Source organism: Aethalodelphis obliquidens, unplaced genomic scaffold (genome assembly GCF_003676395.1).
Source record: "Aethalodelphis obliquidens isolate GAN/ISIS:26980383/991018 unplaced genomic scaffold, ASM367639v1 scaffold69, whole genome shotgun sequence".
Lineage (NCBI taxonomy): Eukaryota > Metazoa > Chordata > Mammalia > Artiodactyla > Delphinidae > Aethalodelphis > Aethalodelphis obliquidens.
Window position 1 is genome coordinate 317751 of NW_020838013.1, and position 139105 is coordinate 456855.

At 58.0% G+C, this 139105-nt stretch overlaps 2 protein-coding genes across 3 annotated transcripts in view; both read left to right on the forward strand.

The window, feature by feature from the left end:
- The first annotated feature begins 54723 nt into the window (after nucleotides 1-54723).
- Nucleotides 54724-116266, forward strand: DAGLA (diacylglycerol lipase alpha). 2 transcript variants are annotated; one of them, XM_027090264.1, is made up of 20 exons: nucleotides 54724-54826; nucleotides 90209-90347; nucleotides 90753-90964; nucleotides 92344-92445; nucleotides 93139-93277; nucleotides 97091-97178; nucleotides 99072-99206; nucleotides 99808-99885; nucleotides 101774-101898; nucleotides 105544-105697; nucleotides 106284-106367; nucleotides 106482-106559; nucleotides 107033-107113; nucleotides 107962-108104; nucleotides 108425-108493; nucleotides 108829-108901; nucleotides 110102-110298; nucleotides 111112-111241; nucleotides 111756-111943; nucleotides 113381-116266. In XM_027090264.1, the coding sequence occupies exons 2-20, from the start codon at nucleotides 90253-90255 to the stop codon at nucleotides 114330-114332; spliced, it is 3123 nt and encodes a 1040-aa protein (XP_026946065.1). In that variant the 5' UTR covers nucleotides 54724-54826; nucleotides 90209-90252; the 3' UTR covers nucleotides 114333-116266. The 2 variants fall into 2 exon arrangements, with proteins under 2 accessions (XP_026946065.1, XP_026946066.1); XM_027090265.1 differs by lacking the exon at nucleotides 108425-108493.
- Nucleotides 116267-133984: 17718 nt separating this feature from the next.
- MYRF (myelin regulatory factor) overlaps nucleotides 133985-139105 on the forward strand; it is an 18698-nt gene continuing 13577 nt past the window's right edge. The window contains exons 1-4 of the mRNA XM_027090912.1: nucleotides 133985-134248; nucleotides 134437-134700; nucleotides 137113-137174; nucleotides 138070-138328. Coding sequence (XP_026946713.1) covers nucleotides 134091-134248; nucleotides 134437-134700; nucleotides 137113-137174; nucleotides 138070-138328 — 743 coding nt within the window. The 5' untranslated portion in view covers nucleotides 133985-134090. The remainder of the gene's footprint in view (nucleotides 134249-134436; nucleotides 134701-137112; nucleotides 137175-138069; nucleotides 138329-139105) is intronic.

Genomic DNA, 139105 nt, shown 5'->3' on the forward strand with positions numbered 1-139105 from the left:
AGGATTCCCTCCTATACCGAACAGTTGCTGTGCGTCCCCTCAAGTGCCAGGCGGGTATGAAGTCTAATGGGACAGCCTCACTGAGTTCCCACTTGAGAAGGGGAGCCCCTGCTCCCGGAGCCTGCGCTGGACCACGTGTGGCTCTATGGCTCGGTGAGGGGGCTCCAGGGTCACACAAGTCGTGGTTCACACCCCGGAGCTGCCACGTGCTAGCTGTGTGAACTTCTGGGGCCCTTTGCGCCTCAGGCCCCTCACCTGTGGATGAGAGCACCCCACCTGTGAGAGCACCCGGTGTAAAGCCTTCAAAGGGTGCAGGGTGGGCGCTCCACAAGCCTCAGTTGCTGTTGTTACTCCTGAGGGTCCTGATGGCTCCTCCCAACTCTGGGAAGGGGCCGCTGTGGAGAACAAGTCGTGGGATCCAGGCAGGAGGGCACTGAGGGGGTTGAGGACCCCAAAGTTGGGGAGCAGCCTGGGGTTGGGCGGAGCTAACAGGTGCCTCTGCCCTCCTCCGTCTCCACTGCACCCCATCCACACCCCAAAGGAGTCAGCAGTTCAGTATCCTCTACTGGACCCCAACACACACAGGAGCCCCAGGAAAAACATGTCGGGAAAGCTCCTTCACACAGTGGGTCCAGTTGGCTGGAGAAGCCGGGAGGGAGCTGGACAGCCATTCCATCGTGCAGATGGAGACCCTGAGGTTCACGTGTCAGGGAAACGAGTCATTGAATGTCCATCAGGGGCCACAGACAGACCCCAGCCTCCTGAGCCCCCAGCCTGGACCCTTGGCCCATTTGTGGGGAACAGAGTGAGGCTCAGAGGCCCCAACACCAGGCCAGGAGAACCTCAACTCCACCCTGCCTTTCCAGGGGCACAAGCACCCTGGCACGCCCTCTACGGAGCCTACTCCCCAAGGGGAACAGATGGTGCTGGGCCTGCTGAGAACGGGCTGTCTCGGAGCCCAGCTGTTGCACAGATGTGAGGGGTAGAGGAAGGGTGGAAGGGGGGTTAGGGAGGCAGGGACCCTTGGCAGCCGGGGAGAGGTAATGAGCGGCTTAGAGTTACTGCAGCCGGAGGACACGGAGCGTGCTTGCTCATCCCAGCAGCCGCCGGCGAAGGGCTGATGACCGCGACTGCCGCAGCCACGCCAGGCCCACCTCGCATGCCCTCCCATCACCCTGACCCCGAGGCAGCCTCTGTGGCCTTCACACGCCTCATTAGAGCCTCCTGGGCATGCCTGCCGGCCCTCTGCGCAGACATCACCCTCCCCCCATTTCTCTAGCCTTGCAGGGGGGACACTGGAGCCTGCCTTGGACACTGATAGGTGGGCACAGGATCCCTGTCCAGTAAGCCGGTATAAAGTCCCCCCAACCACTTGGAACTGGGGCAAGGACAGGGTGTGGCAGGGCCAGTCCTTGCCTGTCTGCTCACCTTGACCAGGCATCCGAAAACAGTGGGGGCCACATAGATCTGGGTCAGGGACACGGCGGTCTGCAGTGAGGGCAGCTCCTCCTTTCCCACTGGGCTTCATGTCTTCCCATCTGCTTCCCCCCAGAGCAAGAAGAGAGAACCGACACGTCACGTAGCTCAGGGCTGAGTACCAGGGTGACAGTAATAACAAATAACAACTGAGACTTAGGGCTTACTATGCTCTAGCAGGCCCTGCTCTGAGCGCTGGACATGTTTTAATTCACTTTGTCTTCACAACAGCCCTAGGAGGTGTGTTACCACCATCCCCATTTTATAGATGAGATGACTTAGGCCCAGAGGGGCTGAGTAACTGACCCAAGGTCACACAGCTGGTGAGCAGTACAACTGGGCTTCAGTCCAAGGATCCTTACTCCAGAAGCCTCTCTTTCAACTCCCATGTCCTGCTTGTCACTGCACCTGCCCCAGGGCCTCTCTTCCTGAGTTGGTGCCCCACTGGTGGCCTGATCACCTCCTCTAGGAATCATCTTCTTGAAAGACACTTCTCATCGTGCCTGTCCCCCAGTCAGAAACCTCCCCTGGTGCCCCAATGCTTCTCTCCTGGCTTTCGAACTCCATCCTTCTTGACTAGCCTCCCAGCCTCCCTCATTCCCCATGTTCATCCTCCTCACTGTCGAGACCAAGCTCACACCCCACACTTCGCGTCCACTTTCTGAACGGTCCCACCTCTAGATACTTTCGAGTGGGCTGTGCCCTCTTCCCGGAGTGCTCATTCCTGTAGGTTCTACCTGGCTCCAATGCCCCTGGCCTGTGCATCTGAGCTGACCCAGGACGTACAAGCCCCTCCAGAGGCCTGACGGGAAGAGACAGTGATGGGGAGGCAGAAAAGAGATCAGGGGCTTTGGGGGCAGGTAAGTCACCATCTCTCTGAGCCTCAGTTTCTGCAAAATGGGAATATTCGTCCCAGCTTTTCATGAGGTTTAATCATGATGTAGGTGAAAGTCCCGACACAGTAGGTCTATAACCACCTGTTGAGATAAGTGTACGGCAGTCCCTCCTCCACTTGTGGAGTCCAGCGAAGACCCTCTGGTGTTGGCAATGCTGGAAAAGCCATCACCTGAGGCCTTTGTCCCTAGGGAGCCACCTACCCTCAGTCCCTCTCTGCTCTGGTCCCACCACTAACAGACTGGGAAGGGGCTTCTCCGTACACAAGGCAGCCCCCAGTGACCAGTCCTGGTGGAGGGCCCACCCCCGATCTCTGAGAGCCCAGCACCAACCATCCCCCGCTCTGGGAGGGGGTGGGCGGCACCCTCCCTCCTGCACATTGCTGCCGCCTCAGAGTCAGAATCCAGGGAGACGGTCTCCTGGCAGCACAGCTTCTGCTGCTCGCCCTGCCTGGGTGTCTGTGATGCTGTCACGCCCGGGGGCCACAGGCGCTTGGGCATCAGGGCTGACTAGACCCTGGGAGTGGGCCGGGGGTCTGGGCAGGGGGCTGGGGACAGGGCCAGCCCCAGGTGTGCACTTGCCAGGGGGCAGGTGACAGCGTGGCACAGCCCGCAGGGAGCGTGGGCAGGTGAGACAGCGGTCCTGGCTGCCCGGGGCCTGTTCCACGACGAGCGAAAGCACCTGGCACAGGGACACGGCAGGTGCTCGGTGAGGGAGAGGAGCCTTCCCTGATGGGATTCTGAACACTTCGGGCGCCAGCAGGGCCAGAATCCCCAGGGGAGGGTGTGAGCGTTTGATAATGGCTGTTGGGAAGATGTGGCATGTTCATTGTTTCTGCACGTGAGGGGCAGTAGTGGTGACCTCAACCCCAGGACCCTCTCGTACCTATCCCATCCACCCACTCCCCCCTCAGCACGCCCGCTCTGTGCCAGCCTCAGCCAGATGTGGGCGGAATGTAATGAGGGCCGACCTGTCCTCTAGGACTTTACACCAACTTTGGGGCCATGGCTGAGCAGGTGCCAACGTAGCTCCTTGGTCCCAACATTTTCCTGCCTTTGGGGTGGACTTGAGGTCACAGGCCTGGCCCACCCAACTCCTGGGGGTCCCACCTCACTGCCCAGACCCCTGGGCCCAGCTTCTGAGGTTCCCACCCCTGGAAACATGGAGCCAAAAGCACACCTAAGGCTCAGTCTCAGCAAGGAGAGTCTAATTTTTAAAGCGGATATCTAAAAAAAAACTACCAAAAAATTAAAAAAAATAATTTACCTTTGTATTTTGAATAGGTAATACATTCCCATGATTCAAAATTCAAAAGGACATACAGCTGATTTACTTCTTTGTACAGCAGAAACTAACACAACGTTGTAAAGCAGCTACACCCTGATTAAAAAAAAATTCAAAAGGGACGTACAGCGGAAGGTCATTCCTCGACTCCAGCCCGGCCACCCAGGTCCCCTCTCCAGAAAGGAGCACTGTTGCCAGCTCCCGTGTGTTCCTCCAGAGATATTCTATTCTATGTATCAACCATCACCTTCATACCTGTTCTCATGTGCTCTGCTTTTAAAATGCATACACATCCTGCTCTGTACCTGGCTAACTTCCCTTAAAGCTATCTCTTGGTTATTGTCGTATGTCAGTTGGAAAACCGTTCCCCACTCTTGTTTTATGACTGCACATTACCTCATTGTATGGAGGGGCCACAAATTATTTCACTGATCTCCTACGGATGCACGTTTAGCTTGTTTCCAGTGTTGGGTAATTACATTAAATATTGTAATAAATAACCGTGTACGTACGCCACTTCAAATGTGTGCTAGTGAACCTACAGAGAAATTCCGAGTGGAACAGCTGAGTGGGACGTGGCTACGAGCAGCCATAAAGGAAAGGAGGGAGTGAAAGTCGCCCTCACCGGGGCTGCGTCAGGCTACCCTCCAGCCAGCCGTGTCTGCATTTGCCTGTTCTCCCATAGTTTTGCCAGCACAGTGTTTTATCAAACTCTGTGAGCTTTGCCAATCAGATATTTGAATAACGGTACGTCACTGTGGTTAGAAATTTTAAAACAGCGATTATGGGACTTCTCTGGTGGCGCAGTGGTTAAGAAACCGCCTGCCAGTGCAGGGGACACGGGTTCGAGCCCCGGTCCGGGAAGATCCCACGTGCCGAGGAGCAACTAAGCCTGTGCGCCACAACTACTGAGCCTGTGCCCTAGAGCCCACGAGCCACAACTACCGAGCCCCTGTGCCGCAACTACTGAAGCCCATGCACCTAGAGCCCGTGTTCCACAACAAGAGAAGCCACCGCGATGAGAAGCCCGTGCACCGCAACGAAGAGCAGCCCCCGCTCGCCGCAACTAGAGGAAGCCAGCGCGCAGCAACAAAGACCCAACGCGGCCAAAAATAAATAAATTAATTTATATAAATAAATAAATAAATAGAACAGCAAATATATCGGTGGCTGTTTACTGAGCAGGAAGGCCCTGTGCCAAACACGTGTTGCATGTGATGTTATGTTCATTTCTCACAAAGCACCGTTGGAAGCAGATAGCAGTTGTCCCATTTTATACAGGAGAAAACTGAAGCCCAGAGAGGTTAGGTATTTCCCTAAGATCCCACAGCCTTGAAGAGGCAGAAGAGAGATTTGAACTCAGATTGTCTGCCTGGAGCCCATGCTCCTTCCTCATTTCTGGCTGCCATCCAGTGCTGGACTGCTGAAGATTCCCCAGGGTGAGGGCCACCCCCCCTCCTTGCCCTCCCCAGCCCCACTTGGGCTCTGGGCCCACCCGTGGATGTTCCTCCCCAGGAGTAGGTGATGGACAAGACCTGGTTCCCCACAGCCCTGGCTGGGGCGGGGCCTCCCTGAGAAGGACTCCCAGAGCCCCAGCGCTGCCCTCGAGGGCAGAGGCTCAGCAGGAGGTGGGCTCCGCTGGTCCTCAGCTCCAGGCAGGTCAGCATCCCTGGAGGGCAGAGCCAGTACCAGCTCCCGTGGCACCCACGGGGGTACGTTTCGCAGCAGCAACTTCTGCGGGCGGCTCCCCCAGGCCTCTGTCTTTCCAGAACCCTCCCCTCCTCCCCTCCCCAGACAACCCACAGCCTCAGCGGCCTGTGCTCATTTGGCCCTGGGTCCCTCAGGCCTGGCTCCTCTGCTCCCTGAGTCCACGCCCTCTCTCTGGTACAACCGACAACCAGCTGGTGAATGTTTCTTGATCCTCCCCAGCAGGCCCAGAGGTGGGGGAGGGAAGGCACTGAGCCAGGGGTCAGGAGTCCACCTCACTGTGTGGCCGCCTCCCGGCCTCACCTCACCCACACCTCCTACAAGCAAGCGTCAAGTGCCTCCCTGACCTGCCCCCTCTTCCAGGCTGGCCTCAGTCCCAAGAAGGCTGAGGAGACTCCAGCTGCCCAGGAGGGGCGGTTCCCCTTATACCACCCACCAGGCGGCTCTGGGGAGACTGTGAGGCCTTCACTACTAAGGCCTTTTTCTCCTGCTCCCCCCTTTCAAGCCCCAAAGGCCCAAGAACAGCTCTGAACTCTGGGCCGACCCGTCCAGCATGGTGGGGCAGTGTCAATAGCATTAGAGGCTCTGATGGTCCAGTGGCTGAGTGTGATGTGACGTGACATGATGGACGGTGGAGAAGGGCTCCCTGGGGCAAGGGTGTGCATGTGTGTGTGCATGTGCGTATGTGCGTGAGGGCTGGGGAGAGAGAGACAAAGAGAAAGAGGGAGAGAGAAAGAGAGGGAGAATGAGTAAGTTTGCAAACGAAGATTGAGCCCTGAGAAGTGTTCTGCCTGGAAGCCTTCCGAGGAGGCTGTGGACAGCCTCCCAGGGGACTCAGAGTGACGGGTGTGTCACTCAGGCAAGGATGAGCTGTATCAAGCAGCCATGGGGTGTCAAGCTCTGCACTGGTTGCGGCTGGGGCGGGTGGGAGCTGAAAGAGCAAAGAGAGAAGAAGGTCGCTTCAGCCCTTGGGGGTTCCAGACACACGGAGGAGTGGGCAGGGGGCCGACTTAGAAAGATCTCTGACCATCGCCCTTGGGTCACTGCCGAGTCCGAGGCTCAGAGAGGCTAGGTGAAGTTCTCGAGGTCACTCAGCAAGCCCGGCGCAGATCGGGTCCTGAACATAGGACTCCTGGCCCGGTGCTCACTACAGAGCACTGCGTACCGCACAGCTGAGTGTGACACACGCACAGACTCTCGGTGCCTGGTGCAGGGTGAGGAGGACATCTTTTCAGGTCTTCTGGGCTAAGTGGCCAGGACTGGTGGGGCCGAGCAAAGCGTAGGAACCTGCTCCCTGCATGTCGGAGATGATGGAGACCCGGGTCTGAGTCCCAGCCCCACAATTCCGTGCGTGTGTGATCTCGCCAAGGGACTTTCTTCTCTGAACCTCAGTTTCCTCTCCTGGGACAGCAGGATGATAATCACAGGATATTAGCGAGTCTAAAGGAAAGGCCCTGGCCTGCAGCAGGGCTCAACGATGGTGCCCGGAAAGGTCAGTAAAGTCTCATGGAAGGGAATTGGCCCTGGACAGAATCTGAGGGAAGCCAGAGAAGCAGAAAGGAGGGCTGGTTGGGGTCCAGTTGCTCTTGTCTGGCCCCTAGGACCTCTCAGCTGTGGAGCCAGTAGAACTGGTGGTGGAAATCCCAGGCAGACAGCCAGGGTCCAGCAGGATGCGCCCCACCCCAGTAGCCAGAGCAGCCCTGCCCGGGCCCTGTTGAGGCCCCTCCCCTCCCCACACCCCAGGGCCCTCCTTGGGGAGGTGTCCTCAGCAGTGGGGAATCCCAGAGCTACCTGGTTCTGGGCACTGCCCAGGATTATCTGCTGTGCCCGTGCTGCCCAGGCTGCTGGCTGGCATACAGACAGGCCGGCAGGCCGGCCAGCGGGCACTCGGGAGTGTAAATTCCACATTTGCATCGTGGATCTTCCTGGCCCCAAGGGCTGACCTTTACAGCCGCTGCCTCGGTCCTCCTTCCCCTTCCAGGCCTCTGGGCTCAGCCTGGCTGGCTGTCCCTTGGATGCTGGAGTCTTATAGAACAGCGGGAGGGTCAGGGGGCAAGGGGGCCAGGGGCTGCTGGGCAGGGGGCCTGAGAGGTGGGCCCTGCCTCTTCACCCAAGCAGGGGGAGCCCCCTGTCCCCCGACTCAGCATCAGTTACCCAGTTACTCAACCCAGTCACCGCCTGACTCACGGGCAGCTTGAGCCCCCAGATTAGCAGCGTCACTGAGACATCATTCGCCCCCAACTGGCATCTCCCCGAGGATTACCCCGTCTGTGCTGATTGACAGCAGTGCTGAGCACACTGTCAGCTTTTCTGGGCTCAGCAGTCAGGCCTGCCCTTCTGAGGGGCAGAAACCCTTCCCGGGCCCACCCCTACCCCTCCTGGCCCCAGAAGACTGTTGTCATGGGTGGCTCGGTCACCCAGCCGTCTGGGAAAATTCCCCAAGAAGCATGTAAATTAAAATCCATCTAAGGCCCTCCAGGAAGGTTCCTCTGCCCTGGCTCCTAGGAACATGGAGATGGGGATGCTGAGTCCTACCCCTGGGGGCTCGCGACCAAGAGACCCCATTTATTCATTTTTATTGTCCATCCCACTTACCTCTCTAGGACCAGGTGCTGGGGAGCTTTGATGAGCGTTATGGGTTGAACTGTGTCCCTGCAGAGGATACTTTGAAGTCCTTAACCCCCAGGACTTCAGAATATGACCTTATTTGGAAATAGGGTCATTGCACATGTAATCAAGTTAAGAGGAGGTAACACTGATGTAGGGTGGCCCTTAACTCAATATGACTGTTGGTGTCTTTATAAGAAGAGGGAAGATGTCCATGTGAAGACAGACACATGTGACAACAGAGGCAGGGATTGGAGAGATGCATCTGCATGCATAGGGACACCAGTATTGCTGGCAACACTGGAAGCTAGGAAAAGGCAAGAGGGGATTCCCCCCAACAGATTTCAAGGGCACCAGGGCCCTGCTGACACCTTGACCCCAGACTTCCGGCCTCCAGAACTGTGAGACAATACATTATTGTGGTTGTAAGGCACCCAGTTTGTGGTACTTTGTTACAGCAGCTCTGGGAAATGAATACAAAGTGTGACGGGGTGCTAAGCTACTAGAACTTACAGTGTAGCAAGGGGAGTTGGGACTCATTAACAAACAGGCGTAGAATCAGCCAGCGCGCTCAGCTAACAGTCGCTGACCTTTATGGAGTGTTAGCTACCTGCCTGGCATTGTTAAAAGACTTTTTTAGATAACAATTTAAATCTCCACACCAAAACTATGAAGTAGGTACTCTTAGGATGCCCATTTTACGGATGAAGAAACTGAGGGGCAGAAAGTTTGGATAGCTTGCCTGAGGTCACACGGTTGGCATATTACAGAGAGGGGATTTGAACCCAGGCAGTCTGGCTCTGGATCCCGCGCACTTAACCACCGCTCTCCATCTCCATGTAGGAAACAGGAGGAAAATCAAGACTATGGACTTTGGGGGTGGCGTTTAGAAAGACAAGCAAGGATCCTCTTAAATACAGATGGGACCATATCACCTTCCTCTCGCGCAGACCTTCAATGGCTCCCCGTTCTCAAAGTCCGGGCTCTGCTATTAGCCCCTCATCCTCCCTTCCAGCTGCAGGCAGCCGAGCCATGTGGAGGCTGAGAGCACAGACTCAGGAGGGAGGCAGATCTGAGCTTGAATCTCTGTTCTGCCGCTGACTAGCTGTGTGACGTCTGAGCCTCCTCCCCTTCACCTGTGAAATGGGAGCGCAAAGAGGACCCCATGGTGGTTGGTGGGTTTCACCCCCTCGCAGCAGCTACTGCATAAGTTGTCCCCACCCCCACCATGTGCCTCTAGCTGCCCCTCACTGGGAGTTGCAGCAAAACGGACCCTGACAGGCTGGCGGTCCCGCATGCCTTTGTTCATACCGCCCCCTCTGCCTGAGATGCCTTTCATGCCCTCCTTTGCTTCCTCCAACTTGAAGCATCCTCTGCCCTGCCCTCTGCCCCCATGTGGGGTGGGGTGGCCCCCATTAGGGCCTCCCAGGGACGTCTCCCAAGGAGCCTGGAGACCCAGCCACAAGAGAAGTACAGCACGTTAGCTCACTCTGGGGCAGGGGTGTAACCTCGGTCTTGCCTCAGTTTACCCATCCTGACGGTGCTGTGGCGCCTGGCATCCTTGCTCTGCCCCTAGCCCCACTGTCTTCTCTCACATGTCTATCTGCCTACCAGCTGGCCCCCCATCACCGCCTCCCTCACTGGCTGCCCTGCTACCCCCTGCCTGCCAAGTGTCAACCTCAGCAGGGGGTGGAGGAGGGGGGGCCCCCTCTCTCCAGCTGACAGGCAGATTATATGGCTGTCTCACCCAGAAAACAGTGGGTGACAAGGGTAATTAACTGCCTGTCGGCCAGCCACCCCGAGCAGCCAGCCCTGCCTCTTGGGGATGGGGACAGTAGGGAAGGCCTCCTTCATCTCCCACTAGGGTCCATGTCTCTCCTCCTCCAGAACGATTCTGGGTGCCAGAGCCTTGGGGTCACCAGCTCCTGAGTCCTCTAATGGGGGTTTGTCAATGAAGTCATATCATGTTGGCCAGGGGGACAGTGGAAAGAGCTCTGCCTGTGCGCTTTGAAGGCCTGGGTTTCAGTACTCCCTTGCTTTGCTGTGTGACCTTTGGCAAGTCACTTCCCCCTGTAAATCCTGGTGCCCTAATATACACATGGGGAAGGATGAGCTTCAAGCCCCCTCCATCATGTGACTTGTGGCAAACGCTGCTGACTGCCCACGTAATACCCATCCCCCCCGCCTCGCTAACCACACTCCAGTTTTTTTCGGGGTTGCCTTGTCCCCTATCCTCATGGATGGATCAGGGATTATCTGAGCTAATCATGTTCCCCGATTTCCCAGCTTCCCCTGAGTCTATGGCTGACCAATGAGGCATAAACAGAAGTTGATTGTGGGAATTTCAGGAGAGTATTTGTTTTTTTTTAATAAGAGGCAGACTGGGCTGGTAGGGTTCCTTTTGATTCCAACCTCCCTTTTTCTTTTTCTGACATAAATTTATTTATTTATTTATTTATGGCTGCATTGGGTCTTCGTTGCTGCGTGCAGGCTTTCTCTAGTTGTGGCAAGCAGGGGCTACTCTTAGTCGCAGTGCACAGGATTCTCATCCCGGTGGCTGCTTTTGTGGAGCACGGGCTCTAGGCACGCGGACTTCAGTAGTTGTGGTTCACGGGCTCTAAAGCACAGGCTCAATAGTTGTGGCACACAGGCTTACTTGCTCTGCAGCGTGTGGGATCTTCCCGGACCAGGGCTCAAACCCATGTCACCTGCATTGGCAGGTGGTTTCTTAACTACTGTGCCACCAGGGATGTCCCAACCTCCCTTTTTCTTGCAAGGAACCTTAGACATGATGCCTGGAGGTATGGCAGCCACTGTGGCACCATGAGTTTGAAAACCAACATCTAAGGATGGTAGAAGACATCATGAGGCCAGCCCTGGGCAGCTTACCTCTAGATTCCTTGTTATGTGAGAAGAGGAAGGCCTGAAATGTTTAAGCCACAGTTTTCAGGTTTTCTTTGACTTGTGCCCAAATGTGTTTCTCACAGATGCAGACTTAAATCTGTCTGTGGATGTCTCCATTGCTCTAGGCCACTGTAGGATATTTGGACCCTGTGCCTGGTGGCACTATTACATGCCTGTTGACTGACTGAGTGAGTGAATAGTAAGGATCAAGGTTATATAAGTTTATGATAATAATAATAATAATTGTCATATCATCACCATCATTACAATCCCACATACTGAGGACTTGCTATACCCTCTATATGAAGCATTATCTCATTTAATCCTTACAGCAACACTATGAAGTAGAACTGTAACTGTTCCCATTTTATAGATGAGGAAAACTGAGGTCAGAATGGGTCACACAGCTGGCAGGTGGTGAGGCTGGAGTTTGCCCTGGGTCTGTGAGCTCCAGTGCATGCTTTCTGTTCTCCTCACCTCACACCTTCAGGTTGAGGGAACCAGCTTGATCATTTTGTCTTTTGGCCAAAGAACAGTACGGGGAGAGAGGGTGGTCTTGCTAGACAGGGTGGCCTGGAGTTTCCCTGAATCTCAGCTGTCACGTGCAGTTGTGCTGAGCTTGGGGGGCTGAGGGCTGGAAGTCAGGGGAGGCTGAAAGAGGGGACCTGGGAGGGAGGGAGTCAGAGAGCTCACGGTGGACCAGGCAATGAGGAGTCTGTCCCCAGGGCCTCTGGCCTCAGCGACCCAGATCATGAGGGGACCACGAGGTGCCGCCCACCTGGCCCCAGGCCCCTCTGGGAGGAAACCACTTGTTCTCAGAGATATCACCACAGAGGAAGAGGCTATGGAGGAAACCGGGCCCTGCACCTCTCCTAGCACTTTAGGGTTGCGCTTCCTTGCTCAGCCAACTTGGCCAAGGCGCTGTTCTGGGAGGGAACCCTGAGCCAGGCAGCAGGTTCCTACCCTCTAAGGGCTTATCCTCTAGGTAAGAGGAGCGGGACCAGGGGAACGTGAGAGCCACTGCCAGAGAAGGGAGAAGAGAAGGAGTATTCCCGGGAGTGGGACCCGCATGGCAGAGGCCTGCTGGCTGGGCAGCGAGGGGCTTTCAGAACAGTAGCATGAGGGGCAGAGGAGAGAGAGGAGCCTGGGGGATAAGCGAGGGCCGGCCCCGGGGCTTGAAAAGCCACACTGTGCCACAAGGAGGTGTGGGGTGTGGAAGGGTGAGGGACAAGCCAGAAGGAACAGGCATTGGGCTAGAATTTGAAGCATCCCTCAGGTCTCTATTGGCTTAGAGGTTCTGTGTCTCTGAGGCCATAGTTTAAAAAGCCATGCAGAATGGGTACCAGCCTCGTGGAAACATTCTTGAGAATGAACCCGAAGGAATCGGAGACCTAGGGAAGGTCTGCAATTTCCCTCAGTCCCACCCTCAGACTAGGGGTCGAGAGTCATTTTCTGGTTCTTCTTCATGTACTAACTCTGGGTTCCAGCAGTTCTTGTGAATTAATGCAATATCTACAATGATGCCCGTGGTGGCCGAGGAACATTTATCTTGTAATGTTTAAACAATTTCTATTACTCCTAAATCTATACATATAAATTTAGATGTAATGTGCATGGAGTGTGATACCATTTCTTTCCATTACCAGCTAGATGGGCATTGAACACTAGAATTGCTAAGAACATTATTTTTTCAAAAATGTTTCATAACATTTAATTAAGATTTCAAGAGATTAATAAAAATTCAGATTTGATTTATATGTTTTCTTAATTAGAATTTGTATTCTGCCTTTTGATTTCAATAAATACCTTTTTTGAAAAATATTGTTAAAATTTTACATTTACTATAATTTATCATTTTCGTGAGAACATATTTTATTTCTTTAGTCTTTTCAGATCACTCCTTTTAGTAGAAAGCAAGTTAGTATTTTTGGTGAAATGAAGGCATGAGCATTTTTGTGGAATAAACCTGTAATAATTTATGAATGATGTATGTCTTTATTTTATCACTTGTTCGAACAGAGCTGTTCTAGCAACAGAACACCCAAACATGCCAGCTTTCAAACATATATGAAACTTAGCTTTAACTTTTTTTTTTTTTTTTTTTTTTTTCGGTACACGGGCCTCTCACTGTTGCGGCCTCTCCTGTTGCGGAGCACAGGCTCCGGACGCGCAGGCTCAGCGGCCATGGCTCAGGGACCCAGCCGCTCCGTGGCATGTGGGATCTTCCCGGACCGGGGCACGAACCCGTGTCCCCTGCATCGGCAGGCGGACTCCCAACCACTGCGCCACCAGGGAAGCCCTGAAACTTAGCTTTATACATAGTCTTCAATGTTGCCGCTATGGAGGTATATTTGTCAAGGTGAGAGAAGGGAACATACTTTATGTGATAGCTTGTTTGCTTGATGTTTAAACATTCAGGCATGTGGTATGTGTATCTCCAGCTATGCTCTTGCAAATATTAGCAACAGATCTGGGTTGCTTTGTCGATATGTAATTCACATACCATCAAGTCCAACCTTTTCAAGTGTACAATTCAGTAGTTTTTAGTATATTCATAAAGTTGTTCATCTACAACCACCATCTTATTCTAGAACATCACCCCCCAAAGAAACCCTGCCCCCTTAGGAGTCACTTCCTATCCTCCCCTGACCCCGAGCCCCTGGAAATCCCTAATCTACTTTCTGTTTCTATAAATTTGCCTATTCTGGGTTTTTCATATAAACGGAATCACGTGTGTGGGCTTTGTGTCTGGACCTTTCACTTGGTATAATGTCTTCAAGGATCATTCCTGTTGTACCGTGTGCCGGAATTTCACCCTTTTTAAAGGCTGAATAACATTCCGTCACATGGATACCCCATGTTGATATCCATTTATCCGCTGACAGGCACTTGGATTGTTTGCTCTTTTTTGGCTCTTATGAATAATGCAGCTGTGAACATTCGTGTACAATTTTTTTGTGGACATATGTTTTCAGTTCTCTTGGGTATGTACCTATGAGTGGAATTGCAGGGTCCTATGGTAATCCACATTTAACTCTTTGAGGAATTGCCAAACCGTTTTCCGAAGAGGCTGCGCCATGTTTTTGCATTCCCACCAGCAGTGCACAGGGGTTCCGGTTTCTTCGCATCCTCAGCAGCATTAGTTATTGTCTGACTTTTTGACTCTAGCCATCCTAGAGGGTGTGACGTGGATCTCATTGTGGTTTCACTTTGCATTTCCGTGACGACGAATGGTGTCGAAAATCTTTCGTGTGCTTGTTAGCCATTTGCCGATCTTCTCTGGAGAAATGCTTCTTCAATTCCTTTGCCTGCTTTTGAACTGGGTGATTCAGGTCTGGTTTTAATAGTTGTAAAGATACAGCAAGTTATTACCGACCCAACACAGAAGCCTGTGCTTCCTTCCTCACCAGCCTGTGCACATCGGGATGCACAGACCGCCTTTTTTTTTTTTTTTTCTTTTTTGTGGCTGCCCACATAGCTTGCAGGGTCTTAGTTCCCCGACCAGGGATTGAACCCGGGCCCTCAGCAGTGAAAGCGTGGAGTCCTAACCACTGGACCACCAGGGAACTCCCCAGACTGCCTTTTAGTCTTTGCAGAGTCAGTTCCTACTGCCTAGAATTCCTTCCCTTCTTACCTTCTCAGCAAAGCCTTCTTTTTGTTTTTTTTCGGTACGCTGGCCTCTCACTGTTGTGGCCTCTCCCGTTGTGGAGCACAGGCTCCGGACGCGCAGGCTCAGCGGCCGTGGCTCACGGACCCAGCCGCTCCACGGCATGTGGGATCTTCCCGGACTGGGGCACGAACCCATGTCCCCTGCATCGGCAGGCGGACTCCCAACCACTGCGCCACCAGGGAAGCCCAGCAAAGCCTTCTTGGTAATCCTCTGCTTCACAGAGTGATAACTGACCACACTGTAGTGGACCAGCGTGGCCTGTAGCCCATGGCTAAGAGTTCAGGCTCTGGAGCCAGCCTGCCTGGTTCATACCTGGACCCCCAACTCTCAGCTGTGCAAACCTGGGCAGCTAACTTCTCAGGGTCCTCCTCTGGGAGATGAGATTGCAATGCCTTCCTTATGGCCCTGTTGGAAGGACTTGCCGAGAACATACACGGAAATCCTGCTGCATGTTGTGTGTGATCAGGACTTGGTGGACGTCCCCCTGGGCAGAGCACTGCCAATGACAAGAGGGTCACTGCTACCAGGGCAGGACTTGCCGTCTACGGATGATATGAACCGGAGGAAGCCGTTAGGGTATCTGGCTGAAAATCTCCTGCCTGTGATCCCCCCTGCAGGGTCCTGGGGCAGCAGCCCCAGCTTCCTGAGCCCTCGAGTCTGGAGCGAAGGCTGTGGGTCCCCCCACCTCTTCTGGCCCCAACCGTCCATCCACTCCTCCCCTCTGTGTCACCCACACCTCCTCCCTCCTTCCTCCATCCACTCCTCCCCTCTGTGTCACCCACACCTCCTCCCTCCTTCCCGAGTGGCGTGTGAATGCTCAGGGGATGGGAGAGGCAGCTGGAAGTCAACACAACGTCCCTATTCACCTTGTTCCTTCTATATCCCAGCACCTAAGTTCAGCCAGCAAAGCCTGGGTACTGGGGACCCGGCTCCTCCCCACCAAGCCCCCCACCCTCAGCAGAGGCAGGAAAATGAGCCCCAGGACAGGGTTTCTTACCCAGCACCTGCTCTCACCGCCCTGGGGGTGGGTCAGGGACGTTGCTAAGAGGCTGGCTGGGGGCACTGGGCTCCTAGAGGGATCCTTCCTGCCACAGCCGCCAGCTGGGCCCCCAAGTCATGACAGAGCAGAGTGCCACTTGCCCACCCCCTGCCCTTCTTAATGACGGGGATGTCCGGGAGGGAGGGTCGGAGACAGTGGCTGGAGTGTCAGGGACACAGGTTTGGAGGTTAGACAGCCCTGGGCTCTCAGCTTCTACTCTCCACCTGACAACTGTGTGACATTGGGCAAGTCAGCAAACCTCTCTGGGCGTGTTTCCTCATCTGAGAAATGGGGACAATCATAGGATCTCCCAAGTAATGTAGTTGTGAAATTGAAATGAGATGATGCAAATAAAGCATGTAGCACCAAGTGGGTGCCCAACAGACTGTTTCAAAGCCCACCCCCTCCAGGAAGCCTTCCTAGCTGGCTCCATCACAGGTCCCCCCATGTTCCCCAGGGGCAGAGTGTGTCTGCTGCAGACCACGATCCCCTCCCAGGCTCCAAGACAAGTTCCACAAGGGGAGGGCTTACTTGTTGCTTCTGTGAGCCTTTAAGGTTGCAGGACAGAGTTTCTGTGAACTACAAGTCACTGCTCTTTGGAAGAAATAGGCAAGGGGGAGCCAGCAGGTGGGACTATAAAAGGGAGTTGGGGTAGAAGGTTGGAGCTGGAGGAAGAGAGTCAGCCGAGGAAGGTGTGCCTGGCCCACTCTGTACCCCAGGGAGGTGACAGTGGCTTCACCCCGGAGCCGGGAGGCTGGGATGTCCTGCTCGGGGTGGCGGCCTCCAGGGTCGGTCAAGGCTGGGATCGACACCCCGTTTCTGGGTCTCTGGGCCTCAGTTCCTCATCTGCAGAATGGGGCAGTAAACGCCAGCCTCCTAGAGGTGGGGAGAGGATGAAGTGGGGCAGGCGACTAGGCACCCACCCTGTGCCCCTCATGGCTGGGCCCCCCAGCGGGGTGGGAAATCTGGATGGAACCTGAATCTCCTGTTTCACCTGAGGCAGGTGTGGCCCCTCTGGGCAGCTTCCCTGAGTACAGCTCTTTCTCTCACACACACACATGCATGCACGCACACACACACGCACACACAAACACTGCTTCTTGGCCACGCTGGAGCTCCTGAGCACCGTTCCTCAGGGGCACAGAGGGAGGCGCTGGGGCAGCCACCCCTCTACTGTCCTGGCTCCTGGTCTCCCCACATCACCAGCACCGGCTGTTATCCCAGCTCATGCGGTACTTATTGTCTCACTGATTCATTATCCTGTGTCAGCGGTGAGGAAACGGGGGCACAGAGGGGTTAAGGAATGTTCTGGAAGGACAGAACTTAGGTTCAGACCCAGGCAGTCTGGCCTCAGAGTCTGTGCTAGAAACTACTACACTCCTCCACCTCCCTGGATGGATGAGACCTTCTCCTCTGCTGGGATGGAGCAATTAGACAGCTTTACAAAGTGAGAGGTGTCCTTTCAAGGTGTGTGCTCAGGTAGCACCTCAGGAGTTAAATTCTTCACCGGAAGCTCCCTTCACTGAGGGGTCTCATTGAGTTTGAGCTTCTCTCTTGCAATATATAATAGTAATAATCATAATAATAAACTAGCAGCTAATATTCTTCCAGCCCGTTTTATACACTGTGCGCCCATCCTAAAACTTGACAAGTGTGTTAACTCATTTAATCCTCATGACGGCCCAAAGAGGAAGGTATTGTGAATTTCCTCATTGTCTAGATGAGGAAACTGAGGCTCAGAGAGGATGAATCACTGGGCGAATCCCAGAGCTGCTGGTGGAGCCGGGATCAAACCCAGGTATTCCTTCATCCCAGCCCCTCTTAATCTCAGCCTCCTGCCTTCTCCTGCCATAGCTGGTGCAAAGAACCTCTCCCTTTCCCCCTGTCCGCCCCCGTGTTGGGAAGCTGCATCCCGGCCACCAGGAGGGACCTTCCCCCAGCAGCCAGGATAACGAGGAATGGCCCAGGCAGTCCCCACCCGCACCCCCACGCAGGGAGGCGGGGTAGGCCTGGCCCTAGTGACAGCCCGGGTCGTCCTGGCAGAGCCCCTGCTGGCCCAGCCCGGCCTCCCGCTGCAGGCGTGGCCTGGCTGAAAGCTCTGGGAGCCTCACAAGCCACTGCTGAGTGCAAACATAAGTCAGAGACAGAACAGCCTGAGCCGCGTGGCGAGGAGGAAAACATTTTCCCAGCTGCTTCCCTTTCTCCACAGGGCTCCTGCCTGGATCCAGTAAGCGGCATGACCATAAGAGCAGCGCCCAGGCCCTTAACAACTGCTGCCTCACTCACGTAAGGAGGCTATTCCCGTAAAGGGCTCCATTAACTCCTTAGCCGAGGGCTGTATTCTCCATCTCAGCTGAGGGGGAGAAGCCGCTGGGCCAGTCGTCTCAGACGGAGCTGAATGCTAGAGGGGCTTCATTAAGCGGCAACTTACTGTCATCATTATTCATCATTATCATTTCATCATGACAGAGATAAGACCACACAACCGTGTCTAGTGGGAAAGGGGTTAAAAGGACCCACCCAAGCATGCCCAGGGGGCTATAAGTAAAGTTTCTCTCATGTATTTACTCCTCCAACCGTGAGTGGCTCAAGCCTCTGGTGCCTCTCTGAGCGTGTGACTCTCAGGCCAGGGGACGGGGTCCCTGAGTCACGGCATCCAGAAGAACAGGTAGTCTGGCTTTTTCTCGGGCTGTTGTAACTTATCTGCAATAAAAGCAGTGCGTTTCCAAGCATCTTATTGGAACTACAGGGAAGGGAGACTCTGGAAAGGGTCCAGTGGATGAGGGTTGATACCTGGAATGGAATTGTACCGTGCCTGTTGTTACTGCTTAACAGCTATAAAAACCCCTGGGGTTTTCCTTTTTCGTTTTGTTTTGTTTACGGATTGATTGCAGTGGTAGAACAATTGGGTATAAGGGTTCTCAAGGTCCACTTCTGACCTGTGCGTTGTTTAGAATTACGTTCTGCCGAATGAGACAGAAAAGCTCAAAGAAACAGAGCGTCAAACAATATAGAAGTCTCTTTTCTCCCAAGTAAACAACATTTGGACATATCTAGTCTAGGACTGATGTGGCGGCTTCACGAACATCAGAACCCAGACCACTTCCTTCTGGTTGCTTGTTGGGTCATCCTTAACACGTGGTGTCTACCTCGTGATCCAAGGTGGCTGCTTCAGCTCCAGCAATCATATGAATATTCCAGCCAGTGGAAAGAAGAAAAGAGGCAGAAAGGGTGCAAACCTCTGTCTTTAAATAACATTTCTTACACCCCAGTGGTAGAGCTTATTCACGTGACCATAGCTAGCTATAAGGGAGGCTGGGAAATGTCTTTATCTCAAATGGTTATATGCGTAGCTAAAAATCAGGAGGACTATGGCAAAGAAGACAGGAGCACAGATTGGGGGGAGTAGTTAGCGGTCTCTAGCACACCATAACGTTCTTCCATTCCACTGGGGAAGGATGGCCATGTACTTTCCGGCACTGTGTTCCAGGCAGCCTGGGCTTGCCCTCAGCTTGTTCTCATGTGTTATTCTTGACTCCCCATCACAAAACCAGAGCTACTCTGAGAGCAAGATGCGGCTCCCAGAACATAGCCCTCACCCTAGCATCCAAGGCCCTTGAGCATTGGGTTTCCTCACCCGCCACAACCCCCTGCAGCCTTCGCCCAGCGACTCTGAGCCCCCGGCGGCTCCATTTCTTGCTTAACCAGATTGTTGCTTGAATTCCTCCTCCCAGGCCTCCTCTGCCAGGGCGACTCCTATTCAACCCCGAAGACTCACCACGGAAATGTTGCCTTGTCATTGCAGCCTCACTGGGCCCCTCTGGGGAGAATCAGAATCCCTCTCTCCTGCCCTCCCTTGGGCTTCCGGAGCCTTCCGTCATCCTCTATTTATAGCCTGTTCAAGTCAGGTGCCCCTGGACATGTTGCCGGGACGGAGGGAGGGGCCCCAGGCTGGGAGAGCAGGTTCTGTGACCTGCCTGGGGAAGGGCTGGGTGTTTCCAGGATGACTTTTCTGGCCTGACAGCCCCCCTCATTCATCTGTCTATGGGGGAGACGGAGCTCCCACACCTGGAGCAGCCCCATCATGGTGCATGTGGGTGGTCGCGTGTCTCCCCAGCTTTGCCGCTTGTCCTGGGGGCTGGGCTGTGCTCATCTTCATCCCCCGGGGCCACAGCCCAGCCCTGGGCCTGACACTGCCTCCACCACTGCTGCCCTGAGTAACGGGATGGGCATAGATGTCTCCATGCTGGGGAGGGGGCTGACTCAGGCCTGCTCTGGGGGAGGGTCCTGACTCAGGCCTGCTCTGGGGGAGGGTCCTGGCTGGGATGCCCTGACTGCGTGGAGGGCAGGAGCTGGCTGTAACCTTGGGGAGGCTAGGAGGCTCTCTCCCCGGACACTCGGCTTCCTTCCTGCTTTTCCTGGCTGATGCAGGCCACCCGCCCTGGGTGGTAGAGAAGCAACCACGCTTCAGAAAGCCAAACAGGGAGAGAAGGGCCCCGCAGCCCCACACTCTGCCACTGTCACCTCCCCTCACCCAGCCTAGCCCCTCCTGTCAGCTCTGCACCAGCTGACACTGGATCCGTTGCTCAACACCCCTCCCCAGATGACAGACTTCTCAGCCCATCTCCGAAGGCCTCTCCCCACCCCAGTTCCCCAGTCAGCAGCGTCCTCGTTACTCCCATACGCTGACGAACCTGAATTCTAAGCCAGAGTGACCTGGGGCTCCTGAGCCCGACGCACTCCCCCTCCGCTCCCACCTCCCACTTGCACATCCACTTTCCGTTAAAGATGTCGACACCAGTGCCAAGGATATCCGCCAGCTGCCAGCTGAGTGCCTCCCCTGCCCTTTCACCAGCCTCCATGCCCGCCCCTGACTGCCCGGACCGAGGGACATTTTGGGGAAGGCTCAGCCCTTTTGTCACCACCAGGGCTCACAGGCCCAGCGGACAAGGACCTTCCTACCTGCCCTGGGACACCTGAAGGGCTGAGTCCAGTGCACGTGCCCAGAGCCTCCCCTGAACCAGGACTGGGCTCCGGCATTTAGAACCAGACGAATCTGGCTGTATGGCCTCAAGCAAGTTACTAACCCTCTCTGAGCCTCTGACACTTGTAGCTGACCCCAATCTGGCACATGGGGCTCCCAAGGGACCCAAGGAAGGAACCAATGGGCCCTGTGGGTTTGAGACCCCTCTCTTTTCTCCCTCAGCCTTGGAAGGAGCCTGCTCCATAGGGGTTGTGTTGGGAGACGGAGGACCAGTGTGCCTTCTGACCTTGCCCCAGGAGCTGGCAGCCCAGCCCCCCCAGCTCAGAGCGCACCCATTGGGCGGGGTGGGTGAGGGGGGAGACCACACGGGCTGAAGAAGAAGGGGCTGGTGCCAAGCAGGAGGAGTGGTCTGGGGCGCCTCCTAGTGGACACCAAGGGAATGTCTACCTGGGCAGAGAACACTCACCGGGCTTCTAGTCCAGCGGGGTAATGAACGGCTCTCAGCTTGGAGTCGGGGTCCAGTACTGACCCATCACTGCCAGCTCTGGCAAAGGTCACCTCTCCGCAGGGAACCTCAACTTCTTCATCCCTCAAACGGAGCTGACGATAACGATACCACTCCTGGGACCACAGCGAGGCTTCAGCTGGATGGCCCAGCCACTCCTCCTTGCACACAGCGATGTTTCTCAAGGTCCAGAGAGAGAGGAGCTTGACCGAGGGCCACAGCGAGCCGGTGGCCAAGCCGGGGTGAGGAGCTGGGGGCTCAGACTCCTGGTCCAGTGCTCTTTCCACTCCTGGGTGCTGTTCAATGTGACCTTGGACTCTCCAGGCCTGTTAATTCCTCCGTGTAGCTCTGGGCGTTTTCAGATGTTTTAGTGCTATTAGCATGGCTGTCCCAGGAACAAGCTTACGACCGTGTCCAATTAACCTTCCTGCCAACCATTATGGGATGTGATATCTTTTCCAGCGCTGGGAGGGATATCTCTGTTCCCATCTCCTTCCCAAAAGACAGAAGCCTCACGTGAGCCCGGAGGCGGCTGTCATGTCCCTCCAGCTGGTGCCGTGAGACCCCTGCTCAGCCAGGCCCCCGGGTGAGCCCTTGCTTCTGCTGCAGGAGAGAAACTGCATGTGTCTGTTGTGGGGTCAGAGGAGAGAGGCCTCCGCAGGGGAGAAGGGAGATGTGGAAGGGGAGCCCCAGCCCCAGCCCCGGAGGACCAGTTTATTTGGTCTCTCATGAAAAGGGCCCTTCCTGAAACACACGCTCCTGAACTCCTCTACGGTGGGGCTCGGGGTGACCCTGGGGCCACGGAGGGGACCGGAGGGGACCTGAGCCCAGCCTGACGCTGTGCTTGCATGGCAGGCTCCCTTTTTTTACTTAGGTTGTGTGCTTATCTGGGGGCGGCTGGAGACTCCCCACAGCCCACCCCCAGCTCCCTCATGCCGGCTCCATAATTCTGGGCCCCCAGAATCCCCTCTTTCATCCTGGGAAGGCCCTGGGGCCTCACTGAGAATCTGAAGGGGTTACGTTCATGCACCTGTACACGCTGTGGCACACCCAGCTTTTAAGAAACACTCACAGGTGGGGCTTCCCTGGTGGCGCAGTGGTTGAGAATCCGCCTGCCAATGCAGGGGACACGGGTTCGAGCCCTGGCCCGGGAAGGTCCCACATGCCGCGGAGCAACTAAGCCCGTGCGCCACAACTACTGAGCCCACGTGCCGCAACTACTGAAGCCCATGCGCCTAGAGCCTGTGCTCCACAACGAGAGAAGCCACCGCAATGAGAAGCCCGTGCACCGCAACGAAGAGTAGCCCCGGCTCGCGGCAACTAGAAAGCCCCCGTGCAGCAATGAAGACCCAACACAGCCAAAAATAAATTTATTATAAAAAAAAAAAAAAACACCCACAGGTACACAGATGCACAGACAGGCAAAGACAGAGACTGCATGATCACATGACCCTGAAAAGACTCACTCACACACACACACACACACACACACACACACACACACACAGCGTCCAAAGGATAGGGTCAGGCCCTTGGGAAGTGAACTGAGCTAGGGGTGTTAGTGGATGGTTGGGGCGCTGTGGCAGTTCCAAGCAAACAGAGCTGCGCCCCCTCCCAGGCAGAGCACCTTGCAGAGGGAGGCCCCCACGAGCGTGTGGAGCAGTGAGGACTCACTTAGGCCTGAGGCTGGTAAACCGATCCACGCTGGGCGTCTGGCGGCTCCAGGAGGCCAGGGTGGAGCCAGCCCTGGAAGCTCTCCCCCACCGGGTCCCAGCTGAACGGACTTTCACCTTCTCCCTGCTCAGCCCCTCACAGACCTCTTCCCCCCTCATCTTTCACTGTTCTCCCAGCTCCCCCCTCCCCCAATCCCCTTCCCTCAGGTCCTTCCCCTCCTGGCTTTTGTCTAGCTGGCCCTTTACCCCTGTCCTTGACAGACACCAGCTTACCCTCCAAGGCCCAGCGCCGTGCCTCCTTCTCTGAGAAACTTTCCTGCCACCCCCTCCCTGAGGCAGGATTAATCCCTGCCTCCTGGTGCCCCAGGGCCCTTGCACAAACCTCTGCCATAGCTCCAAAGGCTTCCTGGTGTGATGCGCCATGAACACACCTGACTCCTTGACTCTGCTGAGAGGGCTGTACTTTTTTGTATTTTGTACTAAGGGCAGCAGGAGGCCGTGCGACGGTTTTAATGGAGCTGTGTAGGATCGGATTTGTGATTTGGAAAGGTCACGGGGCAGCTGCCTGGCAGAAGGAGGCAGGGAGAGAAGGCCTAGGGGACTTCTTCTCATCATGGTGGGTGGCCGAGGCGGGGGAGGTGGGCAGATTTGGGGGACATTCAGGGTATAGCTTCCCTGCCACCAGGGGTCCCAAAGCCTGGCTGTGCACCCGATCCCTGGGGGAGAGTTTAAAAAATAGATTGCTAAGCTCTACCTCAGCTATACCCAAATAGGATCTCAGGAGTCAGGGACGGAATCAGTAATATTTTTTTTAATTGTGGTATAAAGCAAGCTACATAAATTTACCATCTTGGCCGTCTCTCAGGGTACCATTCGTAGTGTTAAGTAAATTCACGTTGTAGTGAAACAGATCTCCAGAACTTTTTTTATCTTACAGATCTGAAACTCAACATGCATTCAACAGCTCACACACACCACCACCACCCCGCCAGCCCCTGGTGACCACCACTCCTCTTTCTGTCTCTTTGAATTTGACTACGTTAGACGCCTCGTGTAAGTAGAATCGTGCAGTATTTGTCTTTTCGTGACTCAGACTCTGTATGTTTTCGAATCCCCAAGTAGCTCTGATCCAGGTGGCGTGCAGCCCAGAGTTTGGAAACCACTGTCCACGTTAACCAAGCTGAAAGGGGCCCTCGCCCTGTCTCTTTGCTCTTAGGAGCAAATTCAGGTGCTCGTGACCTCTGACCTTCACGGGGTGTTCCCCTTGACCTCTGGGGAGAATTGTCTCTCAGACAGGGCCCTGTGGTCTACTAAAGTCAGACCAGATAGTAACTCAGTGACCCACATGATTATGAATTTTCATGACCTATGTTTATATAATGTTTTGGATCCTGGCTCCTCGAGTCTGGTCCCAAACCAGCAGTGACGGCATGTTTGGGGGCCGGTGAGAAATACAGGGTCTCAGGCCCAGCTTTAGGGTGTACAGAGTGGGTCGGCTGGGGGCTGGGGGAGGGAGGGGTAGTCGAGAGTCTGGGGAGGTGGCCCAGGCTGAAGAGGGCTTCGTTTGTCTCTCCCACCCGACGGCCACAGTCTTGAACTTGAATAAGTTCCCCACACCAGGCTTAGCCCCTCAGTCACCTGCCTCACGGTCAGCTCTCCAGGGCCTCGGCTACAAATTCCCGGGGCTTGGTCTCCGTGTGGGACATAATCTGTCTCCTTCGCAGCCCAGCTGTGGAATGATGCCCTGGGCCTCTTCCTTCCCCGGGCTGGCCTGACACTGACTCTTCCAGCAGGCCACCAGCTCTTGCGACGTCCCAGCAGTCCCATCTGGTCTTCACAATGACCCTGAGAGGTCATGGTCGTAATAATGGCTTACTGAACACTTATTAAGCCCCAGACACTGGGAAAAGGGCTCAGGCCTCCCAGGACTCCATGAGGTTGCCACAGGGATTATCTCTACTTGGCAGACAAGGAAACCGAGGCTCAGAAAGGTGAAGTGACTTGTGCAAATTCCCATCACTCAGAACTGCTAGAGGTGGGGTTTGAATTCCCATCAGTGTGTCACGTCTGAGTTCTTAACAGGGATGTCTCTGTTCTTTCTGTCTTTTTACAGAAGGGGACTCTGAAATTCACTTCTGTAACTTGCCCAAGGTCATGTGGCTGGTAAGTGCCGGATCTGGGACTTGAACTCAGGACCGTGTACGCCCACACCCTGAATTCTTCACTGATGGGCCTGCTTTCTTCACCCCAGTAGCATCTCCGAGTGCTGGTATGTCCACCCCGTTTCCAGCCGCATCAGACCTTTCCGCTTGGGTTGTCATGTCAATGATAACTGGCACTGGCGGACCAGGGTCCCTGGAGTCACAGCTGCAGCCCAGAATGCACGGGAGCTCAGCACTGCGAGGAGAAATGGAAAGTGACACTTCCTGGCCTCACGGCTCTGTGCCTGGGCGGGGGAGCAGATCGTGCACCTGGGCACAGGAGGTGGCAGAGCACAGCAGCTGTCAGAGAATCAGGAGGCGGAGGGAATGGAAACTGACAGCTCACCCGCCCCCCCGGCACCGCTGGGCACTCACCACAGCTGGGATGGAAGCTGGCGGGGCCGGGGCTGCAGAGCTCCTGCGATGGCCCCTGGCTACCCAGGCAGGAAGGGACAGGGGCTTTCAGCAGGCTCCCCATAAAAATGGCAGGAGGGCTAGGGGCTACAAGCATGGATTCAAACAGCAGGTGACCCCTCACAACTAGCTCTGCAACTGCAGGCAAGTTGCTTATCCTCTCTGGGTCTCAGTGCCTCATGTATCAAACGTGGGCGGTAATAGTACCTCTGGCACCGCCAAGAGCCTTAGGAGTATCAGCATATGTAATATGCCTAGCAACCAGTAAACATCGTGATCCAGGTCGACCAAGTAGAAGAGAGGCACTTTACACCTGGGTGCTGTGGGGGACAGATGAATTACAAATAGCAGAAGCAAGCAGTACCTGGCACACAGCAAGCTGTTTATCAGTAATAGGTATTATTATTAGGAGCAGGACAGGCTACATAATTCGCAGAACCCAGTGCAAATGAACATGTGGGGCCTCTGTTAAAAAATGATTAAGAATTTCAAGATGGGGCTTCCCTGGTGGCGCAGTGGTTGAGAGTCTGCCTGCCGATGCAGGGGACATGAGTTCGTGCCCCGGTCCGGGAAGATCCCACATGCCGCGGAGCGGCTGGGCCCGTGAGCCATGGCCGCTGGGCCTGCGCGTCCGGAGCCTGTGCTCCGCAGCGGGAGAGGCCACGACAGTGAAAGGCCCACGTACCGCAAAAAGAAAAGAAAAAAAAAAAAAAGAATTTCAAGATGGTGACAGCAGACCATTAAACCAAGCTTGGGGCCCTGAGCCACTGCACAGGTTAGACACCCGTGAAGCTGGCCCTGATCAGGAGATAGGACACCCAGGTCCTTACAGTGGCTCAGCGGTCTTTCTTCGGGAAGGTTGTCCATCTGCTCAATGCTGGAGCTGGATGGGGGCTTCCCTGACTCTGCCTTCCATGGTCTTCGGATTATTCCAGGAGACCCCCTTGTGACCGGGAGCTCCTGACGGCCCCCTCTCATTTAGCCCAGGCCCAGATTCATTTGTCCTGCATGAGAGGAGGGCCTTGGGGCTGCCCTGGGCTTTGAACCCTTCCTGACAGCCCTAGAGTCTTTGAGTGTTAGGGCCCTCTGAGATCATCCCTGTGCCCACCCCAAGACAGGCAGGCACCTGCCCAAGGACACACAGCGCCCAGTGGCAGGATGAGGACACGGCCTCTGACTGTCAGCCTGGGAGTTCTTTCTTGGGGAATCAGCTCAGATACAATGGGGGGTCCCAGGGCTGTGGTGGGAAAAGGGGGTGCCGAGGAAGGACATTCTTCCGTGGGGGAGGGGGCAGTTTCAGGATGGGGGAGTTTCTGTTCTCTTGGCTTCTCTGCAATGGCACAAACTCCTTTTGTAATACCAGGAAAAAAATAAAACATAAGTGAACCTGCAGTTAAAGAAAAGCACAGCGTTCTCATAGGAACCAAGAAGACAAGCCCTTGATGCAAAGTATATTCAGAGGGAAGAAAATTAAAAAAAGAAAATAGAGAGACGGTTAGATTAGAGCAACTGATCTTCTTGTAATAGCTCCTCAACGCTCACCCCCTCTGGTGTGAGGGGCTAAGATCTTGGCCAGTCTCTGAGATTCCGGATGGGGGCCCGTGGTGTGTGTGTGTGTGTGTGTGTGTGTGTGTGTGTGTGTGTGTGTGTGACTGTGAGTATATAGTGTGCTGTGTGTGTGAGTGACTGAGTGTGTGAGGTGAGGGACAGTCGGTCCCTCCAGAAGCCAGGCGTGAGGTGCAGGGGAGCTGAGGGAGGTAGATGGTCCCGGAAAGCACACAGGCTCTGGAGCCAGGCCCAGTAGAGCCAGAATCCAGACCCATCAATGACTCTGCCACTTTACTTCTCTGAGCTGCAGTTTCCTCATTTATAAAATGGAGAAAATGACGTCCGCTTCACAGGCTGGCAGCTGTGGGGATGAAAGAAAACGAGCTGGCACAAAGAGTTAGCGCATAGTAGGTGTTCAACCACCATGAACAGCCCCCCCTCCCAACAGTGACCCCTCCCTCTTACACTGACCTTGTGCTGGACAGTTTCAGAAGCTGATCCTCACCGTCATCTGTGATCTGACCCCAGGAGGGATCAAGGGGTACGGGTGGCATCCTGGAGGCCAGGGCATGGCAGCCCAAGCGGGTCGCCATCTAGCCTGTGCTCAGCGGGGCGGACCCTTCTCCCAAGTTAGCCAAGGCCAGCGGAACCCTTGGAGGGACCCTAGAGGAGCCATTGTGCGGAGCGTGGAGACCCCTAGTGGCCTCATGGGGGATTGCAGTCTCCTTGTGAAACCCGCCAGGAATGTGGCAGCTCTGTCCAGGAACTATCCTCTGTGGCCATATTTCTTGAGTCCCTATTAAGTGTCAAGGCTTGTGCTAGGTGCTGTGGAAGCAAAGAGGAGAGAAGCTCACCACCCCAGAGAAGCCCACCACCAGGAGAGCTGCAGAGGCTGCCTCCCCGCCTTGTACTCCCACATTCATCCACAAAGAAGAGAACGCGGGGGTCAGTCGGAGACCTGGGGCAAGACACCCCCTCTCCCACAAAGCACCTGGAATGAGCAATATTTTTAAATTATTATGATTATTAAACGTATAAAAGGGCAAATGCATTGGGTTAGGGGTTATGCTCCCTTGCTTTTCTCAGAGCACGCTGGAAATTTCTAGATACTTTCATAAAACAAGTGCTTACGCATATGTCCCTGAGGAACAGATACTACTAGCCTGTGGATGAGAAAACCGGCACTCAGGGAGGTTTAGGTAATTAAGTAAGAGTTGGGATTTGAACCCAGGTCTACCTGGCTCCAGAGCCCATGCTCTTATGCAAGAGGTTATATGTCTGCCAAGTGAGGAAGCCTGTGACTGTCAAGAAAATTGACTCACCTCTCTGGGTATCAGAGCCCTTCTCGGACAGGCCAGATGTTTCACTTTGTTTGTTTTGTTGTTGTTGTTTTTCAAGCTCCCGTGGGCACCTGTTCCGAGTCCCGGCTGTACATGGGATTCACTGGACTTCCTTGGTCTCGGTGCATCCAGGGCATTGGGATTATAAAGCTTCCCAGGTGATTCTAAGGTGCAAGGAGGACCGGGGAGAGCCTTGCTGGCCATGACACAGAGATTAAACTTTATTCTGCTCGGTATTAAGCCTGTGCGTCTCCCTCCAGCTCCCTGTGCCCAGTTCTACTCAATTGCCTTTTATTATTTATTTATTAGAGAAAACTCCTCCTTCTAAAGTGTACAGTTCACTGGGTTTTAGTATGTTCACAAGGTCGTGCAAGCATTCCATATCAGAGTGCAGGAAGTTTTCATCACTCGAAAAAGAAACCCTGTACCTATTAGCCATCCCTCCCCATCCGCTCTCCCTGGCAATCACTAATCTACCTTCTGTCTCTACAGATTTGCCTCTTCTGGACATTTGATGTAAATGGAATCATACAGTACGTGGCTTTATGTATTCAGCTTCTTCCATTTACCTTTATAGCTTCAAGGTTCATCCTCGTTGTAACGTGTACCAGTTCCTTTTTATTGCTGAATAATACTCTATCGTACGGCTAGATCACATTTAAAAAATCCATTCATCAGTTAAGAGATGGTTTTAAGGCTCTGATGTTCTCTTGGCCAGGACAGGTGACTTGATTTACCCAGGTGGAGGGGCCAAGAGAGGAAAAAGGGAGCCAGGACACTGCCTCTCATGCCTGCATGAAGGAACACCCAGAGGGGCAGAGACGTGAAAATCAACCCTCAGAAGCTCCAAAGGGGGCACAGTGGGACAGAACCTGAGCAGCCGTGAGAGGTGGGTCATACCTGGTCCCCCACTTCCTTCCACAAAGATAACCAAGGACCCAGGCAAAGCTGTATCCACAAAGCTGCATCATTGCCACATAGCTGAACAGTGAAAAACAGAAATCACCTGGGTGTCCAACAATAGGGAACTTGTTCAGTAAGCGGCGCTACTTCTATCCAAGGGGATACCATGCAGTCAAAAATGATGCAGTTATCAGCTCACTTTTATTACAGTGCCAAACCCTCCTTGTGCACTTCACATGTGCTGACTCACTCAGTCCTCAGGGCAACCCCATAAGGTAGGTGCTCTTAGGATCCCTGTTTTAAATGAGGAGATGGAAGTAGAGAACAGTTAGGTAACTTGCCCAATGCTGTGGAGCTAGAAAGTGGTAGGGCTAAGATTTGAACTAGGGTCCACTTGCTTAATATCTCAGCTCTAGCACCTCTCCGAGGGTAGAAAAAAATATTTACCAACAAGAGAAACCGTTTACAAAATATTGGTTCAGTGAATAAATCAGATTATGGAATAGGATGCAGGATACGAAGCAAGACTTGAAGGAAATATACCAGACTGTGGATAGGAGTGAGCTCTGCACAGCTGGAGCAAATATAATTTTTGCTTTCTGCTTTGTGTTTGTATTTTCCCAGTTGCACACAAGGAGCATGTTTTCGTTTTTAGGAAGAAAAGTATTTTTTTTGATTCACTTAAAAAAATAAACGACTTTCATATATTCCTGGTGGGAATTCAATATGGCGCATTCCCTACGAAAGGCAACTTTGTAGCGTTTATCAAAGTTGCAAATGCATTTGCCCTTTGACTCAGCAATCCTGAATCTGCATATTATCCTATAGGTAGAGCTGTTCATGGATGACGTATGAGGCTACTCCCTACACCATTGCTTATTATATAGCAAAAGATTGGAAACAAATTAAACATGCACTGTATAGGGGATTGGTTAAGTAATCTTTGAAAGGAATACTATACAGCTGTAAAAAAGAATGAGGATGCTTTCTATACTGCTAGGGAAAGGGCACTGGGATATTTTTTACTGAAAAGGGCAACATTCAGAACAGTGTATTCATAACTTCTGTGTGAAAGGAAGGAAGGGAGAAAATATATTTTGTGTCCACTTGTACTTTATCATAATGATGCTGAAAGGCAAGGTGACAACGAGAATATTTACAGCTAGTACACAACAGATTACAGCTGGCCTTATAACCACTGCAGAAGGGGAACCCAAGAAACTAAAGAAGTAGCTGCCCTTAGAGACGGGAAAGTGGGGTGCACAGGACAGGGGTGGGGACAAGACTGACTTCTCAGTCAGTCTTTTATACTTGCCCTTTTATACTGTTTTAATTTTTGAACCGTGGAACTGTATTACCTGGTCAAAAAATAATAATTTCAAAAACACCACACACAAAATAGTGGCTTTCAGTCCCTGTTACCCCCACCCCTGGGACATGAGGAAGGGGAGAGGGCTCGTTGGATTGCATGAGCAATGTCTATCAGGACATCCCCTGTTGTACTGGCCCAGGCACATAGAGGACGGCATACGTAAGGGTCAGGGGTGTTGCTCCTGTCCTCAAAGACCTCCGCAGGCTTCCTGGTGGGAGCAAAGGCCTTGGGGCTTTCTCGGCTGCCTCAGCCTGGCACAGTGCCTGGCACACAGTAGGCTCTTAGTAAGCGTACGTCTAATTAATTGCTCCGCCGCTGGCCGGATTATTTCACCCTTTGGGTGTAGGTAAGCCTCTTACCTACACAGATCTGCCCCCGTGGCTTAAGCCATGGAGTTGCTGGTACGCGGGGCCATATTACTTTAATCAGATAATCAGATTACTCTTTCCCCTTGCATCCGGCAGAGACCAGGGCATTACTGAACGGGAAATGAAAGCATAAAGCGTCCATCCCATTGGGCAGATGTTTATCAAGTACCTGCCATGCACGGGCCCCAGGCCTAGGATCTGCAATACAACATGCCCTTGGACTTCCTCTCCCAGGGCAGCCGTTCTCTGTGCACCCCCTTGCAGCTAATGTCTATGCAGCACTCACACACAGCATCTCTCTTGGTCCTCCCCCTAGCCCTGCATGAGAAGCGCGTTCATTATTCAGTGCCTGCAGGTGCAAGTGACACAAACCAGACTCGAACTCACTTAAGCAAGAAGAGATTCTTTTTTTAAAATAAATTTATTTATTTTATTTTTGGCTGTGTTGGGTCTTCGTTGCTGCGCATGGGCTTTCTGTAGTTGCAGTGAGCGGGGGCTACTCTTCGTTGCGGTGTGAGGGCTTCTCATTGCAGTGGCTTCTCTTGTTGCGGAGCACAGGCTCTAGGCGCACGGGCTTCAGTAGTTGTGGCTCGCAGGCTCTAGAGAGCAGGCTCAGTAGTTGTAGCGCACAGGCTTAGTTGCTCCGTGGCATGTGGGCTCTTCCTGGCCCAGGGTTCGAACCCGTGTCCCCTGCATTGGCAGGTGGATTCTTAACTACTGCACCACCAGGGAAGCCCAAGAGGAGATTCTTATTGGCTTGTACAACTGAAGGTTAGTAGGTTTCAGTTATGGTGAGATCAAGGCTCTGGCTGTTTCTGTTTTCTTCTGTATCCCCTTTGTCCTGAGGCCGGCTTCCCTCATAGCAGCGAGATGTCACCGGTAGCAGGGGGCGGTATGTTTCCCTGTTCATGTTCATCAGAAGAGAGCTCTCTCTCAAGAATAAGGAAGATTCTTTCCCCAAAGCCTTGAGTAAACCTAACCTCACATCTCATTAGCACACATTGGCTTAGACTTTCCCACCCCATAATCCCGTGGTTCTCAACCCTGGGGCTGCACATCACAATTACACAGGGAGTTTTTGAAAAAATATCTGGTGCCCAAGCCCTTCTACCCTGGTCCTATCCAACCAGAAATTTTGTAGGTGGGACCCAGGCATCAGCATTTTACGAAAGCTTCCCAGGTGTTTCTTTTCTTTCTTTTTTAAAAAAATATTTATTGGGCTTCCCTGGTGGCGCAGTGGTTAAGAGTCCGCCTGCCGATGCAAGGGACACGGGTTCGTGCCCCGGTCCGGGAAGATCCCACATGCCGCGGAGCGGCTGGGCCCGTGAGCCATGGTCGCTGAGCCTGCGCGTCCGGAGGCTGTGCTCCGCAACGGGAGAGGCCACAACAGTGAGAGGCCCGCGTACCACAAAAAAAACAAAAAACAAACAAACAACAAAAAAAAAAACAAAAAAAAATATTTATTTAGGCCGTGCCAGGTCTTCGTTGCGGCATGGAGGATCTTTAGTTGAGGCTTGCAGACTGTCAGTTGCGGCATGCATGTGAGATCTAGTTCCCCAACCAGGGATCGAACCCGGGCCCCCTGCATGGGGAGCACAGAGTCTTACCCACTGGATCACCAGGGAAGTCCCTTCCTAGGTGTTTCTAATGCACAATGAGGGCCTCAGGATTAGGCTTGGGGAATTGTCTCCCAAGGAAGTCATCTGTCCAGTGACAGAGAGCCTGGCCTGACTGAATCAGAAAACTTCACACCTGTGGCCCATTGCTGGCCCCCGCCGCCTGTCATACCAGCGATTAATAATTTTAATAAATCCTATAATTTTCTTGTGAATAGCGTAATTATATTGCTTAGCAATTTGTGTGTGTACTAAAAGCATTAATTTGTTCAATGTAAACATCTAAAGTGTGCCACAATTATCGTAAGCCCTGTTAGCATGTCTTGGTTTTTTAATAAGCTGGGAGCTTCCAGAACTGGATGTAGCCCAGGCCTCTACGCTTCTGGGAGATTCCCAGCCTGATGTCGGCCCCAGGCTGAGTCACCCAGCCCCAAACCCTTCCCTTTTTTGCGAGTTTAAAATTTTGATCCCAATTCTTCATTGCTCTGTAGTGGTTTTGGCAATACCCCTTCACGGGGCCTTGTGGTGGGTGAGGTGCCCTCCCCGCTCTTGACCGTGAGCTCGATCACGTGACTTGCTTTGACTGGTGGGGGATGGGGTGAACCGAGGCTTGAAACGTGCTTTCCTGGCCGAGCTTGCTCCCTACCCTTGCACATCTGTCAGGGCCCCTGGAAAACCACATCCCAGATGCGTGGCCCCTTCAGTCTGGGCTGTGGATGAGACATGCATCTGAGCTGAGCTGGACCTGCTGCCTGGAGCAGAGCCACATAGCCAAGCCCAACCCTGCTGCAGACCCATGAGTGTGAGAAGTCACGATTGTCCTTTTAAGCCACTGAGTCTGGGCGTGTCTTGTTATACATCACGATTGCCGCATTCATCGCCTGATACAGCTTCTCAGACTGTGCAGTGGACAGACATATCAGCCCCAAGCTCTTTTGGCCCCAGAGGACATTAGGGACCAAGCATGGTGACAAGGAGAGTCTGAACAGAAAGCATTTCTCTTCTGCGTCCCAGTGATAGCATCCAATGCTTATGAAGGTTGTGGCCAAGCCTTAGTCTAAGTGTAGTGATCACAAGCATAGGTTAATTTGGAGCCAGTTTGCCTGGGTTTAAAGCCCAGCTCCACCACTTACATGCTGTGTGACCTTGAACAGGTCACTTAACTTCTCTGGGCCTCAGGTACCTCATCTGTCAAATGAGGATGTTAATAAGAATACCTACCTCTGCTGTGAAGATTAAACAAATTAATTTGTGTAAGATGCGTAAAGCAGTGCCTGACACGTAGTAAACAGTAAACAGTGTGAGCTCCTATCACTAAGCACTCTCCGTGTGTGCGTTTAATTCTCTCCACAAAGCAACCAGAGGATCTTATCACTGTTTTGTGGATAAAGGAACTGAGGTTAAGAGAGGTCAAATAACTTGTCCAAGGTTATATAACATGTGAGTCACTGAGCCAAGGTATGAAAACAATTCCATCTGATTCCAAAACATTTTTTTATCTCTGTATCCCCACACTTAGTGCGAACTTGGTGCCTGTCAGGAAACGATGCACGTTGATGAATGAATGAACAGCCATGGCTGGTGGGCAGCAGGCTGGACTGCGACCGGAGCTCCTTATCCAGTGCTCTCTTTACTTCTCCCAGTTTTTAACTGGGCTGGGCCTGGTTGATGAGTGGGAACCTCCCTCCAGGATGGAGTTGGGGGATGGGATGCCATGGAAGCTGCCCCAAGTTGGGAGGCCAGGTTCCACATTCCAGTCCTGGCTCTGCCCAGTCCAGCTGTGTGTCCCAAGGCCAGAGGCTTTGCAAACTCTCTGAGACTCGGTTTACTCTCCGCTTAAAGCAGGATCCTGCGGGAAGGAGAGCCAGGGAGCAGCAGGGCAGCCAACGCCAAGGTCTCCCCTCTGTCCTCTGCTGCCTGCAGAAAGGCTCTGTCCTCCGAGGGAAATCTGAGCCCTGCTGAGCTGGCACATTCTGGGGTCCAGACAGCTGTGTCCCCTTTACCCGCAGCCCAGAGTGAAGGCCTGTGCCTCCAAAAGGCAAGGACAGGCATGGGGCCTTCATAGGGTAGCAACGTGCCCTGGGCTGGACCCATAGGCTGAGCCCAGAGGGCTCAAGGGCCAGATACACCGAGGTGTTTCCTAATGGAAAAGGGCAGGCCGAGTCCTGTGTCCTGGTGTAGGGGAGAGAAAGGACCCGGAGGCAGAGCCCAGGACTCACGTCCCAGCTCTGGTCTCTTAGCCACATGGAGCCTCAGTTTCCTCGGAATGGGAATCATAATTCCTGCATCTCAGGGTTGTGCTGAAGCTACAAAGGGAGTTCCTGGAGGGAGAAGGCCCTCTGTAAACTGTAAGGGCATCTGCTCCAGGAGGCTGCTTTCTGGATCTCAGTTTCTATGTCTTAAATGAGAGCAGGGAGCTCAAAGGAGGCTTCTAGCTGGGAAGACCCTCGGCCCAGCCCTCTAAGATACAGCGACCATAAGTCAGCATCCCTTATGAGATATTAGGCGGCTTCTGGTGTGATGCATTGCAAAGGAGACCACACCAACCACCCTCCAGGCGTCCTCATCCAAAACGTCTCATAACTGGAGTCCAACAATTTTCCTGACAGTACAGGAGACAAAGGGATGAACTTAACAAGGCGAGAGGGAAATAGGGAAACAAATCCTGAAGGTGGAGCATTTGGCAAGTCAACCGGTCTAGTCCTCACAAATCATTGTCATAAGAAAAGGACCTGCCAAACCCAAAGAGACCTAAGTGCAGCCAACCAGAGGGTCCTGATAGCACCCTAGTTTACACAAATCAGCTTAAAGGACGTTTGGAGGACAATGAGGGAATTTGAATATGTGCTGTGCCCTAGACAAGATAAAAATGTATTGACGGAGAGGTCGAGATTGTTAATTTTAAAAAAAAAGCAGATTACAATGCAGCAAGGACATTTTGAGCTTGTCTTAATAAAAATATAGGGACTGCCCTGGTGGTGCAGTGGTTAAGAATCTGCCTGCCAATGCAGGGGACACGGGTTCGAGCCCTGGTCCGGGAAGATCCCACATGCCACGGAGCTACTAAGCTAAGCCCGTGTGCCACAAACAACTGAGCCTGTGAGCCACAACTACTGAAGCCTGCGCACCTGTAGCCCGTGCTCCGCAACAAGAGAAGCTACCGCAATGAAGAGTAGCCCCTGCTCGCCGAAACTAGAGAAAGCCACACACAGCAATGAAGAACCAATGCAGCCAAAAATAAATAAATAAAATTTAAAAATATATATGTATATATATTCACAAAAAGAGATCTGGGAAGACAGACAAGAAGGTGTTTACAGCGATCCTTCCCAGATGGTAGGAATAGAGTGGTTTGTTTTATTTTTGCTTATCTGCATGTTCCAACTTTCTACAATGCACATATACAGCTTTGATGATAATCAGAGGTTATTTTCTTTTATTTATTTATTTGCCGAGTCGTGCAGCATGTGGGATCTTAGTTCCCCAACCAGGGATCAAACCCAAGCCCCCTGCACTGGAAGCATGAAGTCTTAACCACTGGACCACCAGGGAAGTCCCTCAAAGGTTATTTTAAATTAGAGAAGTTCTCTACACAGTCCCCTCTGGCCTCAGCCTCCTCTCCGAGCTCCTGCCCAGTCTGGGACCTGCTATCCACATCAATCAGGCACTGGTGTCTCCCTCCCTCCCTCCCATCGTGTTTCCCCCATGGAGGAGTGTCCCTTGAATTACAGTAACATTCCAGCCTCTCCCATGAAGCTCACTCCCTCTTTCTCCCCTGCAGAGAAGTGACTTATCTGATGGTCAAGTTTCAGAGGAGCTCTTGGGCACACCCAGCCCAGCCCCTTCTCTTTTGGAAGCCTTTACTGCATCCCCACTTGGGCCAGGGACTGGGTAGTTTTGGCGGGTGAATGTCAAATTCAAGGGTGGGATTGTAGGAAGCCCCCTTGGTCACCGATCTGAAGTCACAGCCAGAGGGAAATATTTTGATCTCTGTCTAGGTGGCTGCTGTGTGTTTCTCTCAGTGGGTTCCAGGCTTGGATGGGAAAGAGGAGAGTTCTTTGCTGAATTCTCTAAAACCCGCATCTTGCTTTCCGTCCCCCAGTGGCCACTGCGCCCCTTCTCAACTCCAGGCCTCAGAGGAAACCCATCTTCTACCAGTGGAACTTCAGGACTGAGTTTCTATCGAAGAGAATAAGGCATCCCTGGGTGTGAAACCGTGCACCTCAGATTGGGACCAGAACCCACGTGCCGGGCCTCTAACCCAGCCTAAACCCAGATTGGGACTTGAACCCAAGCAGCCAGGACTCGAACCTGGCCCAAACCCATGGTCTTCCAACTGAGATCACACGCTTGCTTTCAGGACTTAATGAAGCTCAGGTTCTTGATGGCAGGAAGAATTCAGTGAGAGAAAGTGATAGGGAAGAAGTGGATTTATTTAGAGAGAAACACACTCCGCAGACAGAGTGGGCCATCTCAGAAGGTGGGAGTGGCCCCAGGGTATGGGGTGGTCAGTTTTTAATAGGGCTGGGTAATTTCATAGGCTAATGAGTGGGAGGAGTATTCCAGCTATTTGGGGAAGGGGCGGGGATTTCCGGGGATTGGGCCACCGCCCACTTTTTTTTTTTTTTTTTTTTTTTTGCGGTACGCGAGCCTCTCACTGTTGCGGCCTCTCCCCTTGCGGAGCACAGGCTCCGGACACTCAGGCTCAGCGGCCATGGCTCACGGGCACAGCCGCTCTGCGGCATGTGGGGTCTTCCCGGACCGGGGCATGAACCCGCGTCCCCTGCATCGGCAGGCGGACTCTCAACCGCTGCGCCACCAGGGAAGCCCCACCGCCCACTTTCTGATCCTTATTGTCTGCCTTGGAACTGTCATGGCGCCTGTGGGTATGTCATTCAGCTTGCTGACATGCTACAATGAGTGTATACTGAAGTTCAAGGTCTAGTGGACTTGTCCGCCATCTTGGACCCCTTTGGTTCTAATCCGTTTATGTTCTGTCCTCGGGCTATGTCACTTTTTCAAAGCTTGTGCCCTCCCCCCTTCCCTCCTGTTTCCAATCAGAGTTTTGATGGGTTTGAGTCCCGGCTGCGTGGGTTTGAGTCCCAGTGTGAGTTGCAGGTTTCAGGTGGATGGAGCTGGGAGTGGTGGTGAGGTTCGGGCATCCAGACAGAGGAAGCAGCCTGGGCCCAGGTACAAAGGCTGGATGGCAAGGTGGGAGGGAGGAGTGAGCAGAGAGGAGGCCGTGCCCTGTGCCCAGGCTCAGCGGGCACCCTGCGGGCCAGGCTGAGGGAGTCAAATGTGGGGCCACAGACCGGTTTTAGGTCCAGATGTGGCACAGTCACCTTCAGATATTGGGACCATCCATTGAGGCCACTTCGTGAGCACAGACCAAGGAGGAAGTGGCCTAGGAGTGACGGGACCAGCAGTGGGATGGTTAACCCAGAACATTTACAGGGAAGGAAAAAAAAAAAAGAACATTTACAGGGAGAGGAAAAAGAGCTGTTGAAAAGAATAAATGACGGCAGCAGCCTCCACATTCAAGTGAGCTGAGAACTTCATTTCAGAAACAAATCACTCCTGGTTGGCAAGAGCTCAGGCATGGGCTCTTAATTATGCAAAGGTGGGCCCTTGAGCAGTGGCTGGCAACCCCAGCAGACCCAAGGCCCCTTTGGATGACAAATATTTTGTAACTACCCCCGTTACCAAGCCGAAATGAAATTCCTAAGTAAACACACGTGCCCTCATAAGTGCTTTTTTAAAAAAAATCAGTGTAGTATCCTAACTATAATATGAAGGAGAAATTAAAGGAAAGTAATTTATAGTAAAATCATTTCAGGGACTTCCCTGGTGGCGCGGTGATTAAGAATCCACCTGCCAATGCAGGGGACACGGGTTCAAGCCCTGGTCCGGGAAGATCCCACACGCCATGGAGCAGCTAAGCCTGTGCGCCACAACTACTGAGCCTGCGCTCTAGAGCCTGCGAGCCACAGCTACTGAGCCTGCGTGCCACAACTACTGAAGTCCACGTGCCTAGAGCCCGTGCTCCGCAACAAGAGAAGCCACCGCAATGAGAAACCTGCACACTGCAACGAAGAGTAACCCCTGCCTGCTGCAACTAGAGGAAGCCCACGCACAGCAACAAAGACCCAACGCAGCCAAAAGTAATTAAATAAAATAAAAAATAAATTTATTAAAAAAACCCAGCATTTCACAGTGAAAACGCACAAGCCGACTGCAGAGGAGATGGGATGACGTGGCCCTGACACTTGATCCTAGTGGGACCACTGGGAATACGACAGCCACAGAGGCAGACGGACCCAGGTGGTCCTGATGGTGACTCAGACACCACGAGCCATGCTGTGACTGGTGATGGGAAATGGGCAACAAGTCTTGGCAAAATTCCGAACAAAACAAAGGACAGTCTTTTCCTTCCGTGTACGTAATAGTCGTGTTACTGGAAAATTCTGTGTGTATTAGAAGCATGCAGAATTACTTTGTGCTTATATATAATAACTGGTTACACACACATTGGGACAAAGAAAAATGCCCTTACAGATTTCCCTGACCCTTCCTAACAGGGCTGTCTGGGTCTCACTGAGCATGATTGTCTTAGAGCCTGTTCTACAACGACAGCAACAGAAGCCAAAATGTAGATGCCCTGAAAACTCAACTTTGCGTCTTCTGGTGGCTGAGAAGGGGGCAGAAGCCTATGGAAGTGGGAGGAGGGTATGGAAAATGGGATGGTGAACAAGCCCCAAGAAATGGCATCAGATCTGGGCCAGAGGAGGCAGCGGGCTGGTGAGACACTTCCTGAGAGATGCGTGTGATCATGGACAAGAGATGCTAAACATGGTGAGGTCCGTGGTTCAGCTGTAAACTGTTCTGATGCTGCACTGTAATCCCCCTCCTCTGTCCCCAGACCTTCCATAAAATCAGTTATAAATAGTAATACTCAGTGGGGGATAAATAAAAATGATGGCTCATGCCCTGTAACTTCCAGACACCGGAGGCTTTACCCACATCAACTCATGTGCCCTTCAGCCAGCCCAAAGAGGAGGGGCCACACTTGCCCCTATTTTATAATGAAAAACTCAAAGCCCAGGGCTTCCCTGGTGGCGCAGTGGTTGAGAGTCCGCCTGCTGATGCAGGGGACACGGTTCGTGCCCTGGTCCGGGAGGATCCCACATGCTGCGGAGCGGCTGCGCCTGTGAGCCATGGCCGCTGAGCCTGCGCGCCCAGAGCCTGTGCTCCGCAACAGGAGAGGCCACAGCAGTGAGAGGCCCGCGTACCGCAAAAAAAAAAAACAAAACTCAAAGCCCAGAGGGACAGAGAACCTTGCCCAAGGTCAGGCAGCTGTCTGTCAATAGCAGAGCTGGGCCTTGAACCTGGACAGTCTTGCCCTTGTGGTCCCGCTTGATCACGCCATCAGCAAGGGCCAGGCCTGTGCTTGGGAGAAGCACCATGGAGAGAAATCGCTGCAGGGTGGGCCTGAGACAAGGTTGCAGAAATCTGGACTAGGAGAAACCAGGAGAGTGACCGTGAGCATCTACTGGGGATTCTCAGAGACGCAGAGAAGGATGCCAGACTTCCCCAGTACAAAGAAGAGGGACTCGAGCCGCTCTAGCTGGATCTTTTGGGGAAGGGTGACTCGAGGGAGGTGGAAGACTTGAAACATTCCATCTCCTCCCACATTTTGGTTACCCCCAAATGGTCCTACTGGCTGATATCTGGGGCCATCTGATCGCTTTTGTTTTCTGAACTCCTACATTTCAGTGTCAACTATTCCCACCCCATTTACCAACAGTTGTATTTTTGTGAATTCACTAAGAAAATATAGCACAAAGATGACTGCGAATACTGAAAAGCTTTCAGTAAACTTGAATGTCGTTAATCACAATGGGATCCACATACATTGAAAAACATTACATACGCAGAAGCCGATTGCTTTCCAGCTACAACGCTTGAGGATCTATAGACGATGCTGGGTTAAGGGCACAGGTGGGAACCAGAGGCGTAGTAGGGGCAGGCGATGCATCCGTCACATAGTTCTCCCAGGCCCCAGATCACCCCACGGTCGGGGGGCGCTTAGGGTCACCACAACAGTATTGATCCGTATCATTGGCTCCCTGCTGGTACTATACGTCCTGAGGAAGGGCTTTGACTGGGTGGTCCTAATGCCACACTTTTTGAGATTCCTGGACCAAATTCCAATGTGTCGGGGGGGCTTCCCTGCACCAACAAGCAATTCTGCCGCACCATCAGAGAGTCTGGGAATTCAGCTCAGTCCTGACACCATCTACCCAGATAGCGTCAGTTTCTACAGGTTAAGGGCTCAGTCCCACAGGACTACCAGTCACAAGGCCAGGTGGTTACCTGTGCTTCTGGCCGACCAGCTATAAATCAAAAGTTCCTCCTTGGGTTCAGTTAATTTGCTAGAGCGGCTCACAGAACTCAGGAAGCCCGTTTACTCACCAGATTACAGCTTTATCACCAAGGATATTAAAGGACGCGAGTCAACAGCCAGATGAGGAGGATGAGGCCCCAAACAAAGGAGCTTCTGTCCTCGGGGAGTCTGGGGCCGGGCCTGGCGGCACGTGGAAGCATCCTGGTTTCCCAACCTGGAAGCTCTTCCAAACCCCATCCCTTTTGTTTTTTTAATGGAGACTTTATTGCTTAGGCGTGATCGATTCACTCATTGCCATTGTGACTGATTCAACCTCCAGCCCTTCTCCCCAACCTGGGAATCAGCCCCACCTCTCCCTCTGTTCATGGTGGTTCCCCTGACAACCAGCTGCCATTAGGCACTCTGCAGAAGTCACCTCATTAACATAAACCCAGTTGTGGTGGAAAGGGGTTGGTTATGAAAAAACAAAACACCCATTTCACCGTTATGTATGTGGAGAGGTTTCAGGAACTGAGGACCAGAGACCAAATATTATTATGATGATTTCTAATCTATTTATTTATTTATTTTTGGCTGCGTTGGGTCTTCGTTGCTGCACGCGGGCTTTCTCCGGTTGTGGTGCCCAGGCTTCTCATTGCGGTGACTTCTCTTTTTGCGGAGCACAGGCTCTAGGTGCGTGGGCTTCAGGAGTTGCGGCACGTGGGCTCAGTAGTTGTGGCATACGGGCTTAGTTGCTCTGAGGCACGTGGGATCTTCCCGGATCAGGGCTCGAACCCGTGTCCCCTGCACTGGCAGGCGGAGTCTTAACCACTGCACCACCAGGGAAGTCCCAAATACTATTTTAAAAAATGCACCAATTGGTCTTACTGCAAAGGAAATTCCAAGGGTTTTGGGAGCTGCGAGCCAGGAACCATGGACAAAAGCCAAATATATGAGAAATATATGTTTGGCCATCTGAATAACCAAATATATATTTCTTTTTTTTTTTTTTTGCTCAGCGACCATGCCTCACAGGCCCAGCCGCTCTGCGGCATGTGGGATCTTCCCGGACTGGGGCCCAAACCTGTGTCCCCTGCATCGGCAGGCGGACTCTCAACCACTGCGCCACCAGGGAAGCCCTATATATTTCTTATGTATCTGTCACAGCATCAAATACTCATTATATGTCACATGTCACAGCATCAAATACTCATTATAGTGTAACTCCATGGGGTGGAGCTTAGATCAACCCCCACCAGGGGGTTAACTGACCTTCTGTCTAGTCCATAGAGAGGTGCCTTCAGACCAGGGGCCAGCCCAGGGCAATCAGCTCTGACCAATGGAGTCACTGCAGGGAGTGGGAAGGGGAACAAGTTGGGTCACATTAGCTGGAAAGTTGGCTAAAACTGAAAGGAGAGACCCTACCAAATGTTGGCAAGGATGTGGAGCAACTGGAACTCTCATACATGGTTGGTAGGTGTGTAAATCAGTAAAGCCACTTTGTGAAACTGGAAGAATTGACCAAACCTAACGTACGTATATCCTATGACCCAGCAAATCTACCCCTTGGAATATACTCAACAGAAATGGGTGCAAGCATATGCTCACTAAGACGTATAAACAAATGCTCATAGCAGCAAATATCTGTCAACTATAGAGTGGGTAAATATTAGATTGAACCTTATGAAATGGTCTTTTATATTGCAGATTAAGAGGCTGAAGATTTGCAATTTCATATGATTAATCCTAATAGATTGTTGTATAGCCATGCAATGGAATACTACACAGCAATGAAAAAGAATGAGCTACTACTGTATGCAATGCTATGAATGAATCTCAGAGATATAACAAAGAGTGAAAGAAGCCAATAACAAAAATAAACACACTCTATGATTCCATTTATTTGAAGTTCTACAACAGGTAACATTATCCATGGTGATATACGTCAGAATGGTAGTTTCCTTCTTGGAATACTGACTGGGGCGGAGCCTCAAGGACTCTTCTGGGATGCTGGAATGTTCTAAATTTTGATATTTATGATGGTTACCCAGTTGTTTAATAAATTAACCAAGCTGTACACACTGAAGAATTGTATGTAACTTATGCCTCAATAAGAATAAAAAAGAAAAAAAAAACCTACTTAGAAATGGCCAATAAGCACATGAAAAGATGCTCAACATTACAAATCAAAATCACAATGAGAGGGACTTCCCTGGAGGTGCAGTGGTTAAGAATCCGCCCGCTAATGCAGGGAACACGGTTCGAGCCCTTGTCGGAGAAGATCCCACATGCCGGGAAGATCCCACATGCCGCAGAGCAACTAAGCCCGTGCACCACAAGTACTGAGCCTGCTCTCTAGAGCCCATGAGCCACAACTACTGAGCCCGCGTGCTACAACTACTGAAGCCAGCGCGCCTAGAGTCCGTGCTCCGAAACAAGAGAAGCCACCGCAATGAGAAGCCCGCGCGCCTCAACAAAGAGTAGCCCCCGCTCGCCGCAACTAGAGAAAGCCCACGGGCAGCAAAGAAGACCCAACGCAGCCATAAATAAAGAAAGAAAGAAATTTTAAAAATCACAGTGAGACACCACTTCACATCCATTAGGATGGCTATGATAAAAAATAAACAAACAGGGAATTCCCTGGCGTGCCAGTGGTTAGGACTCCATGCTCTCACTGCCAAGGGCCCAGGTTCAATCCCTGGCTGGGGAACTAAGATCCCACAGGCCATGCCGTGTGGCCAAAAAATAAACAAAAACAAACAGAAAATAAGTGTTGGCGTGGATGTGGAGAAATTGGAACACTTGGGCATTACTGGTGGGAATGTAAACTGTGTAGCTGCTCTGGTAAACGGTATGGTGGTTCCTCAAAATAGTAAACGTACAATTACCATATGATCCAGCAATTCCGCTTCTGGGTGTTAAAAACAAGAGAACAGGCCCCAAATAAAGTTGCTTAAACCCCATGTCACCAAACTGAGACTGAATTAGTTCTGGCTTTCCCAGAAATGGAATCTTAAACCAGTCAATCAGGAATCGCTGACCAGTATTAGTTAGGTCCTCTTCCTGATAGACCCCTAGCAACCCCTTAAGGAAAGTAGTTTTGCAATAACCAACCTGCTTTTTTGCCTAGTGTGATTTGCTTGTTCCCATTCCCTTCTGCCTATAAAAGTCTTTCCCTCTGTTCAGCTCCTCAGAGCTCCTTTCTATCTGCTAGATTGGATGCTGCCTGATACGAACCTATTTTTGTTCAAATTATTAAAATTTTTAATCTGCCTCAGTTTATCTTTTGACATAGGTATATACCGAACAGAATTGAAAGCAGGGGCTTGATCAGATATTAGTACATCCATGTTCACAGCACTATCATTGTTATTATTACCAAAAGGTAGAAACCCAAAATTACCAAACTACCAAATTACCAAAAGGTAGAAATAACCCAAACGCCCATTGATGGATGAAATGTAGTCTATACACACAATGGTATATTATTTGGTCTTAGAAAGGATGGAGATTCTGTCGCATGCTATAACATGGATGAGGCTTGAAGACATTATGACCAAGTGAAAAAAGCCAGACGCAGAAGGAAAAATATTGTGTGATGCCACTTATAGGAGGTACCTAGTGTAGTCAAATTCATCCAGACAGAAAGTAGAACAGTGGTTATAAGGGGCTGAGGAGAGAGGGAAATGGCGAGTTCTTGTTTAATGATACAGAGTTTCTGGATGGGGTGATGAAGAAGTTCCGGAAATGGTTGCACAACACTGTGAACGTACTTAATGCCACTGAAGCGTACACTTAAAAATGGTTAATTTTAGATCATGTATATTTCACCGTACACACACACACACACACACACATACACAATTTTTTAAACTGCTAAGAAAACGGTGTCTGAGAGCAAAGGCCAGTCCTGAGGTTTCCTGAGTTCATCCTGCCCACTGCAGCCCATCAGGTTCTGTCCCCTCTGATATCTGACCTCCCAAGAAGACCCATCACAAACCTGCCTCCAGTGCCTGCAGTACAAGTGCTGGCTTACCCTCCTTGACGTGCCTTCAAAGGCAAGGAAAACAACAGGGTCCTACTGTAGAGCACAGGGAACTATATTCAATATCCTGTGATAAACCATAATGGCAAAGAATATGAAAAGAATGTATATATATGAATAATTGAATCACTTTGCTGTACAGTAGAAACTAACACAACATTGTAAATCAATCAGACTTCAATAAAACAAATTTTTTTTAAAAAAGGCAGGGAAGGGAATTCCCTGGATGTCCAATGGTTAGGACTCTGAGCTTCCAATGCCGGGGGCCCGGGGTTCAATCTCTGGTCGGGGAACTAAGATCCCACAAGCCACTCCTTGTGGCCAAAAAAAAAAAAAGTTAAAAAAAAAAGGCAGGGAGGTCTCTGAAAGGTGCTGCATCCCCTTAGAGCCCATTGGGAACCCATTTTCTTTCATGAAATTACCACCTTCTGACTCACAGCTCAGGATGAGGATGGATGACATCGGTTTGTGCAATCAGGGGATCAGCCTTGAGTTCCTGCTAACTGTGCTCATGTCCAGCCTAGACTGTCGCTGAGACCCCAGGGCAAAGGCTCCGGGAAAGCACCTTGGTTGAGCACCTCATGGGGTGCCCTGCGCCGTACACGGCATCCTCACCACCCCCAGGCCGGGCAATGTTATTAGACTCATCTTCCTGGTTAGGAAACTGAGCCTCATTGAGGGTTTTACAGCCAGGAAAACAGGGGTGGGGGTTGTTTAGCTGGCTCCGCTTGGCTCCAAACCCTGCTTGCGGACTCTCCAGCTTGGGACTGTCCTGGGGAGAAGCAGGCTCCTTGAGCTCGGGGCCAGCTCAGTCCTTCCTCCGGGGTGAGAGGAGGGGGGAGGGGGAGGGCAAGGTCCATCCTGTGAAGCTCGTCCACATAGATTTCCCTCCACACCTTGCAAGTCTGTTTGGTAGAGGAGGCTTCAAGCTAGAGGGACTTCTGGTGTTTTCTACAGAATATATGTCTCCTCCCCCCTTTGCCTGTCTCCTCACCCACTGCGAGGGTCACCCTGACCCTTCCCAGAAGGGAAGCCTTTGAAGAGGATGGAGAGAGAGAGAGAGAGAGAGAGAGAGTGTGTGTGTGTGTGTGTGTGTGTGTGTCTGTAGGGGGAGAGCTTGAAAGGAGGAAGAGCTGATGACTCAGAACAGGGCTGGGAGGGGTGGGGAGGGCGGGAGTAGAGGTGGGGCACTCCTATGTTGTACTGAGTGGAAAGAGGCCTGGAACAGGAATCAAAGTCTTGAGGTTTAGTCCTAACTCAGCCTCCACCATGCTGTGCAACCTGGGGCAGGTCCCTTCCCTCTCTGTGCTTCTGTTTCCTTATCTGTACAAGGACAGGGTGAGAGTTCATAATTGCTAAGGGTTCATCCACTAGTTACACAAATATTCATTGAGCCCCTGCTCCAGCCACCAGCCAAGGTCCGGGAACACAGAATACAGACCCGTCCCCTGCCCTCCTGAAGCCGAGTCTAGTGGGGAAGACAAACATGGCGTGACGAGGAAATATAAGCAACTGCGTGCTCCGGGGGAGAAGTGTGAGGGTGCTACAGACACCCACAGCCGGCAGATCCAACCCAGACACAAGGATCGGGCTCAAAGAACAAAGAATCAGCTCAAAGAACAACCTCTTTCTGCCTGGCCTTGACCCTGGATCCCCAAGAGGCTCCCCGGGTGCTCCAGATTCCAGCAGGGGCACAAGGATCCCAGACGGGGGGCTCCCACCCCTGTTTTCCTAATGAGCCTGGGGGTAACGGGAACTGTCCTCCTCTGAAACAGGAACTCTTCAGAGTCAACCAGAAAAGGCTGAGAGGAGCTGAGAGCAGAAGGGCCTACAGCAGAGTGGTTTGCAAAGGGAAGCAGCTGAGACTGCGGGGTTTCCCGAGGCTCTTCCAGGAGACAAAGTTGGAACTATCGTGCCCTTAGCAGCCAAGAAGCGACTTCTGTTGCACAGTGGTTCTCAACCTCAGCTGCCTGCTGGAATCGCCAGGGGAGCTTTGAAAACTCCTGATGCCTGAGTCCAACCCCCAGGGATTCTGCTGTAATTGGCCCGCGGTGCAGTCTGGGCAGATAATTCTAAGATTTTTTTTTTTTTCTTTGCGGTACGCGGGCCTCTCACTGTTGTGGCCTCTCCCGTTGCGGAGCACAGGCTCCGGACGCGCAGGCTCAGCGGCCATGGCTCAGGGGCCCAGCCGCTCCGCGGCATGTGGGATCTTCCCGGACCGGGGCACGAACCCGCGTCCCCTGCATCAGCAGGCGGACTCTCAACCACTGCGCCACCAGGGAAGCCCTTCTAAGGTTTTAAGTTGAGAACCAGTGTCCTGGCAGGAGGCTGGGGTCTGCTCAGAGGCTGAAGACCGTGCGTCAAGGAGGTCAAAGAGGTCAGAGGGTGGCCAGCTCCGTCCAGGGGACAAACAGGCCGTATGTCCTAGAGAGCATGAGGACGCAGGTCCCCAGACAGGCCTGCTTAGTAGTGAAGCAGGGATTAACCCTCACCCCACTCCTGCAGCCCCATTGCCACATAAAATATAGGATGCCCAGTTAAATTTGAATTTCAGATGAATGACAATAATTATTTAGTATAAGTGTGTCCCATATAATACTTGGGACATACTTATACTAAAAAATTATTTGTTGTTCATCTGCAATTCTAACTGAATTGGGCATCCTGTTTTTTAATTTGCTAAATCTGTCATCCCCACCCTACCCCACCACTGAGCTAGGAGTCAAGAGCCCCGGTCTCAGGTCCCAGCTCTGATTCTAATATATTGGGGAGCCTTGGGAAACCCATTGCCTCTCTTGAAGTCTTGGTCATCTCCAGACTCATATATCACACCTCTCCTGCCTCAGGGGCCAGGCTGACTGTTTCCAAGGCAGAAAGTATGAGTCACAGGTCCCTGCAAAGGCATCAATCTGTCTGTGAAGGAATACAGGGCCTTTCTCGCTAAGAGATCAACATTTCACTCCTGAGGGTTTGGTTTGATTCACGTGAATGGTTTTCAAGAGTCTTCTTGCCCTGGGGATGCTGGTGAAATGAGACTGAAACTGAGGGCAGAATCTGGGCCTTGGTGGTCTCCAGGGTACGTGTTTCTGTGTTTCCTCCTGTCTCCTTTCTTCCTCGTCTTTCCTCTTCTCCTCACTTCCTCTGACATCATCACTGTACCCAGACGTCTCCCCCTCCCTATCAAACAGATGTTCATTCATTCAATAGGGAGGAGGTAGCTGCGGTGCGCCTACGATGTGCCAGGCTCTGGGGCTGTGTGCTAAGGACATGGGGGTGACCCAGTCCCTACCCACATGGAGCTTCTAGTCTGGGGATGGGGTCTTGGGGAGGAGATGGGGGGCAAACTCAACCACCTCAATGAATATGTCACGGCAAACCTTGACAAGTGGCCTGGAGGAAAAGAAAAGAGTGCTCGGATAGCACATCAGTAACTGGGAACCTGACCTTCTTTCCCTGAGGAAGCATCCTGGGAACTGACAGCTAAAGAGTGGGGGAGGGGAGAGCCTTCCCAGCAGAGGGAGCAGCACACGTAAAGGGCATCTCTGAGGAACATCACGGCTGGCTTGCCTGATGTGGCTGGAGGGCGGAGAGAAGAGCCGAGAGTGGCCCAGGATGGGGGTGGACACGTTGGCAGGGCCAGACATGCTGGGTGGTGGAGATCACAAGAAGAATTTGAGTCTTTTGTCCATCCTACGACCCAGCAATTCCACTCCTAAGCATCTACCTGTATCAGTTTCCTCTTGCAGCTGTCTTAAATTGCCACAAACTTGGTGGCTTAAAACAAATCTATATCTTAGCGTTCTGAAGGTCAGAGGTCCAGAATGGGTCTCACCGGGCTAAGATCAAGGTGTCGGCCGGGCTGTGTTCCTTCCGGAGGCTCTCTGGTTCTCTCACCTAGCTTCCCTCTCCCAGTTATAAGGACGCTTGTGGTTACGCTGAGCCCACCCAGATAAGCCAGGATAATCTCCCATCTCAAGGTCAACTGATTAGCAACCTTAATTCCACCTGCAATCCGAATTCCCCTTTTTCATGTACTCGAACATATTTACAGGTTCTGGGGATTAGGACGTGGACATCACTGGGGGACCATTATTCTGCCCACCACCCAACCTAAGAGAAATAAGTGCAATGTCCACCAAAAGACTTGTACAAGAATGTTCATAGCAGCCTTATTCACTAGAGCCCCAAGCTGGAAAAAGCCATATATCCGTCAACAGCAGAATAGACAGACAAATCATGGTGTATTTATCCAATGAAATATCACACAACAATAAAAAGAATGAACTGTTGATACACATAATAACATGGATGAATCTCACAGACGTAATGTTGTGCAAAAGAAGCCAGAAACAGAAGAGTATGTCCTCTAGGATTCCATTTGTAGGAAGTTCAGGAATAGACAAACCTATGGCATAGAAGTCAAATCGTGTTTACTTCTGGGGGGTGGCTATTGACCATTAAGGACACAAAGAACAGGAAGTATTCTGTATCTTTGTCTGGGTCTGGTCGCAGGTAGAAATTCATTATCTGTACACTTTACTGTATACCCATCAAAAATTGGGGTCTGTATTTTAAGAGCGATAAGAAACCAGAGCAGGGCTTTAAGCAGTGACATGATATAATCTGATGTTCATTTATAGAGGGTCACTCTACCTGTTTGGTGCAAAATCGATGAGAAGTAAGAGCAGTTAGGAGACTATGGCAGTGGCCCTGAAGAGACAAGTGTGTCCTGGACTTGGGTGGTACTGGTAGAAATGGACAGAAGTGGGTAGTTGCAAAGATATTTAGGAGGAAAAATCAACTGGACATGATTTAGGACATAGTTGGGTAGATGGATCGGTGGATGGATGGATGGATGGAAAGATAGGTGGATGGATGGGTGGGTTGATGGATATGTGGATGAGTAGATGGGCGGGTAGGTGGATGGAGGAGTGAGTGGATGGGTAGGTAAGTGGGCAATGGACAGACTGGGTAGATGAATGGGTGAGTGGGTGAATGGGTGGGTGGATGGATGGGTGGGTGAAGATGCAGGTGGGAGAATGAGTTGTTGGGTGAATGGGTGGATGGATGGATGGACACCCTCAAGAGTACCCTCTACTCTTGTTATTATTGTCCAGAAAGTGCAGATGAATCCCACTAGTCCGTAAGCAGGCAATCTTTCCCCCGAGACATCTGTGTTTACATCCCATAGCTCCCTAGTGCCCCAAGGAGAAAAACTAGTTACTACAATGCTCATTAGGGAGCAGACACTTACAAATAGGCCGGTTTAATGAGATGCAAGGATCCCCCAATCCTCTGGGCATCACAGTGAAAGTGCCGGTGATACCCAAGTGAATGGAGGATGAGGTGGGAATGGAAAAACCCCTTGGAAGCCATCAGTCCTCTTTCCCCTCCCTCTCATCACCACCACCTAGACTACCATCTCTCTCACCTCCTCCAGCATCTCCACCATTATCACTCCATCACCACAGAGATTTGTCGAGACCCTGACGGCAAACTATGCTTACTCGGGTAAAAGGTATGGGCTGCAGGCGCCCCTCTGGTGGGAGGGGACAGCTTACTTCTCGTGCAGGACCTCAGCACATCCCAGTGGGGGCTGATCTTTTCCTTCCTGGCTGGTCCAGCCCCTACTTCCAGGCTATTTGCCCCCACGACACATACCTGTACCTCACAGCAGCAGCAACAAGGAGGCAGGAAAGAAGCTGTATTCAGAGGGAAGGAGGATTGAAATCCTGCCATGAGATAGCCAGGACGATCCCGAGCTGGGTCCAGGTGTCCCAAACCCCAATTCTTATGCATTGTCTAGACCTCTGCAACTGGCTAACTTCTCTCCCTGTGGGAGTCTGACAGCTCAGCCTCCAGAGCTTTTCTCTCGCCTCTCCAGGCAGGCTGAGTGTGTGCTATGTGCGTAAACAACATTCCCCTTGGTTGTCAGATGCAAACATTTACCTGGTGGTGGGACTGAGTGATTCCTTCCCATCCACCCCATCATGGGTACCAGGATTCTGGGTGAGAGCCAGCACTGTACAACACTCAGAGATGGGGGACCCAGCAACTGGGAGTGGGCAATGATCTCACACTGACTACTGGGAAAGTCACGTTCACTATTTCACTCAGGGGCCTCCCTGGATTTTTGCATTTGGGAACAAGCCAGGCTAAAGTCGCCATGTACGGAACTATGATTTCATCCATTACCCGATACCCTGCATCCAAGCTAAAATGTAGTCATTGGATCTCCCGTGGCCATAAGCAGATACTATATACTTCAAAACACTGCATGCTTTGAATTCCCCCAGCCTTAAGCCAGTATGCCACATTGGCTTTCCCTCCCTCGGGCTGTGAGGAAAGGCAGTCAGTCGCTGGGACCACGGGGCAAGACAGTCAGGGGGTTGGTACCCAGCTCAGGAATTCTGCAGTTGTCTTTCTGCAGGCAGCTCTAACCTGATGCAATCACTAGCCAAGCCATCCCATCCTGCAGCTGCTGGGAGCTGAGAGTCTGGGGCAGGGCACAGCTGTGCCAGCTGTCAGAGACAGATTACTCTACGAAGCTGGGCCTTGACTCACGTTCCAGTACAGGGGAAATGAGCAAAAGTTAGACACCGACTTCGGGGGTGCCAAAAATCATCTTGGTTTTGGTTTGCAAGACGTTCAGCTTGCAGAGCGTGGGGCAGACGGAGGAAGGGGCTGGGGAGGAGGCGAGGGGAGCAGATCTGTCTCCAGTCTACTCTGCCTGTCACACGCCCCCCATTACTCTAATAACAACGCTCAGCATTTAATCAGCCCCTTTGTGGAAGCAGACGATGTCACACTCATTAATTAGTTAATCCACACAGCACCCCTGGGAGGAGGAGACATGTTGTTATCCCCACTGGGACCTAGAGAGATACTGAGGCCAGGGCGGGAATTTGGCACCGAGCTGAGGGAACACAGCCTGGCGGCTGGACCGGGACCAATCGGTAGCTTGTGGCCCATTCTGGAACCCTCACTCTTGTCTTCCTCCCCTGCTCCACTCTGCTCACAACGCTCGTAGCTGTCTCCAAAGACACCTGGTCAAACTCTGTCAGAATGGGGCCTGAGGGCGTTCAGAGGGGAGGACAAACGAGATATTGGAGTAGAGGGGGAGCAGCCTGGTGGCTGGACCAGGTAAGGCCCCCAGTGGATGTGCGCTCTGAACCAGACATCTGTTATGGTATGTTTCCTCCAAAGGGTCTGGGAACTAGGGGTGGAGGCGGTGATGTGAGTTTCACCATTGTCAAAATGCCTGTCGTTTGCCTCCTGTTCAGGCAGTTCTGAGTTTTGATTGTCTGGTGGTCTTAGAACTGAAGGGAGGAACATTTCCACCAGGAGGCACAATAACGGTTCCACTGAATTGGACACTGGGACTGCCACCTGGCCACTGGGGGATCGTCATCTCACACACACACACACACGCACACGAGGGATATGGGTGGCGCGCAGGGTCCCTGTGCAGTACCTCCTACACCGTCACGCCCGGTGGTAAAGGCAGACGGAATTCTGCTGTGGTGTTTTACAGCCAGGATCACCGACGGCTCAGGCCCTCAAGGATGGAGACTCGGAACGGTCCACTAGGAAAATGAGATGCAGGCAGGAGGCAAGTGAACCAAAGAATAAAGAATTAGAGGAAGAAAGTCCTAAACACCTTTTAGGAGTTTGCAACCGGTTGCAAAAATAAAGACTGCAGCCGCTACCTTGATGGTTACTGGAGTCGGTTATTTCCTTGTTGGTTACTGGAGTTGCTGAAGATTAAATAACTCACCCCTCCCCCTTTTCTTTTTAAACAGCAGTGATCACCATTGAAAAGCATTTTTCATACATTGCCTTTTCCTTTCCATCCATATTTATAATAGCAGTGCTTCTCCAACTGTAATGTGCATACAAACCGCCGGGGAGCTTTTCAATCTGCTGAGATGTGGGGGCCTGAGATTCTGCATTTCTCACAAGCTCCTCAATGGTGCTAATGCCACCCTTTAAGCAGCGAGGATTCAAAGGACATGTTTGCGGTAGTTAAATGCACCCTTTAATTCAGCTGTTAGATGCCCAGATGGGATCACCATAAACCTTGAGGAAAAAGAGACATGGACATCACCTTGAAGACCTTGAACTTTGATCTTGATCATGACGGCAAGTCTGGAGGTGGCCGACCAGGGAATATTGGAACACAATATCGTTTGGTGAAGATGACTTTGAATGAATGGGAGGAAGATGTGTGTGTGTATGTGTGTGTGTGTGTGTGTGTGTGTGTGTGTGTGTGTACATGTGTGAATCTGTGTGCACTGGGCAGCTAAGGGGGTAGAATGTAGCTGCTATGATTGACCATGGCTCAAGCTGGACCAACAAGATTCTTTCTTTTGGGAATCTAGAACTTTGAACCAAGGGACATTACATTTGGCAGTTTTGATTCTGATTAATTACAATGATCTAGACAGGAGGCTCCCAAACTGCTATGTTACAGTCAGTCCTTAAAGCCTCCCTGATACCCGGCCCTTCCTGAGGCTGGGAGGGCCCAACTCTTTCTTGAATGCCCTGAGGTATCCCACCCAGTATTTGCTCTCCCCACCCCCATTTTTCTTTTTTTTTAAAATAAGCCGGAGTTTGCCTTCAAAATAACCACGGGTAATACAGAACTCCTTCCAGAAGTAGGTCCCACCTGCTTCAGCAGAGGGGAAGACTGCCCTGGACTCAGAGTCTCACCTTAACCCCAAAAGTCCGGCTAGTTTTCAGGCGGCTACTGCACCACAGGCCCTGCACACGTAGCTCTTTACACTCCCACTTACACTAAACTGCTGTGTATCGCCCTGTTTTCTTGGGATGACGACAGGGCCCAGAGAACATTTTAGAGGCACTCCCTCTGCTGAAACATGCGACTCCCCTTTTTGCCTCTGAATTCTACTCCACCTTTGAGACCCAGCTGGGTCATCTCAGCCTCCAGACCCAACGCCCTCCCCCACGGCTTGCTTAAGTGCCCCTCAGAGCGCTCCACCCGCCCTCTCTGCTGAGCTCCTACACCACAAGCACCCTGTACCGTGATGGTCTCGTACCCCCTGGACTGAACTGAAGGGCAGGGCCTGGGCTCTGCTTGCCTTTGTGCTCACTCACTCCCTGAGCTCAGCACAAGGCACTGGACAGCGCTGCTCCGGCTCAAGGCTAGCTCTCAGGGAAGGTGTGTTAAGTGAATGAATGGATGCGTGTGAAGCAGAATAGGAAGGGCAATTTTCTTTATTTTCCAGGAATTCAAAATTGACCAAGCGCCCTTTTGGATGCCAGGCACGATGCTGGGCCCTGCAGGGGTAGAGGGTGAGGGGAGGACACAGATGATTATGATGTGCTCTGACCACCCCGCCCCCCAAGGAGCGCTCAGCATCCCGAGGAGGTGGAACCCATCTCTCTCTTTCCTCCCCGCAAATGAACCAGTTCTCCAGTGATCCTACATGCTTTTTTGCCTCTCTCCCACGCTAAACCCGGTCACGCGGGGCCTGAAGGAGGGGGACCCAGGCGGCTCCCTTCCCCGCATGCAGCGCGGCCGGTCCTGCCCCTCCCGGCCGCCCACGAAGCTGCAGCGGCGGCTGGAGTCCTGCGCCCACCGCCCCCACGCGTGGAGCCCCGCGAAAGACTCCGCTCACTCCTGCCTCGGCGCCGCTCCCCTCCCTGGCACCAGGGGGCGCTGCCGCCCCGCGGTCGTCGCCATGGTCACCGCTGGCGGCGGAGTGGGGTTTACGTAAAGGACGCAGCGTCCCCCGGGGGGCGGAGGCGGCCTTCGCGCCGGCGCCGGCGCCCTGCGGAAGCGGCGTTAGTGAATTGGGGCCTTGGGGAGCCCAGGATGGAGGTGGCGGTCGCGGTGGCGGCGGCGGGCCGAGCCCTGCGGCTGGCTGGAGGTAAGGGGGGCCGCGGGCGCGGCGGGCCGGGCCCCGGACTCGGGCGCGGTGTGAGCGGTGCGGCAGCTGGGCAGTGTCCAGGGCGCGCGGTGTGGCAGGTGTGAGATCCGTGGAGCCCCTGGCGCCAGTGTGGGAATGGTGACACCCGTGGCACGGGCGTGGGCAGCGTGGGTCTGGCACAGGCAGCGTGGTTTTCCCGGCACGGGTGTCAGAAGACTCACCCCCACCTTGGTGCGGTGGTGGCTGCCCAGGTGTGAGGCGGGCGCAGCCCTCAGTGCAGACTGATGACGGGCACCACACTTGGACTGGTTCTGGAGTGGCGGTGGGCAGCCTGTGGGCGCATGGTGGTGCCCCTGGTAGGGGTGTGAGGAAGTGCTCTCATTACTAAGGTGTCGGATGGTTCTGGCCTTGACATGGTCTGGAGTGATGGTACCCGGGGCTTGAAGAATTTGTGTCCTCAGCATGGCAGGAGTTCCTAGCGTGACTGTAAGAAATGGCCCTGGCACAGCGTGGTGCCGGGGCAGCCTGGCCCTGCGAGGGGAGAATCCATGGCCCTCAGACCCTGGTGGATGGGAAGGGTAAATGCCCATCCTCCCACTGTGGTGATGATGAGGGGCATTGCCTCTGGCACTGCGGGACCACCTTTAATATCTGTTGGGTACACTGGACTGAGGAAGGCAGACAGCTGAGAGAAGGTTGGTGTCCTTTATAATGGACGTGAAAGAGCGATGCCTGGAGATGCTTCAACCCTGAGGACGCTGTTGGTGACCCAGATGGAGACCTGTCCTAGCATTGTCCTGGGCTCATGAATTCATCCAGCTTTGGGAAGGAGAGGAGAGGTGGACAGTTCTCAGCTCTTCTCACTCTCCCTGAACATGCGTCCCGAGGAATGTGCAGGGCTGCATCCATCCGTAGTTCCCGGGCCCTGCCTTTTCCTTCGCTCCTGGGTGTCTGGGAGTTGCCTCTCTTCTATGATGCTTGGAAGCCTTTGGGCCCAGAGGCTTATTTGGGTGATGTTTGAAAGATGAGTCTGCAGCCACCAGGAGTGTGCTAGGATTGCGTCTGCCCTCACCAGTCCTTTGAGAAGCTCTGGGCGAGGGTCACAGTCAGCGTCACCTGTGTTCTACTTCACAGAAGGGCAATTTACGACCCCCAGAGAAGTCTTAGGATGTGGGGGACTTTGTTAGGTCTTTGTGGCTCTCTTGGGGGTAGAAGAATAAATGAGGCTGGGCCTGGAGAAGACCTTTAGGAGTCCAGAAAGACCAAGTTGAGGGTATGGGAGACTAGGGTGGGGGTGGCAGCTCACTTGCCAAAGTGGGTGCTTGGAGATGCTGCTGAGGTTCCTCAAAGCTAGAGGTTGTCCAGTGCGTACGGAGCCAGAAAACTTGAATTCCAGCCTTGCCTGTGTGACCTTGAGCAGGTGACTTTATCTCTCAGAGACACATCAGAAGGTGGTCGCAGAGGATGAAAGATGGTGCCCATGGAAACCCTTTGTGAAAGGCTGTCCAAAGGTCAGGGATTATCATCAGGTAAAGAGACCAAGGCAGGAGGCAGAGGAAATGGAGGCATGGAATGTGATTGGGGAGGAAAGCAGCTGGAAGGTCGAGGGCCTGTCATAGGGAATTAGAGGCCCTGAGCGTAAGGGCTCCTGGTGGGGAAAGTGGGATCTGTTGACACTGTGAGTCAGCTGCCGAACAGGAACCAGGCCCCAGGGCTCCCGAGGACTGTCCGAGCGTGGCTGCAGCAACCGTAGCATCCTGCAGGAGTGGCCAGAGCAAGAGGGAGCACTTCGCCGGGGCTTGCAGACGTGCTCGTGGCCGCGCAGGGCTGGGAGGTGTCCTTGGCTGACAGATCTGGGGTACCTGGGTGGGAGCGAGACTTGGAAGTGTGCACTTTCTCTTGAGAATTTCCTTTAGCTCTGGGTTCAGAGGATGGGGGTGGGGAGAAGCTGCATCAGAGTTTTGGGGGCTGTGGCCTGGAGAGAGCCCAGTGGGTCAGAGTCACCAGAGGGATGCAGGGCTGGGTGGTCCTGTGAGCGAGGTTGAGGCTGGTTGGCAGGAGGCTGGGGCCCATGGGGGACGCCCTCGGATACACGGGGCAAGGAGAAGGGGTGATGGGCACCCTCATAGGGGGTCTCTGAGGGCAGACAGGTGTAGCAGGAATTCCCCAGGACACGGGCCCACTTCTGCCTGAAGGGCCTTCCCAGGTGGAGAAGCTGAGGGTGGCTGCCAGTTGCTTTACTTTCTGCCACTGGGGCCTAGTTCCTGATAATGGGCTGCAGAGCCTGGATTACATACCCCACGGCTAGAAGGCTTTGCACTGGAAGGCCCGATTCCGTGAACCCAGGCCCGGTTTCTCCAGCATTCCATGTGAGTGTCTGCCTTAGCCAGCAGCCCATTTCACGAGCTTGGTCCCGAGGCAGAAAGTTTTTGTCCTGTGTCCATGCTGCAGTGTCAAGCCACAAAGAGAGAAAGAGGAAACGGCCCCCCAGGCCCCTGCCCAGGGGTTGCCGCCTGGACACTGCCTGGCGCTGCAAGCGCCTCCTCGGCTGCTCGTTCCCGGGTCATCCGTGGGGCGTCCGAGGCCTGTCCCACGTGCTCCTGGGCCCCTTTGGCTGCCTCCCCAGGAGTTGCCAGCACTTGAGCTCCTGCTTGGAAAGCTCTCCTAGTGCAAGTCCATTAAGAGGAAGCCTCCGGCCTCCCTGATGTGAATATCCCGCATTCACATCCCCTCAGCTCACCCACCACACCTCCGCCTGTTTGTTCTGACTTGTGGCTCAGCCTCCTGGTTTGGGGACCCAGGAGCCACCCCTTTGCAGCCACCCCTTGCCATCTGCTTGGGATGCTGGGACCCTGCACAGCAGAGCTGGGTGGCAGGCGGGGCAGCTCGGAGACATCGACAGGAGGAATTGGCCTCTGTTTCCCAAAAGCAGAGCAGGGCTTTCTTCCGAGTCCTCAGGGTTTGAGGCCACAGGGAGCCCAGCCAGGTCACCACCACCCCTCATCGTGCTGCACAGCTGCTGACTTTGAGCAGATGCCAGCGGGGGCAGGGGGCTGGTAACACAGGAGTGGCCATCGAGGGCAAGTGGCTGCCTGGAGCTGAGATTGTTTTCAACTCTGGTCCTCAGTCCTATTCCTATTTCTTTGTCCGTGTTTCTCCAAAAGTTGCTTAACTCAGCTCCTGGCAACCTTTCCTTCCTCAGCCACCTCACACATCATGGTGCCCAGAGGCTCAGCTTCAGGGGTGCCAGGGAATCGGGCATCTTTGGACAGAGGCTTCCTGGGCCACAGCTGAAGGCCCGGACCCTCCCCGCAGTCCCTCTCTCCGGGACCAGAAAGGGATCCCCCCTTAGGGTTTAATCGCCTGTTGGCCCACGTTCCATCTGAGTTCAGTTTCTCCCTGGAATAGCTTCACAGGACACTCTAGTGGACCGGGTGCGTGGCGCTGGGGAAATATCAACGAGCGTGCGGTCAGAGGACGATAAATCTTTTAGAGCCGTGGAGCCCAGGACATTGTGGGATGTGGTTACATCTCAGCGGGTAGGGCTAAAGACTGTTAATCTCGATTTTCCTTTTTCCTTTCTGCTACCGACTTTGGCTGGACTGGATCTCCCTGGGTGGACAGGACACTGGGTGTGTAGGCGAGGAGGACCCAGGAAAGCCCCTGCCCTGTGGCGTCCTCCTGGCTGCTGAGGGGGGTCCAGGGAGGTGATGTGGAGGGGAGTGGTTTGGCCACAGGTGAGGGCGGTAGGCAGGAGTGCCCAAGTCCTCTGCAGGATCACGGTGGAGACGGGCAGGGGTGGGGCTGTCGTCACTGCACGGCTGCCGGGCGATTGCACGTGTGCAAAGCCGCGTGTGCCCGTAAGCAAGCGTTTCTGTGGGAAGTGAGGGCTGAGGGGGTGTGGAGCGCCTGGTGGCGGGGGAGCTTGTGGGCTCCTGTGTCTGGCCGGCCTGGTGTCAGTGGGTGTGTGCAGTGGGGTGTTGCTGGGCCCCACGAAGCAGGAGAGAACTGTGGGAGTCAGGGGGAGGTCTCCTTCCAGCTCCAGGAGGGTGAGTTTAACATCTCCATGTGATTCTTACGAGAGCAACCTTTCTGCTTTCTCAGTATTCCTTAGAAGGACGCCCAGGCTGGGGGTGTGGCTCTGTGACGCCCATATGTACTCACACACGCCTGCTTCCACCTCCTCCCCAAGCCCACTAGGAAGTCAGCCGGAGACAGTCCGCCCGGGTGTCAGAAGAGAGCACTCTAGCCCAGAGGCCTTACGACTTGGGACTCTGAAGTCAGACTCGAGTTTGAATCCTGCTATCTCTTTACACCTCAGTTTCCCCATCTGTAAGATGGGGACAGTAAAACCTCCCACAGGGGTGGTTGTAAGAATCCCATGCCTGACGAGTGGAGAGATCATGATGGAGGCAAGCACGTTCGGTTTATGTTTTTGCTCCTGCAGGCAGGATCTTTTCCACAGAAAAGCAGTTACATCATCATCTGCATACATTAGCAGCAGGGGAGATATCATAGGTCATGTCCCTTTTCTCGATAAAGAGAAATTAGCTCCACCCTACCCTTGGCATGGATGGAATCTGGCCTATCTGTTAATAGAATCACATGCAAGATAATGTGTTGGCCCCTGGGGAATGGTTCCACTCCGACTGAGTCGATAGTTATTTCTTGAGCACCCACCGAGGGTTGGGGTCAGTGAGGGCCATGAAGATGAAGTGGACACACTAGCGCCTCTACGGTATAGATTCGGGCATTCACAATCTATTGAGAAGATATGAGATGGACACAGAGGTCTACCCTGTAACGTCAAGAGGCGGGTGCTACCGGCGGTCAAAGGAGATCAGGGGAGACTTAAGTGGTGGTGACCTTTAACCTGGGCCAGCCAGGTGATTGTAGAGGAAAGGGCAGCAACGGGGGATATGGCTGGGAAAGCGAGGGGCTGACCGTTTGTGGTCTGGCTTGACTATGGGCGCCGGAAACGGAAGTGAGGAAAGGTTGAAATCGTGAGCTGGGGCCAGCTGGGTTCCCAAGAGCCACGACAGCGAGGCTGAAGGTTTGGCCTGTGAACATGGGCAGTCACTAAAGTGTTCTGAGCGAGAGCCTGGCAGCCGGTGCCGGCGGGACCTGGGGGCAGGAGTGGGGAGGCCAGCTGGCGTCTCGGGCGGGTGCCGGGTTTGGAGGGCTTGAACTGGGGCAGGGGCCGCCCTGGGGAGGGCGGGGAGAGGCCACCCTTACTGATTTGCGGAGGGGAGGTGGAGGCCCCAAGGTCTGTCACTTTGGTCAGTACAGGCGGGGCCTGGAACAGGGCCTCTTCCCTGCCTCTGATGCAGCTCCCCCACTTGACTTTCAGTTGCTTTGACTCCGGTGGGTTCCAGGCCCAGAGTGGGAGTGGGAGGCTGTTGGGGATCCCCTGAAGGAGGCTGCTCTCGTCCCTGAGGACCCACTGAGGGGGTTCCAGTATTCTTAGCACTTATTTCCGGGCGTTTGGTCATTTTTCTCACCAAATTACCCCTTGAAATTTCTCCTGCCTGAGTTCAGCCCAGGAGGTTACTATTCTAGGAAGTTTCATCAAAATCCCTCTGGGCATTTGAGAGCTCTCTGAGCCTGGGGGGTGGGGGGGGAGGGGAGAGGGGGAGGGGGAGGGGGAGGGGGAGGGGTGGGGAGGGGAGAGGGGTAGGAGAGGGGAGAGGGGTAGGAGAGGGGAGAGGGGGTGGGGAGGGGAGAGGGGTGGGGAGGGGAGAGGGGAGAGCGGGGCTTATCTTCACCTGCGTTTTGGGAGCTGCTCCTGAGAACCAGTTCCTCCACCTGGAGATGCTCCTGGCCACAGAGCCTGCAGGCCTGGGCCAGAGAGGGTGGGCTGTGCCGTGTAACGTGAGGCAGGATGCCGCCTCTAATTGATCTTGTCCTCGCGTCTCCTGGAGCCATTTAATTAATTTATGATTGATGTTCCTGGACTTACTTGAGGTTAATTTATTATTGATGTCTCTTCATTATAGACAGTCTACCCTGCACCTCCCAACACATGGCTGCCCCTGCTGGGCAGGCCTCACGGTGGGGTGAGCTTGGGTGGGGCTGCTCCTCTGGCCCCCACCCCCACCCCCACCCCAGGGACAGCACCCTGTACTTGGCTTTTGCCAAACCCTCTCAGGTTTGGGGGTCGGGAGGCTCAGGGCATCTGTCTCCAGGAGGCTTTGCCCAGCCACAAAATAACAGTAATGATAGCAATCGTTTCCATTTTGTGAATTCGGGGAACTCAGCCTGGCACAACATACACTATAGACGAGATCCCATTTACTCCTTGTAATAGGTATCCCTCTACTCCCCCCATCCTTCTACCCCTGTCTTACAGGAGGCTCAGACAGGGTGAGTTACCTGCCCAAGGACACACAGCAAGTAGGTGGGAAGCCAGAGTTTGAAACCAGGACCCCTCCCTCTGCTCTGTGAGCCCTGCCTCTCCTTCAGGCCCACACAGCCCCCCCACTCCCGTGACGCCTTTCTTCCAGCCCCACTGCACCCCGGGACTGTCCTACCTGACGTGATCAGGGGGCAGAGCGCCGGCGCCCCTCTGAGCGTGTGTTGTTAAATGTTTGTGGCTTGTTCCCCTCGCTAATCCATGTCCTCATCGAAGGCTAACAGTGATGGCAAATAGCACTTACTGAGCGCACACGCCAGGCACCATGCTAAGCACTTTACACGCGTTCGCTCATTTAATCCCCGTGACCACGCGAGAGGCAGGTGGTATTAACCCATTTTATAGGTGAGGTTTAGAGATGTGCTCTAGGCACTCAGCTAGTAGAGGGCAGGGCCTCCTGGACTCCAGCGGCCTGGAGATGCAGGGTGCTGGTCTCGATCTTCCTGTAATTCTCACCTCTCTCCATCTGCTCCGGCCTGTGTATCAGATATCTGTGTATTTATCCAACGCCTCAAACCTTCTGCCTGTCTGGCCTGATGTGTCGGGCGCCGTCCTTTGCCATGCAGACCAGGAGTATCTACTCCTGGGATCCCAGGATGGGTGATTTTAGGGAGACAGCAAGGCAAGTGGAGGGTGCTGGGCCTGGATTCTGCCCCTGGCTCTGCTGGGCAACTTCAGATGAGTCACTCAGCCTTTCTGAGCCTCGGTCGCCCCGTTTGTATAAGAGCAACAATGATACTCTCTTCTCCTTCATGGGCTGTCCCCATGCTCAGAGGTGATGCTGGATGGGAAAGACACTGTACTGATCAAGGGTTAGAATTGCTTGTGTGTGAGATTCAGAGCTTCAGGAGCTGGCGTGAAGGCCAGGAGTGCTTAAGCCGGGGCATAGTCCCAGGCCGGGGCATCTGCACGCACCCTCTGAGTTGCCCGGATGGGCTAGTGAATTCCATGGTTTGCCAGCTGGAAGGCCTTGCTCAAGGACCCTGTTGGGCCAAGAGCTGGGCAGGAGGTCCCTAGAGTGGGGGCCAGACCGCAGTCTGGTGTCCCGGTTGGCTGACCAGTGCCCGGGCCCTTGGAGGCCGCCCCACCTGCACTGGGGCCTTGGGTTGTGTGGAAGTGCGTGGGGCCCACCTGGGGTTCTGGGCCTCACCACCCCTCTGGTCTCCCACACGCCTGGGCAGCCTGACCAGGTCGCTTCAGGCAGGGTTTGGTGAGGAAGGAGGATAGTTCACCACGCAGCCGCCGGGACCTCTCCTCACCCCTCAAAATATGCGGAAAGCCTGGTGAAGAGGTGAGCCTGCGTCTGTTCCGGAAAGCGGTGAGACTGTCAGCCTCTCGATGGCAGGCTTCCCAGGGCGTTGGCTAGAAACCCCCTGCTTTCTCATCAGCTTTACTCCGAGCACGTTTCAGCGCCGAGCTGGGCATGGGGAGTGCAGCGTGTGCTTTCAGGGCTCCCCCGGGCCCCGGAGAGGAGGGCAGAGGCCCCAGACTGTGGGTAGGGGCGAGGCCTGCCTGGCATGACTGTTGGAAATCTGTGGCCGGGCTGCAGTGAGGTGACAGCTGGTTTCACTTCCCAAGTTTCCACCCTCTGCAGGCGGGGATTACATCAGGCTCCACTTCATCCACGCTCCTGCACTGCCCTGGGACAGCTGCCCTGCTGCAGCTTCAGGCCGGCTGCAGGACCTCCCGGCAGCCCTGGGCCCAGCAGCCGAGGACACTGTCCTGGCCTTTGCAGTCTCGCTGGATGCGCTACCTCCCAGTTGGCACGGCCCACCTGGCCCGCTCGGGACTGCCGAGTCTCCAAGACGATGCTGCCCTTTCGTTCCTCCCATCACCCACCTCTGGTTCATTTTCTTTCTCTTTAAATTCAGTGTAACATAGGCCTGCAAACATGGACTTTAGCACAAAGCTCTATTCGAGTCCACTACTACTTGGGCAAGTCACTTAACCTCTCAGAGCCTCGGTTTCCTCCTCATCTCTAAAATGGGGGATCTAGTGGGATGTGGCACGCCGGGCAGCTGTCGGGATCAAATGAGACGCTACCTCTTTGGAAGTTCCACCCAATGCCAAGAGCACTGTCAGTGTTACCTGCTGTCCACTCTTCTGTCCCCGCAGGCAGTGCTAAACTGAGAGGACCCTCCCTTTCCTGAGGCTGCGCCCTGCAGCCAGGCAACCCTTGCACCACCCCTAGCACTTCTCAGAGCTGGCAGTGTCTCTCCGTCCCTCTGGCACTGACCCTGTTCCCGCCCCAGCACTCTGAGGCTGCCCGTCCTTCTCTGGTCCCTCTCCTAGTTTGGTTTCCTTCCCTTTGGCGCCTCTTCCATCCGGCTGCCTTTTTTTTTTTGGTCCACCTTTTCCTCCCCTGAGGCCTTTGGGGGAAGCCAGGTCTTTCCTTAGACACTCTCTGGCCCCCCTGTGCCAAGTAGCAGCCCCCCAGCCCCTCCCGCTCCCCTCAGCTGTGGGTAAGCTTGTGCGTCCCGAGCATGGCAGTCATGACTTGGCCTCACAGCCAAGAACACCGGCAGCCTTGACAAGTCCAGAGTCCCGTCCGCTCCGTTCCAGCCCTGGGAGCCGGTCGGTTGGGGCAGTGACTGGAGAAGGAGGCCAGCCTGCAGGGCCGCAAAGCCCCACCTGAGGCTGGAGGTTCCCGTGACAGCAAACCCTCCCTGTCCTCCTCGGTTCCAGAGACGTGTGGAAGGAGAAGGCCAGAGTCAACCCCAGTGTCCCGGAGCCAGAAAAACCAGCCGCATCTGGAGTCTCTTTCCTCCTGGGAAGCCAAGGAATTTTTCTCAAGAGGTGGTTTCAGCCTCATACCTTTGAAAGACTTGGTCTTCCGCCGACACCGTCCCTGGGACTGGGGCCAGATTGCGGAGCAGGGAATAGTCCTGCCACTTGTAAACTCCCGTCCACCCGTTCTCAGGGACACTTGTCCAGCAGCTACTGCACACTTAACTCTGTGCCTGGAGCTGGGAATAAGAAAAGTTACCACCGCTTCCTCAGAGAGTTCCCAGGTCAAGGACTGACACATAAACAGACAAATGGAACAACAGCAACAATAGCAAAGCGAGTCCTCTCTGCCAGGCACCTTCCTAAGTGCTCTCTGTGCCGTAACTCATTTAATGCGAAGGATAGCGACCGCTCTCGTGCGGTGGGCGCTCACCGTGCTCTGTGCTGGGGCACTGCCCTGGGAGGGAGGCACGTGTGTTTGACAGCTGAGGGACAGGTTGAGGATCTCAGCTTCCCTGGAGAACTGAAGGGACCTGCTAGAGGCCGTGTACCTGCAGCTGGCCGGCTGGGCCTCGGACCCCCGTTTGTCTGGCCCCTGCTCTCAGGGTGTTCCTTCTTGCTCCCCCATCTCGCATCAGGTTCGGGGACCCCGTGAACCACAGGAAGGACAGACAGGTTCCTACAAGAGGAAGGCCCCCTATGGCCACCCTGTTGCTGAGAAGACAAGCCTGCCCACTCCTTCGCCATTGCCCGTGTGTGGGCCCGTCTGTGGCTCAGACCCTGCACCTTGCCACCCTGGCAGGCCCTGGCAGGCAGCGCAGGAGGCTTCCTCTCACCCCCATGCCCCCTGCCAGCGGTGCTGGGCTGCTGAAGATTGTCCTCCTTGCTGCACTCTACCGTGCAGTTTAATAAACGGCTAACAGAGGGCCCCCGTGCTCTGGGGCCGCCTTCTCCATTTCTTGGGCCCTTCAGAGAGCCTGACCCCCACCCCCACCCCAGGTGAACCCCATTCAGCAGGCTTCCGGCGGCGGTAACTAAGCCGGGCGCCCAGCCCACCACCTGCTCAGTACTTTAACCTTAATGGTGTAACGAGCGCCCATCATAAAGCAGCTGCAGCAGTGCATCCTGGGACATATAAATTAGAGGAGCCGTCTGAAGTTGTACTTGGAAACGGCGCAAGTGGAAGGTTGAAAGGGGCCGGCCTCGTTGGGCTGAGCACGGCTATTCTCTGCTGCCTTTCAAAAGGCCCACGGAGCTGAGCCTGGCTGCGAAGAAAGAATGTCCTCAGACCAAACTGAACTCCTGGTTGCTCCGCCCCGGTTCCCACTTCCTGCCCCCGGCTGTGTCCGCAGAGCCTGCGGGCTTAGGAGGCGGAACCCCTACCCCGAGCGAGTGGGGCGGGAGGGAAGAACACAGGCGTAGACGCAGCAGACAGGGAGGCCCCCCCCACCCCCCGGCCCGCCGTTTCCCGGGGAGCGGTTGGTCTGACTCCCCCCGCCCCCCCACCCCCGCCGTCTCCGAGGTCTCATCTGTAAAGTGCAGAGTCGGAGGCCACCTCTCACAGTGGTTGTGGGGCTTGAACAGGAACCCGCAGGGGGTGTCGTGATTTGGGGTGAGGGGCTCTGGAGCTGGACCATACCGCTTCTAGTTGCAGCTCCTGCGGGCGGCACTTGTGAGACCTTAACCAAGTCAGTTAACCTCGCAGCTGCAGAATCTCAGCTGGAAAATCAGGGGAATAATTGACCTGCGTCTGAGGAGTGTTAGGATGGGGTTAAGGTCTCAGCAAAGTGCTGCTTTAGGGACTCCCCCGGCGGTCCAGTGGTTAGGACTCTGAGCTTCCACTTCAGGGGGCATGGGTTCGATCCCTGGCCAGGGAACTAAGATCCTGCAAGCCTCGAGGCGCTGCCGAAAAAAATTAAAAAATTAAAAAGTGCTGCTTTAATGGCACACAGATCCCCAGAGCTTGCCAATGCAGATGCCCGTGGAGGCTGGATGGGACCCCAGATCTGCTCCTCAGGACGTGGCTCATGGAGCACACCTTGAGCAGCCAGGGCACAGCGTTCGACCCCTAGGAAGTGCTTGCTACGTGCCAGCTGTGATCGCCCCTCCAGGCACAGTGCCCGTCGCCGGCACCCACACGGGGCACCCACACGGGCTTAGCTGAGCGCTCCTGAGTGTGGCCCATGAGCCAGCCGCAGCACCTGGAAACAGGTTCGAAAAGCAGAATCTCAGGGCGCCCCTCCCTCCCTCCACTGAATCCGCATCTCTGGAGTGGGGCCCAGGACTCTGCAGTTTAACCAGCTCCGAGGTGCTGCCTCTGCTTGCTCAGGTAGGAGGAGCATTGGTGGGCTTCATCCTCGAGAGCAGGGCTTCTCTGAGTGCAGGGAGGTTCAGAATGTCCTGGGGTTGGCCATGACGGGGCTTGCTCAGACACAGGCTCCTGGGCCCTACCTTGGACCAACAGCTTCAGAATGTCTGGTAGGGCCTGGAAACCTGCATTTCCCATCTCCTCCCTGCCGATTCAAGTTTGAGAGTCACTGGAAATCACTGACTGTCTGAGAGCTGTGGAGAAGGGCAGGACCCCCATCCCTACCCCTCTCCCCACGTTCTGCACAAGGCCCCGCCTCTGCTGGGGGAGAATGAACCCTAGAGAGAGCCAGGAGCCCCGGGCTCCAGCACCACCCCATGGGGGCCTGGAGCCACTCATCCTGGGGCCCAGCTGTGGGGCTTTTCTCACAGGGAGAAGAGGGAAACAGCCTAAGGGCCACCAGTAGGGAACTGGTTGAATAAACTCACATACTCCATGGGCATGGACTGCTCCACAATAATGAGGGAAGGTAGGGCTGGAAAAATGTTAAATGAGGAGAAATGTTCACCTTCTCTAGCTCAGTGAAAAAAAGCGGTAGGTACGGAATGATCCCATATTTGAACAGGGGAAAAAAAGCTAGACAGATGTTAATAGTTAATAATTTTCCTAGAGGGATCATGGATGATTTCTATTTTCTTTCCCTTTCTCTCTCTCTTTTTTTGGTTTCTGTTTTCTGTGGAGAACATGTACTTTGTGATAAGAAGGAAAAAGTAGGCATAGATAAGCATGTCTGGTCCAGGGTCCTCAGGACACAGGTGCCAGTGGCAGCCCCAGACTCCCAGGACAGTGTTTCTCTTGCTCGACTTACCCCCGCTGGGGTATCCTTCACCTTGGTCCCTCCTTTCCAGGCTGTGCCCAGTGTTCCACAGTCCTTCCTGCTGTTTCTCCCACTTTTTCACTTCCTCTCTGCTTTGAGTCTTCCCTGGTGATGGCGGGGCACGTCCTCCTCTTTACACAAGAGGAACGAGTGGGCAGGGGAGAGCCGAGGGATGGGAGGCCCCCCCCGGCTTGCAAGCCTCTGGGGCAGAGTTCAGTTTTCATCAGGGCATCGCCTAGGAGCCTAAGCCTAAGTTCCAGAATCTAGGCACATATAATGTGCTTGAGAAGTAATGGTTGAATGAATGATGCTTGGAATGCAGCCAACAAGAGGACAAGGACCCATAGCTGTGTGACCTTGGGCACATCAGCGCACCTCTCTGGGCTTAAGAGTCTTCATCGCTAAGAGTCAGGGAGTCTTGAGCTCTGAGTTCCCCAGGCCCTTCCAGCTCTCCTCTCTGGTGAGTCACACGCCTTCCCACTCCTGCTCCTTTGCCTGATTTTCTAAGCAATTTGTGTTGTCCAGGAAGACCCCACCTGTCCGTTCCAGCTGCCCAGTAAGAGTGTGTGCAAAAGCAGCTGCTCAGGGAGGGGCCCTCAAGGCAAGAGACAAAGGGAGGAGCAGGAAGAAGGGAGACCCATGGTGCTGAGAAAGCCACCAATAGTAGAGGGCTTGGGGGCATCTGAGCGTTCCTGGGTCTGATATAGTGGCCTCCCGTGTGTCATTTTTCATCTTCTCCTGACCGAAGCTGCCTTTATCCCAGTGCCTCTTGCCTGGCTTTGCAGCTGAGACCCAGTTTCCATCAGGCCCCAGCAGCCCCGAGTGTGGCCCTTTGAGCTGCTGTTTTCCAATGAGTGGCTCAGTGGAGAGAAGGGGTGGGAGAAATCCATTCAAGCCATTTGTTTTAAAGACATTTCAGTAAACTCATGGGATTTGTGGTTACATCTTTTCAATGTTCTTTCAAAGAAATGGGTGGGTTTCTGGGTCTCTCCAACCACCAACTCCCCTGCCTGGCAGCAGCCTAGAGGCAGGAGTTGGGAGCTAACGGCGGTGCTCAGCACAGAGCGCTTCCAGGGCGGAGGAGAGGGAGACAGGCTCTGTGCTGGCTGGGGCCCAGCCCCTGCACAAGGTGCATTGGCCCCCATGGTTTCTGGGAGGCTTCTGTGTGCGGGGGGGCAGGGGGAGGTGGCGGAAAGAGTGAGCCTGGTTTCGCCCCTCTTTCTGCCTGGTGGTGAACTCCTGCTCAGCTGTGAGCACCCTCCTGGAAGCCTTCTCTGTGCCTTGGGCTAAGCAGCTGACCCTGCTGTGGGGTCCCTGGCATCAGAGCCTTGTACTCACTGACCTGTGTGTGGATTTCCTCCTCATTCTGCAGTGAGTGCCTTAAGGTTGGGGCTTGTCATCTTCGCGTTCATAGCCCCAGAGGCTCCTTCTTTTTTTTTTTAATTTTATTTTTGGCTGCATTGGGTCTTCGTTGCTGCGCACGGGCTTTCTCTAGTTGTGGTGAGCAGGGGCTACTCTTCGTTGCGGTGGCTTCTCTTGTTGTGGAGCACGGGCTCTAGGCGCATGGGCTTCAGTAGTTGTGGCACATGGGCTCAGTAGTTGTGGCTCACGGGCTCTAGAGCGCAGGCTCAGTAATTGTGGTGCACGGGCTTAGTTGCTCCGCGGCGTGTGGGATCTTCCTGGACCAGGGCTCGAATCCACGTCCTCTGCATTGGCAGGCAGATTCTTAACCACTGCACCACCAGGGAAGTCCCCAGAGGCTCCTTCTTCAGATCCTGTTGAGCGCATCTGAAGCCTCGGCTGGGCGGGTCTGCTTCCCCACCCTGGTCTTGGAGCCCACCCGAGGCAGTGGGTGGGGCGGACTCAGAACATCACCCTCCCCTTACCTATGCCCAGAAGGTGGTCCTACCTGGGCAGGTGTCAGGCTGGAAGGGATGGGAGTAATGGAGTAGGTGGCATTCAACAGTGAGGCACCGGCCCGGCAGGACCTTGCCCACCAGGCCCCCTGCACACTCAGGCAGCCGGAAGCAGTGCGGTGACCGCTAATGCCGGACGCCAACCGGTCTGGCGGGTTTGTGGGGACCTGGCCGGGTTTCTTGAGGGATGGGGTGTCCTGCTGGGAGCAGGCTTTGTGCCTGTCCTCTCTGTCTTTACCCTTTCAGGCTGCTCCTCTCCTGGCCTTGCTCTCCTCTGGGCCCCGCCTCCCTCCTCTTGGGCAGAGCCTTGACCCTGCCCTTTCTGGGGTTCAGGGCAGCCTTTAGTGGAGGTGCCCAGGCAGGAGACTAGCCAGGGCCCCACAGGAACGAAGTGGGCCCGTGAAGGCCTAGAGGCACTGAGACCCTGGGAGGCAGGATGCCCAGTGGCTGGGGAGATGACAGGCACGGGGCCGGAGCTGGCAGTGGCCTTGGCGACCGTGCTCCCACCCCCTTCCCCACTGCTGCGTCAAACATAAGGGGCCAGAGCCCCGAAGAGGCCACAGGGCAAGGCCTAGGGCCTGAGCCCTCACTTGTAGGGCTCTTCTGAGCCCTGACTCCTCCCTGCCCCGCAGCCAGGCTCCCCTCTCAGGGAGCAGGAAATGGGGGCGTTCTCTCGCCCTCTGCCGGGAGGCGCTGGGCACCCCGCTCCGTAGGTGTCAGCGGCACTGTCACCCAGCGGTGGGTGCGGGTGCCGGGATTTCCCTGGCTGACTCACTCGCCCCGGCCTGGCTGTGCCTCTGCCCAGGCAGGAGCTGTTCGTGAAGGTGTCTGGGTAGCGAGAGCGGCTCACACAAAAGGAGTCCCGGGAACCGGGGGAGGGGGGGCCGGGGGGAGGGGGGCAGTTCCCTCCAAGGAGCCCTCAGGCCTCCCTCCTGCCCCACGGCACGCCCCCCGCCCCTCCCCCCCTAACCCCACACCTCTATCATGCGTAGTGACCCCACTTCCCAACACGGGGGGAGCCGTGAGGCATGGAGGGTCCTGAGCCCAAAGAGCGGGCCTGGCCGCTCCCTGCCTCCCTGAAAGAGTCCCCCAAGGGTGATGAAACGCCTTCCCTCCAAAGAACAGAGAAGCCATTGATTCCCTCGATCCCCAGGCGTTTCACAGACAGGGCGGCCCGCTGGGGGTACTGAGAGGCAGGAAGCGGGGCCGGCACAGTGACCCAGCCCAGGGGCCAAGGACCCTTGGAGAAAGGGTGAAAATTGTCGGCTCCCCTCCAGAAGAATTCACACAGGCCTGTGCGCAATTTCTGGGCCCACAGATGCCCCGGAGCACGGCTTCGGCCCCCCGGGCTGCCAGCGGCCTGTGCCGCCCTCCAGAGAGCAGGCCGCGGGACGAAGGTGTCGCAGTTACGGCGTGTGGGGGCCTGGGGAGGACCGAGCAGACAGAGTGTGGAGTGCGCGGCTGGAGAGCGGGCCTGTGGGGGCGGCAGCAGCAGGGCCGCGTGGGGCAAGCCGGGCTGGGGGTGGGATGGGATGCACCGTTCTGGGTGATTGCCCCAGAGCGCCTGCCTTCCCCTTGCCGAAGCGAGGAGGAGTCGCCCCCTGACCTCTCCAGGCTGGAATGGCAAGGGCCGGCAGCCCCCCACCGCCCTGGGGGCCAGGCTGCCGGGGCTGAGGTCCCTGGGCGACATTGAGGACCCTGGCACAGTTCAGTCTAGGTGGGCAGGCTTCTCAGCCCCCTACCCACCCTCCTGGTCTGGTGAGAGATGCAGCGGTTTTTGTTGGCTGGGTGCCGGCGGGGAGCTCCAGTGTCTCTGATGAGCGGGCTGCCTAGCCCCCTGGCCTGCATGTCCAGCCTTGTTGGCCACACTAGTCCCTCTGTGAGCAGGCTGAGGGCAGGGTGGCCCGGGGAACGAATGGGGTTCGCGGGCCCAGCCTCCAGAGCAGTGGGGCTGCAGGCACAGCCACGAGGGCAGGGCTCTCCCTCCCCGGCTCTCAGCTCAGCCCCCTGCTGCTGTCGGGCATGGAGGCTGCTTCACAGCAGCCCGAGCAGGCAGGGCACGAGGGAGGCCTGGCCTGAGCTGGGTTGGGCCCTCGAGACAGGGCCAGCACACCTCAGCCCTCCAAGGGCAGCTTTCTTTAAAGACCGGAGGGCAGCCCTGCACAGGAGCCTGCGGAGGCCCCGGGAGCTGGGTTGCAGGCCAGGGGTCATGTTCTGCCCCCAACCTGCTGCTGACCTTGGTGTGGCCTGGGGCAGGTCTCTGCATCCTTAGCCCTCACTCTCCTCCCTGAAATGAGCATGTGTGACTCAGTGGCCCAGAAGGTTCCTTCCCACCCAGATGTTCTCCTGTTGTTCACTGAGCCCCCAGCTTAGAGACTGAGGGAGGGCCCGAGGACCTTCTCCTGATGCGCCTAGGTGGCCAGGTGCGCCCGCACCGTGGAGCAGGGCAAAGGTCCTCTCTTGGACTCTCCATGTCTCCTCCCTCCTCCCTGGGGTGATGGGCTAAAGTGAGATAATGGCCACAAGCTTCCAGTGCAAGACCTCTGACAGGTCGTTGGGCTCTCGCTAAATAGTAGTTGGTATTGTCACCCTTATTATCATTACGTTTGAGATGTTATTATTGTGGTGGAGTTGGCTCCCCAGAGCCTGCAAGGGGCTCCCTGGGAGGGATGGTGTGGCCCATGCCCTGGGCTGGCATCCAGGCCCCCAGTCTGCTTGAGAAGCAGGAGGTCAGACAGGGGCAGCTGGAGGGTCTGGGCAGGCGGGAGGGGTCCTGTCCCCGGTCAGGCGTGGCTGAGCCACCGACTCCCATCTGCAGAGGGGCGGCCCGCCCTCCGCGAGTTGGCTGGGAGACCTCAGAGCTGAGGAGTGCGTGTTCTCCAAACATCTTGTTCACAGCAGATGGCAGCCACAACTCCCTCTCTCCCTGCAGTTCCGGCTGCACTTCCCTGCGCTCACCCTCCTGTTAACTCTGCTTTCTGCTTTTGGAGGTGGAGAGGCAGCCTGCAGCCCCCGAAGCCGCCTCTGACTGTGGTGAAGCTTGGTGCTCAGAGCGTGGACAGTGTCCAAGGGAGGGGAAACCTCGAGCCCCCATCTGCCTCGTCAGGGAAGCCGTCTTGCCCAGGTTCCCACACTCCGTCTTAAGTCTCTTTGGCCAAACAGGCCAGCAGCGTGATCTCAGAAGAACAAGGGCCTGGGCCTGGTTTGACTTTTCTTGAGCAGCTGTTAGGCACCAGGCACTGTCTGGGTGCCACGGACACAGGCAGAAGGTGCAGCCCCGCCCTCTAGGAGCTCCCAGCCTGGTGGGGAACCAGGGTACCCGGGGCAGAAATGGAGGGGCGCTGATCAGGTCTGCCTCGGGGTTGGCAGGCTTCCATGGGCTTCACTGAGGAGGTGGTGTTTAGGCTAAGCCCTGACGGGCTGAGGAGTTCCCAGGAGAATAGGATTAGAAAAGGCATCCTGTGCAGCGAGAAGGGCCTGTGCAAAGGCACGGAGGCATGAAGAGCTCAGACCCTGCAGAGCGCTCGACTGTGGCGAGTGGTAGAGCAGATAAAGGCCAAGCTACTTCATCAGCGTGAGCCGTTCAACCCCAGGGTGGGGTCTGCCAGGAGGGGCAGACAGTGCCCCTCTGGCTGCTTGTGGGGCAGGGCCAGCCTGAAGCAGGAGCCCTGCATGGGGGCCAGTGGGGCCCTAAGCAGCTGGAGGGAGTTCCGGGATCTGACTGCCCTGACTGCCCTGGCTGCCCTGGCTGCCCTGACTGCCCTGGCTGCCCTGGCTGCCCTGGCTGCCCTGAGTTTGGGACCAGCAGGAGCAGCCCCTGCTGGTGGAGCATCCCCTGCTGGTGAAGCAGCCCCTGCTGGTTGAGCCATAGGTTAGAAGTCTCCCCCAGGGGCTGAGGCCAGGAGGCGATGAATGAGCATGCCCTCGGAGGGTGTGGTGCAGACTTCCACGGTGCTGCCCCTCGTTCTGTGACCTGTCCCAGCTTCACCCCACATCCATGTGGCACTGGACAGAGCCCCCATGAATCGAGACCCTAGTCTATGCCAAACTGCACTAAGTGCTCCCACGCGGGCCTCCTCCCATTTAACCCTCATGAGAGCGGTGCACGTGGGCATCACCCCAAGGTCCTGAGACTTGTTCAGAGTCACCCAGCCAGGATGTGGCCAAGCTCCAGGCCCAGGTCAGCCTGACCCTCCCCTTGCACGCCTCCTGCGGGGTTACGTACCCTGTCCCCTAGAGAAGTCTCGGTGTGCAGGGCGGGGTGGGGGTGACCCACAGTATTTGCTTTTCCCAGCCCTGCTTTTGCTGCGCCGCCAGCACCTGGCTGACTGTTTGCCCAAGGGTTCGTCCTCCAGGAAGATGGGTGGGGCTGGACGGGGGTGGCAGGCAAGTGGTCCGCTGCTTCTGGGCTTCCAGCCTTTTTGCATAACTGAGAAGGGCTGCACTGCCCATAAGCGCCACACCCTGCAGTCCACGATGCTGCCCCAGCAGTGCCTGGCCTCGCCCACGCAGAGCATGTGACTTTGCAGTGCTGGGCCTGGCATGCCTGGCATGCCAGGGCAGCAGTCGCAGCAGCAGCTGGACAGTCAGCAAGGAGCAAGAGAGGTCCCCAGAGCCCTTGTGTCAGGGCACCAGTGTGGAGGCGAGGGGTGGCATCAATGGGACTTTTGTGTGGCCAGGGTCAGAGGAGCACATGGCCCAAGCCAGGAGCGTTCCACCAGACCCTTCTGCCCCTTCCTTTCCTGGGGTTGCTGCGCCTGTCCACGGCCCCTGCCCTTCCTCCCAGCGAGGAGAGCCTGCCTGGATTCAACCAATCCCTGGCCTGCCCTCACCCCCTTTCAGAAGAATCAGCCCCAAGAACTTCCCTGGCCCTGGGCCCTCCCCTCCGCCTGCCCTCCTGAGAGTGGCTTTCACTGACCCCGAATGTGCTGGCGGCTCCCTGAGGCCAGGGGCCTGGTCCTCGGGGCCAAGGGAAACAGATCAGGTAAACAGAGGCTGGGAGGGCCTGGTGTCCCAGGGGAGAGGGAGCCCTTTCTTCCCCGGAGCTGGGACCCCAGGGAGACGCCTGCATTAGCTGGGCAGGGAGCCGCCACCTCCCTCCCTGCAGTCTTGCCTGTGGCTTCGGTCCTGGGAGAATGAGGAATCTCGCCTCACTGCAGGGTGCCCACCTTGCTTTGCACTGTGGCCTTTAGCAAGCCCACTGCTGTGGCCTGTGGTCACTCCACCACTTGGTAGCTGTCAGACAAGCGGTGAGGAATAGCAGGCTGTCGCCAAGAGGCTGTACTGTACCCACCATGGGCAAAGAGCTCCGTACGCAGAGGGGAGCCAGGAGAGCGTCCTCGCTCAGGCTTGGGGACAGCCTTCGCAGGTGGGCACAGCTGCAAGTCACCCATGCTGGCCCCTGGGGGGCCGGCTGTGTGCTGGGGCTGGGGAGGCAGCCTGGTCCCTCCACCACCACCTCTTACCTGGGGAGCAAGGCTGACATGGAAGAGGGGAGTCTCCTTCTAAGTCACAGTGGCCGCCAGGCCCTGCCCAGCCCTCTCTCCTGCTGCTGGTCAGGGGTGGGTGCCCGCTTGGGGACGGACACAGAGTCTGCAAGCTCGGGAGGCATTTTAAACAGCCCCATGGTCAGGCCTTTCATCCAGAAGGAGGCTCCTTAATGTACCCTGTGCTCGAGCCCCTTTTACAGGAAGCGGGGCTCCGAGAGGTTGCACCTGGCCCACAGTTAGTAGCAGCCGAGCCCATACCAAGCCTGGATTCTCTGCCAGCGAGCCCCATGCGTCTCCCCCTCTGCCCCCGACTGAAACCAAAGTGCTAATAAATGAGCACATCGATACATAATTCATCCCACCTGGGATCCCTCTGGCCTTTTTTCTCTGAGGAACTCTGAGCCCTTCCCAGACGTGATCTCATGTGTCCTCCCAAGGCCCAGAAGAGTTGAGAGGAGGCCAGGCGCTGAGGTGGTGGAAGGGCCGCACAGAGCGGGCCACGGGGCCTAGAAACCAGCCTGCCCGCTGTCCAGGCCCCCTTTAGCCCCCTGCCTCTGGTAGGGGAGATGCTGGGGCGGGGACGTGTCTCCCGGTGGGCCTGTGCTCTGCCTCTGGTCTCCCGATTGTGCAGGTGTGAGCCAGGAGGAGAAGGGACGCTGGGAGAATCCTGATGGGGCCCCACGGGGGGATGTGGGGGGGGATGTCGAAGCCCAGGGCTCTGTCTTAAGGGGAAGTAATCTCGTTGTGAGGCTTTTTATAGTGCTTTCCTTCTAAGAAGCCTCCGCTCTGTCTTGTTTGTTCTCCTCACATTCCTAGGAAGTTGGCAGAGAGCAGATGAGGGTCACGGGGAGGAGGCAGAATGAGGATCTGCAGGGCAGGCCCTTCACCAAGTCGTCTCCTGTCCCCCAGCAGCCCAGGAGGCAGCCACTGTTCCCGTCTCCATTGTCTGGAGAGGAGCGAGGCTTAGAGGCTCCAGGGTCACAGGCAAGTCACTGACGGCCTAGGTTTGGGCCTTGGTTCAGATTGATTTAAAACACTGTGCCTAGAGTGGTCCTTCCTGGCCCATCTCCCTCCCAGGGCAGCTGTTCAGTGGCATCAGTATTTCAGCATCTTCCCTGGGATTGTGTCCCCCAGGCAGAGGCCGAGGGCCCTTGGCACTTGAGCGTTCAGGGGAATTAAAAAGCGAGTCCTGGGGAAACGGGAGATCGCTGAGGCTCTAAGAGGGGAGTCATTCCCCAGGCGCTCCCTTTCCTCCTCGCTGACAGCGGGCCCCAGGATCCTGGGGAGCCCCCCTGGCCACCCGGGCTGCAGGCACATGGGTCCCTCAGGGACCCTGTCTCTGGGAGGGGACTCGAGTGCCCACTGCGTCCCGAGAGCACGGCCCGCAGTGCCCTCCCCGCTGATGTGCGCCCGCCCCCCAGTGGCAGGTGGGCACTACAAGCCACCCCCCCACGGACAGGCCAGCTCATCAGTGCAGTGGAGCCCCTCAGTGGGGTGTGGGGCTGGGGTGGTGGTTGACCAGCAGACAGAGACACCCTCTTCCCGAGCCTGTTTCCCCTCCTGTAGGGGGTTCCCATCAACTCTGAGGTCTCCTCTGCCTGAGTTACGCGCCCCCCCCCCCACCCCGCGTGGCCGTATCTGTGGTCAGAGCCAGTGGCCGGAAGAGTCAGGAGTTGAACATTGAAGGAGAAATGCCTCCAACCTCAAGCTCATTGTGGCGAGCCCTCAGGTGTGGGAGCAGAGCCCAGGGACCACCCCTGAATGGGTGCCTGCTGGACCGACACCCTGGCCTGTGGCACACCCGAGGGCAGGACTGGGCCGAGCTGAAGCTCTGGGGAGTGCGTTCCCCCAGGAGCAGGGGAAGCAGGGCGTGGTCCATCCTTCCCGGACTGCAGGAAGCGCTCCAGAGCCCGCCGGCCCGGTGTCTCAGGGCTCCGAGGGCTGCTGCAGTGCCGGCCCCTCTGCCTGTCCAGCTGCACAGCAGTCAGGCTGGGGCATCCTCGGCAGCGCCCGTCCCGTCTGTCACCACTGTCTGCTGAAGCTCAGTCTGAGCCCTGCTCCTCTCCCCACCCCCGTCGTGCCCGCCCTGGCCCAGAGTTTCCCACTGCTCCCAGGATGAAGCCTGGCTCACGAGACCCCAGGAGCGTCTCCAGCTTGGCCCTCCCGTCTGGCCAGTCTGGTCTTTAATCCGCGTCCTCCAGGCTCTGCACACGGGCCTCTTCCATGTGTTCCCCCGCTACCCTCTCTCTGTGGCCGCCTTATTCCGTCTTATCCTTCAGATCTCAGCTCCGGCTCCCAGCTCTTAAGACAGCTGCCCCTCACCTCCCTGCTCAGGCTCTGACACGACCCCTCTTCTGAGCACAGGTCATAGAATTTTTCACCGTTGTGTGTGAAGATTAGCTTGAAACCTCTTTCCTTCTAGCCTGTCAGCTCCGGGAGGGCTGGACCCACCTGGGCCTTTATTTACTGCCGTGGCCCCTGGCATGTAGCGGGCACTCCGTGCGGTGGAGGGTGGAGGGTGGCTGCATGCGTGAACTTAATTTTTACTAGGCTTCACCTGTGTTCACACCCCCAGGCCCCACCTGGGGAGCTGTTCCCAGCCTCTTCTCGCCTCACATCCTGGTGCCACCCTGAGCCCGGGATCTGAAACCAAACTCTGGCCACATGTGAGGGCTAGGGTCCTCACCGCTGCCGGGCCCGGGGCCGCCTCATGTCCTGTGCTCCTGGGTCAGCCCAGCCTGGGGTTTGGGGCCCGGGTCCGCCTGGGGTCTCTTGAGGAGGGAAGGGCTCACTCAGACGCCTGCCACCGATTAGAAGAAGGACAGTCACAGTCGAGTGCATCCAGGGAGGCTTCTGGGGAGATGGCAAGTTTGGAAGCCAGGTGGGGTTGCCGAGGAGCCGTGGACTGAGGAGGGGGCCGGGGGCCCGGGGTCAAGGGGCCTTGGAGCCTTCGGGCTTGAGGACGGAGGCTGTGGTGGATGGTTACGGGCCTCGCCTCCTGTCTCCTCTCTGGGTCGGCCAGGCCTTCGCTCTCTGGGGACCCAGTGTCCCCGGCGCTTGCCACCAAGGTGGTAGAAAGGTTGTGGGAGACTTTCTAGCCGCAGCCGTCCCCTCAGTGTCAGGGTCTTCCCAGCCCTGGCGGGGACCCCGCTCAAGGTGGGGATGGGCTGTCGGGCTGCAGGGACGTTCTGGGCGGGCAGCTCCATCTGACGCTGGCAGGGAGGGGCACCCAGGAGGCCCCTGAGCCCACGATTCTAGGTCACCTCCTGCACCATCCAGCGGCAGGAGTGGTATTTATAGCAGCCAGCAGCCGCTGAGGGTGGGGCAGTCAGCAGGAGCCGTGACGCAGGCCGCCCCCCTCCGGTCCCCTAGCTCTTGCCGACTCCCTCACCCCCGCTCCGCCCCACTCCAGAGCCTTCCTGGGCAGGCGGCAAAGGGCTGGGCCTGCCGAGGGAACAGGCATTGCCGCACTCCCCGCCGAGCCCCAGAGGAGACAAGGTGCCACTTTCTGCCTGGCAGGAGCCTGTCCGTCTCCTGAACCCCAGGCGGGCATCCCGTTAGCACTCAGTGCACGGCCCTGCTGGTCTCTCTCGACGGCGCCGTCAGCTCTTGTTGAAAGGTTCGTCCCCTGGAGTCACCAGCAGCTTTGCCGACCTCCCCAGGGCCGGCAGGTGCAGTGAAAGGCCTGTCTCATCCCTACTGGTAGTGGGCAGTTAATGGGGCCATGGGCACCTGCCCCAGGTTGACTGGGAGAGGCCCCGCCAAATGCCCATTAGCTCCCTGCCGTGACCTTGTTAAGTGGTTATGGAGTGCCACGCAGGGCTGGAAGGACGGGCAGCAGTCCAGCCCTCGGTCACCAGGGCTGTGCCAGGCAAGTGGCCGCGGCTCCACCTCCTGCCACACCCAGGGAGGAGGCCAGGAAGCAGAGGCCACAGAAGTGACAGTGTGACGAGGCTGGGGCCCCAGGCCCTGAGGGTGAGTCCTCTGGGAAGGAAAGTGACACCCAGCTCCGGAGCCGGAGGTCGGGCCCTGCTCTCTCCGAGCCTTCACCTGCCCAGATACAGGGCAGGACCGAGGGGCGTGAGGAGGCAGAAGGCTGACCTTTGTCAGGTGCCTGATGGGGTGGCCCCCACTGTGGAGGCCAGTGCTCCCCCCATTTCCAGTCTATGTGGCCCCGAGCCTCTGGGCGCATCCCCCAGGCCAGGAGAGAAGCAGGGGGAGGCCAAGGTTTCCTCCTTGGGGGCCTCCAGTGTAGCGGAGAAGGTGAGGCGGGAGCGCCCGGAGCCTGCGGGAAGGTGGGCTGCCACTTCGCTGGTTAGCCACAGGCTGACCCACCAGGGCTGGGGCTTAAGGCCAGCTGGACAGGCCCTGAGCTTCGCCGGGGAGGAACCCCTGGAGTGAGTGGGCGTCTGGAGAGCAGGAAGCACTGGGCAGGGCCCGCTCCATTGATGAGCAGGAGATGGACATGGGAGCAGGAAGCAGGCTTGCCCAGTGGCAGGGCCGGAGGGGGCTGTTGGTGGAGAGCTCTGTAGCTAATGCTTGGGAGTTTTAATCTCATTTAAAGGGCAGTCAGGAGCCCTAATGCACTTTGGAGGAGGGGGTTGATTTAACTAAAACTGTAAACATGTGTGCGCCTAGCTACTGCTACCAAGCCCCCGCTCTGTGCCGGACCGGCTCTCAGCACTTCACAGCTTTGAACTCACTTTGTCCTCTTCCACGAGGGAGGCGCTGTCATCACCATCCCGTTCTACCGAGGAGGAGGAAGCAGTGGTGGATTCGTCTTGGGAAGTGACTCCGTGCCGTACCGTACTTTGAAGGTCACGGCTCAGTGCGCGTCTGAGTGGACAAAAGCCGGGTCCAGCCCTGTCCTCCATCCAGCGGCCTTCGAGCCCGCACCGCTTCCCGGAGGCCTGTGGTCACGTGCTTGGGTCCGGCTTTGTCATGCCTGGGGAGGTGCGAGGGGATGAGGGGCCTGTAGGAGTCTCTGAGCACCTGGCTCAGTGTTTCCTTTGGCCCTTTGTGGCTCAGGCCAGGCAGACACGTGTGATGGTCGAATTCGCTTGGGCTCCTGGGTGGAGCCGTCCTGCACCAAAATAGCAAGTAGAACTCTAGAAGTCAAGGCCAGAGTGGGCCTGACGGGTCGTCCCGTCCAGGGCCTCTCAAACGTTTCTAAGCACTGAGACCGTTTAACTCAAACACAGTGTTACCAGGAGCCCCAATATGTGAAAGCCGCTCTGACCATGTAGCCTGCAAACCCTAGCCTGCTGTGACCGTCTCCCCTCCTCTGGGGGTGTCTGAGGGCTTCCAGAAACCCACTTGGGAGAGCACTGCCATCCGCTCACTGGGCACAGGAGGGGAGGGCCACAGAGGGGCAGGGCCGGGGCTGAGGCCTGAGGGCCGTTGGAAGCAGCACCTACCACCTCCAGCGATGCTCTGTGGCGGGACAGGACGCCGGCCCTCCGGTCACACGCGGGAACTCTGCAGACCTCCTCCCCCGGGAAAGAGCTTGTGTTACGCAGTCACTCGATCCCTGCCTGCTTCTGCGATGCCCAGGGAATGGTTGAAGTGAAACTCAATAGCCTGAGTGCGGGCCTGTGCCCTAGATGGCCGTGCTGCCCGGGCAGGCGGCCCCTCCGCCGATCCTCCGTGGCCCATGCAGCCTCCTGGAGTCTGGAGAGCATTTCCCCCAGTGCAGGCAGAGGAGGCAGGCGCGATAGGACCGTGATGGCACAGGGTATGCTGGGCGTGGGGGTGGGTTCCCAGAGGGGAGGTGTCAGGCTAGGTGTGCCCGCTTAACATCCTCATTAGCAGCCTCGCTAGGGGGCCCCTCATGAAGTGGAGGGTGCTAATTCCTCTCAGAGGTGTTGCCGCACCTGGAACGGGGAGTCTCTTCTCGGAAGCTCTTGGGAAGCCGGCCAGAGCATTGCAGATGAACTGCCTTCTGGGGGCCCCCCAGGCACTGGCTCGCAGGAGAGCAGAGGCCCTGGGGGAGGTGAGGGGCGAGAGGGCCTGGCGGGGACTGCCGGTAGGATGCAGAACTGGGCATCCAGCCCTCAGGGCATCCAGCCACTGAGCCACTGAGCTGGGAACACAGACAGACAGGGGCATTCCGCAGGAGCACAGGTGTGGCCTTGGGCCGGAGCTCCCCAGTCCCAGCTGAGCCGTGGGATGGTGATTCCCATCTCAGTGGCTCTTCGTGGATTAAGGAGGCAGAGCCAGTGAAGCCTCAGCCTGGCAGGTGGGGCTCCTAGGAGAAGCTGCCATCCCTGCCTGAGAAGGTAGGTCAGGGCATTGTGTAGGCTGGCACGGGTGAGGGCAGGCATGGGTCAGCCTGGTGCCAGGGGTTGGGAGCAGGGCCTTTCCGTGTGGGAGGCTTGACTTCCCTCACGGAGATCAGCGGCCCTGCCACAACTCGGGCAGTGAGGACGAGGTCTGAGCGCTGTCAGGAGAGGTGATGGATAAATAATACTGATATCAACTAATACTTCCCGAGAGCTGAGCACTTCATATGCCTTATTTCACTTACTCCTTACGACTCCCTGTGAGGCGGGGACCTCCATTGTCCTCTTTTGCAGATGAGGAAACTGAGGCTCCGAGAAATGAAGGTCACAGGCAACTAGGAGTGACAGAACCAAGATACAGACTCGGGGCTGTCCCACTCCAGGGCCGGAGGGAAGGCAGCGGCAGGCTCCTTCGATGAGCCGTCACCCTCCAGGTGCACGCATTTGAGAGGGTGGGTTCCAGGGGAGGCGGGGTAAAGACATTTAGCACGTGAGGGACCCTGAGAAGACCACAGGGGCAGCACAGAAAGGACTCCGCCTGGACAGAAACAAACCTGGGCTGGGTGCCTGCATCCATCCACAGACAGACGGGAGGAACTGGCCAGGGGCTGGGAAACCCAGGTGCCGCGAGTGCCCAGCAGGAGGCCAGCAGAGCCTGCCTCTTCCCCGGGCACCAGAATGAGTGTGGGACAAAGGCCATTCCTAGTTTCAGGAAAATAAACAGTCTCCAAGGAAGAATTCAGAAATGAAACCTGGCCTGGCCAGAGGGGAACCTCTTCCACGATGGGAAACAGGTCCATTCCGGCCCAGAACTAAGTAAGCCCCGGTGTAACCGCACCCCCCGCCCCCAAGGAGAGCACGGGGAGGGCTGCGGAGTAGCCACGGGAGGGTCCTGCTGCTTCCCGGGCCCTCCGTCCTCGTCCCCCAGCAGCCAGCCACTCTCCCAGAACAGCTAGTTGATTCCCGGGGAGCTGGTGTCAGTGACAGGGCCCGTGGCAGATGGTAAATTCTGTTTGTTGTAGATGAGTGGAAAATAATTAGCGTGAGAACGAGAAGCTGGAGCCTCTGTGATGAAGGAGCCCTGAGGAGGGCTCGGGAGGGGCTGAGAGCACAGCCTGGAGCCTCGGGCCTGGCCCTCACCAGCTGAGTGACCTTGGGCACGTTTCTTAGCTTCTCTGGGCCTGTTTCCTCATCTGTAAAGTGGGTTAACAATAGCACTCACCTCATAGGGCTGCTCCAAGGACGCCACTGAAGTAGGTAATATCTGTGAGTGGCTTGCTCCTACGGTACCTGGCGTGTAGTAGGTGACACGTAAGAATTTTTTTTAAATAACTGGAGATAGAATAATGGTTGGAGCTATTTCCGGGTCCAGCCCAGCATGACCGTAGCCGTGGCCCCCAGTAGCTGGGGCCCCTCCTTTTCATCCTCTTCCCTGAACTCTGTGCCCAGCTCCCAGATTGCTCTTTCGTGGGGAGGGGCTGTGGCCAGCAAGCACGTGGATGTGGAGAGAACTCAGCAGGGAGGCCTGGCTTCGAAGCCTGGCTTGGCCTCCCACTCCCTGGGTTATTTAACCTTGGAGCCTCGGTTTCCCTATCTGTGACATGAGAACAGCTATACCCACCCATGGGCTCGTGGTGAGGGGCACAGGAGGTGCTTCCCCTGGTCCTTCCAGCCTGCCCTGGTGGGGAGGGCCAGGAAGGGGCTTGCGAGTCTGAGACTCTGCGCGGGGGAGGGGAGCAGAGGCGGCAGCATCCCCCCCGCCCCCACCGTTTCAGTCCCAGGGCCTGGGCGTGTGAGGACCCACCTCTTGCCGAAATCCGGCCTCAGCCCCGGGCTGGCTCGCCTCTACCTTCTGCTTCGGCACAGCTGACGTGTGAAAAGCAGCAGCTTTCCGGCCCCTAACTTGGGTTGCACACACCCAGGCCCAGGCTGGCTGTGCACGTGGCCCCCGGCCCACGCGTGCTCCTTCTCTGTCGCCTCCTTCACTGCCCTGCCCCTCCCCGTGCCTCCCAGAGCCCAGCTTCTGTGTGGGACCCCACACCTGGGAGGGAGAGGGACTCGAAGGGCCGAAGGAACATGTGGGAATAAGGAATCGCACTGAGGGGCAGAGAGTTTTCCTTTTAAGTAACTCAAGGAGGCTACTTTGAAATCCCAGCCCTGCCTCGTCTTTGTCATGGGATCTTCGGGCAAGCCATCGCCCCTCTGTGACCTCGGTTTCTCCATCTGTAAAGCTGGGGCGGTACCCCTACTGTCTGACGAGGCTGGAATAAGAGGACGCATAAAGTTTCTAGCTCTGGGCCCACCACCCACGCACCTCCAGGCAGCCCGTGGACCCACCCCCGACCCCCGGGCTCAGTTTTCCTTATCTGCAGAGTGGGGCCAATGCCCACAGTCTCCCCGTGGTGTTGTGACCAGGAGTCTGGAGCCACAGGAAGACCCGGAGAGCTCTTTGTGGTCCCCGAGGCCATGGCCCCTCACTCCGTGGGGGACACGGGACGCCTGCTCCTGGGTTCAGAAACAGGCCTTTAGCTGAATTCTGCTCCTCAGAAGCAGCAGTTAAAACATGGGCTCTGGAACTAGGCTGTGTGACCTGGAGCAAGTCACTTCATCTCATCTGTAAAACATGGTAATAGCAGTGCCTACCTCACGGTTACTATGAGGATTAAGTGAGTTATGTTTGCAAAGGGCTTAGACAAGACCCAAGACATGGTAGGCAACTGACAAACGCTGGAGGGAGCAGAACACCTGGGTCCCCAACTTCAGGTGGGCTGAGCTCTCCTCCGTCGCCCTGGAACCGCCCTGCAGCCTCGTGAAATGATTCTAGTTAATGCGTGCGGACCCCTCTCTCCGCAGGTGCTCCCTCACGCGAGCCTCACGAGCCAGCGGAGATGAACTAGCTCCCCTAACTAGCCACACAGCTGAGAAGTGGAGGTGCTGGGATTTGACCATCCCTGGAGCCCGTGCCCTGGACACGGCTCAAGAGTGCAGGAGCCGTCTGCCAGCCCACGCAGGCCAGAGGGCAGCCCCTGGTGAGCCCGCCCCAGCTGGGACAGAACCTCTGGGGGCCACCACTTGCCCTGCAGGCTGCCCGGGGTCCAGTCTCCCTGCAGTCAGATGCACCCCTCAAGACTAGACAAGCTCCAGCGCCCGACACAGCCCCAGAGGGTTTAGCAGGCAGCAGGTACCTGCCCCTTTCACTGTTTTTGAAGCATCTTCTCATTTCAAAGCCCTGTCACATGGGGCATCCCATTCATTATGGGAATGGGGGTCCTGGGCCCTCCCCTCAGGGCCCCAAGGATCGCAACACCTTACTAAAAGCTAGAAGAGTCCTTACCCAATTTCCCTTTTAACTCTGGCCACCAGGAAGCGTGGGGTCTAATGATAGTTCTACATGTAGCTCCTGTGAGGGCCTTTATGCCTTACACACGTACAACAATTTCCCTAACCTTCTATTTTAATCTACTTACTTTTTGTTCTGAGGTTTGTTTCTACATTTATATTCCACCTTTTCATTGTTTGTGGTTCCTGTATAGGCACATGCAGCCTTAGCTGTGGATGTAAATAAATATTAACAAATACAAAAATACAAGCCTCCCTTAGTCCAGGCTCCTCATTCTTCAGAAGAGGTAACTGAGGTCTGGAGGGGTGGTGACTTTCTGGCCTGGGGGTGCTGCCCTTGGTCTGGGACTGGCAGCTCTGGCCCAGTCACCAGGCCTCAGCAGGTAGGGCTAAACGGGGTCTAGGGAAGGTGGGCTTGAGGCTGAGGTGTCCTCTTCTTCACCAGCTGAGCTGCAGAGTGATGGGGACCCCACCCGCCGAGAAGGTGGAGAGCTAGCCACTGATGACTCCGCGTGAATCCGTACAAATGATTGATGCCTTCTTTCGGGTTGATCTCCAGCGAGGGAGCTCGTGTGGATTTTGCCGGCTTCCAAGAGAGTTATGTATCAAGAGTGCAAAAGAGAGGATCTCAGCCCAGGCTCCCTGGGGTGACACTGCTAATGGGAGTGCCTCTCGGGGAGCTCGAGAAGGGCGTGCTGTGAGGAGGGGGAAGGGATGGGCCACCTTGGGGACCCTGACTGTGTGTTCTGCACCAGGTGGGAAAGCTGGGAGCCTCTGGGGCCTCTCTGAGCCTTGGTTTACTCTCCCATAAAAGGGGACCCCAGGACTGTTTCCAAGGCCCCTTCCAACGCTGCCGTTCCTGCAGTGGGTGTGGGCTTTGGGCGGCAGAAGGAAGGACCCGTGTCCCTTGCCTGCTCAGCCCGTTGCTCCTCTGAAGGCGTGGGGCAGAGGCGCTGGGCCTCAGCCTCCTCGTTCTTCAGTAGAAATATTTAGTGGAAGAGCCAGATGCACTGAGCACCTAGGCTGTGACGGGTGCTGGCCTAAGTGTATGACTCACTTAACCCTTGTGACAATTCTGAGGCAGCTACTGTTCTTAGCCCCACTTTAGAAATAAGGAACCATGGCACAGAGAGGTTAAGTAACTTGTCCAAGGTCACACAGCCAGTAAGTGCAGAGCCAGGACTCAGACACAGCCTGTTTTTAGAGCATGTGGAGTGAGAGCGAGGCTGTCACCCTGCATCAGTGCTGTGAGGATGGCAGGTGATTAGTCCAGGACATGGGAGGTGCTCAGCTGATGTCAGATGTATCCCGGTGGCCTGGACCCGGCTGTCATCCCTTCCTTCAGGCTCAACTTCTAGCCCATTTTCGGCCCGGATGCCTGAAACCACCTCTGCCAGGTGGGAAGTCTCATGGGCTGACCTAGAGGCTGCTGGTGACACTGGACGGGCCTCCTACAGCATCATCCTGTCCTCTGTGGTTCACACTGACTCTGGTGTCCTGGCCCACCTGCAGGCAAACGAGGTGAACTCCCATGTCCCACCCGCCCCGAGCTGGCACTCTCTGTCCCGGGGGCAGCCTGTGCCCTCCTCCCTTCCCTGGGAGCTCTCAGCACCCCACCAGCTGGGACCCACCGCCAAGGGGCATTCTCCCTGAAACCTGCTCCCTGGACCAAGCCCAAGGGGACCTTAGGATCAGGGGTGAGGCCCAGCCCAGGGCACTTGAAATAGCAGCGCCCCTGCTCAAGGCCCCTGTCAGGGCTCGTATGTGCTCAGTCTGGCCCTTGCTGGTCAGCTGGAGCCAATCATGGGCATCCGCAGCACCTGCCCAAACCCCAGCACCTGGCGCAGATCACCGTGCCACGAAGTCCCCAGAAGCCCCTCAGGAGCCCTGTTGATGTGATGCCCCCCACCCACCCACTGTGAATGGAGCCCTGGGCTCCTGCCGGGACCTATGCAGACCTCTGTGACCTCGTCCCAGCCAGCTTTCGCTGCAGCCTTCCATGGGGGTGCCGTTGTCCCCGTTTTGCGGCTGAAGAAACCAAAGCCCTAGAACAGTTAAGACAGCCAGAGGAGAGGATGGTCAGGGAGAGCGCTGGGGAGCGACATTTCCCCAAAACTGAAGGATTTGAGCGAAGACGGAAGGAGCCATGCCCCCAGCGCTTACGACAGCTGCTTCAGGGGGATGGAGCGGTGGTTTGGAGGGGCCAGGGCTGCCCAGGGGGAGAGGGGGTGTGAAGGAGAGCAATGCTGCAAGGCCCCCGCCCTCCGGGACTCTCGGGTGAGCTGGGACAGGGACGGGCAGCAAGGAATCAGCAGGTGGCCAGGGCTATGCTGGGATGAGGGATCCCATAGGGTGCAGCCTGTTCTGCATGAGAGGAGTGCGGGGTGCTGCCAGGGAGGGTTTCAAGGGGGGCCGACTTTTGGTCGGCCCGAGAAAGATGAGTAGGATTTTGCCCGGCCGAGGAACTGGGGTAAAGAAAGCACAGGTTCCAGTGAGGTGTTTTTAGGGAGCAGCAAGTTTGGGGGGTCAGGAAAGGAGGGTGAGGCAGTGTGAGAAGGGGCTGGAGTGCCTCCCCAGCCAGAAGGCGGCCCTGTGCCTGTCTCTGCCTGGGATCCTTAGGGCTTGGGGAGTATCTTCCTGCTCCAGGATTCAGAGAGGGCAAGGCACCTGCCCAAGGTTGCACAGCCTGCCTGCCAGTTACTGAGGCCATGAGCTGCTGCCTGAGAGGCTTGGACTTTATCCTGCAGACCACTGGAGCCATGGAAGGTTTTTAAAGTAGGGATCAGCACGTGCATCTTAGAAAACAGTTTTGCATTTTGAGAGAGAGGAACTCTGAGAATGGTTAATACTTAACTCGGGGGCCTGAACCTCCATCAAGGAAATTGGGCTTTGTGGGTGGAGGAAGAAGGGGGCCTCGGAGTGCCACTCAAGTCATTCCATCCACGTGTGGGGTTGTCCTGGTGCCTCCCCTCACACCTGCCTCTGTTGGGGGGGTGCCCAGCCAGGGGCATGGGAGGCGCCCAGCAGTGCCCCTGTTCTCCCCCGCCCACCGGCGGGGGCGCCACACCTCCCCTGGAAGTGCCCCTGGTCTGGGTAAGGAAGGGAGGCTGGGCGCTGCCCCCACGGAGGTTTCTGAAGGGCACGGACCCTGTGCCCTAGGGGAGGAGAGCCAGAGGTGGTGCTTTGTGGCAGCCCCGGACCAGGAAGTAGCCTCTGCCCTCCCCCATCCTGAGACATTTCCTCCGGATGAACTCACATCCCCAGCAGGGGAACAGGCCCCCATTGTGAAGGGCCGGGGTCTCGAGAGAAAGGGCGTCTTTCAGGCCCTTAAAAATAGCAGCCCTGGGATGTATGAATCTGCATGGAGTCGAGTGGCCCATCCTCCCCCAGCAGCAGCACAGGCGCTGTCACCCCCCAGCCCACACCGTGACCTGGTGGTGACCAGCTGGAGAATCCACTAGCCCAGGCCGCTGGTCCACCGGCTTCACGCACTCTCCGTCTGCTTCGCCCGCCTGAGCTAAGACCGTCGCTGGCTTTGTCCAGCACTGCTGGGCCCTCTCGTATGGTCCGCACTAGACCCTTAGCAGGTGGGGATAATCGACACTTTACAGATGAGGAAACTGAGGCACAACTAGTAAGTCATACCTTTAGCGGGTGATGGAGCCCGGGTCGGAAGCCAGGCAGCGCTGGGCCTAGGATTCTGCCCAGCTGGGGGCTGGGCCTGGGTGCAGGCTGGAGGGCGCGGGGTGTGGTCCCCAGGCCGGTAATGGGGCACCCGGTGGGGTCAGCCCGCAGCAGCCCTGCCACGTGACCTAGGTTGGACTGGCACTGACCACAGCTGTCGGCTGGGCACTCCCTGAGCCGGGGGACAGAGGCTGCCACTGGCCGTATCACTCCAGGGTCTTGACAGATCTTCGGCCACTTCTGCAGGGGAGCCAGGCTCACCCCACCTCTCCCGCCTGAGAGCAGGTAGGGCGGGGCCGCGTGCACCCGAGGTTGTTAAGTGAATGATACGTGTGAGTTGAGGGAGTTCTAGCCATTCTAGACTCCAAGAGGTGAAGGGCGGGGGTGAGAGCAGGCGATTGGGAAGGGTTCACCCTTGCATCCCTGAGCACGAGATGTTCTAGGCTCCTGGCAGGGCAGCCCTCACCCGCCAGCCCCTCTGGGACAGCCCTCCCCTTCCTCTGCCGGGGTCTGGCCTGATTAGAGCGGTGCTGCAGCACCTGCTGGGACCTCTCAGTCACTTCATTTGTGTGAGGGGCCCCTGAGCCCAACCCCACGCTCCAGCTCACCCTCCGTGGGCCACCTGGAATCAGGGAAGGGCTGTAGAGAGCTGGCGGCTGAAATACCAGCTGTTGGCAGCTCTGCCCTTCCCAGCCCTGCTGCCACCCATGGAGTCCCAGCCCCTCCCATCCCGTCCGTCCTTTCAAACCGGAGCCGTTGCGGTCAGCCGCTTGTCACAGACATAGGACTGGAGCCCCAGCCTCCTGCAGTCCCAGACCCCCACCCCCCGGACACCCCGCCACGCAGCTCCGCGCTCTCCATCCTTCTCCTGCTTCCCAGAATCCGTGCTCCGACTCCTCCTTGGAGAGAGTGGGATGATGTCACTTCCTGAGGGTGGGGGGAGGAGTAGGCACGACCCCAGCAGGCTAGCCCGCCAGCCTGCCCGCCAGGCCGCCACCTCTCTGGGAGCAGCCGGGCAGCGGCTGGATGAAGCGGCTGCACCAGGGAGAGGGCGACCGAGACGGGCTGGGCTGGACGTGCTGGCCGGCCACCTGGCTGCGCACCCCGTCGCCCACCCTGAGGGCCGCGCCCACCGGCCGGGGAGACTTGGCCACTTCCCGAGTGATGCCGGTCTCCGCAGACACTCTTTTTCCCTGGAGCCGTCACCGGGGAGAGGAGGACTTGCCGCCCACCTCTGGACCAGGTGCCATGTAAGCCTCTGCCAGCCTGGGGGCAGCTGCCCACCGGCACCCAGCCTCCCGCAGCAGGGGTTCCTCCGCACAGCTGAGTGCAGGGCTGCCCCGGAGCCCCTCACCCGTGTCTCCCGGGCCCCCCCCCGTGGGGAGCCAACCAGCCGGCGCCCCTGCCCTGGTTCCTAGGGCTCTAGAGAGGGGGGGAGGCCCGGATACCTGGGCCCTCCTCCCTGAGCTTGCCTGTGGCTAACTTGAATTCAGCTACTTCAGAGAGTTGAGATCTGGGCGGTAAAGGCTGCATGGCCCAGGGTGGGTGTGGGAGCGGTGGTCGCCGGGAGGATGGGATACCCGCAGGGCTTGCCCACTGCCCTTCCGGCAGAGGGGCTGGGCACCCCAGCTACACTCCTGACCCCCTGTCCCAACCACGTCCTTCCCTGCCAAGAGGCATAGCTGTGATGGGGAATTCTGTCTGACGGGTGCAAAGTCAAGTCATGGAGCGTGCTCCCAGCATTCCAGCAAAGCACGAAACGGAAGACATCATTCCGCAGATATTTACTGAACACCTACTGTGTGCTGGGCGCTCCCATCCTCCATGTGTCCAGCCCCACGCATGCCCTCACCCCCACCTTCCCCAAGGCCTTCAGCCTTCCACCTGCCCGGCTCGGCGCATGCCGGGAGACAGACTCAGGCTCGGCCTGGGAAGCCCTCACCCACCCCTAAGGACAGAATGAACCGGGCAGCAGGTGGTGGGTGAGGGGGCTCCCTGATCCCATGGAAAGGGAGGCAGGGGTGAGCCCAGGTCTTTAAGGGAGCTGAGCAGTTCCTGTTGGGGTGACCCCAGGCAGAGCTGATCCCAAGGGGTCTGTGCCAGTCCTGCGGGGAGGAGAGTCCTCACGGGTAAGACTGAAGCCAGTGTCTGGCTGCTACAGTTTTAGATATTGGCTCCAGGGGGTGGATACCGTGGGAGGTGGATCCTGCCCAGGGATGGGCCTGAAAGCCCTGGGGCTGTAGGGCCTGGGAGAGATGCCTCTGCTGCTGGGCACACCTGACCAAGAGCGCGGTGGCCCTGGGTGCCGCAGCAGCCCGGGCAGCCTCAGGGTCCTCTGCTCTGTTTCAGGAGGTGAGCGCCAGGCCCGCTGAGCCTCTGCAGAGCTGCCAGCCATGCCCGGGATCGTGGTGTTCCGGCGGCGCTGGTCTGTGGGCAGCGATGACCTCGTCCTGCCAGCCATCTTCCTCTTCCTCCTCCACACCACCTGGTGAGTCTCGGGGCCACGCCACGGGCCTGGAAGGAGGCCTGCTGGCCATCTGTCCCAACCCTGTTGTGTTCCCAGCTCCCCGGAGTTGGTGCTGAAATGGCTATGCCTTTAGGGCAATACCCCCGTGGAGCCCAGAGACCCCGCCTGGCCACCGCCGGACCTGACCCCAGCACTGGGCAGAGCCGCTGTGCTGTCTGCCCACGGCTGGTGGCTGGGCCCCCCGCTCTCGTTCCCCTGTCCCTGGATGCCCGTGTCCTCAGAGGGACTTGCTGCCAGGTAGACAGGGGTCCTGCTCCCGGAGCAGTGAAGCCCTCCACCCTGCGTCCAGGCTGCGTGCGGCTGCCCGCCGGAGGCCGTGGGAGGTGCGTGGGCCGCCCGGCCCCTCTCACGTGCACGTTCCCCCAGGTTTGTGATCCTGTCCGTGGTGCTCTTCGGCCTGGTCTACAACCCGAACGAGGCCTGCTCCCTGAACCTGGTGGACCACGGCCGCGGTTACCTGGGCATTTTGCTGAGCTGCATGATCGCTGAGATGGCCATCATCTGGCTGAGCATGCGCGGCGGCATCCTCTACACGGAGCCCCGCGAATCCATGCAGTACGTGCTCTACGTGCGCCTGGGTAAGGGCCCCCTGCCGTGGGTGAGGGGGCCGCTCCGGCCCACCCCCACCCCCTCCCTCCTCCTGGGCCCAGCGTTCTTTCGGCCACACGCGATGGGCTGGGCCCTGTGCCAGCACCAGGGCCAGCAGCGAACAGGCAGACTTACTGGGCCCGGTTCTGGACCGGGGGTGGGCAGACTGCGGCCTGAGGGCCAAGCGCAGCCCGCCGTCTGTTTTTTAAATAAAGTTTTATTGGAACCCAGCCACACTCATTCATTTAGTACTTATTGCCTCTGGCTGCTTTTGCATGACCACAGCAGAGCCGAGAAGTTGTGACGGACGTTATGACCCACAACATCTAAAAATGTTATTTACTCTACGGCCCTTTACAGAAAAAGGTTGCCGACCGCTGCCCCGTCTAGGCTGTGCATATCCTTCAGCTGCTTTGTGACCCTTCCCCAAACAGCCCCCCATCCTCCCAGGGAAGCCCCTCAGGGGCCTGGACCAGCTCCCGGAGGACCCGCCTGTCTCCTCTTCCTTGGGCTCGGGTCCCAGCCGCCTCTCCCAGTCACTCCGGGTGGATACTCTTGTGCTCCTGTGGCCTCTGCTAAGTCCTCTTCCCGTGTTAACTCAGGGAGGAGCCATTGTTGGCCTCATTTTGCAGATGAGGAATCCGGGGCCCAGGGAGGTTACTTTGCTCGCTTAAGGTCACATGGCTAGAAAGCATGTGAGTGTCAGAGCTGAGATTTGAACCCAAGTTGTCTGGCTCTAAAGCCTGGGCTCTCGGCTGCCACACTGGGATGGCTGTAGAGCTGGGGCTTCCAATGCTGCCCCCTGGGGGGCCGTCAATTCTCCCACCTGCCCCCCTAACCCCATCTCAGCCCTGGGCCCACTGCTCTGGTCTGGGCAGGGCACCTTGGGCAGCTGGCTGCTGGGGCCCTTTCCCTCTCCTGCCTCAAGTGCCAGAGGCCTCCTCCTGGGAATAGCAGTTTCCATGAAATGAACACCCCGTCACCCAGTCCTCACAGCCCTGTACCATGGACCTTGTCACCCCCATTTTACAGACGAGGAAACGGAGGCTCAGAGAGATTAGGTAACTTGCCTAAGATGCGTCTGATCCCAGAGTTCATGGATATAGTTCTCATTCCCGAACGAACAGAGAAACGCCTCTTCGTCATGCACCTTTGCAGTCACCTTCTCAGGGGGACGTCGGGGCCTGAGGGCACATGAGTAGAACCGGTGGTGGGACAGCCACACCCCCTGGGCCCTCTGCGCCACGAGGCCTGTGTGGCAGGGGCGGCGGGCAGTCTACTGTGCTGGCCAGGCATCCTGTGACAGGGGGAGCCGGGCCCAGGTTCCAGGGCCTCCCGTCCTTCAGCTGGGGCCCTCCTCTCCTTGCAGCCATCCTGGTGATCGAGTTCATCTACGCCATCGTGGGCATCGTCTGGCTCACCCAGTACTACACCTCCTGCAATGACCTCACTGCCAAAAACGTCACGCTCGGTATGTTGGTCGGCCCGGGGGTGGAGGGGCTGGGGCCAGCCCTGACCCTAACCCTAACCCTAACCCTAACCCTAACCCTAACCCTAACCCTAACCCTGGCATGGAGGGCACAGGACCAGGTTAGACAGGGCAGCCCACGGATGGAGGGGCCGGGGCCAGCCCTAACCCTAACCCTAACCCTAACCCTGGCATGGAGGGCACAGGGCCAGGTTAGACAGGGCAGCCCCGGGATGGAGGGGACGGGGTCAGCCCTAACCCTAACCCTAACCCTAACCCTGGCGTGGAGGGCACAGGGCCAGGTTAGACAGGGCAGCCCTGGGGTGCAGGGAACAGGTCAGGTTAGAGAATAGGAAGCTCAGGCACTGTGAGAGGGAAACAGTTTCCATGAGGACGCCAGGCAGTCTGCCATACCCCCTTGGGGAACCCTGGGTTTCGGGGGCAGCAGCAGGCACAGCGCTGCCCAGGGCTCCCGAAACCCACACAGCTGTCTGCTCGTGCCAAGGATGGGCCTTGGGGTCACAGCTCAGCCAGGGGGGACGGCTGTGTGGCCAGAGGCTAGGGCCAGGGCCTTTGGAGCCTTGCTCTTGGGCCCCAGAAGCAGTTGGGGGTAGGGAGGCTGCAGTGCCCCTTCTTCAGAGCCAGAGCGGTGTCCCCAGCACCATGACCCTTGGCTTCCCACGGCCGCCTCCACAGGGATGGTTGTCTGCAACTGGGTGGTCATCCTGAGCGTCTGTATCACCGTCCTCTGCGTCTTCGACCCCACGGGCCGCACCTTCGTCAAGCTGAGGGCCACCAAGAGGAGGCAGCGCAACCTGCGGACCTACAACCTGCGGTCAGTGGGCCGGGCGGGCGGGCGTCCCCCGCGGGGTTTGCCGACGGTGGACAGAGGCCGGCCCCACGCCTCTCTCCCGGCGTCTAAACCTGTGTGAGCCCCGGGCGCCGGCCAAAGGCTTACCTCAGGTTCCTGGTCTGTAAAGTGGGAACCGCAGTAATTCCTGCCTCGTGCTCTGCTGTGAGGTTTAACGGAGTGATTAACACCGTGCTCATGGGAGGTTCGTGCTCAGTAAATGGTAGCCACTGTCATCATCTTCAGCGCTAACAACACGAGAATAATGGTAGGAAGCGCTCGGACGGCGAGCCAAGCATTGCATGTATTAACTTACAGTAGCTCGCCGAGGTAGCTGTTAGCGTCATCCCCGTAACATAGAGGAAGAAACAGAGGCACAGAGAGCTTATGTGAGTTGTCTGAGGTGACACAGCCGGTAAATGGTGGGGCTGGGGTCAAGCCTAGGCAGCCTGGCTTTAGAGCCCTTGCTCTTAAGCACTCGGCGAGGCTGCCTCTAGGGTTAAGGGGGCTGGAGGAGGTTAACCAAGGAAGGCTTCCTGGAGGGGAGATGTTTTGCACAGTGTTTTGGAGAAGCGGGGTAGGCCGTGCCATGGCAGAAAAAATGCTGGAGGACGTCCAGGCACATTCACAGGTTCCTGTTTATTGAAAGAAAAAGAGAGGGGGTGCTTCCAGGGTGGGTCACAGTGACTCCTATATATTGAGCTTCTGTTCTGCGTTAGGCCCTGCACTGAGCCCCTTCCGCCATCCGTCTGTTTAATCCTTTTGCCGACCCTGGTGCGGTTGTGACACCCATTCTACAGATGAGGGGTCCAAGTCCCAGAGCGGGCAGGTCACTTGCCCCAGGTCAGGCTGGTGGGGAGTGGAACTGGCACTCCATCCCCAGCCCAGGGCAGCAGGGTCAGGAGCCCTCAGCCAGGGGAGTGTGCTGCCCAGGCCCCCACCCCACCCTCGCGCACCTCTGTGTCCCAGCTCCCCTGGGCCCTCCGCGTCAGCTCGGCACTGTAGCCAGAGCCTTACCCGTGCCTGGGCTGGCCACCTCCCAGCCCCCAATGCCAGGTTTTGGAGCCAAGGCCCCGGAGCCTGTCGTTCCTCCGGGTGCAGCTGGCCATGACCACCAGTACCATTCTGCTCATTCCAATCACATGCCCCCACCTGGCCTGGTTTCTGGGCTCCTGGGGCCCTGGGGAAAAAACTCTCCCCTCCCCAACTCTGGGTAATTGCCTTTGGGGCCCAGGGCAGCCAACGCCTTTGCACTTGGGAGTTGTCGGTGGCTGTCATCTGAATTAGAACGTTTTCCAGCGGTGCCGGGCCCTGTGCGCGTAGTGAGGGTCCTCGAGCTCACAGGTCCCCACCTGTTGTGGTCTGTCCAGCTCTCGAGCGGGCTTGGGAGGGCAGCCCAGGCCACAGCTGGGTGGCTGTGACCACCTCTCAGGCTCTTCCCCACTCGCCCTCCCTCTGCTCTGAAACCAACAGACAGTTTTTCTAACAGGGCCGTTTTCAAGCCTGCTGACCCTTCCTCCGCTTCCAGGTTTGGGGCTGTGCACAAGCCCTACTGCCTCACACCAACGGGTTATTTTAGTCTCTGGGAGTCAGGGAGCTGTTTAAGTCCTTTGCTCTTTCTCCTTCCAGTGAAATCTGCTGGGGTTTGGGGTGGGTTTTTCCCACCACTACTTCCTGGAAGCCTGACCTTGGATCTTTGCGGAAGGAGTGTCTGCCCTCCCTTCGCTTTAGTGAGCCCCAGGGTGGGGGATGCTGGATCCATGAACTTTCTGTCCAGACTTATTTATTTATTTATTTTTGGCTGCGTTGGGTCTTCGTTGCTGCACATGGGCTTTCTGTATTTGCAGTGAGCGGGGGCTACTCTTCATTGCGGTGCACAGGCTTCTCATAGCGGTGGCTTCTCGTTGCAGAGCATGGGCTCTAGGTGCGCAGGCTTCAATAGTTGTGGCATGCGGGCTCAGTAGTTGTGGTTCACGGGTCCTAGAGCACGGGCTCGGTAGTTGTGGTTCACGGGTCCTAGAGCACGGGCTCGGTAGTTGTGGCGCACGGGCTTAGTTGCTCCACAGCATGTGGGATCTTCCCGGACCGGGGTTCGAACCCGTGTGCCCTGCATTGGCAGGCGGATTCTTAACCACTGTGCCACCAGAGAAGCCCACTTTGTGTGCAGATTGAGTGTGTCTCTCCCTGTCTTGGTCTATGTAGCCTAACTGATGCTTTATGCCAAATGTGTCATTGGCTCCATCTGCCCCCTGGTGGGCATAAAGGGTACTGCAGTAGAGTATACAGCACTTAACATCTGCCGGAGGGAAGGGAGGAAATTCTCTTCGAATGTTTAAAAGCCAATTTGGTTAGAAAGGGTTAAAGAACGTGATGCTCTGGGAACTCAGCTTGGCCAGCATGCTGTCCTTTCATCAAGTCCCCAGTAGGGGGGACGTTGGCTTAGGATATGAGGCTGCCCAAGTCCCTTAGGGCTGGCAGGTCCCAGAAATAGCAAATCCCTTGCACCGTTTCCTAACCCCCTCCTGTAGCCCTGGAAGGCTCTGTGGCTCTCCCTGTCCTTGTGGCCCATGGCCTGTGGAACCAGGGTTGGGAGCAGGAAGCGGCCCTTAGTTGCAAAGAGGAGCCGAGAGGCAGGGGAGGGGGGACCCGGTCTGTCACTCCTGATGGATGCTAAGTGCCTTGCAGGCACCCAGGGCCACCCGTGTCTGCCCGTCCTGACCACCCAGCGCCAGGCTCTGAAGGAGCTGAGGGGAGGGCACATGTCACGACAGCAAGCCAGCCCCTCGTGCTCAGTCTGGAAATTTACTTTTTTTTTTTTTTTTTTTTTCTGGTACGTGGGCCTCTCACCATTGCAGCCCCTCCCGTTGTGGAGCACAGGCTCCGGACGCGCAGGCCCAGCAGCCATGGCTCACGGGCCCAGCCGCTCCGCGGCATGTGGGATCTTCCCGGACCGGGGCACGAACCTGCGTCCCCTGCACCGGCGGGCAGACTCCCAACCACTGTGCCACCAGGGAAGCCCTGGAAATTTACATTTTTATATTGGATCTGTTATCTTCATGCTCAAAACACACCGACTTCTGGGCACCCAGCATTGGAAGGGTCTCCGTGGATAATCGGCCAATTGCTCTCCCTTTGGGTGCAGACTCCTGGGTACCCTGACTCCCCATCAGAGCAGCCAGACCCATTGGGGCTGGGGTTGAGGGTGGAACAGACAGGGGCCAGCCATGCATATGAAAGGCAGGGGCCCTCTCCCCTCTAATGCAACAGTTCCAAGGAGTTGAAGAATGCGGAGCCTCATTCAGCCCCTTAAACTTCCCCAAGTCCAGACAATGTGAGAAATCCTTTCTGAGAGGGGAAACAGGTCTCTCCGGCAGGTCTGCTCCAGGCCAGGAAACAAGTCGGCAGAGAGGCCAGCACCCTGCCACCATCTCCCAGGGCTCTTGATTTGAGCTTTTGGAGTGGACCGCAGGGCAGCCCCCAGTTCGGGCTGCCAGCTCTGAAGCCCCCAGGGTGTGCTGTTGTCAGTCTGCCAGAAGTTGGGAGCGTAGGCCCTGGCCTCGGCCAACAGTGCACCATCTCAGGCCATCAGGAGCCCCCCAGGGAGAGCCCTGCTGGCTGATAGCCAGGTCACTGGCCGGCCAGCCTTGGCCGGACCCAGGCCTATTCTCCCCTAGACCCTCCTACTGGGGAGCCCTTTGCTGGGGTCCTGGGAACAGGCTGTCCTGTTTCTGTAATGTGGGCCCAGCTCTTCTGGCCGGGCCCCCTGACCTCACACATACCAACTCTCCCCCACTGCAGGCACCGCTTAGAAGAGGGTCAGGCCACCAGCTGGTCGCGCCGGCTCAAAGTGTTCCTCTGCTGTACTCGGACGAAGGACTCCCAGTCAGTAAGTACTGGGAAGTCGCCGTCCTGGGGCTCACATCCTGCTGTCGGCGACTCAGGAGGCTTCCCTCCGCAGCCCTGCCGGGTGGGGCAGGAGTGAGGTGACAGCCTGCTCCTAAGAGGACCTGTTACTATTCACTGAAGGACTCCCTCCAGCATGTGAGACAGCCAACCCCTTGCTTTGTCAAGGAGACAGAAACATGTGAAGACCTTTTATCCACCCCCTTGGAACTCAAGAGTTTAGTTTAGGAGAAGAGATACTCAAATATCAGGGCAACCCGAAGACAGAAAAGCAGCATCTCAGCAGCTGCAGGTCCCTCTGGAAGATCCGTCCCTCGATGCGCGCTGTTAACCTTCCACACCCGCCAGGGCGCTGTGGGTCAGTGGTGGGTGGCCCCCGGGTTGGGGAGGGGAGGCAGGGCCCTTAGGGGTCATCTAGTCCCACCCTTCGTTTTGCAGATCAGGCCGCTGAGGCCCAGAGAGGTGGAGTGACTTACTCAGCATTGCACAGCTAGTTAGTGGCAGAGCAAGTGAGGTCAGGAGACCACTCCTCCCCAAGCCAGACAGCAGGTGCCCTGCATGGCAGCCCCCGGAAGCCTTGAGTGGCTCCTACCCACTAGCAGCCCCTGGTGAGCCGTGGAGTGAGTAAACAAGCGTGAGAAAGTCCCTCCCACCCCCACAGGTTCCCTGGTGGGTGGGAAGCACCCCCCCACCCCGGGGCTCTCGGGGGAGTCTGAGGGGTCTCAGCTCAGGGCGTGCAGAGGACACACCCACCCCTCCTGGCAGACAGCTTCAGGGCTGGCGTTGGAGCCTGGGGAAAAAGCAGAACGTCTTTTCTCAAAAAGGCCGGGGCTCCCCAGAGCCTAGGTCCCATCAAACACTGACGGCCTGGGGGTCAGGTCAGGTCAGGTCCAGCCCAGAGAACGTTTTGATCACCTCATGCTGTGTTGCTTAAAAATTTGAATTGGTGGCCAACATGTAAAAATCAGGAGAGTGCAGGGAAAGGTCAGTCTTTGTAGATTTGCCCGAGGTGGGCCTCTCACAGCGGTAGCAGGCTCTGTTCGGCCCCGTTGGGCTTCTGAGTTTGCAGCCCTTGATTCTTCCTCTCCTGCGTGTGCCACAGACTCAAGGGTGAAACCCAGCGAGAGGAAACCAGTTGCCATGAGTTTCTTCCCATCACAGCCTCTCCTGACCAGTCAGGGAAGAGGTCCCAGACTTCAGCTTGTCGTGGGGCAGGGCAGACGGCACTCTGCTGGAAGGGCTGCGTCTGTCTGCCTTGCCTCCCGCCCCCAGGCCCCAAGCATGGCTGTCCTGAGAACAGAGCTGGCAGGACAGCTAGGGGGGCCAGTGGCCCCAGGTCACATGCCCCTTCTGCAGGCACATGGTGGGGGTCCCTGAGCCTACAACAGTGGACAGGTCGGGGAGGGGGCCTGAGACCCAGGGCTCCGTACAGCCCTTAGCAGGGCATTCAAGGTCACAGCTGGTGGGAGGTGGGAAGAAACTCAGTGTGGGGAAAGCAGCCAGGAGCTTAGTTTTGGCTCCTCTGCTAGAGAGAAAAGCTGAAGGAGAAACAGGCCAGGCCCAGGCCTTGATTCCTAGTCCTGGGGAAAGAACAGGAAACGGCTCCCGGGGGCATCTGTGCGGGGTAGACGGTGCCCGGTGAGCGCCGAAGGAGAAGGGTCAGCCGTGTCTGGGACAGCCTCTGCCGGGTCTACAGGGGCCCGGAGCCCAGGACAGGGCCCTCAGGGTCACGGCTGCAGAGGGCCGCTTGTGGGGGGCTGGGGGGAACTTGCACAGGGGACCCCGAGCAGACACCCAGCCCCGGACATTCACGCCCCGTGTCTCGTCCTCTCTCCTGCTCCCCTGCCGCCGCCTCCTGCCTCCCTGGACCTCGTAGGACGCCTACTCGGAAATCGCCTACCTCTTTGCCGAGTTTTTCCGAGACCTGGACATCGTGCCCTCCGACATCATCGCTGGCCTGGTGTTGCTCCGGCAGCGGCAGCGGGCCAAGCGCAACGCCGTGCTGGACGAGGTGAGCACGCGGCCATGCTCAGGCCACCTCCCCGCACCGCCCTCCTGCCGGGCCCTCCCTGCCACCCCTGCTGCCCCCCGGGTTCCGCCCACCCTCTTGGCCCAGGAGGCCACCCTTTGACATTCCCTCCCCTCCCTTCCCCAGCTCACCCTTCACCACTCATGGCTCTTGCTTGAGTGGCTTCCCTCTGCGGGGCTGCAAGGCTGCCTCCAGGGCCCCAGGGGACGTCTAGTCACAGGGGCCCAATGAAGCATCCAGCCCCACATTCCAGCCTCTGCGCTTGCCTCTCCGCCCTACCCCAGCCAACACACCAGTCCTAGCTGGGGTCTCCCGGCATCCCATGCAAAATACGTTTTCTCCCGGCCTGGGCTAGCGACGTCCCAGGGGATTGATGCTTTGGGTGGAAGGGGAGCAACTGGAGATATGAGGAGACCTCAGATTTTGGAAAACTGGCCAGGTCACGGAAGAGCTAGAAACCACACGCCCCTTTGGGCTCTCAGGCCCTGGGGAGGCAGGCAGGGTGCAGAGCTGGGGGCCTGGACCCCTTTCTCAGCTGTGCAGCTGGGCCCGGGGCAGTCACCCTAACGCGCCTGTCTTCCAGGCCAACAATGACATCCTGGCCTTCCTGTCTGGGATGCCGGTGACCAGAAACACCAAGTACCTCGACCTCAAGAACTCGGTGAGTCCGAGCCACCCGCCTCCACCCCGTGCCGGCTCCTCTCCCTCTGCCGGGACGACCCGAGCAGACCACCTGCCCTGGCAGCACTGGGCACACCTGCTCTGCGCGGGTCCCCCCTCAGCCCTCCAGGCGGCCCCCCTTCTCAGTTCACGCCCCCTTCCTCCTGAGTCCCCCCCCAGCGGCCCCACCCCCACCCCTGCGTCACGCTGGTTCTGCATAAAAGGCCCCTGAATCGGCCTCTCGGTGCTCAGAATGCTTGGTCCTGGCCTCCTGAGATGATAAAGCGCTTCAGGAGGGTGAGCTGTTACTATTATTGCCATGGTTGTTACTGTTACAAAAGGCAGCAGGACACAGCACTTTGGTTTCCAAGCTCTTTTGAGTAGCAGAACCTCTTAAGCGCCTTTAGGAGAAATCCGGTGTGTGTGTCCCAGTAAAGGAGCGCCTCACCCAGGGCTGAAGCTGCAGCCGGAGGGCCGGCCCTGCCCCAGAAGCAAACCGATTTAGTGTAGCCGGGACCCCTCTGAGTCTGCTCCTGCAGCAGCATAAACGGTGCCGGGCCTGCCTTTCACCCAGAGCCCCGGTGGGGAGGGGATGAGCCATCCTGAGCCCCGTTCCCTGCACGGCGCCAGTGGTGCCAGTCGGGACAGCGTTAGAAAGGATTCATCCTTCACAATCTGAATCCCCTGGAAAAGCGTGTTCTCCATTTGCCCCCGCTCCCCAAAATGGGCATTTGTATCCTTTCTTAAAATAGCCTGTCCTCCCTGGTGGCGCAGTGGTTGAGAGTCCGCCTGCTGATGCAGGGGACACGGGTTCGTGCCCCGGTCTGGGAAGATCCCACATGCCACAGAGCGGCTGGGCCCGTGAGCCATGGCCGCTGAGCCTGCGCGTCCGGAGCCTGTGCTCCGCAACGGGAGAGGCCACAACAGTGAGCGGCCCGCGTACCGCAAAAAAAAAAAAAAAAAAAAGAGCCTGTCCGTAGCATGTGCCCTCCCGGGGCTGCCCAGGCCCGCTCTCACCACGCCCTCTCTCGCCTGTGGGGGGCAGGGGAGGGGCAGCTGAGCCTCCAGGTGCCAGCGCCCCGCCCTCCTGCCTGAGCCGAAGAGGATCCCTCCCTCCTCCAGTGCTTTCCTGGAGAGCAGACACCTCGGGCCCTGATGAAGGTGCTGTTTGTCTCACTTCACAAGATGACTAATCACCCTCTTCACCTTTTACTAGGTGACTAATTCCCTCTAAGTGCAGGAGTCCCCAGTGCCTGGGGCACCCGGGACACCGGAAGCCGCTTTGCTGGGATACCTGGGCCTCCTTACCTTCCTGCAGCCGGTCAGGCTGATAACCGCCACTGGCCTCAGATACCAGCTTTCAAACGGGCGCCTTTCTCAGAGATCCCAGTCTGCCCAGACGCCCTGACGGTGGGCCACTGGTCTGGTCCCCAGCATGTCCATGTCTCTAGGGCCCGCCCTGCTGCTCTGTGGCCTGGGCAACCCCCTCTGGAGGGTCCGGACCTCTCAGGGTTAAATCACCCTTCCCGGGGGCCTGATTGCCGAGGTGGGCGATTGTCGCGGTAACCTCCCCCTCTCTTCCCTTTTCGGGAAAACGGGCGAGGAAATCGATCCAGCGCTCTGAGTGCTTTTCTGTCCCCAAATCATTAATTTCTGAGATTGGTGCAATGGGACAGGTCTTAGGAGGATTCGTGCCCTGGTTGCATGGAGATAATTAGGGAAATGCAATTATCTGGAGGAGCTGGTCCTCCAAGGTGGGGGTGGGGGTGGTCTGCAGCCCGTTGGGAGGGCAGCTCCTGCCTCCATCCTCCATCGAGGGGAGCCCATGGGCCCTGAGGTTACAGGCAGGAAGGGCAGGAGGTGACCGCCCTCTGCCTCTTCTCTTCCAGCAAGAGATGCTCCGCTACAAAGAGGTCTGCTACTACATGCTCTTTGCCCTGGCTGCCTACGGGTGGCCCATGTACCTGATGCGGAAGCCGGCCTGTGGCCTCTGCCAGCTGGCCCGGTCCTGCTCGTGAGTATACCGGCCCGTCCCCCTAGCTAGCGGCATGTGCAGAGGGGCTGTGGTCACGATGCCGGGCCTGCCCATGGGGGGCTCTCCCTAAACGGACTGTACCTGCTACCCTGCCCGCCGCGGCCCGCGTTGCTTCTGTTCCGCACCATCTCTGGGCCTCAGCCTTTCTAGTTCGGTGTTCTCCCTGGTTGGAGAAGGGCGTGGGCTTTGGAATCACACGGTATCAGGTTTGAATCCACGCTTTGTCACTGGCAGCCTTGGGCAAGTCAGTCTACCCCTGCAAGCCTCAGTTTCCTTATCTGTAAAATGGGGATGTTTGAGAGGACGAAATGAGACGTTGCCCAGCATCTGGCTGTGCAGCTTACCCCTGTCCCATCTCTCTCCCTGCCCCCTCGACTACTCCCCTCTGCCCGCATCTTCCTTCTCCCGGCTCCCTTCCTGTGCTCTGCCTTTCTGGAAGAAAGGCCTTTCCCGGTTGAGCCCCAATCCATAGAAGCCTCTGGAAGGGCAGCCAGAAGGCCCTTGGTGAAAGGCTCCAGCCCTCTTCACAAGGAGTTGGCAAGGCTTCAGCCGGGTGCCGCCCTTAGCCCACCGCCGGGGGCCGGGGTGGGCTCTGCTTTCCTAAGTGGGCCAGAGGAGGGCTGGGCTCCACGAGGGCCCCTCCCCTTCTTTGGTGTCTCCATGCTCTGCCCAGGCCGGGCAGAAGGAGGACAGCTCCCTGGGCTCCCTGTTCCGGAAAGGCTGGCACGCTGGGCGGGCAGCTTCTGTTCCACGACACCACCGCCCTTGGGGCACAAGTAGCCACGCCCTCCTTCAGCGTCCTTTTCCCAGGAAGCTGGATGGCTCTCAGGCTTGTTCCCACCATCCCCCAGCGACTGGCACAGCTGACCAGGGCATGCCCACGCCCCTCCCCGTCTTTGCCAGCCCGCACACTGCTTCTCCCCCCACAGCATCCTTGGGAGCCCCTGCAGCGGCTGAGAGGCTTCTCCCAATGAGCACTGGGCCAGGAGCCCTGAGACCTGGGCTCCGACAGCCCTGCTCCATTTCTCACTGGCAGAGTGGGGACGTCGTTTGTACAGGCAGTGTTCGTCCTGCCCACCTGTGGGGTATTTCAGAAGCCGGGGAGTCACTGGCAGCCTGGGCACTTGAGGGGCTCTGCAGACAGGAGCGAGGCTGCCCTTGCAGCAGCTTCTCAATGCTGCGGGGAGAGGAAGCAGAAGGACCTCAGACCCCGTGAGGGCTCCGTGAGAGCCCGGTGCCCTGGGGGGCGGAGAAGAGGCAGGCCTGGAGTCCCGGCCTACAGCCAAGGGTGTCAGGATGGAGGCCAGAGGGCCGGGCTCCCTTTTCTGAGTCCCAGCCTGTCCACAGCAGCCCAGAGTCCCAGCACTGGCTGGAGGAAGGAGGGCAGCCCACCTGCCTCAGGCCCAGGCCCTTCACCTGGAGTGGTCCTGCCGTCCCACACAGAGCATGGCAGGCCATGCCTGTCTACGGCCCCGCCACCCTGGGGACACCCCACTCGGCTCCAGCCCTGCCCTGGACGTGTGGTCAGTCTCCATGGGCCAAGCGGGTCCTCAGGCTCCCGGGACCTTTGAGCCCCTCAGCGCCCCAGCCTCCTCTAGGCGGGAGTGCTGGCCTCGACGGCGCCACAGGCCCCTCCGTTCCGGGCTGCTGGCCCCGCTGCTCTCGTCGGTTCCCCTGGCCCTCAGGTCACTGACTCAGGGGCAGCCTTCTCCCTGGAGAGAGGTGGGGTCCCTGTTGTGCGCCAGGGGCTTCCTGCATCTTGGGCCTCTGATCCCACCCCAGCCTTGTAAAGTAGCTACCAGCACCTGCCCACCAGGCCCTCGCGGTCAGGAAGGGCCACCAGAGCAAGGATTCGCGCCCAGGTCTCTGTCTCCGAAGACTGCGCACACTTTGGCAGTCACCTGCTCGGGGCTAGAGGGCGGGGCTGAGGTTGCAGAGGGGCCACAGCTGCCTGGAGACGGGAGCCTGGCCCACAGGCCCAGCCCTGTCCCCACTTGGCCCGGCAGTGGCGGGCGAGGGGCGTGGGGGTCTCCCAGAGTCAATGGAGATGGTCGCCCACCCCAAGCCTGGTCGCTTCCGAGACTTGGCTCGACCCTGGGTTTTCTCCGCGAGGCCTCTTCCCACTGAGGGGTGTGTATCAGTCCCTCAGGCGCTGCTCGGGTGAAGACAAACCTCTGTGCATCACCAAGATCTAGGATTCTTAGTATCAATAAAATCTCAGCCGTCAAGCCAAGAAAGCAGGCGGACACAGGTCACATGCTCTCGGGGCTCCAGGGCCCCATCCGTTGGTTGCCGGCCCCCTCTGGTGGCCCGAGGAGCCGCTGCACGCGAGCTGGGTGCCCAGCCCAGCCGCTCAGCCGTTCACTTTGGGGAATCCTGCTATGCCCCTGGTGCTGGGGACGTAACTGTGAACCAGGCAGAGCCAACCCTGCCCCGTGGAGCCCACCGCCTGCTGGCAAGGCACAGACAAGGAAATGCAGCCCATTGGAGCACGTCAGTGTTTTGGAGAAAAATTAGGCTGTCTGTGCCGTCAGGCTTGGCAGGGGCAAGCTATGTCAGATGAGGTGGCCCAGGCGGCGGACCTCCCATAGCATAACATTTGAGCAGAGGCCTGAAGGACTGAGGGATCTGGCCACACAGAAACCACGAGAAGAATGTTCCAGGCAGAGGGAACCACGGTGCAAAGAGGCTGAGGCAGGAATATGGCCAACGCCTCCGAGGGGAGTCGGAGGCAACAGGCCAGAGGACCAGGGCCAGATGGGGCAGGGCCCTCGGCCCTTGCAAGGACTCTGGCCTTTATACTGGACAGGAAGGGCAGCATCGGAGGGTGTTGAGAGCAGTGACGTGGCTTGACGTATATCTTAAAGGGTCACTCTGGCAGCCATGTTGAGAACGTAAGGGGCGAGTGTAAATGAGGGAGACCAGTCAGGAGGCCCCTGTGACACTCCAAGGCAGGGATAAGGTGGCTTGGAGCAGGGTAGGGGGTGGCGGCGAGGGCAAGCGTTCTGAGTCCAGATCTGAATTTGAAGGCAGAGCCAGCGGACGTGCTGACGGACTGGTGTGGGACGTGAGGTGGGGTGAGGACCCGATGGCGATGGTGCCGAGCGTGGGGCTGAGCTGCGGAGCACAGGGGGCGGGGCCTCGGGGACTGGGGCCTGGAAAGGTTGCAATCCTGTGGGACATCTGGGAGGAGGTGTTGCACAGGCAGTTGAATGTGAGCAGGTCTCTGGGGCTTATTGGCGCGTAGGTGGTACTTAAAGCCCAAGACTGGATGAGGCCCCAGGAGCGAGTGTTGCTGGAGAGAAGAGGAGCTCCAGGGCTGACCTCTGGGTCCTCAGTGAGAGGACGAGTGCAAGGAGGCTGCCCCGAGGGAGAAGCAGCCCAGGAGAGAGGGTGCCTCCAGCCGAATGGGGAGAGCGTTTCAAGGGGGAGGGCGAGTCCCACTGGGTCTTGTGCTGCCGAGAGGCCGAGTAAGATGAGGGCTGGGCCCGGGCTGGGCTGGTGGAGCTTTGCAGGGGAGGCCTTGGAGAGGGGGTATGGCTGCAAGAACCAGTTCCAGAGAGGATGGGGGAGACCGCTGCTCCGTCGGGGTCCCTGGCTCTGAGCCCTCTGCCACCCGCCCAGGTGCTGCTTGTGTCCCACACGGCCCCGGTTTGCCCCTGGAGTGACCATCGAGGAAGACAACTGCTGCGGCTGCAACGCCATCGCCATCCGGCGCCACTTCCTGGACGAGAACATGACCGCGGTGGACATCGTCTACACCTCCTGCCATGATGCGGTGAGGGACTGGGGCGGGCTTGCCGGGCTGGTGCAGCGTCCCCCCAGCCTCGGTCCTCCACAGGCCACAGGAGGCAGGCAGCGCTGCGGCCTGGAGAGTGTACGCCGTCCCCCTCAGCGGCAGGAGCCCTGGGCTTGGCTGGCACGGCTGGCCGAAGCCTCCAGGCCTCCCCTCGCTGGGCAGACCAGAGATGGGCCGCCTCCTTCTCCCCACGTCCTGGCCTGCATCCGCTCCGGGGCTAGGAAGTGGACCCCAACCCCACACCCGGCACTGGGGCTTCCTGGCCCCAGCCTTTGGGGGAAGGAATTGAGAGGGAAGAAGCCGGAGGCACTGGGGAGGGGGCAGCCCCTCAGGACTGAGCAGGCAGGACGGCAGCACTCAGGGCACCCGGGTCGGCGGAATTAGGAAGGCCGGGTAGGCTGTGTGCCGGGTTGGGAGGGACCTACTGTGGCCCTTGCAGGCGTCAGGGGCCCAGTGGCCAGTGGAGCCAGATTCCCGGGCCCTGAAGGAGACCGGCTTCAGTCACTTGCCCAAATCTGCCTCCACCCTGGGGGCCGTTCAGGCTCATGCGCCGCCCTTCTCCTAGGTCTATGAAACCCCCTTCTACGTGGCAGTGGACCATGACAAGAAGAAGGTGGTGATCAGTATCCGGGGAACCCTGTCCCCCAAGGTACGCTGCCCAGTGACCCAGCCCACCCCGTGGACCCCCTCACAGCCCCCGAGGGTGCCCGCCTCCTTTTTCCCGTTCTCAGTCCCACCCCTCACCGTCCTCTCTCCCCACAAGGACGCCCTGACAGACCTGACCGGTGACGCCGAGCGCCTCCCTGTGGAGGGGCACCATGGCACCTGGCTGGGACACAAGGTACCCCTCCCCGTGGGCTCCCCCGGCGGCCCCTGGCCTTCTCCTCTCCGCTGCCAGCACACAGGCCTGTCCTGTTGGGGTGGGGGCTCCTCCGGGGTCACTGGGCTCACCAGGAGAGACTGGCCAGAGAGGTGCGGATTCGTCTGGAAAGTCCACTGCCCCCCACTTGCCAGGACCCCCACAGCCCTGCCCGGCGCAGCTCCTGTCCCACAAGAGCTCAAGGAGGCAACTGGGAAGAGATCTCACTGGTTCCTATTAGGCACACCATCCCTGTGAGCCTCAGTTTTCTCATCTGTGAAATGGAAATGATGTGATTTAAGTGTCCACCAGCGCCCCCAGCCAGCTTGTCGTGAGGACCAAAGGGGGAGATGGGAGGGACAGGGTTAGTGAGCTTCACATCCCTGTGGTTTTGCTGGTCCCTGACAGGCCTCCCTCCCTCCCTGTGACGCCCACCTCTGTTCCTCCTCACCCAGGGAATGGTCCTCTCCGCTGAGTACATCAAAAAGAAGCTGGAGCAGGAGATGGTCCTGTCCCAGGCCTTCGGGCGAGACCTGGTGAGGCGTTTTCCATGCCATGAGCCCTTGCCACACCCAGCGCGCCCTCCCCCAGGGCAACAGACTGGGGACAGGACAGGTGAATGATGGAGCCTTCCCTGCAGGCCAGGCTCCTACACTCTCCTTCCATCCCTGGCTCCCAGCCCCCTCCTCACTTGCTCAGTCCCTCCCACCCCCTCTGGCCCTTTCTTCTTTTGTACCAGCTCCTCCTGAACACCCCTGCTCAGCCCCACGCAGTTGTGAGCACCCGCTCGGTGCCAGGCACTGGAGGCTAAAGATGGCTCAGTTCTGGGGCTTCCAAAATGTTGAGCAGAATGAACATAGAAGATAATTGCAGAACAGATAGAAGGCGTGCTGCTCTGGTTGAGGGCAATCTGGGCCTGCCCATTGCCCATTCCTCCCTGTGCAGGCAGGCAGCTCCTGAGGTGCTCCTAACTGCCCTTCCCAAAGCCAGGCAGTCCCTGGCCTCAGGAGACCCCAGTCTAGTGGTTGGGGCACAGGGATGGGAGCAGGTGACCAAATGATTATAATAGAGTGTAATCATTATAGTTAAAGGTCTATCCCAGGTGCAGATGCAGTATCTAGGAGGGAGCAAGCCTCTCCTGGAAAATCAGGAAGGGCTTCTCCAAGGAGGTAACCTCTGTGCAAGGTTTTGAAGGATGAATAGGAGTTTGTTATATAGTCTCCCCAAGAAGTTGCTCTGTGGGGGCCTAGCTTGGCCCTTCCTCTGCCCCAGCAGCCACACAGCACAGACATGATCCCAGGACTCTGGGAAGCCCCCTCTGCCTCCCTGGTGTCAGCTTGGCAGGCAGCGGGGCAGGACTCTCAGGGCTTCTCTCGGTCCCCAGGGCCGCGGAACCAAACACTACGGCCTGATAGTGGTGGGCCACTCCCTGGGCGCAGGCACCGCTGCCATCCTCTCCTTCCTCCTGCGACCCCAGTACCCGACCCTCAAGTGCTTTGCCTACTCCCCGCCAGGGGGCCTGCTGAGGTGAGCAGTCTGGGGCCTCAGACTTGGCTGGGGGCAACTGGTGGACAGCGCTGGGAGCTGGCTTGGTCAGGGGGCTAGACTGGGCAGTCTGGGTTCTAATCATAAGGGAACCCGGGAACGGCCTGGAGAGTGGAGGTGGGGGTTCTGGCAAAAGCCAGGTGGACCCTGGGATCTAGCCCCAGCAAAGCCTTGCCGACGGGATAGGCGGGCAGGGAGCAGGCAGCCCCGCTCCCCAGAGGGTCTTGGAGTGCTAGAGCCAAGCCCGCTCAGGAACACCGCGCCCCTCCCCTGCCTTGGCACCCCCTCGGCTTCCCTTGCAGCGAGGACGCCATGGAGTATTCCAAGGAGTTTGTGACAGCTGTGGTCCTGGGCAAAGACCTTGTCCCCAGGCAAGTCGCTCCCTCGCTCCACCTGCCTGGCCTGGGCTGTTCTGCCACCTCGGGGCCTCACCCAGGTGCCCCGTCTCTCTCACTCAAATTCCCACCTCCTCGAGGGACCCCCAGAACCCCCCCAACTCAGGTGTCCGGGGTGAGAGGGCAAGGTCGGCCAGCCCTGCCTGGCCTCCCCTTCCTGGCTGGGCCCTGCCGAGCTGCAGGCTCCTCACCCGCCCCGTGACCCTGACGGCCTGGTCGTCTTGTTCCCGGGAGCCCTGCTGCCCCTCACCCCGCTCGTCTCCCCGTCCTGGGCCAGCTCAGGCTGACGGCCCGACGGCTTCCTTCTCCAGGATCGGCCTCTCCCAGCTGGAAGGCTTCCGCAGACAGCTCCTGGACGTCCTGCAGCGAAGCACGAAGCCCAAAGTGAGCTCACTCCCCTCCCTGCCGCCGGGGCGCCCTGGGCTCTGGGCTCCCCGTTGGTCTTCTGCCCCACCTGTCCCTCGGCCCCCTCGCCACGTGAGGCCAGGCTGGAGTACGGTTGATGTCTTGGGGACCTCAAGCCATCAGGCCCTCAGCATCTCCGAGCTCACGCCGTCCGCCCCCTACCTGTCCTTGTGCAGACGGGGGAACGGAGGCCCGGGGTGGGCAAGGGACCTGCTTTTGCTCACACGGCAAGTCGTAACGCAGTCAGGACTGGAACCGGGGGCTCCTGAGTCCTGACTCCTGCGGCACAGAGCTGCCTGCAGTCGGGACAGAGCAGTCCCGAGGTCAGTGCTCCGAGTGTGACGGGAAGGCCTCCTCCAAAGCCCACCGCGATCCCCAGGCTCGGGGAGGCTGGAGGTCGCCGGGGGAGGGGCTCTGGGGGCAGTTGGTTCTGGTTTTCCCTGCGGCTGAGAGGAGAGGACCAGCCCTCCCTAACCCCTCCTCAGGCCTGCAGAGGACACTGGGGGCTCTTCCTGTAACGTGGCCTTCAGCGTTCCAGGCTGGGGGTGGGCACGCTGCAGCCAGGCGCCCCGAGGCGGGCAGGGGGTGGCCGGCCAGGCCCAGCAGGGCCTCTGTGCCCCCAGGCCCGCCCTCACCCCATTCACCCTCTCAGCCCAGTTGGGACTGTTCCCAGCCTTCGTGCCCGTGACCGTCTGGCAGGCAGGGCACCAGGTGCCGGGGTGAGCGGGCAACGAAGGCACAGGAGGAGCCTAAGGACATGGGACTGCTCCACTCAGACCCAGTCCTGGGTGCTTGTCAGGCCCAGGAGGCAAGTGGCGGGGAGCCGCCCCCATGTGGCCGGGCCTGGTGGGTGCAGCTGGACTGAGCTTCGGGGTCTGTTCTGCCTCTGACTTATGAGACGACCTAGAGCAAGGGGCCTGTTTCCCCTCTGCTAGATGAGCGGCTGACTGGTGTTGCAGCCCTGAAGTTCAGCCCTTCCACGTCATCTGTCCTCGGCACCTTTTTGGCCATCGTGGCCGCTGGACATCTCAGCTCCCGCCTCTCCACTGGGCGCTGCCCTTCCCTCTGCCCCGCGGCCATCCCAGCTCCCCACCGTCACCTGTGAGCTCTCCTGAGCAGCCCCTGCCCACCCGGGCAGCGCCACTCAGCTCCATCCCCCTCTTCTCCCTGTCCCCACAGTGGCGAATCATTGTAGGGGCCACAAAATGCATCCCCAAGTCGGAGCTGCCCGAGGAGCTGGAGGTGACCACCCTGGCCAGCACGCGGCTCTGGACCCACCCCAGTGACCTGACCATCGCCCTGTCCGCCAGCACCCCTCTCTACCCCCCCGGCCGTATCATCCACGTGGTCCACAACCACCCAGCGGAACAGTGCTGGTAGGTGCTGCCCGCGCCCTGGTCAGCTGGGACGTGGCGGCAGCCAGGGCAGGGGAGTGGAGGGTGGGGCCAGCCTTCATTCTGTCACCCTTGGGGCGTAGGTGCAGAGGCTGGTGACGGTGGCCCAGGGCGCCCACAGCAGGGTTGCCCCAGCCTCGGGCCCTGGAAGTGCAACGACAGGCCAGTCCAGAGCAGGACTCCAGGCTCCTCTCTTGACGGTCCCGGTCTTCGTCCCCAGTGTCACCCTTCCCTAGTGTCCCCCAGGACAGCTGTCCCCACTCACATCCGTTTAAAAGCGGACACCCTGGAGGGTCACCCTAAAGCCCTGGCCAAGCTCACGCCTCAGTTGTCACTTGGCATCGCGGCTGGGATGAGCTGGTAGACAGCTGGCGGGGGCAGGAGAGAGACCGGGAGAGGGCGGGTACGGCGACCTCTCCCACCTCACCCCCTCCCCACCCCTTCCCGAACTCTCAGAGGGTTGGGCTGCCTCCTCGACAAACGGCTTGGGAGCCAGGACCCTCCCTGGGGTGGAGCAGGTACGGCCCAGGCCACGGGCAGGTGACAGCTCAAGGTCAGGCTTTCCAGCTCCACGTGGCATAAACGTTCCTGGCTGCGGAGGGCTGGTGGCGAGGGCTGAGGTGAAGCAGAAGCAAGGAGCCCGGGGACACAGCCCTGCTGGTCCAGCTGGGCAGGGCATCTCCAAGGCCCCCCCACCCCCACCAAGCCAGGGCAGAGAGCAGGGCCAGGGGCCTGCGGACCAAGGCCAGGCTGCCCCCCACCCGCCAGCTTCCCTCTGGCCCCTGTGCCCCTCAGCTGCTGCGAGCAAGAGGAGCCCACGTACTTTGCCATCTGGGGCGATAACAAGGCCTTCAACGAGGTGATCATCTCGCCGGCCATGCTGCACGAGCACCTCCCCTACGTGGTCATGGAGGGGCTCAACAAGGTGAGCCCCACGGCGCCTGGCTGGCTGGGTCTCCGTCCCCATGTTACTCACAAGGGTGCGACGCTCCCTGGACACTCAGTGGGCCAGGGAGCCCACTCGTTTCCTGGGCTCCACACCCGCCTCTGTCCACACCACCGTGTGGTCCTGTGGTGGGTAGGGGCTAGGAGACACCCAGGAACCTGTCCCTGAGGCAGGCTGAGCTCAAACCCTGAAGGCCACCTGGCACTTGGCGGACACATGGCCAAGCAGGGGCAGCCTTGGCCATTGCCCGGCCATGGAAGGGCTGACCGCAGGGTAGGAAAAGTCCAACCTGTCCCATCTGTGGGGTGGGCGAGGCACGATCACAGGGCCTGGCCCCGACCTTCCCGGAGGAGCCGGGCCCCGTGTGGGGAGGAGAGCAGGCCCGGCTGACCCCATGAAGCTCTGCTGGGCCTGAGAGGCCTGGCCTGCTGCCCTGCCTCCACACGTGATTGTCACCCCTCCGCCACCACCAGCTTCCCCGTCCTGTCCCCAGGTGCTGGAGAACTACAACAAGGGGAAGACGGCCCTGCTCTCTGCTGCGAAGGTCATGGTGAGCCCCACGGAGGTGGACCTGACTCCGGAGCTCATCTTCCAGCAGCAGCCGCTGCCCACGGGACCACCTGTGCCCGCCGGGCTGGCCCTGGAGCTGCCCGCCGCAGACCACCGAAACAGCAGTGTCAGGTGAGCGCCGTTGCCCCGCAGCCCCGCCCCAGAGGGTGTGTGCGGTGGCCGTGCGCGTGCTTCCAGCGCGCGAATGCTTGTGAACGTGTGCATTCTGTGTACGCGCCGGGCCCTCGTATGTTCACGCCACTCTGTACACGTGCACGGGAGGGATTGAACTTGCCTCCGCTGCTTGGGGTCTCTCCTGCTCTGCCCCCACTGTCCCCCAGCCCGCCACCACTGAAGCCCATGTGGGCTAGCAGGCATCTAGGGACCACAAACACACAGATTCACTCGTAGCTGTTTAGACCCAAACAGATGGACACCCAGGCATTTACACGCACGCACGTATTAAAGCTGACACGTGTATATACATGTGTTCACAAACAGTAGCTCTAAGTGTACAGAGCCCCATACAGACAGACTCACGTATAGAACACACACCAAGACAGAGGCCAAGACGCTTGGACACAAGGACACGCTTGTGTGGGCAGCCATGTGTGTAAATGGTGGATGCACCTGTACCCAGACCCAGCCTCTCAGATACATGGGCCGACTGACGTACAGACGCCTAATACGCATGCTGCACGCAGAAACACAGGCGTGTACACGCTTCCAGACGCAAACACACCCCACATTCACACGCACTCCTTTGGGGGTTGGGCTCTGAGGCCGTGGCTCCTGGGGTGGGTGGGGATCCTCCTGCCTCTCTGGGACCCTTCCCGCCCAGGTCCTGGGTCCAGGTTACAGATCTGGCCTAGAGGCTGCTAAAGAAGGCGGTGGCTGCTTCTTGGCCCTTGGTGGGGACACCTGGACTTCTCTCCCTATCTCACAAGCATTTCCCATAGCGGCTGCATGACCAGATGGGGGAGCCAGTGTCCGTTCGCAGCTGCAGTGACTGCTGCGTCCCCCACCCTGGCCCTTCACTCACTCCCTGCAGGCCGGTGTGCGGAGACAAGGGGCTCCAGGGCCCCATCCAGCAGAGGGCTACACCCCATGGGAGAGGTGGGAGGAACCCCCGGGTGAGGAAGGAAGTGATAGGAGCTCAGGAAGGGGCCCAGGGGCGTGCTGGCCCGGGGGTGGGGTTGAACCCAGCGGGGGCGGCTCTGGGCCATGCTCTCTCCCTCCCTACCTTCCCTCCTTCCCTCTCTACCCTTCCACCTCTGCCTCCAGTGACCTGGGGCAGCCAATCTCTCTGGGCCTCAGTCTCCAGGTGGGTACAGCGACGTCGGTGCAGTGATGGGCACCAGTGCAGGCCCCCGGCCCCCTCTCCCCAGCTCAGCCCTGCAGCGACTCTCTTGTCTTCTATCTTGGGGTCTGGTTTTTAAAAAGGAGGGCTCCCTGTCCCCAGACTGTTCAACCACTTTCCCCTCCTCCCCCTCCCCAAGCTCCCTCCCGCTGGGGAACTACGGGTTGGCCCCCCGCCCCACTGAGTCTCACCCCTCCCTGCCCCCTCAGGAGCAAGTCCCAGTCTGAGATGAGCCTGGAGGGCTTCTCAGAGGGGCAGCTGCTGTCCCCTGTGGCCGCAGCAGCCCGCCAGGACCCAGTGGAGCTGCTGCTGCTGTCCACCCAGGAGCGGCTGGCGGCCGAGCTGCAGGCGCGGCGGGCGCCGCTGGCCACCATGGAGAGCCTCTCGGACACGGAGTCGCTGTACAGCTTCGACTCGCGCCGCTCCTCCGGCTTCCGCAGCATCCGCGGCTCGCCCAGCCTCCACGCCGTGCTGGAGCGCGACGAGGGCCACCTCTTCTACATCGACCCCGCCATCCCCGAGGAGAACCCATCCCTGAGCTCGCGCACCGAGCTGCTGGCGGCCGACAGCCTGTCCAAGCACTCGCAGGACACGCAGCCCCTGGAGGCCACCCTGGGCAGCGGGGGCATCACCCCCGAGCGGCCCCCCAGCGCAGCCGCCCACGACGAGCTGGAAGAAGGGGGTGGCGGCGGGGCAGCCCCCCGCAGCGGGGAGCTGGCGCTGCACGACGGGCGCCTGGGGGACTCGCCCAGCCCTCAGGTGCTGGAGTTCGCCGAGTTCATCGACAGCCTCTTCAACCTGGACAGCAAGAGCAGCTCTTTCCAGGACCTCTACTGCATGGTGGTGCCTGAGAGCCCCACCAGCGACTACGCCGAGGGCCCAAAGTCCCCCAGCCAGCAAGAGATCCTGCTCCGCGCCCAGTTCGAGCCCAACCTGGTGCCCAAGCCCCCAAGGCTCTTCGCTGGCTCGGCTGACCCTTCCTCGGGCATCTCGTTGTCGCCCTCCTTCCCACTCAGCTCCTCGGGCGAGCTCATGGACCTGACGCCCACGGGCCTCAGCAGCCAGGAGTGTCTGGCAGTGGACAAGATCCGGACTTCCACCCCCACCGGCCATGGGGCCAGCCCCGCCAAGCAGGATGACCTGGTCATCTCGGCACGCTAGCACCCCAGGAGTTGCTGCCCACTGAGGCCCGGGCCAGAGCAGGCGGCTCCTCAGGCTTCTGGTGGCTGCCCCCCAGGCCGGGCAGCTTTGAGGAGAGGCCCCCACGGGGCCAGTGTAGCCTCAGGCATTGGGCATTGCTGCTGAGCTGGGGGGTCCGCATCCCTACCTCAGCTTTGGAACCCCCAGAGCCAAGGCAGCTGGGATCTGGGCCCTCCAGATAGGGAATGACGGGGAGGGGCGTGGAGCAGGGAGAAGCCTGGGGCAGCCTGCCAGGTGGACAGGGCAACACTCCGCCCTCTCAGCCTGAGTGCCCCCCACAGGGCCATCCTGGTACCTCCCATTCCGGGACAGGCCATGAGTACGCTGACTCCCCGTCACTGCCCTCTGGCTGCTCTCCCAGGGTGGAAATTGAGAGCGGCCCCCTCCCCACGTATTCTCATCTGTGGTCCAGGCTGGCATCTGCCCTGGCCACCCCCAGATCTGGTGCCTGCTGGCCAGCCCCCTGGGGTGACCCCCCCACCAAGGTGGCCCGCAGTGCTGTGTATGTTTACAGAAGCTGCTGGGCTGGGCTCAGGATGTGTCCTGGGCTTGCAGGCCCCCGACCCCCGCTGCAATCACGTGTTTAGTAGCCCCCTTCTGGGCAGGCAGGCACCAGCCTCCACAGGGCCCAAGGCAGCCATGGGGCCTGGAGGGGCCTCCAGGAGGGTGTGGTCAGGGCCGCCCCTTCTCTGCCTGATAACCCTCATGCTGATCCCTCTGTCGATGGGTCCTGGGTGCCCAGGCGCGCCCCATTACTTCCTGGCCTGCCTTCTACCCCCGGGGATCCTGGCCACTCAAAGGGTGGAGGGCACAGGTGTGACCACCCCTGCCTGCAGAGTCAGTGCCCTGGAGGGAAGGAGGGCCCCACCAAACCCCCTTTTAATCACCTCCCCCCAGGCCTAGGCCCTGGGCTCTGCAGCCAAACACGCCTCCACTCTGCACAGCTGCCCCTCCCCGCTGGCCTGGGCTCTGCAGAGGCTGGGAGCGGGCCTCTCTTCCCTCCCACCCACAATGTCCTGTTGGCACTAAGTGGAGCCAGGCGTGGGGTATTGTGGGAGCCGGCTAGAGACCCAGGAGGGCCAGGGGCCCTGGGGCCATCCCAGTTTAGCCTGAGGCCTCCACAGCCCACACTTGGGAGGGTTCCTTCCCTGCTGGCTTGGAGAAGCAGCGGGGAAGTGGAGCCCCTGCCTGTCCGCAGAGGCAGAGCGGGGAGGGGGCGCATGCCAGCGCGGGGCGTGTGTGTGCATGTGCATGAGTGTGTGCCAAGGAAGGGGCTGCTGGGGCACCCTCCCTGCCCCGCCCGCTCTGCCTGCCTGCTGCCCCTCCCAGCCTGCCAAGAAAACAGGCAGCAAACATGACGGGCACCGTGCGGCGGGGCCGCGGGACGAGCTCGGCTTCGGACACGGCCCGTCCCCCTCGTCTCGCCGGCTGCTCTGACCCCTGGTTTGGAAACCTGGTGTGTGCCGAGGCGTTGACCGCCCGCTTGTGCCTTCATTTCCTTGGAGGCAAGGTCCCACGACTCTGGGCCCGCCCATGGCCTCCCTGGGTTGGCTAGGCTCCCCTGACCAAGACCCCCGTCTCGTGATCACTGGTACCTGGGACCCCTGCCCACCCTGACACATGGGGACAGAGACCTGGGAGCTGGGCCTCCCTCACCCTCTGCGACTCCCAAACCTCATCAGCCCCATCAGGCTTCTGCCCCTGCTGGGCCCACCCGCTTTTCCCGCAGAATCAAGACGGAATCAGTGTCTCTTAAAGTTTAAAAAAAAAAGACAAATCATAAATCAGAGTAAAGTTCCAACAAGCACCCCAGCCCGTAGCAGGGAGACCTGGGGTCTGGCCTTTTTTTTTTTTTTTTTTTTTTTTGGCGGTACGCAGGCCTCTCACTGCTGTGGCCTCTCGGGACGCGCAGGCTCAGCGGCCATGGCTCACGGGCCCAGCCGCTCCGCGGCATGTGGGATCTTCCCGGACCGGGGCACGAACCCGTGTCCCCTGCATCGGCAGGCGGACTCTCAACCACTGCGCCACCAGAGAAGCCGAGGGGTCTGGCCTTTTAACTCCTCCTCCACCAGGGTGGGCCTGGGATCTCTGAGGGGGCGTGGTGCCCACCCATGCCCAGGGCTGAGCCATCAGGGACAGACCCCCCACCCCCAGGGCTGCAGCCGCACAGGGTTACAGGCTTGGGGCTGGGGCAGGCTCGGACTCAGCCCTGGATGCCCCAGGGTCGGCCCACATCTCACCCGCCCCCTCCCCGCCTCTCCCCTGCAGGGTGGGCCTGCTGCGTCTCTCCCTTCCTCTGCACACCACACTTGGGGGGTCTGAGCCACCCCCCTCAGCCCAGCTCGGCTCAGACCGACCCCCACTCTGTCCCCCAGACCTGCAGCACAAGGTTTCCCGGCCGTACGCTGGCCTGTCCTCCCAGGGGCCCGGGCGACCTCCATATGCAATCGGTAGTGAGCCCCTGGGCCCCGCAGACACTCATGCACTGTACGTGCCATTCTCCCATGACTTTTTTTGTACTTAATGTATGAAAGATGCAAACTAATATTGCTGTAAAAAGGAGAGACAAATTAATATAGCTTATTCTATAAATATATCTGTATATAAAAGTTTTCTGTACATTGTATAGAGCTGTGTATAAACTGGATGGAGAAGCACACTGGCCGCCTTGAGTGACCTCTCTTCCCCGCAGGTGGGGTGGAGGCTGGGTCTGAGTGGCAGAGTGGCGGGAGGGGACCTCTGAGGTTGGCTGTCACCGCTGTCGATGCCCTGGTCCAGGACCACACTCTGAGTCGCAGTGAGAGACCAGAAGACCCTCAGAGCCCCATTTGAATGGGGGGCAGCTCCTTGTTGAGCCCTACCTGCATGAGGTACGTGCCAGGGGCTCCATCTGGCCTCATTAGGGCCTTGAAAGGCGGGGCTTCTTAGCCCCTTCTCCCTGAGGGGTCTGGGGCTCCGAGAGGGTAAGTAAGCTGCCCAAGACCACAGAGGTAGTGACGGGGTACCAGGCAGGTCTGACAGTGCCCACCCCTTCCCCCCAGTGCTGAGAGCCAGGGTGGGGTGAGGGCACTAAAACTCCCTGGCTGGGTCGCAGTGGAATGCTTCTCTAGGAGGATGCGAAAGACCTGGCCAGGCCCAGGGCACCCCAGGGACACCCTCCCAGCCTGGCCCCGGGACAGGGAGGCCTGGGGAGTGGCTGCAAGGCCACGGTGGGCAGGCAGCTGGGCCTCCAGCCAGCCCCATGCCCAGGCCTGCCCCCTCCTCGCAGCAGATGGCGCTGTTCCTCTAGCCAGTCCCGACGGGACCTGCAGCGTGCAGCCCAGGCACTGACCCAGCCAAGTTGTGACCGGACCTTGACCTTCCCCTCCCCACACTGCCCACCCTCCCAGCCCTGAGTCCAGAGTGGGGAGTTGGAGGGGATGATAGAACAGTTCTGTCTTCACCTAGGCCTCTTTGAATGGAAGAAACGGAGGCTACATAAGGGTGGAAACTTGCTCAAGGTCACTCAAGCCTGGGGACAGAGCTAGGACCAGAATCCAGGCCTCCAGGCCAGGACTCCGGCCTCCACCCTCGCCTCATGGTTTTCAGAGGTTCTTCACACCCTGTAGTCTCATTTGGTGTGCATATCATCCTATCTAATTAGTGGAGCAGAAGAAGCTGAGGACCAGAGAGGTTCTGTGACTTGCCTAAGGTCACACAGCCAGAGCGAGGAATGGGAAGGGCCCCTCGTGAGGAGCAATTCCAGGAAGGGCTGGAGCAGCGCTCTGCCTCCCAGACCCTCGGATGTCCCCTTCCGTCTCCACTGGGAGGGAGGTGGGAGAGAGGCTACCCTGCAGGGTCCCCAGCCTCACTGACTCCCTGGGTTCACACCCACCACCCTTTGGGCCCTCCTCTCTTCCTCTGCAAAATGGGCAGATGCCAGGACTGCGTGGGCCCACAGGAGGCCTGGAGTGCTGCGCTAGGGAGGGTTCTGTCCACAGAACCCTACCCTCTCCTGGGCTGGCCTCCAGCCCGTTACTCATTAACCCTCAAGTCCCTGCCCCCCTTTCCCCAGGGCTGCCTGCTGAGCTGCCAGCTCCTCCTGGCCCTACTGGCACTCAAAGGCCAGCACTGGGCACTGGAAACTGACCTGGAATCAGAGAAAACACCATTTATCAATCACTTCCCTGGTACTTTACCTACACCGTGAGGTAGCAATAATGGGCTGATTTAGAGATGAGGTCTCCAAGGACCAGAGGACAGGGCTTGGAGAATGGCTGGGACAGCCACGTCTGCTGGGCCAGGACTGAAGTCTCGGTCCCTCACTCATGTGGCTTGGTGGGGAGGGGGTACCAATGGGGACCCCTCTCCATTGATGAGCCCCTCAAGGTCCTGATTGTGCAAGGCTCACCTCCTTCATTATGGATTTGGGGGTGGCAGCCTCGACTCTTAGCTGAGCCCTGGAGTCTGGGACCTTTCAGCCACCGTTCTCCCCCAGCCCAGAGATGAAGATCCCTGGGGACCGTTGCTCCTTTGCTCAGTGGCCCAGTGGAGTCGGGAGACGGCAGGGCTAGAACCTCCGAGCAAGGCCAGCTGCCACGGGATTAACAGGAAGCCGCATCCCACCCCGCACAACTTCAAGGCTGACCCAGAGACATAGTAATGCAGCCTGCGAAGTTGGGTGTCGGGACCAAAATATGCATAGCCCACCCACCCATGGCAAGGGCAACACAGAGCTCATTGGGATGGCCCTCTGATGGTGGACTTTTTGGTACCCTGTGGGATGTGGCAGAAAGACCTGCTCGTGGGGGAAGCTTATAAAGAAGCCGGTTTTCCAGCCAGTCCTGGGCAACTGCTAAAATAAATTCATTTTTAAATATCACACAGCGTAGGCGGTGTCTACTGTGTCCACAGGCAGGCCTGACCCGGGTGTGGGAGGGGGCAGAGCAGAGAATAACAATTGTCTTAAGGGAGGCTGCAGAGGGGGAAAAACCTCTGGGGTGTATCAGCTGGAAAAGAATAGGCGTCTCAGTGTGGCCCTCTCCCCCCGCTTGGTCCGGCCCCTGCGGGGCAGCACTGATCAGCGCACACAGCTGGGGCCTCCAGCAAAATCCCATTCTATATATCTAAGAGCAACAGCCCGGAGAGCGGCCCCTGGGGCACAAAACCTCATTGTGAGGCGCCCGCCGGCCTGGGCGTCCCCTCCCCCAGCCCCAGAACTGTCGTGGCATTGACCCTCCTCGGCGGGCCACCGCAAGCCTGCTGACTGCGCCACATCTGGGGCTCAGGCCCTGGCTGTCCCTCCCCTGTGGCTGGCCGCTGGGGAGGGGGAGGGTGGCCTGGGAGGAAGCCACTTTGCAGGCTCTCACCCCCACCCCTACCAGGCAGCCCAATTCGTACCCCACTCTCCTCTGGGGGGCCACTGGTGGGCAGAGTTGAGAGCTCTGGGCTGGCTAGGCTGGCATCTTGATCTGCCAGTGAGTCCTCCCACCCCCCCAAGGGCCTCAGTTTCAGTTTTGTCTTCTGTCAGACAGTTCTGGGGTGGGATGGGTTTTTCTAGCTCTAACCTGCTGTGTCTGAGGACCCAGGGAGGCTGCAAGCTGAGCCACTCTGTAGTGAGATGATTCGCTGGGTCCGGGATTCCAGAATTCTCTGCTTCCAAGGTTTCAGAGGTCTAGGATTCTGCAGTGTGAAGCTGCTACCATCCATTCATTCATCACATATTTATTGAGCACCTACTGTGTGCCAGGTAGTGTTCTTGGTGCTGAAGCTAAAGCAATCACCAAGCCAGAAAAATCCCTTACCCTCATAGAGCTTCCATTCTCGAGCGAGGAGAAGGATAATAACAAAGAGTAGATACAACTCTTTTATGTGGGGAGAAAGAAAGGCCTAGGTAGGGGGAATTGCTTTCAATGGGATGGTCAGTGAGGCGATGAGTGAACTGACTACTACAAAGGAACCAGGCGTGTGCGATCAACCCTGCAGACAGACGGAACAGCATGTCCCAAGGCCCTGCGGCAGGGAAGTCCCTGGTGGTCCAGTGATTAGGACTCTGCGCTTCTACTGCAGGGGGCACGGGTTCGATCCCTAGTCAGGGAAATAAGATCCTGCATGCTGTGTGGACAAAAAAAAAAAAAAAAAAAAAAATCAAGGCCCCGCGGCAGGTGTGGGTCTGGCACATGTGAGTGATGGCAAGGAGGCCTTTTGGTGGCTGTGACTTAGTGAGCAATGGAGAGAAAACTAGGAGCTGAGGTCAGCGGTCCAGGCAGGGGCAGGTCATACAAGGCCTTGGAAACCAGGGCGGGAGCTTAGATATTGGTTTTTAAATGTTTATTGAAGTACAGTTGGTTTACAATGTTGTGTTAGTTTCTGCTGTACAGCAAAGTGAATCAGTTATACGTATATAATGCCATTTGCAGCAACATGGATGGACCTAGATATTGTTTTGAGTGCAAAGGGAAACCACAGGTTTTGGCAAAGAAGTGAAATGATCTGATTTACATTTTAAAGAGAGTAATTTGGGAGGATGATAGAGGAGATTGGGTGGGGAGAGAGGCTGTGCAGTTGGGCAGAAGAGAGATGAGGGGGCACTCACAGGGGTGGAGGCAGAGGGACAAGGCTGGTGGATTCATTCAGGACCCTCTTGGATGATTGAGGGGGGAGTTTCCCAAGTCAGCCAGGATCTGGCACTGATGCTGCCTTTGCTGCTAATTACTTGGAAACCCTTCGACCTGCACTGTTCAGTACCGCAGCCACACATAGCTATTTAAATTTGAACTAATTAAAATTAACTAAAATTGGGAAGTCAGTTTCTCAGTCTCAGCAGCCACATTTCAAGTACTCAGTAGCCACATGTGGCCGGCGGCGACCATGCTGGACAACGCAGAGAGCATTTCCATCGTCACGGAAGGTTACCCAGGACAGACTTCCTCAGACGGTACTGAACTTCACTGAGCCTCAGTTTCCTCATCTGTAAAATGCACATAATAGTTTCTCCTTTGTAGGGTACCTGAGAGGACAGCGTGAGATAACCCCTGTGGAGCAGCTCACTGTGGGCCTGGCACATAACAAATATTCGAGAAATGCAGGTTATTATTATTATTGCTGAGCGGGGGGTGGATAAAGGAGAGGAAACGGGGGATGCCTCTGAGGTTTGGTTCTGAAAATCTAAGATTCGGAAGCCCGCTATCTTCCCCTGCCCAAAGGGCTGCCGAGGACTGCGGGGGCCCTGCCCTCCCGGCATAGAGGCTGGGCCGCCCCTCGACCCCCAAGCTGGTTAGGACCCCGCGCCGAGCGCCCCCTGCAGGAGCCCCGCGCGTCCTGCCAGCCGCGGGGCTGCGGCGCGGGAATGGGGCGGGCCGGCAGGGGGCGCTGCGCGCGGTGGGCGGGCGGGGCGCGTGGGGCGGGCAGGGGCCGGGCCAGTGCCGCGCGGGGGGCGAGCGCTGCGGCGGTCCGGGCGGGACCGCAGCCGGAGCCGAGCCGGGACTGTCGCGCGGGCCGCGCCGGCGATGCCGCGCCCCCGGGCCGGGCTGTAGCGGGGCCGGGGTGGAGTGTACGCGGGGCAGGCCGGACATGGAGGTGGTGGACGAGACGGAGGCGCTGCAGCGCTTCTTCGAAGGTGAGGGACCGCGGGCCGGCGGGGGCGGCGACCCTCTCGCGCTGGGAACCCGCAGACGATCTCCCCGGGGACTGGGACCCCCGACTGTGCTTTCATCAAGCTGGGACCCCCCCACCCCCCGCCCAGAACACCTCCTCTGGGCTGGGGCCCTCCTCTGTCTCCTGGAGGTTACTACCCACCTCCGCTGAAGTTGGGCTCCCCACTCCCCGTCCCCCGACACACAACTTCCTTGGAGCTGTATCCCCTTCCCTGCTCGGTCCTCCTTCATGCCTTCCAGGACTTGCAGTCCCCACTAAATTCTGACACCTCCCACCCCCAGCGCACTTCCCGACGCCGGGACCCTCTACTGTGCTTCCCTGGGACCCCATCCAGGCTGGGGCCCCCAGCATGCCTCCCAGAGACTGGGACCCCCGCCTAGAGACTCAGGCACCCTATGTGCCTTTCAGGTTGGCACCCTACTCCCAGCCTGACTCCTGCCCCCAGCGCCTCCCCACCAGTGCTTCCCTGAGACAGGGACCCCCTTCAAGACTGTCACCCACCTTCCACAAGGCTGCTCCCCCCCCCCCCCACGGCTGAACTTCCCCTTGAAGCGGCTATCTCTCCCCTACTTAGGGCTGGGAACCCCTCCCCAGCATTCCTCTGTGGGCTGGATTTCCCCACCTCCCACCCTGGAATACTCGCGTTGGTTCTGGAACCTTCTTGAAGTTGGCATCCCCCCCGTTAGCCACCTCCGCACTCCGAGACCCTCCCAAAGCTGTGAACTGCATCCTGCCAGCTCTGTGTGGCTCCTCGGGGCTGTTTCGCTCACACCTGTCCCTGGAGCTATGCCTCCTCTGGCTGTGCCCCCGTCCCAAGAGTGACCTCATCCCCTCACCTTGACCCTGATAGGACCCTCCCCAGGGCTGGGATCTACACACACCCTACAATATTTTTTTCTACCCTCTCCCCTCTCCTGGCCAGTGGTTTTGGGGGTCTGCTCCTACATCTCACCCACTCCCCTTTCCTGAGTAATCTCTGCCCCTTGAGGCTGTCCCCCTCTTGGGTTCTGGGTTCAGGAGGGATGAGACAGAGTGTGGGAGGGGGTGCAGAGGTGCAGGCTGACATCTCCCAGCTTCTCAGACCCTCACTGGAACATCCAGCCAGACCAGGGATGAGACAGAGTGTGGGAGGGGGTGCAGAGGTGCAGGCTGACTCTCCCAGCTTCTCAGACCCTCTGGGTGCTCTTGTGTCCCTCTCCACCAACCTCAGGAGCCCAGCCTCTGCCCCCACCCTCCCCCTAGTCCCTAAGTCCCTCTCCAGCACCTCAGTGCCTTCAGAACCCAAAACTCAATGATCCAGAACCTTCCATTAGTGTGAACCTGCCCATGGCGAGGCGTGGTGGCCCACGGGGCACACTGTGCTGCAGCTGTTGGGCCACAGGGCAGGGAATTAGGGTCCAAGTTTCAAGCCCAGCGCCCAGCGCCCAGAGCCCTTTGGAGTTCCATGAGGGAGCAAGGAAGGCCTTTCTTTGACTTAGTTTCTCCTTGTCTGTGACTGCAGGGTGTGTGTGTGTGGGGCGGGGGGAGCCTTTGTGCACTCTGCTTGCCGAACAGCCCAGGTAAGGGCATCCCCAAGCTTCCGGCCTCCCCACTCCAGGATTCTGGACACCCCCAGAATCCAAGAAATCAGGTTTGGACTAGATGAAGTGGTTGATCCTCAGGTAGTTGGGCCATTTGAGGGTCCTAGGCGTTTCCCTGTCAGTCCCAGGGGCTCTTGTTCTCCCCAGATCCTTTTCCTCCTTTAAGAGCCTTGAGGGGCCTTATGGGGGCTGGGGGCTCTGGGGAGGTAGGAAGGGGACACTAGTCCTTGCTTGGGGGCCACTATTTTGGGGGTGCCCGGAGCCCACCGGACATCCCAGATGACTCACGGACCAGGCCCCCTTGCTTCCTGCAGAAATCCCTGTGCCCCCTTCCCCCAGGACCCTGGGCCTGGGCAGAGGGGTGGGCCTGGCTGGCCCAGGCTCCCTGTCTCCTGAGCCAAACTTTCCCTCCTGGCCGTGGGCGGGGGGTGGGGGTGGGGGTGGGGCCTGACGCCACGGCTCAGCCATGCGGCCGGCCTGGCTGGCCTGGCGGGGAGGCTGCGCTGCTCCCTCCAGAGAGATAAGAGCAGACTCAAGAATGTCTGTGGAGGGAGCCAGGGGCTGGAGAAGTGCTCCCAGAGCCTGAGATGGGGGGAAGGTGGGGCGGGCGCTGAGGGCTGGGGTCTCCGGGGCCACTTGGTGGGGAAGGCCTGGCCAGGAATCCGGTGGGCAGCGGCATGTGGGGGACGTAGTGGGGTTGTTAGGGCGCCCCTGGGCGGGGGCGCTGCTGAGTGTGCTCACGAGTGGAAGTGTGGAAGTGCAGCGGTGCTTTTGCGCACGTGGATGTATTTCCCAGGAGGAGGGTGCTTCGCACTTGGGGCTGGGGACACCTGAGCGCTCATCCTGGCTCCCGCTTGGCCTTGGTCGCTCCCCAGGACAGTGGGTATGGCGGGCAGGGTCTGTGCTTTCAGCTCTGGACTTGGAAGTGGGAAAGGGCTTGGCTGAAGGGGGCAGGGCGTGCCCAGGCCCCTCGTGTGACGTGGCCCACTCTCCAGGCACACCAGGCATATGCCCTGGGTCCTGCCTGGTCCTGTGCGGTGGGCCTGGCTGTACCCTGCCTCAGGCTGGTGGGCTGGAAGCTAAGGCGCTTTGGGCCTCAGGTGGGAGGCTGGGACAGGGCGGCCCCCTCGAGGCTGGTACAGCCGGGCCCCCGTGACTGCCCTGCTAATCCCCTAGAGGGAGGCTGCGGCCGCCCAGATCGGCGGGCACAGGGCCTGCAGAGAGGGGACCCTCCGGGCAGGATGCACTGGCTCCCAGCAGGTAACCGGGGCACAGTGGCAGGTGTTCCCCTCATCACCTTGACCGGCTGGGGCCTCGGACTCTCAGAGCCCATCAGGGACAGGGCAAGGCAGCATCAGAGGATCCCTATAGGACTTGAGAGGTTCTGGTGCAGACTTGGCCACTGAGAGCTGCATGACCCTGTGCAGAGCTCTTGCCCTCGCTGGGCCCCTCTTCCTCACCTGCAAGACAGGAGTGGGTGGCAGAGCAGGTCCTGATGATGCCCGCAGCTGAGCCTTGTCCTCCAGCCCTGGGGAAGAGGGACGTTTTAGAAGGGGGAGGGTGCTGGCCCCTGGCTCCGGGGGCACACGGGGCACGAGAGAGCAGCGATCAGCACTCGGTAAGCCGGTGGGTGTGGAGGAAGCCACTGAGGGGAGCTGGGCTGGAAGGGCCACCGAGAGGTTGGGGGACCTCCCTTGGCCTCTAGAGCCCCGCCAGGGCTGGAGGTGGGAGCCGGGTTTTCACTCCTTCCATTCCTGATGGGTGCCTTGGCCTGGTGACTTTATTTCTCTGGCCTCATGTCCCCTCCTTGGGTAGGCAGGTGCGCTGGACCAGAGCAGGGACTTCCGATGTGATTCTTTTTAGCCACCAAGCAAAGACAAACTCCTGGCCTCCGAATAGGACATGTACACTGGACACAGGGCGGATGGGCTCCTCACAGACCCCAGACTCCAGATCCTGGTTTGAAAGCTACCCTTCCCCAGCTCTGGGATGTGGGAGGGGAGCGGTGGCGTTGGCCCCCTTTCCCAGGGCCTAAGAATGTGGCTCTGAGAGAAGGGAGTTAGCCAGCGTGAGCCAGGGCTGACACCCAGGCCTCAGAACACCCCTCTGCCTCCAGGGCTTTGGGGGAGGGAGGGTGGCCTTCCTATGGGGACCAGCATCTCTGCCTCCAGAGGGCAGGAGGAGGCCCCAGGAGGAGACCACCTGACCGCTTGTGGGAGAGGACGCCCACCCTGGACAGGAATCTGGGGCTGAGGCGCAGTGTGTGATGGGATGGCACTGTGCCTGTGTCCGCCTGTCTGTCTGCAGTGCGACCAGGGAGTAGGTGGATGGGGGAGACCGCCAGACCCCTGACTCTCAAGGAGATGAGATGGAGTGCCTCTTGGGTCCACCCAGAGCCTCCCCAGAGGACTCCTGTCCCAGCCCCACCTCCCAAGGTCCTGACTCCAGCTGGAGGGGAAGTGGTAGCCAGGGGTCTGACTCATCGCCCTGTCCCCAACACACAGCACAGGGCCACACGGGGTGGGAGGGGGGCAGGAAATGTTCCCAAGGAATGGAAGCAACAATGACTGTGTGAACAGAGGCGGGATGGGGGGCGCACCCCAGGAAGCTGACTCTCTGTGAGGGCCTGGCTCGTACAGGGGAGCGGAGCCACCGGAGCCGGCCGCTTCCGACGTGCTGGCCTCAGGGCCTCTCCTGAGGCTGGGGGCCTGGGCAGAGTACCCCTGGGGGTCTTAGGCAGAGCCAAGCAGGGTGTCTGGGGGAAAGACAGGCTGCTCTGGGCAGAACGGCCTCCTCCTGGGGGCCTGGCCCCCGCTCCCTGACTCCCAAGGGCCTACAGGACTGGGGGGCCCTGGCAGCAGAGGCTGCTGGGTGACAGCCCGGCAGGGCTGCTGATTGGCTGCTGCCCTTGGACTTTGCCCACTCGATAAGGACGGGGAGAAGAAATCATTAACTAAATTATTAACCAGGGATGGCCCCGCCCCACCCAGGCTGCCTGCCCTTTTTTCCCACCTTCTTCCTCCTCACGGCCCCCTCCTCTGGGCCTCATTTTTCCTCACAGCCTGAGTGTGTGTATGGGGGGCCTCCCCTCTCACCTCCGTCTCCAGCCCCTGCTACCACCGTGTTGGGCAGCCCCTCGGGTCTGTGTTGGTCATGTGCACTCCCTGGGGTGGGCTGAAGGTCGGTCCCTAGCTCTGCCGCTTACCCACGGTCCTTCTCCTGGGCCTATCACTGCACCTCTTTGTGCCTCCATTTTCCCATCTGTAGAATGGGAATACAGTTGCAGTAGGAGTACCTGCCTCTCAGGGTTTCCATGGGGGTTAGGTAGAAGGGGCTTGAGCAGGGCCTCATGCAGTGCCTGGCACGGCTCCACTCCATGAATGTCAGCCTGGATTGTGATTATTCTCCCCTGGGAGGCTTACAACAGGTATTATGCTCCCCACTTGGAGGATTTATTGGTCCATGGGTAGGTCAGTGCCCCCAAGCTTGGGCTGGGGCCTGTGGCTGGCGCTGTGTGCCTTGGGAAAGCCCCTCACCCTCTCTGGGCTACTTATTCCAGGGATGAGCACACTCTGTACTCCGGAGCTCTGCTCCATGACAGGTCTGGCCCTGCCTGGTCCTGCTGCCTGCTGCAGCTGGGCCTGCCCCGCCCTCTACCCCAGAGATTTGGAACTCGGCCCTTGGGCAGGTGGCGGGGCGGGGTGGGGGGGGGGGGGGGGGGGTAAGGGGGGGGGGGAAGGGTCTTGACTGTCCTTCGTCTTTGCCTGCCACACCCAGGCCGGAGGTTTTCGCATGTGGTGTCTCCCGGGAGTCCTGGGCCTCTGTGGAAGTGTGGGTGGTGCCCCCTCACTTCCGAGAGGGGGCTGCTGAGGCAGGAGGGGAAGGCGATGGGTCAGGCTCACTCAAGGCGGCCATGGCAGAGCTGGGCTGGGACCCCGGGTCTCCTGACCCGTCACAGTTGGGTGCTAGCTTGGAGTGGGGCGGGAGGGAGCCTCTCCTCCTTGCGTGCTGAGGGTCCTGACCCACCAGTGATGGCTGTGCTGGGTGACTGCCGTCCAGCCCCTTGACCTCTCTGGGCCTCAGAGCCCTCACTCAGATGATCTAGGTTGTGTGACATAAGCAGTGAGACCCCCCCAGGGCCTGGAGTGGGAGGGAAGGAAGTTGGGTCCTGAGCCCCCACTGGCCTGGACTATGCACAGGGGGCTTCAGGGCTTCCTGGCCTCCCCCTGACTCCAGGCTGCATCAGTGCGAAAGTTTTCCCTCCATCTGACCTAGATCCCTCCAGCCCCGCAATGCACAACCGCAGCCTCTGTCTCTCTGAAGGGTTTGGGACCCTCCCTCTCTCCCCTCTTCATCATCTCAGTCCCCTGTGCTATCTTCTTCCCCCATGGTTCTCCCTCCTGGGGTCTGTGGCCTTGGCGGGGGCTGGGGGGTAGGGGGCAGTCCCCATCCCCTGCTTTGCTAACTTGGAGGGGGCTGCCTTTGGTGGTGGAGTTTGGGGTCTGTGACCCCGAGTTCGCGCAGCTGGACTGGCTCCACCTAGAGCTGATGCGGAGGTGTGTTGGCCTGGGCCTGCCATTGGGTCAGCGAGCATTGGTAGGCACAAATGTAGAAGTCTGTGAGGCGCGCTGAGATGTGAACATGCCTCAGGGCCTTTGCAGTGCCTCCCCACTGCCTGGAATGCGCTTCCCAGATGTCCCTGTGGCTCACCTCCTTCGTATCTTTGCTCAGTAAAGCCCTCCCTGCTACCCTGTTTAGAATTGCAACTCTTCCCACCCTCCTAGCACCCCAGCCCCTCTCCCTGCTTTATTGTCTCCGTAGCATTTGTCACCTTCTGAAATGCTGTGGATTTTGCCCACCTGGCTTGTCATCTGACTCTGCTTCCAGGATGTCAGCTTCGTGGAGGTAGTAGGTTTTGTCTGTTAACTGCTTTACCTCCAGAGCCTAGAATTGTGCCTGATACACAGTAGATGCTCAGTAAATAATTGTGTGAATGAATGAATGAGCACACTTGGAATATGCCGGTATGTGCACACGTGTGTGTCAGTGTGCGGGGGGTGTGCCTCTGTATATGTGTATGTTCGGATGTACACGATCATGTGTGTGCCAGTGGATACACGCCTGGGAGTGTGCCCTTGTGTGTGCACATGCCTGTGGGGCATGCTGGTGTATGAACACAGGTGGGCATGGGTAACCCTGGTAGAGACCTGCTCCCACCCCAAGCTGCAGGGTCTCTACTCTGCCTCTGTGGGGAGGGGCCTTCCCCAGCCTGCCTGGCCTAGTCCCTGTGGGAGAGGGCTGGGGGCCCCCAGAGCAAAGTGGAGATCCCTAGGGACCCATGTGGGTTCCCTAAGAAGAGGCCACAACTGCTGGGCCAGGTCTGTTGGACCTGGCTTCGCAGCATCTTCGGGCTGTGAGTTCAGCCTTGTGTGGACCTGAGGACAGGGTGGCAGCTGTGTGGGGACTAGGGGAGGACATAGCTATAGCCCAGGGGTGGCTGAAGATTTCAGGTCCCCTGGAGGATCTGGGTCTCTGCAGGCAGGAGGCAGGGCTCTGCCGCATTTTTGGCAAGAAGTTGAGAGGGAACAAAGACAACTGTGGATCAGATTAAGGACCTGATGGCAATGACTCCAGAGCTACATCCTTGTCACTCAGCCCCAAGATGATTGGGGATTTGATGCAGAGATGCAAAGCGTAGCTTGCAGAATCAAGCATTTGGCCTGAAGGCATTTTGCGTGAGAAGGCTCTGGTCACAATCTGAAGCCTGAAGTAGTTGTCATATTAATCAATTAATAAAGATAGAAAGTCCAAACCAAGGGAGGTGAGAGCCCCCTGCGCCCTGTCCCAGTGTGAACTAGTTTGGTACATGTTGATCAGCTCAGTCAATATGGGGAAATGAGCCGCAGCACTGGGGGCCCTCTGTGACTGGGGTGATCGAGGAGGGACTGCCAGGGTAGGCAGGCAGTCACAGAAGGCTTCCCCACTGGAGAGGGGATGGCTAGAGCCAAGTCCTGGAGGCTGGACTGTGCCATGCGTGTGCCAGAATAACATCATGGCACAGGTTGGGCTTGGGCAGGAGAGGAGATGGGAGCCCAGGAGGGATGGAAACAGAGCAAGGCGAGGAATGGCCTTCTAGAGGTGAGGAGCTTTCCCACCATCTCACTGGAGACTCACGACCACCCCGTGACGCAGGGACCTCCTTCCCTTGAGAGGGAAGGGAACTGAGGCACAGGGAGGTCAGGTCACTTGCCGAGGGTCACGCAGCAATGAAGGGGGACCCGCGTTAGCAACCAGGCCTCTTTGACCCCAGGGGTCCCTTAGGGCATTATGGGGATGCCAAGGTGGGCAATCCCCTGACCACTGCTACCCTGGCCCAGCCGTTGCCTGGAGGCAGGATGCCCCTCAGATTCAGATGCCTGGAGTGGACACTCAACAGCAGGGGGGCAGACCTGTGTCCTGTTAGCCCCAGGTTCAGATCAGCTAGGCCTGGCCGGCATCCTTAGGCCATGGCCTGCCCTGCCCACAGCCACGTGGCCGACGGGATTTCCGCCATGTTTGGGGCATGAATTGACAAGTGCCTCATTGACGGTTGAGGGGGAGGGTGTGGGCAGGGCACAAGCCTCCCACTGTGCCGGGTCCCCACCCTCCCCCGTTCCCCGGGACAATGGCCGAGACTCAGCCAGTGGCCACAGCTGGTGGGGGGGGGGGCATGAGCACGAGGGGGCAGGAAGGGAAGGGTCCAGGGTGGAGGACCACCTGGGCCCCCATCCGCCCTCATCCCGCACCTGGCTTGTGTCGCCTCGGTTCCTCTTCTGCCTAGCTGGGTGGCCTTAAAGAGAGGAGGAGACAGGAGGGGAGGGGCTTCCTTCCCACAGCCCCGATCCCGCCTGCCTGGGAAGGAGCAGTGTCTGGCTCCTGTTAAAAGCAGGTAATAAAGGGCCTAATTAATGAGGAGCAGCTGGGGTGCATAGCTCAGCAGGGCAGGGGCGGTACCTGGAGGCGCCCTGTCTAGCCCTGAACCCTGACCACAGCATGGCCGGGCGGAGGTGCCCAGACTCGGGCAGGCCTGGTCCCAGGGCCCCGCTTGCCACTTTGCTCATTCATCCCATGAACATTCGTCGTGTGCCTGCGGTATGCTTAGATGCTTACACCGCTGAGAGACAAAACGGGGCAGGACTCACGGCCCAGCTGCCACACCTCTAAGCTATGGGAAAGGCGTTTATCCTTTCTGAGCCGCAGCTTCCTCATCTGTGAAAGAGGGAACAAGAAAACCACCTACCCCGTAGGGTTGTTATGGGAATTAAATACGAGCCATGTAGAGTGTGTGTGGCGTGGCTGGGCAGAGTGACCGCGCGGTGAGTGTGTGCTACAGGCAGTGGGTGGGCAGAGGACTGATTCTTCCCCCGAGGTGTGTGCTGGGCAGGAGAGCAAAGAGCCTGATGAGAAAGTAGAAGGGAGGCCGCTCAGGAGAATGGGGGAGTCAGACATGGTCTCTCGGAGGAACTCACATTTAAGCCAAAGCCTATAGAGTCACGAGGAATGGGAACAGCATGAGGGAACAGCATGTGCAAAGGCCCTGATGTGCAAGGGGGTGTTTGTCCCAGGATGGAATGAGGCGGGGGCTGGACTGTGGAGAGTTGCAGGGAGGGGCACTGGGGCAGGAGCGGCCACGGGGGCAGGCAGGGGGTCGACCGGGCCAGGCCTTGGACAGACGAGGGTCCTGGTTATCCCGAGCAATGGGAAGTTGAAGGGTCTGGGGAGAGGGAGGGCGGGGATGCTGGTTTGTGGCCTGGTGGTGCCGCCTTCAGGCTGTGGGACCTTGGCAGCCTCCCCAGCTCCCAGGGAGGTCTTGAGGATCAGCATGAGATTCTCAGCTTCCTTCCCGACTGTACCTGCCGCTCAGTGGTGTTCCAGGATGTTCCAGGGTTCTTGGGGGAGCAGTGGGGGAGGGGGCCATGCCTTTCTCCTGGGTTCCTGGAGGCTCTGCCCCAGCCTCAGGAGTCAAGGAGCCACTCCACCCTGTCCTGCTGGAACGTTGGGTTAGAGATCTCCAGCCTGGTCATGGGATAGGCGGGGGGCATCTCCTGGGTGGCTGGACCCTTTGGGACAGGCGGCGAGGACTCCCAGAGAAAGAGGAGGTGTGGGGTCCGTGGTCCTCAGGAGGCCCACCAACCCCCCAAACCTCATACTTCTCTCCCACCCATTGGCCCACCCCCACCCTGCCCCAGTGGCTCCCCCCTCCCTCCTCCATCCTCCCGTCCGCCCGGCCCCTGGCACCGAGGGTCTCTCCTCCCCCCAACCACATCTGGTTCTCGTTAGGGTCTCCCAAGATGCCTCTGTCGGAGGCACCCCCCACCCCGGGGGAGGGGGGCAGGAGGATTAGGGGTGATTAGGAGTTGCTCCTGGCCGGGGGAGGGGGAGGAGGGGGAGGAGGGGGCCTGGCCTGTTATAAATAGCTGCACCAGGACTCTGTCACCCTATCATTCACTGTGGATTCCAAGTTCAGTCTCAAAACCCTGCGGCTTCAGCAGCCAAGGTGGGAGTGACGCGCCAGTACCCCCTCCCTCCCCACCTCCTGTGCCCTCAGGACCACCCGCTCCCCGTCATCCAGTGGGACAGCCCAGCATGGCTGGGAAGCCTCAGCGACCACCAACTACACTTTCCCTCTTGGAGTCGGGCCCCTGCACTTGAGTTTGGCTTCTCCTTGCTGTGTTGCCTTGGGCAAGAGGCTTGACTTCTCTGAACAAAGGGGATGATGCTAATAACAGACACCAAGTCTGCAGGGGCGATTGGGAGGTGAACCCGTAAAGCACTTAGTATGGTGCTGGGGCCTGGCAGGCACTCAGTCAGTGTGAGCCACTGTCATCATCACCGTGATAGGTTGGGAGAATTATGTCACAGTGCACAGGAAGAGCCTGCAGGATGCCTTACGTATAATAAACTCCTGTGATTATTAACGTACTTGGCTCTGAAAGTGTCTGGCACACAGCAGGCGCTCAGTAAATGGGAACTTTGGTTAACAGGGAAGGACGGGGTGGGGGTCCTGGAACCTCGGCATGCAGCCTGGTCATTCCCAGCTCGAGAAGCTCCCCTTGCCCTGGGCGGCCATTGGCGGTGCTTGGTGGGTGTCCCTTGTTCCTGGCCGGGTGAGTCCAGTGTGGGGGCCAGCAGGAGGGCCTGTCCCAGGCAGCGCGTGACTCCTAGGAGGGCTTAGCCACTCATTAATCACCTAAGCGGGGCTCAGCATTCTTGAAATGCCGGCCAGGGCCAGGGAGGGGCCTGGGCTGGGGGTTCCTGGGGACCCCAGGGCTCTGGGGAGTGGGGACAGCCACTGTTTGCTGAGCACCCACTGTGTTCCGGGCACTTCATATACCTTAACTTGTTTCATCCTCAGAAGAACGCTGTAAAGTGTTAGCTGTTCACGTCCCCATTTTACTGAGGCGACTGAGGCTCAGAGAGGGTATGTGACCTGCCCAAGGTCACACAGCAGGGAGTAGGTGAGCTAGGATTTATTACTGGACCTGAGCTCTGTTCCCAGGGTTCACCAGGGGAGGGGGCATGAGGCGCAGACCCCAGACTCAAGGCCTAGGGGCCTATGGGAGGGGTGCCTCCTGCCTCAGTGGGGCCGGCCAGCCCAGGTCAGCAGTGTGGGTGGGGCCGTCCTCCATTATCAGAGTTGACGCATCTCCCACGTCAGCCCCCTTATCACCCAGCACTCCAGCTCCCCCTGCAAGGTGACCCCGGGAGGGGAAAGGCCAGCACCTCCCCCTCTCCTTCACTGCTGATGCCCAAGAGCACTGGGCTGCCTTTTCTGTGAATCCCTCCCGTTGGTGGGGCTGGGGCTAGCGGGGAGGGCCCAGGAGAGGTCAGGCAGAGGAGCAGCGCTCAGGCCACCATCGTTCCCCGCCGAACCTCTCTGGGGCTGTTTCCTCCTCTGGGCTCAGCCCTCGATGTGGGGGTGATGGGCACACGCAGTGAGGGTGGGCTGGGCACTCCTGACTCCGACCCCTGCTCCCTCGCCACCTGCAGCTGGGGCCCGGGGTTCAGGAGTCTCCCCCAGCCCCATGGGCCCCCCAGGATGTGTGGTCCAGCCCCGCCAGGCCTCCTGGTCCCGGCTGCCCGCAGCTGGGCCATCTGGAACCGCCTCCCGGAGGACAGGGCAGGACAGAGTCAGTGAGTCTGGGTCTGAGTCAGTGAGGGGGCTGGTATCCGCTGGGCATCCGGGTAAATAAAGCGCCTCCTTTGCTCCTCACAGCACCCCGCAAGACGGGGACACGGTTACCCCATTTTATAGAAAAGACGAAGGGACTTGCTCATGTCACGAAACTGGAAAGGAGAATGGAGGGGCAGGAAGCGGCCGGTCTGTCCAGACCTGCACTCTGGGCCCCGCCCCTCCTTGCAGAGTCCAGCTGGCCTTGTGGACTGAGGGCAGCACCATCAATACCTCCTGGAGGGCTGGCAGGTGGGGGGTGATGAGGGACTCCCCCTCCACGTGGATGCACAGATGGGGAGGGCCCAGCCTGCGGAGAGTTGGCGGGCTGGGCCGATCTCTCACGTCCACCCCTCCCCCACAGGCCACGACATCAACGGCGCCCTGGAGCCCTCCAACATAGACACCAGCATCCTGGAGGAGTACATCAGCAAGGAGGATGCCTCTGACCTGTGAGTGGCCCCCGTGGCACCCCAGCCCCTTTGGCCTCCACCTGGGAGGGGTGACGTGGCCCCGCCTCTGAGAGCTGCTCCTTTCCCAACCACTGAGCCCACTGCAGCGTCCAAGCCGCCCTGCAGGTGGGAGCCCCGGGAGGGGCGGGGGTGCTGGGCTGGCGCTGAGCTTCCACCCTTCTCCGCAGCTGCTTCCCTGACATCTCTGCTCCAGCCAGTGCGGCCTCCTACCCCCACGGGCAGCCAGCGATCCCCGGCTCCAGCGGGGTCCACCACCTGAGCCCCCCCGGGGGCGGACCCTCCCCGGGTCGCCATGGCCCCCTCCCACCCCCGAACTACAGCGCCCCGCTCAACTGCAACAACAACAACGGCATAGGTGCTGCCCCCAAGCCCTTCCTTGGGGGCTCTGGGCCCCCCATCAAGGCAGAGCCCAAGGCTCCCTATGCCCCCGGGTGAGTGAGGGCAGTGGGGGTGGGGTAAGATGCAGAGACCCAGGCTCAGGCGGCCCGTGGGACCAGTGACTGGGGGCCTGGGAGGTGCCGGCCGAGGCTGGGCAGTGGGCATCGGGCTGCCCTGTGGGTAGGTAAGGTGGCTGGGGGACCAGGGCCAGGCTGAGGAGGTGCTCACGGCTTTGTGCTGAGGCAGTGGACAGCCACGGAGGGTTCTGAGCAGGGGAGTGATGAGGGCTGACCTAAGTGCTAGAAAGATCTCCATCCCCGAGAGCTGTGTGGAGAGTGGCGGGCAGGGAGTGGGACTGGAGGCAGGACTGTTTACGTTCAGGGGAGCACCTCTACGCGCATGCAGGCACCCAGGGCACCCAAACCCCTCCCTGCACCAGGCCTACCCAGTCGCTCGTGCATTTATAGCTGCTGTTTCCCGCGGCCTCAGGGAGTTGGCCGTTGGTGCAGGTGTTGGGACCCTACCCAAACCGGCCCCCGACGTGCTCCCTGGCTCCTCTCCAAGGAGTCCACGTCAGCACCTGACCCAAGGGCTCAGCCCGGGCCCGGCTGTGACCCAGGGTTCCAGGTGGCCACCAGCCCAGCCAGACTGCAGGGCAGTCCACAGGCACGTGCTCGTGGGGAGAGGCGGGGAGCGTGGGTCTGCTCGGCTCTGCAGAGGGGCTCGGAGAAGTTCTGGGTTCCCGGGCTCAGGCAGGGGGCAGGTGACCCCATCTCTAGGTGGAAGGATGACAGGGTGCTGGGAGCACAACGCCGGCCAGGCAGCCTGGCTCCGTCTCCAGCTCCACCATTTCCGACCTTCTGGGTGCTAACCCATAACCTCGGCACCCCGGCTGTGAAGGGAGCCCCGAATGCTTCCGCCCCTGCGTGACTGTGCCAGTCAGGGGAGGAAACCCAGAGGAAGTACTGGGGGGACAGTGGCTGTGTCTTGACTTACAGGGGGAGGGCCGTGGAGGGGAGCTGGGGTGCCAGCCAGGGGTGAGCCATTGCTGCAGGGCAGCTGGCCGCTTGAGGCGCAGAGGCTGTCCCTAAGCCACAGGCCCCGAAGGGCAGGGAGGGAAGGGAACTGACACATCATAAGCACCTGCTGGGTGCCCGCTGCTGTTCTCCATGCCTCTGCGAGAGCCCCTCGACTGTCCCCAGTTACCAGCTCCTGGGGGACCCCAAAACCAGCCAGCCTGCGAGTAAAGCCCCACCCCGCTCACGGCAGGATTTGGATGGCAGACTGGGGCCATTTCCTAGAGAGAGAAAGTGCTTGTCCAGAACCACTCAGACACGCTGTGGCCCCCGGGCCGCTCCAGGGCCACTGCCCCCACCCATGCCAGGCCCTGTTCTAGGTGGTAAACGAGGCAGGCACATCCCTCCTATAGTGGCTCCTGCGGTCTAGTGGGGGAGGGAGTGACTAATCAATAAATCAGCAAATCGAGGACTCGTGCACCGTGAGGAGTTACGAGGAAGAACACGAGGTTCTGTGGATGTGGCACATTTGATAGGGGCCGGAGGGTGAGAAAGACCTTTACTCAAGGCCGCTGTCAGGGCAGCGCAGGGAGTGGGGGCAGATGGTGGACCCGGAGCTGGAGAGGCCCCGGTCGGCCCGCTGGGCGCAGCGAGGACCGAGTCCCCATCACCTTTTCCTGTCATCTTCACACGGCCTGCAGGGTTTGGGTGAGCGGTGGCTTGTCCAGGGGAGCTGGGGGACCCTGCAAGCAGCCCAGGGCTGTGTCCACAAGAGCTGGGCCGCCTCAGAAGCTGCCTGGGCATGACGGTGGGCAGCCTTTCCAGATGTGGGGACCAGGGTGGCCAAAGAGTCAGCTCCCTCAGAGAGTGGCCGCAGCCGCCCCCCCCCGGGCGGACTCAGGGCTCACGCAGGACGTGTTGACCTCTCAGAGTTGAGTTTGTTCTTTTGCCCGAACCACTGATAAAACAAAACCTGCAAGAAAAAAATAAGTGCAGGCCTGGCGAGCTGGCTCCCTGCCCAGCCTACACCTGCCTGTGGCAGGGCAGCCCCCCCGGTGACCCACTGAAGTTTCCCAGGCCCGGCCCCTAGAGTCTCCAGGAAGTGGGACTTCTGTGGGTGCAGGAAGGAAAGAGCTGGCCTGGCCCTTCGGGCTGCAGAGGGAGTCCTTGAATCCCTGTGCCATCGTCAGGGACACAGGTGACACGCTCCCAAGTGCCCTGTAGGTCTGAGGGGATGCTGGGCCAGAGCCCAAGGCCTCCACCCACAACTGGGCCCTGCCAGGCACCCCAAGGTAGCTGGTACAGAGAAATGCCCATAACGGGGGCTGCGAAGAAACCTCGAAGCCTCCAGCCCCTGGGTCTCCGGGACCCTGCCCCGCAGAAGAGCTGCCCGGCTGGAAGGCAGGGGCTCGGCTGCCCCCCCAACCACCCTTTCCTCTTGCTTCCCAGCACGCTGCCAGACTCCCCCCCAGACTCTGGCTCCGAGGCCTACTCCCCCCAGCAGGTGAATGGTGAGTCCAGCGGGCACCGCCCTCCCCCTCTGGGGTTTGGGCAAGTGGCTGGGGCGGCCTTATCGGGAGGGAGGGGGCCAGCGGCCGCCCAGCAGGCCCAGATTATCGCTGGTCAAATACTCCCCGGCGCTGGCTGTTGTTCCCCATGGGTGGGTGGGGAGCCTGGCCCTGCCTCTGAGCAAGTGTCCCTGCCGGGGATGCCACCCGCCTGCCCGCCTGCGCCATCATGGACGTGCCCTTCGGCGGTAAGTGGACGGCTGGGGGCGGCTGGGTGCAGCCTGGACACAGGCCTGGCTGCTGCCGGGCCCACCTCCCCTTGGGAGGTGCTCAGGGGTGCAGTGGCCCCCAGGTGGCCAAGAGCAGAGGGATCACGGGCAGCCGTCTCCCCACAGCCCAGAGAGGGGTCAAGAGTTCTGTTTATCTTACCAAAAACATCTCTGGAATGCCTCCTGGGGAACAAAGGGAGCTGGGGCCTCCCCCCTCAGGCTGGGGGGCTGGCCCCTGGGACCCGCCGGAGGGAGGAGGGCCCCCCGCAGGACAGCGCTGGGGGTCCCGGAGACTCCTTCCTGAGGCTCAGAGGAGGAGCAGGCCTGAGAGGGGCTGGGGGAGAACCTGGGGATGAGGGACCTCCCCAGGGAGCCGGGCCAGGCCCGGCGGCCCAGGGGAAGGAGCTGGCTCGGATGGGGTGAAAGGCTGCCCACCCCCTGGGCAGGGTCTGGCTTCCCCGCCGGGGCCTGTAGTGGCCAGCCTCTAGACTGCCCAGCCTCCTCCCACGTGGGGTCGGCAGGAGGGCAGCCCCCAGGCTGGGTTCAGGAGGGGGCGGGAATCAGGAGACCCCGCCCCGGGGAGAGCTGGTGCCGGGAAACCTAATGGCCACCCCGCATCTCTCCCACAGACCCCCATCTCCTGCGCACCCTAACCCCTGAGAGCCTGTGCCACGTGGGGGTGCCCTCCCGCCCGGAGCACCCCCCACCGCCGCCCCCGCCGCCCCCGCCTCACTACCCCGTCCTGCAGCGGGATCTGTACATGAAGGCTGAGCCTCCGATGCCCCCCTACGCTGCCATGGGGCAGGGGCTGGTGCCCACCGATCTCCACCATACCCAGCAGTCCCAGATGCTGCACCAGCTGCTGCAGCAACACGGAGCCGGAGCCGAGTAAGAGTTGGGCAGCCTCCCCCAGGGTGGGGGGCGTGGGTGGCGTGGGCGGGGAGATGGGCTGGTGGGGGCGGGGGGGGGATACTCAGGGCAGCAGCAGGTAGGATAGAGATGGAGGTAGGGGCGGGGATGAATGAACCCAGGAAGGACCAAGGCTCTGACCCCAGAGATGGGGGTCAGTGTCATGTATATGTATGTGCGAGCAGTGCATCGGGCACTTACGGCCAAGGCCAAGTGCTCACAAGTACCTTATTTGCGGGCATGGCCACCCCTGTTGCCCAGATAGGTAAACTGAGGCTTGAGGGGTGGGATGCTTGCCCTACGGAGATAGGAGGGAGCTGAGCCAGTACTTGAACCTGGGACTGTGCTCTTACCCAGACACCAGTGACTTTCCAGTGACCATGGAGTCCTCGGGTTTCTGAGGAGGTTCTAGGCGGAGGCCCAAGCTTCCTGCTCTGACTCCAACCCGTAGAATTGTCTTTTTTATCTGTTTTGCACATTGAGATTTCGTGAAAGATTTCATTCAAGGAAAGATTCCACTGGCAAAGCTTTTTGTAAACCAGAAGGGGAAGGGGTGCTGTGTAGCCCCCAAATCGTCAGCCCCCTTCCCAGGAAACTCTCTTTCCCAGCCTTCGTGGCCCAGGCCCTCTGTGGCTTGATTCTAACCATGGAGGCTGCTCTCCAAAGAGCCGTCGCTATAAAGAGTGACACTGAGAATGACACCACAGGGAAGGGACAGACTCGTTCATTCCACGAACGATTCTGAGCGCTTTGTGT

Coding starts and splice junctions, on each gene's coding strand:
- DAGLA (XM_027090264.1), top strand. CDS start 90,253: ATGCCCGGGATCGTGGTGTTCCGGCGGCGCTGGTCTGTGGGCAGCGAT. Junction 97,179..99,071: donor GGACGAAGGACTCCCAGTCA/GTAAGTACTGGG, acceptor TGGACCTCGTAG/GACGCCTACTCGGAAATCGC. Junction 107,114..107,961: donor AGGCCTTCGGGCGAGACCTG/GTGAGGCGTTTT, acceptor CTCGGTCCCCAG/GGCCGCGGAACCAAACACTA.